At 43.1% G+C, this 144,179-nt stretch overlaps 1 protein-coding gene and 2 long non-coding RNA genes across 9 annotated transcripts; 1 reads left to right on the top strand and 2 right to left on the bottom strand.

Annotated features, from left to right (window-relative positions):
* Nucleotides 1-4,654: 4,654 nt before the first annotated feature.
* Nucleotides 4,655-6,000, bottom strand: LOC115251346 (uncharacterized). Its single transcript, XR_003889905.1, has 2 exons — nt 5,385-6,000; nt 4,655-5,294 (listed from the first exon to the last, which is right to left on the bottom strand). It is a non-coding gene; the product is annotated as an uncharacterized lncRNA (long non-coding RNA).
* A 24,075-nt stretch (nt 6,001-30,075) lies between these two features.
* Nucleotides 30,076-57,213, bottom strand: LOC115251325 (uncharacterized). The gene is made up of 3 exons (XR_003889896.1): nt 56,920-57,213; nt 47,514-47,577; nt 30,076-33,846 (listed from the first exon to the last, which is right to left on the bottom strand). It is a non-coding gene; the product is annotated as an uncharacterized lncRNA (long non-coding RNA).
* A 5,082-nt stretch (nt 57,214-62,295) lies between these two features.
* Nucleotides 62,296-136,432, top strand: zfhx4 (zinc finger homeobox 4). Of its 7 annotated transcripts, none has more exons than XM_029842444.1 (12): nt 62,296-62,429; nt 83,707-86,236; nt 86,441-86,653; nt 86,947-87,241; nt 88,739-89,280; nt 100,954-101,188; nt 118,847-118,942; nt 124,373-124,506; nt 125,503-125,703; nt 125,986-126,097; nt 126,244-131,592; nt 132,088-136,432. In XM_029842444.1, the coding sequence occupies exons 2-12, from the start codon at nt 83,753-83,755 to the stop codon at nt 133,638-133,640; spliced, it is 11,214 nt and encodes a 3,737-aa protein (XP_029698304.1). In that variant the 5' UTR covers nt 62,296-62,429; nt 83,707-83,752; the 3' UTR covers nt 133,641-136,432. The 7 variants fall into 7 exon arrangements, with proteins under 7 accessions (XP_029698304.1, XP_029698303.1, XP_029698302.1 ...); XM_029842443.1 differs by having other exon boundaries at nt 62,386-62,509; XM_029842442.1 differs by having other exon boundaries at nt 62,396-62,519.
* Nucleotides 136,433-144,179: the final 7,747 nt, after the last annotated feature.

Genomic DNA, 144,179 nt, shown 5'->3' with positions numbered 1-144,179 from the left:
CTATTGGCCACAATGGTGCCAACAGTCTTTGATTTGTGCTGCTACAGTTTCACTTAAAACTTTTAGCATCACTGGCAAACAGCGATCTCCTCTATGCAGTCAGGCAATGTAACTGGAATAATATCTGCCCCATAACAAAGTCCGATATTCCACATTCAAAGATTTTCACTGGGGAGCTACGGAAATGACATTTGAAGCAACTACAAGATGTGCCACTTTATTCTAAGGACAGCAATGATTAGAAGTAATGATTTCAAAGTGTCTTCATGCTCTATTGCTTACTGATCAATTTTGAATATTGCAGTGCGCCACAGCAAACAAGGGAGTCTTCTACACTGTTCCTGATGCAGAGGAAGCCGGTTGCTCCAGCATAATAAAAGTTCAAACATGTTTAGCTTTGTTCTAAGATCATTTTGTTGGTCATTATGATTGTTGCCTTTAGCAGAGAGTTTAATAGCTGACAGAGAAAGTTATTTTGAGAATTAAATTGTTTTTTATGAGTCATTCACTAATCAAATGCTGTAACTTTGTGCTTAAAAAGTGTATTCCTTGGCCCTTTTCTTACACCTTTTCCTGATCCTACTGCACTACACAATGTCAGACAATTAAACTGAAGGGCAAAAACACCAGTTTGGCAATATATGTAAAGATATATGACAAACACATATTTCTATTTGCCACCTAAATAGAAACTTGATTAATCAATTGGCTGAAACTTTTGTTTTTTACAGCATTGTGCCTGTAAGGGTCTTAGCACAGCATATCATAAATCAATCATAAATCAAACTGGTGATTGGGGAACCGATAATTTCTGGACCAGCTCTACAGGCCTAATGTTTTTTTCTTTTTCCTTGCCTGATGTCCATAATATAGATAATGAAAATAATAATATTCTTGTCAAACTCTGCTCATAAATGTTTTGATCAGCAAAGTTCAAGAGGAGAAAGCTACACTTAAAAGTCCCAAATGAGGGTCGAGCAAGTGTTTCCTTAAATTTATCCACATGCTAGAGAAAAAATAAATCAAAGCATGTCTCCTGAACATAGGTGCATAACCCCATTCATTCATATTTTGCTCATTTGTTGTGGTTCTTTCCTGGTGTGGATTTGTGTGTCCTCCCATTGAGCATGAGTGATGATTTGAGGCAACTGTGACCCCCACATGCCATCTTTCTATGCATATGAAAACAGCCTACTGCTTTAATATCCGGGTTTAATGACCAGTCCGAGTAAAAGACCATTAATGTAATGACATCACAGCAGCCAGTACACTCTCACACACATATGTAGAGAAACATGCAAATTCTTACGGGTGAGATTCTCTTCTTTCACTAATAAACAATGAATTAAGAGATATCTGTGATGGAATATGACTAGGTTAGTTTTGTGTGCATGTGTGTGTGGGTACATCTTACTAATTCAAGGACAGTTCCTAATCATGCAGAGTGAATACATGGGGACGTTGCTAGAATATATCCATTAACCTCTTGCATATATAGTATTCGTCAGAGACGCACACACCAACCACGTTTACATCTGCACCTGCTCACTACACACAAGTAATTTGTAATATTGAATAGCTGACACAGTAGGATTTCATAATCTATTGACAGTGTCACAGCAGAGTCATGCAAGGTGGTTGGGCTATTGAGATACACGGTATTGGCCTGTCACTCATGTTCTTCAATCGGGGCTGGTGTAAGTTAATACAAACAGTAAATCCAAGGAAATGATGTCATCAGAGCAGCTATTGAAACAAAGGAATCCCCGAAGCGGGGCTTTTCTGCATGAGCCAAAGGAAATCACTAAAAACAACTGGTAATTGTGGCAAAAGATAAACACACACAACATTCAGTATAAGCTTTTATTGGGTTTTTAAACAAATGTTAGAAATGGCTCAACAGCATTAAGGTTTTCATCAGAACCACAAGAAAATTAATCAAATCACAATTCAAATTATCGCACAATAATTGTGAAATCCATTACATGTTAAATACCTGTTTATTAGTGCTTTAACAGTATACATATATGATTGAAAGAAGCTCACTGCAATAAGCAATTTAACACACACACTTTATGACGTTGACAAAAACTGCATTAAACCTTCTAAATTAGAGTATGTTTATCATTATGAGAAATGAAAGGACTTTAATCTCAGCGCTGCATCGTCAACATAACTCTAAATCTAATCAGACCGTTAATACAGTGAATATATTATACCTCTGGACACATGTCTCCCATGGTGGTAATTATCGCCGAACAGCCAAGACCAACATGTGCACTGCCCACACCCTTATAAACATGCATACACGCACCATTCACATCATTTTGGCCCTCCAATTAGAATTTTTAATATCCTGGTCGGCATTAATGGAGATTAATGGCCAATCGCCATGGTGAATTCCAACGTCATCTATTATCATTCCAGCCTGGGTCCCAGTCCGCTCTAATTACATACTCAAAATCCCCTCCATTCTACTACACCACCCCCCAGCACCCTAAGATCAATCAATAATTTTAATTTTCAGATGCCCTGCAACCTCGCTCCATTTACTATGCTCGTCCTCCACTTTGCTCCTTTCTTCCGTTTGCGCGTGTGTCATTTTACTTCCAGGGAAAATCAAATGTCGTACACGAAGTCTTATGCGGAATTAATTACCCATCACGTCTATAGCTCCTTTTGAGTCCTTCGTTTGCTCGTTCAGTTGTTCGGTCACTCCTCGTCTTCGTTTCTCTCTGGTGCCTCGTTCTATGTCTTTCCTCCCTCACCCTCTCCTTGTCTGGTGAATGGGGGGGAGCTTTCCACTCCTTTCCTCCTTGCCACATAATTAGTATGCAGATATGCGTTGGCTGATTCGCAAGTCAAATCGCCTCACTTGGTCTTCTCGTCTGTGTCTGCAAGGTACAGTTTGTCACACTGATTGTTTTTGTTTCTAGAAAGCAGATAGGGAGGTAGCTAAAATTGATTTAGGTAGCCCCTGACTCCATCTACTCTACACATTTGAATAGTTTATAATGGAATTACTCTTTATCTGCAGATATACCCTTTTTGCATACGAATAAGTAAAATACAACTAGCTGAATCATCCAAGAGGAACCACATTCTTTCTGAGGTTTTACCTCCACTGTACATAGCATATGCTAGTCTTCCAATGGCTGCATTTATATATACATATATTACATGTGGTTTCTGTAGGTTGGTAAAGCTCTTGCTTCATTGGCAAAAATTCAACCCATTAAGAACCCCCATATTGTGTGTTATGCACTATCACCAAGCCTAAAACGTCACACAAATTCTTTCCAGTCCCACTTCCACCTTTTCGACACACAGGGCACGTCTGCTGGTGCAGGAAGATGTTTGTTCAGCACATTTCAATATATGAACATCATAATACTCTATCTAGCTGCCATCGTTTTTTTTTTTCTTTTCAGAAACTGACATAAGCAAGCAGTTTTTACCCCTGAACATAGTGAGACACAAACCACATTCATTTACACCCTATAAATCAAATGTCTTTATGTTAAAAAAGAGAGAGAAAGAGAGTTGCAACATCTACTTTTGATGGCCCTGAAATAAGATATGCGAAAAGAGTCAATATTTGGCCTTTGCCACGTTGCATAAATGGAGGTCAAGATGGAGGCCGACCTCTATTTTTCGCCCTTATTTTGCTTTAGGCTCTCATACATACTGAAGTACCCGGCATAAAGCTAGGAAACATTTAATTATCATCACTGCAAGCTATGAGATGGTCACTATTCAAAATAATGTAAAAACATTGAAGTGGCATATATCCTACCACTGTTTGTGTTCGCGCATGTGTTACTAACATGTTAACACAGGCAGCAACAAGTGTCAGATTGTGAAAGCGGAGGCTTCCTTGCACCGTCATGTGCTGGTATTGTTGGCACTGGGCCAACTATACCATCTGTCTCCTCTCCCCCTCACTCTTTTTTCTTCTCCTCCTCCTCCTCCAAGCCAATCTGCTGTGCATTGGCTATCATTACGTGCTTGCCATTCTTCTGGCATATCAGAGACAGGCACCAGGCACCAAGCATCCCTTACCCCTCTCTCTCCTCCTCCTCCACCTCTTCACGCCCCTATTTCCACGCCCACTTCACCAGTTCACTGATGGGTCCAGGTGGCATCATGTTCCGCTCTCTTTATGAGCCAAAGCTGAACATAAAGAAGAACAGCAGCGATGGAAAAAAACACAAAAGCCTTAAAAAGTATATACTCCTTTCGGTGTTTAACTCGGAACCAGCTATCCAATGCCCACAGGCTCTGTGTTGGGTTGTTGTTGTTAATGATTTCTCTCCAGCTGGACGACTGTTGTAGTTTAAGCAAAACCCCAAAAAGTAAGCCTTCCCCACACGGTGGAACTTCCATGTTGGCAGTATTGGCAGGACACGGGTATGTCTCATATAACCCACAGAGAAAGTGATGCACATTCTTTTTTGATGCCGTAGAAATCTTCCTCTCAGACCTCCCTTCCACCTCATCTGCTTGCCGACTTGAAAAAACTGGGACTACCCTGGGATCTACCAAAGATTCGCTTACATCTGCTTAAAGACACGCGCAGGATTTAATACACATGTGAACTCACTGGTCGTTTGAGGCTGTGAGAAAGTGAATAATCAATTAAGTATTGATCTCTTGTAAGTTTTTTTATTTTAATTTCACAGGCAAAGACAAAGAGGATAGCTTAAGGACAGCGGCCACGAGCTAGAGGAGCCGCAAATTAGACAATCAACACTGACGGGGGGGGGATAAACGAAGGTGAATGAACAAACAGCTCGTCACTGAAAGATGCCTTTGTTCATTTCTAGTTTCTCTTTTTTTGTACATGCCTCTTTTGTACATGCCTCTCCAGATGAATTATCCCTGAATGCAAAAATATTTTTATTAAACAGTAAATGGATGAGCAAGGGTTAAATGTGAAAGCCGGACGAGTGTGTGTGTGAGAGAGAGAGAGAGAGAGAGAGAGAGTGAGTGCAGTTCTTGGTAATTACAGGGTCGCCAACACACACCTCATCAATATGCAGAGTATGCAAATTGGCTGGCTGGCTTTCTTTTTGTCATGGATCAGGAAGCAAGAAGAGCAGAGACGACTAAGCACTATAATTCTAACCATGAAAAATAGGATATGCAAACACGGGGAGGGGTGCAAAGGGAGGGAGCATAGAACAATCTTTACCACAGAGACATACAATGGACTCTAATGCAACGGTTAGTCAAATACAATCAGTAAACTACAGTTGTCTCTTTTACACAAGCTGGGCTGCTCTGCATCTCTGCTGGAAATCAAGAAAGACATCATAAAAATCAGGCATACACCTAGTTGTGGCTATCTTCACCTATTGGTAGGCTGCGCGAATGATAATTACCTCTTGGAATACCGAATCCCGAAATGAGCATCGGGATGAAGGAATGAGAAGAAAAGATGAAAAAAAGAGCGGAGGTATGCAAAGGCACTAATGATATTCATGCCGCTGACTTTGTGTCATCTGCATGATGACAACGACCAATTATAATGAACCATTGGCTCTCTGCCACAGATAAGTAGGAGAGAGAAGGATATGGGAGAAGAGGAGGGGGATGTGAAAACAAGTTGCCATCCTTTTCTTCTTAATTTGCCGTTGATATTTGCAGAGTCGGATTCAAGTGGATTTACAGTAACGAGATGCGATGAAAAAAAAGAATTCTCTTGCAATGTCCCCTTGAATAAAATAAAGACCTCTGACGACAAGAGTATCCCTCCGTGTAGGAGTAATGGTGGTATTCCAATCGCCATCTTAGTCACGTTACCTTTGGTTCTCGTAGCTCACACTCCTGTATCAACCATTGCTCTTATAGCCAAAAACTGTTGGAAAACACAGAAGCATATGCACTCACGACAGTTTCGCCGCCTCTCCTTCCTCACGACATTACAAAATGCCTCCCTATCACCGTTTTGCATATTCGCATGCTGCCCCGCCTGCCACAAAGGACTAAACAGCCGTATGCAAAACAGGCTGGTATTCCCACTTACATAGTGATGAGACAGTGTGAGAAAGGAAAGGCGGGAGCTGGGCGGGGGGTAAAACATGAAGGTGGGGAGACAGAAGGGTGGAGGGGCAGGAGGGCCACAGGGGAGCTTGTTGGCACTATAAAGGGGCACGTGCAGTGATACCACTCCTACTATGTGATGACAGAAAGAGGCGGCGTGGGAAAAATGCAAGAATGAAGGGGGAGCGAAAAGGTGGGAGGCAGGGGGACGAGGGCATGTTGGCACTAAAAGGGGGCACGTGTTGCAGCAGGAGGAGGGGCTTCTTGGGTGGGCGCAGCTCTGCATGAGGAGCAGGCAAATAAGAGGTTAGAAGGGGGTGCGACAGGGGGTGGCACTAAATACAGATGAGTGTGTAAGAAAAGGAATCTTGGATTGTGGGGCCACCGGCATTAATGAGAATGTTCTCACCACTGAAACACAAGACACATGGACAAAACGCACAGACATGCATTTCTTGTCAGATGTCTTTGGAGTATACCAAGGGGTATCCACCAACCCTATGGTGGAAAAAGGTAGACTAAAAACTTGTGTATGCCCTGTGTACCTTGTGTACCTGATTGATTGATTGATTGATTGATTGATTGATTGATTGAGTTTTACATATGCAGACCAGGAATAAAGCCAAACCCTAGAGATCTACACCTATACACGAACACAAGAGCACATACAGAACACATACAGCCAGCATTGTTAATATTCTTTACTGTAAGTTTTAGATTTCTATCCTTTACTATGACATTTTGGTCCAGGTTATAGTATACAGGTTAATGTTTTCCATTGGAGGATGTTCTCTTTTTCCTTTGTAAACACTGTTACATGCACATTTACTTTTCTAAATGACAAGTTATTATATAGTAGACAAGATATAAAGTTTCTGTTTAGGAAAATTAATATTTGAGAGCTTGTCTCCAGGCTGTCTACCTCCACTTTACCCACATCTAACTCTCTTGGTGTCCAATTTACTTAATAAGTAATAACTATAAAATGGTGTAGAATAGAAAACAAATAAATAGGGATTATATGTTTTGTATAGGAGAATGGCTTATAGAAACACAAACTACAAATAGTGTAATTTTAGGCTGAGATTGTCATTTGTGTGTGTAACTGAACTTTGACCTTGGTGACAGAAACAATAAATTGGTCTGACTCCAGTCAGGAGTTCACGTTCTCCATCTTGAAGTCATCTAGTTGCGAGACGATTTGATTATTTTCACATTCATTTCTAGTTTGAGAGTGATAGTAGTTTCACATGTCCTTCTTGAGATGCAAGCCTATAGCTTTTAGCTTTGCTAACTGAATAATCAGTGGCAGTATCAAATTACTCTCAACAGAGACCAAAGGTTACTTAAAGTCCTTTTAGTCATCCACGCTGGCACACCAGCTAATTTACAGCAGACTCATTAGACCAGCATTAAACACAATTTCCTGCCGACAAATTTCATTTGCTAGAAAAATCATTACCATGGCAATAATAAACAAGCTTATACCATAGTGGCTAATGGCAATTTGAGTAACCTAATGTTGTTATCAAACCCCAGAAATAGCAACAGTGGCTTGAACGGCTTTGATCAAAGCTCTGTTTAACATAGATGTTGACATGACAAGTGATTACATTGGAGTTTTTATTTCTCTGTTTTCTTTCTCCTTTTCTCTTGTAAGCTTCATCTCGAGCCTGGACCATGACAGTGGAAATATAATGTTTCATAACTGTCAGTGCACAGGGTTGTGTGTAGCCTGGGGTTGCTGGGCTGAACAATAAACCATAATTTGATAGATGAGAAATTACAGCGGTCCATCTACCGTGCAGGGCCCTCACCCCGGGCAACACAATACTGTGCCAGATGATGTGTCACACTTCTCCAAGAATGGGAGAAGAATGAAATTATTTTTTTTATACTTTGTTAAAAATGTCTGCCTGTGTTTTGAATGTAGCATCCCTATATGTTTTATGTATACATACTAATTCAACAAATAGATGAAAGACCCTTTATTGTAATTACATTTAATGGCTTTTACATTCTATGCAGTGTCAGAATTGTAAAGATCTCAGTTTGCGTAGTGCATAAACCATCATGTACAGTTGCTAAACACCTACCACCTCCATGGACCCACATATGGAAGGATTGAAGCTAATCCCACCCACAGAAACATTGCCATTTTCCACTAACCAATATGTTTAGCTTGAAATATGGCAGGTATTTGTTGAAAATCGGGTTGGAAATTATGTGTTTTCTCTGACATCGTGACTTAGACCTACTCAGACCAGCCATTAGTACCCCTGGAGCATTCTCCAGTACTGTATCATTTGTGTCACGCATGCAAGACTGATTTGACTTGGTGCCATGGCATGACTGACAGCCTTATGAATAGATGTAAGTGTTGCGAACCTACTGGAAGCTAGTGCTTTGGTGTAAATTAGTGGGCAGCAGAATTACAAAAGTATCTGTAGAAGGGAACAGCTTTAAGTGCAAGTGTTTAGGTGAAAATGTACTAAGGGGAAGGTAACGAGTTACGTGAAGGTCAGCTATTTGTCAACGCTGTTGTGTAAGCTGCTGCTTTGTGATTCCACCACTTGCATCATCGTGAGGTGTGAGTTAACTTTTACATTGCCCACATATGAGAAATTCTTTCGAATCTGCCCTAAGGAAAGTATCCCGCTGTCTCTTCGTAGATGAAAACAATTCCCTTAAACCGTGGCAGCGTTAGTAATATGATATTTGACATTCAAAAGCAGGGTAGATGGGGTAGGAGTCCAGCTCTGCTCTGCCATGTTGTATAGCTTGTCAGACAAGCAGTGCTTAAGTTGATGGTGGAAACATTTTGTCCTCTTTTTGAAGCCATTGAAACTCACATTTTCACAAGGTGGTGATGTCATGTGAAATGAATGGTTTTTATTCGTGAGTAATTTTACGATCTTGGAACGAAACCTTATATTCTGCCTCGTTTCTATTAAGGAAGCCCCCCCACCCCCCGCCACACACACACACACACACACACACACATAACACCACCATCATATACATGCATGGATCCTTTTTTTATTTTTTAACAAGGGACATCTGATAGATCAGAAATATGTCTTTTCCTTCCACTTTGTTCTGGTCAGTGGGCTCATGCAATGTTTATTAGATTAAAAATCAGCCACTGCAACGAGAAAAGAAGGTGAAGAAAGAAATGCAAAAGAGAAATCGGCACTGGCAGCATTTTCTCTGCTGGTCTTTCTTTTATTTTTTATGACAAATTGAGATCAAATCACTGTGGAAGGCACCAGAGAGGGGAAGGATAGATTTGTCTGTGCTTGAAAGCAGCGGTATGTCATACAGCATTTATGACAAGGACTTGCATTTGTGTCTTATAATTAACATGACTCCATTTGGTTTTATGGCGGGAGTGAAACAGCAACCAAGGTTCATATAGATAATAGATGAAGCAGGCTAGACATACAGCAAAAATATACATATGTGAACTCTATAAAGGGTGATCCAGTGGGTTATATGAGAGGGGGAAGTTGGGGTAGACGGGTTGCCTTTGACGTCTGAACTGACACAGCGGGGGCTGGTGAGGGGGCTGGTAGTTAACGTTTGACCAAAATGACGAGGTTCACATGTTATAACCTTTAGTCTGCACTTCCTGCGATGCCTAATCAGGCACTAGGACAAAATGAGCCATATGAACTGATTGTAATGGTAGCTAAGGGAAGAAAACAGTTATTTTTGAAATCAAGATAAAGAATTTGCCACTCACTGGGTAACTTATATCTGCTGTTAAGCTACAATATTTATACTTCATAGGTTTTATTGCCATGGCAATATCCCAATCAACAGCCATATGGTTCATACCATCCAATGGACTGCCTTATTTTTATGTTTCTTTGAATTCTGAGTGATTAAAACCTCATGGAGTTGGAGTCTTGAGTCTAGTTGACAATCTCTGTAAATCCACATTTCCCAGGAAATTGTATTATATATTATTTCTTATTAGATGCACAGCTTACCCCAAAACCAGTGCCACTTAAATGCCGATCAGCACAAATGTGGTTTATAAAAGCAAAAATCCAATTGAGCGACCATGGCACATCAGCCTGGGGCCTTTTATTTTCACTTACTGTAAATAAAAAGTGCTTTCTGCTTTTGCAGTTTGTACTATATAGGAAAATGGAATGTTGTTGTGAAATTATGATTCCATTAGTAAGAGGGGTAGTTTGTGATGCTGAGTCCTTAAATACCTGTTTTTGAACGCTGTGTTGTAATTGTCTATGTCTTGAATCTGTGTGATACAGTGGACCAAACTACAGTTTTTTGTATTTTGTGCATTTAAGAACAGTAATGAGAATAATATTCTAAGCCATAAAAAAAAGACTTGATGGAAATTAAGAGACACATTAATGGGCAACACACGCTTATTTGTAATAGCTGTTTGATAAAATCGTATTTCTTATTTTCATAGAAAAGAATTAGCTGACCTTTACATAAACATTCCTGCTTCTGACATAACTGTACCTGCTTTTATTAATTGTGATTTTAATCCATTGTATCTCTGAAGCTATTGATAATATTCAAATTCATTGAGCTCCTAAATAATAACGGATGAGACTGTTAGGAAGTGCATGTTTCTATGTCGGATTGAAACTTGGATCAGCTCAAGCCTTCGATTAAAAGCCAACTGCAGTAAAGTACTCAGAAAACAGCAACATCTTCTCAGAGAATCAGTTTCTTCATGTTGTTTCTGCAGTATTTCTATGCAGGCAAAAGTAGTGAGTGTCACTGAAGAGGAAGGCACTTTTGAAGCTCCACCTAAACTTCAAGACAGAATTTCTTTAGTTACAAAATACTCCAGGACCCAGAAGCAGGTAGAAAATAAATCTGCTCTACATTCAGGTGTCTTTGCTGGGCTGGAGAATTAAAATGACAGCTATGAGACATTTTGTCCAAAATTGACTCACCTTTCCGCCGAACCTGGAGCGCCAAAGCTTCTCCAGCCCAGCACCCCCACCCCCCACCCAAACACCCTCCCTAAACACAAAGACTTCGTTATATTCAATCCTCAAAACTCTCCTTTTTAGAACTGCTTTCAAACACTATTTTTTGCAGTAAACCTTAATTCCGTTACTTATTTTAATTTAATTGTGTGTAATTTGTTAAATGTAATTTGTAAAGGTCTTTTATATATCTACCTATGTACTTATTCTATCTACTTTATTTTACTACTATTAATTATTTAGCTAGTGCATCTTTGAGTTTCTAGAAAAAACGTTCTTGAAAAAAATGTATTATGCATAGTATAATAAGATGTAGAAAAGTGTATTGATACTTTTCTGGGGGAAATGACCATCCATTATTAATCTGTGGGGCTTCTATAGGCTGGGTTCCAGAAGCTGATGTATAGAACAATGAACATCACAACTATGTCGCTTCCTTTTTCTTCTCCACCATCAACTACATCATACACCTTTCATTAGACTGGACTATTGATCCGGCACCCAGCAGGGTGCCCTTTCAGTACGCAGCCTAATGCTCTCATTAAGTGTCCCACATGGTCCCATCACTGATGACTGGTTGATTACCATCTCATTAGGAGACATGCCCTGCCAGGGAGAAGATGGACCTGTCACAGTTTAAGAAGCTAATCAGCGAACAGAAATAAGACATGCTGGTGACTTTATGTCCAATAATATCTGAAGGAAGATGAAAATTGCAGGGAAAGAAGTTAACTGTCAAAAAGACATCAAATGCACCAACTTTTATGTGGGATCTAACTTTGCTTCCCACATTTAGTAATTATAAAGACTCAGAAACTAAGAGCCTTTAGAGAACTAGAGACTTCTTGGACCAAGGACAAGAATTAGCATTTCCTTGGAAATACCAGTGAAGCAACAGTACATTGGTGAGCTAAATATCAAATTAAACACATGACAAACATCATAAAGGAATCACATAGACTGATGCTAAATTTTACCTACTTATATAGGTAAGCAATGCCTATAGAGTTAAAGAAAATACTGTAGATGAAGGTCAGTGAGAAGGCTTAGATACACAGGGCCAAAGTTGCACCCAAATTTGCCTTCTTTGCAGCACTTTTTTTTTAAAAACACATTCACTTACACCTTTATGAGAATTCCTCAATTACCTACAATGTGAATAACGATGTTCAAGCTTTCAGCACAAACCCCGGTATGTCTAAAGGTATAATAAAGAGTGAATCAATGAGAGGAAATAAGAAAATCATGCAAGGTAATGATAGAACACGATTTATTTTAGCCTCTGCTGAGGGTCACGGCCACATTTTCCGTTTTATCTGCGACTTTCTACCAGCCTCCGCATGTGATGGGGTGGGGGGGAATATAATCCTGAGGTAATCTGGAGCACAAAAGCAATGTCATTATAGACATTGGGGGACATTATTCTAAAATGGCAAGTGATGCACTGCTGAGACAGTAGATAAGGTGAGGAGAAAATGTGGCGGCAGAGGAGAGCAGCGAGAGCTTGAATTTGTCACAGACAGATAAAAAAAAGAAAAAAAAATACAGGCTAATGCCAGGCTTGAGGATGGGGTGATAGGGTTGTTGTTTTCTTACCCCCCTTTTCCTTTCCATCTTTCTCTCTCTCTCTCTCTCTTTCTCTCCATAACCTCCCCAGTCCCTTTTTGAAGTTTATCTGACATGCGATGAATGCAGCAATTTTATCTGAATAGACAAAGGACCAGTGACATGCAGACTGACGACTGACCTTGAAGGAGATGGGAGGAATGAAGGAAAGAGAGGAGAAATGACAGAAAGAGGGAAATGGCCGCAGTCATTACTGCCTCTGTTCTTACAATTGTCTACGCTGCCTTTCTGTCACTCCTCCCGCTTCTCCCATATATATGGCACTGTGTTTGTGGCATATTAACCTGTAACATTAATAACTGCAATGTTTAACATATTATATATATATTTAAGCAGAACCCAGAAATGTTCATAAGTTTGAATTTTTAATCTACAATGGCCACTTACAGACAGGTGACGAGCTTGACTATTGTGTCCTTTGTAACGTCAAGCTTAAACTTTTTTGACCTCGAATGACATTCACCACAAGGTAGCAGCTGCCCAGTGTCACCTGGAGTGAGTGTGTTGATGCTAACACACTTTGGCACACTTTAACTTTGCAGCCAACTCTTGCACAGTGAAGTGAAACAAGGTTATATGTGGTCCACAGCTGGTGTCCCCACCCATGATGGGACATTTCCTCCGGAAACAGTCTTGAGTTCTGTCCCCATCAATTAATTCTGACAGAAACATCAGGTTTTGCTTCGGATACAAAGGATAAGAATCAGAGCATTGCCTAGCGGATGGCTTTATTTGAACTTTGCTGCTGCATATGTTCATTTTAAATGTCAGTAATTCTCCCCGTCACTGAGCATCGTTTTAACCAGGAAAAGAGCAATTTTAGTAATCAAGCTCAAGATCAGGTTGACAAATCAAGAGGAAGGATAAATCAGGTGGTTGGGGTTGTTTTCATGTTCTGTTTTCAACATCACATGTAAATATAGTATAAATATATCTCAGGTTGTGCTGATAAGATTTAAATAAACCAATAAATTCCATCAAGAAAGTGACCCAAATCTCATGTGTGTTCACTGAATTTAAAATGAATGAGATTTATTTAAAATTGGACATTAAAATAAAATAATCAAGCTGGGTAAAATATAAAGTATCTGCCATCACAATCAAATAATTATGTCTTTTGATTTAAATTATTTTTTTGCTAGTTCATTTTTTAAAAACCCATTCACAGCAAAACACACAAAATGACCCCAAAAAGACCCCAGGTCAGCATCAAAGATTCTTATGAGTTCTACTGAAAACCTTCCATTTATAAACCCCTAAATGTGTTACTTTAGGATGAAAAGATGGCACAAATACTGTGCCACAAAAAGTAACCATTCAATTTTGTTTCTTTAATGAGTCTGCGGTGGCGTTTCCTTTTCAAAAGATCAAATTCAGAGCAGCAGGAAAGTAGCTGGTCCAACATGCTCTGCAGCATGACCTCTGAGTGACTCTGATTGATACCAGCTGCTGAACATAGTGGGGCCAGTTAAATAGAGCCAGTTTGATCCACCTGTTTGACTCAGAGCCACCCAGTATAATGGGAAACTGAAAGGAGCTCAGCATTGATCTCAGAACGTGCATTATTGGTGCGAACATGCCAGACTCCGAGTATTTCTAGTTAAGGTCCGAAGATCAACTGTTCAGAAGTGCAAAGCGGGCAAGATGGTTTTGTCTCCACCGTGATCTGGAAGAAAATAGGAACTCCTGAGGTTATGAGAACACTGGTCCGGCCTGTCAAACACAACATTTCCCCAAAGGCAAATCTGTTATGGATTAAAAGCTGAAAATAAATGTCATGATGTGAGGTGTTCTCCAAGAAGGAAAATTCCTGATACAGATGCAACAACTTGAATTTCAAGAGAAAGTCTACTGCAGATTACATGGATGAGCCAAAGAAAAGGGAGGACGTTAACATTAAAACATCTAGAATGTCTTAAAAAGTGTCCAAGATCTTTAAATCAGTCCAAAACCAATATTTTCCAACCTGACCATTAAATATCCATCAACTAAATAGCAAAGAACTCTAGTTAGAAGTTTCTAACTGATTTAGAAACATATCCAAACATTTTACAGTGGTTTAATAATTTTACATTAAATCAGACCTGAATAAGGCAGATATATTGTGTTTTGGGGTGTAGCTGGTAGATTGGGGAGCTAGACTCAAATGTAGCATTAGCCAATTTTAGCCCCGCCCAGTTACGATGTTGTGTTGGGTCCGAGAGGTGAAATAGTGTCCATCTAACCACGGTCTGATGTGAGATCAGTTTCACAGTGGCTGATGGAAAACAATAATGCAGCCTCCACTGGAGAACTCATGCGGGGGGCCTGGAATGCTTTTGCTGTGAAAATGTCACCTTTGGGTGGTATTACTCACTGTGGCTAAAAATGTCAGCTTTCCTCCCACCCTGTTTAATACTACTCATTCTGATCAACAAGGCCTTTCAAAAACCCCTTTTTATATTAAAAAGCAAACCTTTTATACTGACTTTAGATGAAAAATGTAACAAGAGGCTATTTTTATCAATGTGTGTTTATTTTTATATTGCATTTACATTATTAACATTGTGTTATTTATCTGCACATGTGTGTAAGAGATCCTGCATCACCAGTCCAATAATCTGGTGTCACAGAGGCCTCCTTTGAAACTGCTGTGTGACTCTCCAGACAGTGATCTTTTAATCTGCTAATGGGAAAGGAAGAATAATCCCACATCTGGAAGTTTTACCGGCCGTGTAATTGCGGAGCTGCCCCCCGAGATTCAGAGGTAAAAGAATGACCAGCATTCAGCTGCATAACGAGACACAGGGAACATTTGGAAGGGACCAAATCTGTGTTAATTTCACATGACTTACCTTTTCGAAACCAATTTGCTTTCCAGTCTGTTTGTTGATATTGCTTCTAATGTGACGACTGTGACGTGCATTTCCACAACAGCTGGATTAATCTTTTTCCTTTCTGCTGTGTGTTTTCTTTCTTTCTTTTTTCATCATTAATGTCTTTCTCTAGCACACAGGATCTCATCTGGACAGGTGCTTCCTGTCCGAGCTTTGACGTAAAGTTAAACACAAGTCCAGATGTGCAGAGCAAGCGACTGTGTTGCGTGGGTCTGCGTGCATGACAAATCACTTCTTCTACACATCCTGGTCATTTTTGAAAACAAATGAAAATTAAAAAGAGGAAAAACTGGTGAGAATGATAAATAAAGAGAATGAAAGGAAATTCATGTTGGAGGAAGTCGACTTTCCCTGAGCATGTGAGAATATACCAGAGACAAATGTAAAGGAAAATTTGTAAGGAGAAAAACAAACAGCCCATTTTTTACAAAACGATCTGCAGCATTACGCAACGTTTATTACCCGCATAATACAATATTTTATGCACATCATTTTATTTTATTTATTGAGGTAAAGCCTGGATATTATATCACATTATACCCATACTGGATTCAAAAAACAGGGTTTTTATGGACAAATCCTTTCAACATAAAAACATACACAATATATGTGCCCAACCTTTAGCAGATCTAATGTATGTTAACTCATGCACGTTGTGATTTAGAGCACACTATGTATTTATTTCAGTCTTCAGCTTCATCTCCAATCATCAGTCCATCATCAGTCAATTATGCCCCCATCTGCAAACAGGTATTGCTTCCTCTGTGTGTATCTCATGCACACAATCTTCATTTCTTTTATTTAATGTCCATGTCAAGCCGATTCCATGTTAACTGCATCACAACGCAGCTTTCAAAGTCTGATTACATACCACCAAAAGAGGCGTTTTTGTGTTCTGCCCTTTTTTCCTCGTCCTCGTCCTGAAAGGAGGGAGAGAAAAAGACAGGAGGGGGAAGAAAAAAAAGGAAAGGTCATGAGTGATGGATGCTTTGTGTTTGTCTGTCATTCCCAATTACTGAACTTTGCCTTTTAAAGCGTCGCTGCATTTCTCATTTCTGCCTTTCTGACTGATGAAGAGCAGGCTCTGACTGGGGGCACTGTGTTTTAAACACTGCCTCGCTAGTCTTTCAGCATTGACTTCAGTTACAATATGCCACATTGCTCGCTCCTGCTCTGCAATGTACTCTTTCCTCATTTGTTACTCTCATGTTCATTTATCATATGCATAGTTTCTCCATTCTTTGGTATGTTAAAAAATAAATGACATATCCCGATTATATAACCTGTAACCTGAAAAAATACACTTCAGGGAGTGTTTGGAGTCGGACTTTGATACAGAGCAGACGCACCAAATACCTACTGTTGGTACTTCCTAGACTGAATCTGTTCAATCTCTTTACAGCTTATCAGCAATATGTTTATTGATTCCAAACACATTTGATGCTTTTACAGCACATGAAATCACTGAAAAGTTATGGTTTCTAAGCTGCAGGCAGGATATGATGGATATCATGTTGCATACCTGGAAAATCACCTGCAAGATAGCAACTCAATTCCTAAACTCTGCATGCCAGTATGTTCTGTATTTGTGCCAAACTGTCTGCTAAACAAATATAATTAAACAGCTTTTGTTGTTGTGTATGTGGCATTCTGTGTTTTTAACATGGTCATATGCCAGGTGGTGTGTTAGCAGGCGGCTAGGCTAATCTCCTTCATGCACTGTCAGTCTTATTGTGAAAATTGAAAGTAAAAAAAAGTGTCATGTTGACTGGCTGAAGCACCGTGACACCAGATGGACGTGGGAAGAAGAGATGGAAAGAGGGAGGAAGCTGTGAGGGATGAAGGACAAGATATATAGTGTAGAACTTAAACACCTTCCTCTTTCAGGCACAGACTATATGAAAATCATTGCTATTTTATACATCTATTTTCCGCTCGTGAAATCCTCCCCGAGTGTCACGGTAAAGGTGGAGGTGGTTTGTGAGGTCGGACCAGGGAGAGCTTTACGAGACAAGCTGCGCTGATATATGACTCACGGGGACTCCATTAAAACCCTGGACCTGCGCCATTTGGAAAAATGGAGGTCGCCCATGCTAGGGTCATGTGACATCTATAAAATCAAACTTTTTTTTCTTAATATCTGGTCGTATATCAGCTGTTTTCCTGCCTTCCCAGTTTTGCCTTTTTCCTTCCCCCCACTAATGTTTGAATCTCAAACAACAGGTCCAAGGTCGAGGGTGATCGTTTTTCAAGAGATTGCGGTGACGATGGTGCCTGTGTGGATAAGTGGAACAAGGTGAAGCTCTGTTTTTGATAAATGTACTATATCGGATCTTTAGGGAAGCATAAGGGTGCAATTTGTAGTTGGTAGTCAGAAAGATGAGAACAGGTGTGTAAAGGCATGAAGGAGGTTCCATTTTCTTCCTTCTTCATCTCTTTCGGCCTCTGCTCAGATCACCTAATAAAAGGGATGTCTTCCTCGCTGTCTCACCTTCCACGGAACCATCTCTGTGCCCTGTTCTACCATCTTTACCTTCTCTTCCCATGCAGTATATCTTCAAAACCCAGAAAACATGTCATTTCCCCATCAACCCCTGGTTCTCCTTTCCCTTATCCACCTGTCTCTTTAAGCCAGAATGTGTGTCCTGCCTTTCTACCCACAGCTCCCAGTTCCCAGGGGTGGCATTTCCAGCCTTCATTTGTTTGAGGGCTTTCTAATCTGGGGACTGGGACAACCTCAGTCCAACGTGCCCTCGTCAATCATACCTGCAGAGGAGCAGGGAGAAGGTGAAGAAGGAGTACAGAAGAGGAGGAAGAGTAAAGGTGATGACGTGATTAGTTATCTGTCCTCGCACTCGTCCACCCGCCCCATCTCCAGCAACTGCCTCTCTCCATCCCTCTCTCCCTTGCTGTTTCTGTCTATCTTGCTTTCTTATCTCTCCTTTCCTTCTAGTCTCCCCTGCATTCAGAGCGCCAGCCTGTAGCGCCAGCCATCCCTATGTCCGTTCGGCTATTTATCTGTCTGTCTGATTGTCTGACCTCAGCCCCGACGGTGGTCCCTTTTGTGTCTACCGACAAATGAGGATGACCTTTTATTGTAAAACAGACACCTACGGGGAGGGATGAAACCGCCAGTGTTTAAATTAACAACAGAGAGAAGAGAGGGATGGGCAGGCCATTTCAAACAGAGAGAGAGACCTAGAAAGCATCTGAGAGGGTGTAAAGTTTTTGAACTTTATAATTATAGAACAGTGTTTGCGCTGGCCTGGCATGGCCACTGTTCCATAATAAAGTCCCCTACCTGGCTGCCAGCTATTGATGAGTAGTGGTAGAACAGTGAGGAGCAGACCTCTTGAACGCACCCCGGACCCATCCGTCTGGGTGCATGAATTATAAATGGCATTGACTGTGGAGGCCGTAAGAGTATTATTGCACATGAAGGTCCATTCTGATTTTGATTATTTTTATTCCGGGGGCTCACAAAAGGCCGTTGGTGAATATTCTAAAAGGGCACAGGGCTAAAATGGGCTTGATGGCAGGCTTTGATTCCTGGCTAATAGCCACTTCAAACAGGCTTGGATGGCCAGGAGATATTAGAGACAGTTGACCCTAAAGGACACAGGGACACAGGAAGCACCAAGTGTGAAGTCACAAAGTACCCACACACGCACCTGCAAACACACAGAGGGAAGTTTAAATTTTACAGCAGGAGTGTTTGGGTGACATTCACATCCAGGCATTTGAGTTGAACTGGACAACACACAACTAATCACACATGGCACATACACACATAAAGGCACATATATGTCAGATAAATGATCTGCACAATGTACAGCTCACCCTCAGCAAATTTGATTTAACAGAGAAATGTCTCAATCTAACAGCAATCTTTGCCAGGCATTGTCAAGCAAGCATCAGAAAGAAGAAGCAGTCTGTAGACATGGAGACGTTCATCACTTATACAACGACAGGACAAAGTGTGTGTATATATAAAGCGTAATATAGACAGACAGACAGACAGACAGACAGACAGACAGACAGACAGACAGACAGACAGACAGACAGACAGACAGACAGACAGACAGACAGATCATTTTGAAAAAGAAAGGTGACATTTGTACTTTTAGAAGCCATTATGTTGCCTCCACAGATGGCTAGTGGGGACAGGTGGTGCACTGGTTCACACTGTTACCTCACAGCAAGAAGTTCCTGGGTTCAATTTACTGTAGCATAGATCCTGTAGCTGAAATTGATGCTCATGAGAATGTATATATACCTAATAACACTGCGGATTATGATGCCACAATCTCTTAAACAAAACATCATGTTGCAACAGTGACTCCTTTGTCTTCTTTGGCCCATTTGACTTCTGGCTGGTGGACATGGAGTCTAAATTATAAATTATAGGGCTGCTTTAATAGATTAAAGTGAAACAGTCCTGCACACATTCCCACCTACACAAAGAGAAGACACACAAGCATATTTAATAAAATATAAATCTTCCTTAAGGTGCAGCTCCAGCCGCTCTGCATTGTCACTGCTTCATGTTCATTGGCTGCACAGTAACACACACACACACACACAATCTGGGACAGGTTCATGACTAAGATATAGCCCCCATGCACGAGTCCCAATTTCTATTTTAATTACAAAGAATGGGCCCCACCAGGTCACAGAAAACAAATCAATACTACTAAAAGAAATATTCAAGAGACCCAGAAAACAGAGCATAAGACCCCATTTTAGCTTTGAGGGGTTTTTTTTTGTCTTTGATTCTTTTTAGGTGATTTAGTCTGGGAGATTATTTGCAGGTTTTATTATTCTGATTTTTATTTTTGCTTCCTGCCAAATAGTGCATAAATATTTACTCCAAAGATGAAGCATAAGTGCAGGGAAATTAATATTGAATATGAAAGCAAGCATGTGTGTATTATCCAATATCCATCCAAAGGGCCTGTGCAGTGCCTCACCCAGAATGGCCATATGAATATAAGAATATTTGTTAGAGGCAGAGTCAATATCATAAGGTTGGTAGGGGAGGCTGCTGACAGAGATATTTTGAAATCAATGAGGAATCTGGTTCATTCTTTGATTCTCTTTTTGTTCCTTACAATTAGATAGGGTGGGAGATTAGCGCTGTCTTTTAATATTACATCCGACACAATGGGAAGTAGCTGGTTCTGATTGTAATGGGAGGGACATGCAAGGCAAACAGGAAGTAAATGGTAGAGTTATATGTATTTTCCCATGTTTTGTTCAGAGGAGGAACAATTTGTCTGTTTGGAGGTGAGGACAATGGTGATTTACCATTGGTGGTTTACCACCAGTCAAAGGATGGGGACTTTGCATGAATTTACAGCAAACAAGCGTCAACGGTTGGTTTTTGTTTCTCACAGCCAAACTCAGTACAGCTAAAGCACAGTTTGATTCCAGGACCGGCTTGTATGTGCATTCTATTTCTTTTCTCCTGTGTCATGCATGTGAACTACATTAAGAATTCCTTTCAGCAGGTTTGTCTTAATTTGTAGTTGTCTCCTGACCTGTGGTGTTTGTGTTCTCTTCTGGTCCTGACAACTGCAAAGGGCTGTTTTGGGGTTAGGACCTGGTTTTAAGGTTTACGGTTAGACCTGGGTCTCGGTCAGGGTTAGGGTTAGTCATCGTGATTAGGGTTGGCATAAAGGGGTGGAATGTTTTATAAGTATGAAAGTACTTGTAAAGATAGAAGTACAAACCTGTGTGTTGGTGTGTAAGGAAGATGAGTTTCCAAGAGTGTGTGAGTTTTCCATGAATTGGGGGGAGGAAGCAGAGGATATAAGCCTGGATTAAGTTCAGAAGATGATTTTTATCCTTGTAGGGGGCCTCTAAACGGTAAGAGATGGATGCAAGGTGACCCTATCTCTATACAGACACACACACACACAAACACACACACACACAGACATGCGTTCATCGCACGCTCGCCACCAGACACACGTAATGTACACATACAGCAATAACGCACAGCCACCAGGACGACAAAAGACGGTGAGTCCTGAAGCAAAGTTTCAATCATAACACACAAACACACATTGAGGTGTGCTGTGATCCAAAACCCGGGATTATACTTCATAGTGCTGATGATGAAGTAAAAGAAAAGTCTGCAATAGAAAAGCTTCCTTATATTGTCACGGTGATAACACTAACAGCATTGACAGACCTTTTCTTCCTTTCATTCTCCCCCTCGTTTGTGCTCCTGACTTTCATGTTGCGATTTAATTTCTGCCACAAAGGTGTATGAAAGTTAGGATTCCCCTAATTAAGATTATTTTTTTCCTGCTATATTTACCTCTCATGCTCACAGACGGTGCCTTTTGCACCGCTCCTAATCGAACATCAGGTGGGAGTCGTGACATTAAAGAGCAAAGAGAGAAGAAAGGAAGGAATATGGGCAGAAAGGAAGGGGGTGGGGGTGTCTTTGGTCATTTCATCCTTTCATTTTCCACCAAAGTAATGGCGCTGTTTGATTCAGCAATTTCTCTTTGTTCTCGCCTATTAAGGTTGGAGAAGAGCATTAGATGAGCAAAATGGTGGTCTCTCATTCAAATCTCCCTGTCCGCCACTTCCTCCTTCCCTCTCATCCTCTTCCGCTGGGCGCGAGTTCTTATCCTCCGGGCCCCGCGTGCACGCCCTCCATCAGATTTTGCAGACTGCAAATGAGATTCTGAGGGACTCAGTTCATCACACAATGCTGAGTGTGACCTTTGCTTTGACTGTGAAAGGCCGCTTTGGAACATTCCTCACTGTGTCCACACACAGGTACTGGAACAGACACGCACGCACACACACACACACACACACACAGATTTGAAACAAACTCTCAACACAGTTTATTAAAAGTGGCAACAGAAAAGATCAAGAAAACCAAAGATGACAGACTGGATGAAACAGCCAGCTAAGTGTAAACATGGGGGTTTTGGATATGTGTTGGAGAAGAGCGAAAAGCTCCATAAGAGGCTAAGAGAATAAAGCAGGAAAGAAGCACGTCTACTGTCAGTCTGAGATGGTTAATGGAGCTCTCATACAGGAAAGTTGATCGAAATTGTCACTTATTTAACTGGTCTTTTTCTTCTAATGTAGCTATTATTTCCAATTTCCTCCAGACCCCAACCGGGAGAAAGAAGAAGCGCCATGTTCCACCTTGTCCCTGCCTCTTCACCTTGAAGAACAACCCCTCCCCCTCTTTCTAAGAGATCATTCCAAACAACTATTTCATTCAGGGATAGTAATCAGACAGTCTCTCGCTTACACACACACACACACACCCACACACAGTAATAGCTGTAAGTGATTACATTCATAGATGAGGGATCATTTTTGTCCATTTCCTAGGAAGCAGTGATTGCTCACATTATTCATTAGCAAATCGCAGAGGTCAAACGATACAGACATGAGGCCTGTTTTGCGTTTGTTGTTTTTCTTTTTCTTTTGACACGGACCAAGAAACAAAGATTAGTCTTTAAATTAAGAAACATTCTACTAAACCAGGTCTGAAAGGATAATTTTTTTTTAAAAAGTGACCTTTCAAGGGAAATTACAGGAAATTAATGTGACATGTTTGGCAAGAACTTGCCTCGATTCTGCAAGAACATCTATTTACGCAGCTTTTAGTGCGAGATTTAAATGACATTGCGGGAGAACGCATCATTGAATTGTGTAATCCCCAAGCAGCCGCTGAGCTGTGTGTGATAGAGAGAGCTGGGCTTCATCATAGCCTCCACGGGAGACCGTATGAGCCCAGAGAGAGGCAGAATGAGAGCGAGACGGAGCGAGAAGGAGGGAGGAGGCGAGACACCATACTGACAGAATGAATGATACATCATATGATTGTCTTGGACGGAGCTGCTCTCTCTGACTGCTGTACCGCACTCTCCAACTGTCCTCCATTTCACAAGCCCTGGTGCACTGATTTATTGCACTCAACAAAACAGACACAATGTGGTCTTTTCTCCCCGTAAGTTTCCAAACTTTTTCCCCAGGTGAGTATTCCATGTATGCCTTAGTTTATTATATTTTTTATTTAATTTTTTGTTCCTCTTCGTACACTATTTTGTGGCAACAGCTAGTTAACAGTACGGCCTTTTTCAATTCTACAATATCAGAGTTTTCTTCTGAATAACACACTCTGAAACGTCAATAAAAAGGAAAAAAAAAACATCCCACAAAGGTGGCAAATCAAGACATGTTTGAGTGTTTGTATCGGAACTGTGATGTTTTCTTGTCTACTGTAAGTGTGTCGATATCAATCAATAATCTTTGAAGTGTAATGCCTTTCAGTTCTTTTCCAACTCCCTGCAACAAGCAAAAGGCTGGAATAAACACATGTCATCAGGTGAATAACAAGAATGGTGTGTTTGTGGAATGTAGGTTACATTTCATGGTTTGAAAGGCCAGAAAGCCGCCGTTTGTAAATTATTGAAGAGGTAGGGGATAGAATGGAGAGTATGAGTGAGTAGCATTTAGAGTTCAGAAGCATTCACAGCGCAGATCTACCCTATGTGCATGACCAGGATAGGAAATCTATACACACTAACCTTTTTTGTGTGTAGTATTATTGAAGCTGACTGGTCAGAAGGAGGGTATTTCACCAGGACCGTATGGAAGCGGACTTACTCCCTCCTGATTCTGGACCTCCATCACTTTTCAACTTCAAGACTGTGTTTTCTCTCTTGGCGGATGATGAAATCTTAAAAATGTGTGAGAAACTATTCTCAAACTCTCTACATAACATCGCTCCAGCTATTTTTTTTTTAAAAAAAGCTTGCACTCCAGACGATAAGAGGCCCAACTCACTCCCAACCTGTCCAATAACAATGCTTGGGGAGACCTGAGGTGCCACGCAGTGGCTCCACAGAGGTACATTCAGACATTAAAAATATTAGAACTCCCTAGAGTACCTGACCATGTATGTTCTACAGTGTGTATTCCTACATTTGTTGACTTTTGTCTGATTTTCACAATAAAGCACTGCAGCAGATGATGCCCTAATCATGCCCTCCCCAACCAACCCATATTTCATGGCTGTGTGTGTGTGTGTGTGTGTGCACGCGCGCATGTGCATTATGCATGGGTGTGAAATTATCTATGTTGTTACTTATTAAAGAACCCATAGGTTGAATACAAATGTCCCTATCCAATCATCCAGCTGACAGTGAGTAGGTAGGAAGATTAATGTAAGCGTGCAAATATTGTGCTCCGTGATCAGACCTGTTTTGATGATCTGTAAGGCACAAAGTCTACCAACACTCATGAATATTACAAAGTGTGGCTATAGGTTTTCAGTTATACCGTCACACTTGTTTTGGACACAAGCATATCAGTTTCCATCTGCTGTTTGGCACCTATTTTCTAAATTTGCCAATTTGTCGTAAATACAGCAATCATCCCAAACGACATCATATGGAACCAGAGAAATGATCGGGCCTCGACGTCCCCTGTACCATCACTGGCCACCCTGGTCTGGTTTGCAAATAGGCTTTTCACATCTCAGTCACCACAATGTCACTCCATCTCATCGCGGCATCCATTACGTGCTACCTTGGGAATGAGGTGAGGTCCATGCTGAGAATCAGGGCAGAAAATGTCCGCCTGCTAGGAGGGGTAAAATGGCCAGCATTATTATTCCAACCCCCCCACCACCTCCCTGTCCCCAGGGGGAATTGGCCTGAATATAGATATGCAACATTATAAAACCAGGTTATTATCTGGGTGCAGGGTAACGGCCTCTTGGCTCTGCCTCCCATATGACACACGCACAAATACACACGGATAAACACTCCTGAGCACATCTAGCCTTCGCTCATATAAAAATCTCCGCTGCATCTTCTGGTGATTGAAGAGGTTTGTTGCCCCTATTAGAGCAGGTTCTCTAATTTATCTTATTTTGTCATACGTCATCATCTCTGTATCTTTTATTTGGTAATAAAAACAGATCAAACTCCCCTCATGTTTCCGATCTGCCTGTAAATGTAATAATGTTTTACAGTGCAATGATATTTCTGATTCCAGGAATGGTGAAGGCAGTTTTTCACTTATAGGCTCCTTGTTTAAAACATGTTACATTGGTATTAAATGTGCTATTTGAGTCGATGGTTTTGGCATATTCATGTGTCTGTGTTTACAGTGAGGATCACATGGCGGTATTGCAGATTAAACCTGGTTTAGGTTTCATGCACAAACATCCAGCCCTTTTCACAGGCGCAGACGTGGACGTTTTGTGCTATCCGAACAGCAGCCCTGGACTGACAACAGCAATTTAAATTAGGGGCACAGCTGATCAGTCCACTGTGCCTGTATCTTCCTCATCTTCAGTCTCACTTTTCCGTTTGTTCTAAATTTCTCACCTTTTTCCTCCTCACCCATAGACATCTCCATTTTCTGCTTTTGTGTTTTCAGTTTAATCTCTCCCTCTCTTCTCCTCCTACTACCCTCTATATCTGTCTAGATGACTTCTCCAGGTCTGTGCTAATGCCTTCCTTTATTCATGAACCTAACCCTGCTGATTTAGTTGTTGTATGTGTGTGTGTGTGTGTGTGTGTGTGTGTGTGTGTGTGTGTGTGTGCGCGTGTGTGTGTGCGTGTATGTGCAGACAGTAAATAGTAATATGAATCTTTAAGGGCCTGCTGTTACTGTGGCTGAAATGACTTTTCAGAGCTGCAGTGATTTTTCCAAGAAGGATGTGGATGAGGGCTGGATTGTGTGTGTGTGTGTGTGTGTGTGTGTGTCTGTCTGTGTGCGTGTGTGTGTGTGTGCCTGTGTGTGGGTGCGTGTGTGTGTGTGTGCGCTGATTAATGTGTGTCTGATTTCTCTCCGAATTAAAATAAAGGCTGATCCCAGTCTTCACGTCTCCAATTCTCCAGAATAATTCCAAAATCCTTTTAACTTTATAATCTTTTTGTCAGAACCAAAAGGCCACATTTATTCAGTGAATCGCTTCTGTAGTTGTTTGTAATGCAGCAGGTTTCACGTAAATCCTTCATTCATCTGAAAGGTAAATTGTATTTTTCAGATCTGACCCTTTGACCTGGTCAGAATGATGAGTACAGACTGATACATTGAATCCTTACATCTCTGTATATTTCACAGGCCCTCCACCTTTTGTTATCATAGCAACAAACACCTGCTGAGAACCAAATGACCATTTGAGCACCACAACCATGTGTCCCTAGCCCAGAGTGTCAGGTTGATTACTGACCGCTGACCATGATGAGTCAGCAATAATTCATTAGCAGAGCGCAGTGTAGCCAGAGCAGCTGGAGGGGTCAAGGTGAGGGGTTGGGGATGTGGGGGTCAGGTGGGAGGGACTGCTGACTGAATTAAAATACGCGACCACCCTCAGAACGTGCACTATCAAGATGTTTGACATTTGGTGGAATTCAGTGGGGGGGATTTGAAAATGCCAAATGTCAAAGAAACAACATTTATAAATTCCAAAAGCAGCTGCTCCCGTTGTTATCGTGTCATTTTTGTGTTCCTGACTTTAAATAATAATTGTAGATTACTCTTTTTACAGAGCTTGAAAAGATTAATGTCATCTGAATAATCACTAATTTGATCAAAATCCAGTGCTGGGACAAAAAATAGAAATAAAAAAAATAAAATATCAAATCAAGATTGAATTATAAAGTGCACACATAGTGTGCAAACATTATTTTATCAATTGACACCAAAATCACATTCCCAAATCCCACTTGTATTTTTATGGTCATGCACGAAATAAAATTTAAAAGAATGAAATTGCATTTTACTACAGATGGAGAGAAAAATGCATCATACATCTTTAAAGTAATCACCTCTGACGCCACCATCAAATGTGTTCACGCAGCTGCTGACAGGTTCTTAAAAAAATGTTTTTTGGCTGCGTTGTGTGTGAGCAGGTGTGTCCGTGCAGATTTACTGTTGTGTTGCCTTTCTCTGTCACTGGCCTCCATCATATTAGCCCGCAGTTGTGACACCTCCAGCAGCCTCAAATCTGACAAAAACATAGACAAATCTGATCTCTGATCTTCCTGATGAATATTATAACACCCGACGAGGCTTAATGGACCTTGACACCGAGTGGAGCACCAGGACTCACTGATCCTGGATCAGAGGTGGACGAAACTTGGGTTGTATAGCGAGAGCGTAATTCCTGGAGGGCTTAGCAGAATCTGCCCTAAGTGGCGCTTGCAGGCAGGAGCTTGAATGAGGGTAACCACCCCTGCCTCAGTGGTAGTTCAAATCTCCATGTGAAAGCCCCCCCGACTTCTCTGTTTATGTCTTCTGTACATTCCTACAGAATCTGGCTCCGTTTCTGCTCCTCCTCTCGTACCCGAGGATCTTGGGGGATCTCTGAGGGTGTGGTGGAGCTAGCATGGGCCTGTATTTCAAGACCCTGTGGAAGATCACTGGGCCAAGAAGCAGAGATAAAAGCACAACAAAAACACAGGGATACGCGTTTGCCTTTAGAGACTCACATCGATAATCCACATCCCGATTAGGTCCAGGACAAAGACACACACCTACACGCACGCTAACATCTAATGGTAGGCAGTGACACTCAGGTCTTAGCCCCTGTCTGCCAGTCCTCATTTGTTTCGCAGGCCCTCCTGCATGTGTGTGTAACAGTCGCACTTGCTACCGGGTGTCTTGTTACTCCTCAGAAGGTCTATTGATTTAACTCTTGCCACAATCTATAACACTATTGTCTTGCCTTAAGTGTCTCATCTGTACAATTCACTGGCAGGAGTCTATACATCAAAAACCCCGCCTGCTTAAGGATATTGGTATTCTGCAACATGCCAGGAATTCTCCCTCCCTCCCTTCCTTCCTTCCCCTGTGAATTTTACATTTCTTGCACACTGAAGCTTACTTGTTTCCCTTTTCTTAAAGAAATGTTACTTGCAGCTAGATGCAAACACAGGCTGACACAGGTTTATTTTTACTTCTGTTGTGTTTATGAAGTCAATATTTTATTTCCCAATATCATATATAGTAGCAGCGGTGGTGTTTAGAGTTATATTCAGCTGTTCGGTTAAGAGTTATTCACATAACTGAATATATCTCATCTAGATGAGGCATATTGGGGGAAAAAGAATTACAGGCATAGACCTCCAGTTGAGGAAATGAAAGAAACAGCAACTTGGATAAAGGTCCCCAAAGGCTAAATCTGCTTTAGTTTAACTCTAAAGAACATTTTTCTTTCGGCATCAGTGCATGCATCGGTAATTGAATCCGTGCAGATCTCCCTCTCTTTTGTAAACCTGATCAAGTCTGTTTTTTTCTGTAAAATGCAGGTTCTTTTTGGCGTCAAAGAAATTCTTTCTTGTGAGCAGCACGCTGGGATGCTTTCTTCAATATTTTTTTATGTGCTATGCGCTCCCTTTCAGACGTGTTGGAAAGTGGAATTAGGAAGAATACGATTGCAGTTATTCAGTTGACGCAAGTGAAATATTTGAGGAGCTGTTGTGGATCTCATGGTAACCTTTTGGGTTTAGTGTGTATCTTTATTGCACAGCAATGTAGAATAACCTCAAATCACCATTACTCTTGCTAATTCTGTGATCTGTTGTGTTCCCAATGCTGAATTAGCAGACTTTTTGTTTCTGTCTTTAAAATATTTCTTTGCATGTAGCTTAAATGCCAGACCACTGATCTCCATCTGCCAGTCTCACATCAGAATCCAGCCACAGATCTGGCAGTCTGGCGAGGGCGCCCGCTGTCGCCGTGGAGACATCAGCAGCGCGGTCCGCAGGAGGTACGTGTACCTCGTCCTAGTTACCATCATCAGGCTCAGTGGGACGTGACATGGGCCCAGCAGGAAGGGATGGTGATTAGAGCGGGACAGGGACGTAAAGACGCCATTACTGTGGGAAATGAGCAGAGATCATTTACCAGCCACAAACACATGATGACTGTTTCTCTAACATCAGTACACAAACTTACACTAATGTTTTTCATCTGAAAATAGCTGTCTATCTATCTATCTATCTATCTATCTATCTATCTATCTATCTATCTATCTATCTATCTATCTATCTATCTATCTATCCATCCATCCATCCATCCATCCATCCATCCATCCATCCATCCATCCATCCATCCATCCATCCATCCATCCTTCCATCCATCTATCTATCTGACAAACACATTTTCACCAGTAAATCTTTCCATCTCTGCATTGGTTCAGAATATTTAAGGGAAATCAAATTCTGTTGTTGTTTGTGGCAAAGGCATGAATAAAAACATGAGGGTGATTTTCCAAAGCAGAATAATGTGCCATTGGTGCCTTTTCCTCGGGCGCGGCACTGCCCTAAAATGACGCCGGTCAGACGGAGAGCGACGCATTCGATGGTGGCGTTTAGAAGATCGCTACCCGGCCGTGTGCTTCCACCCGCCTCACCCACACTCAGCCACTGTTTGTGGCTCACCCAGAGCTGAAACCATCCATTCTGCATCTGCAGCCGCTGTCGCTCTATTATAACGCGTGCAAAGATCACAAATGTGTATGCATTAATGGTCACATGACCACACACTGGAATTGGTTCTCTATGGCAAAAATTCCCTGAAAAACTGCCTGTGAAGAGTTGTTAGGATTAATGTGGTTTCTACCGCTGTAGAAATTTAAAATGTCGTGTGTATTTCACTTAACTGCGAGGCTTTAATGGCGCTACATGAATGCTTATGCACACAAATGAGGGGCAATACTGAAGTATGTGTCGGTCATATACGTCTCTATATCTTACTGAATGTCCATTCCACTTACTTTTCTACAGCAATATTGTTTTTTCTCGAGAGATCGTCGAGACAGAATGCTCATTTATCTGAGTTGAAGGTTTGTAGTAAAGGTGTTACACTGTAACGCTAGCTCGCACGAAAATAATGCTTGTGGCGGGAAAGTGAAGCTCGGCTGATGCTACGTGCTGCGGTCCCCAGCAGTGCTTTCATCTTTGATATACACTTCATCCTCACACATGCAGCCCTCTATGAATACTTCCCACCTTTGTTTCTGGATATTAGGGCACATAATTTTATTAGAGGGAATTATGTCTTGGCAATGCTAATTTCCTGGTAAGAACAGCAAGTAAGACAGGAGGTGTGAGGCCTGCAGCCCGTAGAGGAATGTGAAGGGTGTGTGTGTGTGTTGTGTTTAATGATATTTGTTAAGCGACCACAAAAGAATGGATGGGCTCCAAGATAGGAAGAATCAAAAAACCTTTATTATTGACATAGTTTGTCTGTTTCATTAGATATTGAGAGGTGAGAAGATACAGAAAAGGAGAGTGAATAAAAAAACAGGCAAGTGACAGAAGAAAAGAGGTGTACCACATAGTGTGCACAGGGCAGCTAGGATACACATATTATCTATACCTATAGTTTTTGAAGCATTTAAATATTTTAAAGATTTTGGTGGGGCACAAAATGATAATGTGATGTGTTAGGGTGCGAAAACAACGCAGCTAATTGGATGGATGCAGGAATTAAATCTCAAAGCCGTGGAGCAGAAAAAGGAGCAAAATTTGACTTGGATTAAAAAAAAAGCTTTGAACGACATAAAAAGCAAAAAAAGGTTACTGTACCATAGCATGCAGAAACAAACAATAAAATGGGCGCCATCGTTTCATCTCGCATTCTTGCCTCCTCTTTTCTTTCCATCCAATTTACCCTCTTACTTCCTGTTTGGTGTGACACTTCCCCCCCTTCCGCTACAAAGCCGACGTCATGTTCAGAGCTTTTCTACATACGCGTTTCATGTCGCTCCTTTCTCCCCTAAAACACTCTTGCCTATTCCACGTGTTCTTGGTCTTATATTTGGATTTGAGGGTAGATAGGCAACATTAAAGAGCTATCACTTTCTCTCTCTGTCATTTCTCTTCTTCATACATCATTTGATCTGAAACCAGATACGGCTTTTAGATGACGATGCGCATGCACACACAAAAGAATACCTGCGCCCGTGCACTAGCGCAAACAATTTGCACGCGCTCTGCTTGACTGACGGATAAACAGTTTGAGCGAACACGCGTACACACATTCAAAAGTGCAAGAACGCACCTTTATCCTGGGAGGCTTTTATTTTCTCCATTTCCTTCTAGCCAAACATCAAAAAGGAGAATACCAGCTCGCATCGTGCAGGCAAACAGCAATATTACAATCCTCTCCGCTCAACAATGCCATTTTAAAAAGGCCCATCCGTGACAACTTGTGGAATTTGTTGACGGATGGGAGGATTCGAGCTCAGAGATATGAATACACAGCTACAATCATCGGCCAATAAAATATGCACCTTTACGCCGACTCCTGTCAGGATTAATAACAGGCACAAAAGCACAATGACTTTCTTCTACAGGTGTTCGCCTGTGTTCCTATTTTTGTTCTTGGGTGGTTCATTGGTGTTTGTCTACAATGATTTTATTAAAGGAAGTATTTACAGTCCCTTAAATATCCCAAATTCTTATTGTGACATTAAGCTTTTCATCTTTTTCTACTCTTTAAAAGAGCACATCTTTGAAATTCAAAGATGAATTTGAAGAATTTTCCCGTTAGGAAAAAGGCCTGGCAGCATTAAATCACAAAGCACATCTTTTCTTGGCCTCCTGCTTTTGTTCCCTTACTTTCTGATTTGTAATTGAAAAAGGATTCCATTTTTATTTCTTGACGCTATCCAACGGCTAAATCCAAAACACCAGGCAAGAGGTTAGCCTGGTCACCTGGTACCCACAGGCACTCTCACTTGCGCACGCACACACACATACACACACACACACACACACACACACACAACTCATGCTGCTCTGCTTCAATAAACTGTAAATTCCTCCTCTGCGCCCACCGTACCCAAGCTAACCCTTTAAAAGTCACCCACCTCCACCTTGTAATGCATGAACACACACCCCCGTACATACTTACCCACAGTCACACACAACAGACGAGCCCAAACACACACAGAAAAACAATGTGGCTTAGTGAATGGTATCAAATTTAGTGGCCACAGGGATCTGGCTGGGGTCGTAAATCTATATCTAACATGTGAGAAAATCTCTACATGAATATCTGGAGACTCGCAGGGAGAGAGGAAGAGAGACAAAAGGAAAAGAGGCAAAGTAAGAGCCTTGAAGAGAGGAGGAGAGCTGCAGACTAACAGCATCAGTGGGAGACAGGAATCGGGCCGAGGTATGGAGAGAAATATACAATCAAATGCAAGAAAAAGTGTGTGGGAGAGTGGGCAACAAAGCCCAGCACAGGAAGTAAAAGAGATAAAGGAAAACAGGCAGTGGGTGAGAGAGAAGGAAAGAAACAGGAGGACTGAGAGAGAAAGACAGAAACAGGCAGACAGAGAGATACATGACCTCTCTCTCTCTCTAACAATGGCTCTTCATGTGGTGCCCAGCTTAGCAGGCGAGCTGCTGGAATCAGGAATGTGGAATGTGGGATTTCAGGCTTGGAAGTGATAGCTACTGTCTGGCTGTAATATTTAGGGTAGACACAGGGAGCCTCTGGCACGCCAGGAACACATGGACGGTGCTACAAGTCTGTTTGTTGCCTTCATATGCTCAGAAACAAGTGAAAAGCAGTAAATATTACATTGAAAATTCATTTCTCTGTTTAGCGGGACTGTGTTGAGCGTATAGATCCCAAACTTTGTCGCGTAACACACTGTACTGTACAGCCCCTTATAGAGTGTTTGACTGTTGAATAATCCTCACTTTATTTATGTAGTGGACTACAGTGTGATTCACACTGTTTTTGACAGTTTTCTTTGTTTTTCTGTGATTGCACTTTGGCTAGATAAAACACGATTGAACTGAATGATTCTATAAAGATTAGGTTACTTAGTCACTGTTAATAGTTCAGTGTTTTCTATTAAAAAAAACAAAAAACAATAAAGGTCCACCCCAAGCGCAGCCATAGCAACCGGTATGTAATGTTTGTCTTTAGATTGTGTAAGAACAGTTGTCAGTATTGCGAAATTATGATGTAAATATCTCTCGCTCTTTCATTAATATGTCTACAATTTTGGAACAAGTTATTTAGATTTTAGGTCCTAATGAGACACTTTCAACAGTCGAGTCCCGACAACATAAATAAAGAGTTCCAAGTATTTACACGCACATTGTCACTCTGTATCTCTCTCTCTCTCACACAGACACACACACACACACACACACACACAGAGCTAACACAGGACACAGTTGTTCCTGGCCGCCCCAATGCCTGTCATGGCTGTTAGGCCAAATCCTGTGAATTATGGCTCTTCCAGATGTAAGAGATTTCTAAGCTGCCTCCGATGGCCTGCGGTCGACATTCTGTGGTGAGACAGAGAAAAACAGAGAAAATTTAGGTTTATGCAGTCTAATGCAAAAAAATATTTTTTGTCTGTTGTGTGTCGACTAGCACCATTGATGATTTTTTTGGAATCTTTTAGGAATCTGTCATTAATTTTGCAGGTTTGTTGACCTCACACGTTTATATTTAGCTAAAAAACCTGAAAATTATATATTGATAATGGAAAATATTTCCAGTATTTAACACCTCACTTTTACATCTTTCTCTCATTATTACCATTTGAAACCTTCAAAAATTAGCAGCTGCTGCGAAACGACTGGCACAATAATGACGATGTCTGTCGGACATTAACATTAATTTCGCAGCAGAGGTGTCAACACATAACTTTAACCCCCACAGGTCTCCCAGTCCGTCCGGTGGGCTCTCAGGTTTTCTCTCATTAGTACTTGGTAACCAGACAGTTTATTTGAAATTATGAAAGCATTACACTCTCTGATGCAGCAGTTTAAAAATCAATAGCTGAAATCCAAGCTGGCTCACTTAAGCCCTCTCCTATGGTAAAGGGGATGTCTCTTTCTCCCTCTCTCTTAAATGGTAATTTCATTTGCAGTCACTAAGACCTCACCGATAATTACCAATGCCCTGAGAGAGAACGTGGAGGGGAGAGGGGAGAGATGGGAGACCACGGAGGGTAAGAGTAGAGATGGATTAAGAAAGGAGGGTGAATGCCAGTCATTAGGAAATCTTTCCTCTCTCCCTCCTTTGATCAGAGTTAAGAACGCACTCCCTTCACTCTATCGCTCCCTGACACCAACCTCAGAAAAGAAAAGATGGTGCAAGGGGAAAAGGGAGGGAAAGGTGTGTGTGTGTGTGTGTGTGTGTGTGTGTGTGTGTGTGTGTGTGTGTGTGTGTGTGTGTGTGTGTGTGTGTGTGTATGGGGGGGTTCCATGAAGTCTTAAATAGAGGGCCTTAATTTTTGACATTGAACCCTCTCTGTTCTCGGGTTACGCCGTCCATCTCGGAACGCGCCACCATTCATTTCCCCCGCCGTCTTCATCTCTCAAATGAACTAATCAGAAAGAGGAATATGAAGTGTCCTGCAGGATCCATTTCTCTAGAAGCATATGGCAATGATTGATGGGGGACACCGCCGTCTTTCCCAGGTCATCCTCCTTGTGCACATCTGGGAGCATGCAATAATTCTTTTAATTTTAGACTCCCTTCCCTTCTGATCAGGGTCTTTCAAACAAAAAAAGTGCATCCTCTTTCATTTTTCAAGGTCTAACACAAAGTCCTTCTGACTGAAATTAGGGTCCTATAGTGGTTCCCAGATGTTTATGAGAAGTGTTGCAGCAATCGCTCCTATTTTCTTGCTTGCGTGCATAATAAAGCCATACAACCCATTGATGTCATGGTAACCGGATTTACCATGTGTGTAATCCCTGTTGATATTTCACCGTGACAAATATTGTAAAGGAGTCATGAGGAGTTACCTGTGTTTATTGCTTTTGAGAGGGTTTTGCAGTAAAGTTGGCTCCTGTTACAAGGAGCTGCACACGAGGAGATTTATTCAGACGCAGGAGCGCAACAACCACATTTCTGTCCTGAGCTGTGTTTGGTGGCTCCATTGAGTCAAAGCTAAATAAAAGGAAATGAGCCTCAAATGTTGGGGAAAACAAAGGGATCCGTCTCGACTCGCCTCAAAATTCCAGAAAGCTTACAGGGTCAGACAGGAGGGAAGATGTAGAGAGGGAGACAACCAGACAGCAACTGGACCTTGTTAGCCGTGCATTGAAATCATCTTCAACTCCAGGTTTACAATAACAGAGAGGAGCTCCGACCGCTAAACGCTTTCGGGAAACCCATCCGTCCTCCTTCTGCCATATGATGATCCTACCTCTGAAATATTCAGGGCCATTAACATTCCGATGGGTATCATCCCCTTTCAGACACAATTCGCTCTGCTCTTCAGACCTGTGGCCGAGGCAGGGGGCCCAGAAGCAGATGCTATCTCTTCCTATTCTTCACAAGTCCTTTTCTCCTCCAAATGCACACTTCAGGGTTTTATATAAAAGAAAATACATTTGCTGAATTGTGTAAGAGTTTTATTTCATAAAATGTAACAAATAGGCCTTATAATGTTGTAAAGCCTCATGAATAACCCTCTGAAGGTGAGTTCATTTAATTGCATTTGACATTTTGATAACATTTTCACCTAACTGTTTTCCCATGATGTTTCATCTTGAAATACTCCCCGATTAACACCCTCCATCGGTGCTATTGGCCGCGGATCTTGAAATGCATTTGATTGTAAGTGCTAAAGATGTGACTCTGCTGCTAAACTGCTTTCCCAATCAGACTGTGTGTTCCGTCATTAACGTGCGGCTGCTTTTATGTTCCTTCTCCATGTATGTGTGTTGCCTCCAACCGCGTGTGATCGTGTGAGAGAAGCAGAGGTCTGCACTTTGAGCATAATTAGCCAGGCATTTAGGAATCTTAATTGGAGGCATTCGATCCCATGCACTCGTTGATGAACTACTAAGCGGTGATTTATGGATTAGCACCCCGCACAGCTCTACTCACATGTAGCTAACAAGCCAGGAATTAGGGCTCTTAACACTGCCTTATAAATGAAGACTGCTTTATTGATCAGCACAGAAAGCTACTTTCTCTTTTCGGTTGGCTTTTGTTCAGTCTCGTTCTCCTCCTCCTTCTCATCCTGCGATCCTCTTTTATCAGCTGAAGAAATCTTTTGTTTAAATGTTGCTCTCTGTGCATAGATAGCAGGCCGCTCAGATTTGGATGTAACTGTAGTGTTTGTTGTTGTCACAGCGCTGAAGCTGTATCCGTCGTTGGGGCAACATGTACCGGGACTCATGGGAGCCTCGTAAATGTCACGTATCCATGGAACTCCAAGTCCTTGGCAGACAGAAGATAGATAGAACGCCACTGCTGTTAGGGATGCCAAGTTGCCTTAGTTCCTATTGGTGCATGCTAATGATAACATGCACATACAGATGTGCGTGTGCTTGTAAACAGGTGCGAATGCACGCACATAGCTGTTCTCAAGCCGTTCTCTCTCCGTGTGTTCTCAAACTTTCTCCTACATCTTCCATTCTTACCTTCCTCCCGTTGAGGAAACGGCTTCAGCAGCCCTCTCGCCACCACCTCACACACCACCCTGCCCTCTATAGGTGTGTCACGTTGTTGCCACATTCTACCCTCCCCAGGTCACTTGTCATGCACGCAGACCCTAGTGAGCAAAGGGGCCTTAAACAGGAGAGACAGCCCTTGTCCATTAGATTAGCGTGTTCCCAATGTCACATGCTTTTACTTGCACACGTCACCATTTGTCTGGAGGTGCCTGTCGAAGTTCATTAGAAAAAAGTAAGGTTTGGAAAAGACAGAATTTTGTCAAAAGCATAAAAAAAGATTGTAACCTTTTTTTTCCTGATTTTGTTGTACGCTCAAGAAGTGCCTGCATTATTTATTTACATTTTATTTTATCAATAGAGCGCCTTTCGGACTTTTATCTTACGTCACAACTAAATATTCCTGACCTGAGATCATTATTATTCAGTACAAAAACGCATATTCTAACCAACAAAGCAACTCCACGTCAAGGGCGAGGGGCAGCCAGCATTTCAAACGCCCCTGAGATTCCAGATATTCTAATACCGTGGGACCTCCTCTCATATTTATTGTGGGAATCAGAATTTATGATGAGTAAATTGGGCTCCTTCATCTGTGTGCCAGGGGGGTTGCAACATGCAGCCGAGATGGCTTGACTTATTGATTACAGGGAGCAGTATGCCCCATTTCAAAGGGAAGGAGAGCCCCCGCCACGCAACTTCTGAGAATTAATTTGCTCGGCATGGACCTTCATGAGAAACACATGTCTACACACACACACACACACACATAAGCAGACGCACAAAAACGAAAGCCTGCAGGTAAAGGAATCACTCTCAAAAAAGATGAGAAAAAAAGCAGACACACATAGATGCAGCCCTTCTCAGCAGACACACATACTTGAAAACCAATTTTTGCAGCGCTCCAGGTGAGGAGACAACTATATGATTGTGATCGTATACTGTTGAGCATGAAAACATGCTCATCTGAAATGTTCCTTCACTTCCTTACAAACTGTGAAGCCTACAAAGTTGTACGCGACCCTCTCTCATCTCAGTTATTTTCTGCATATATGCTGTTTTAAAAGTTAATGTTCTCAGTTTTTTACCTGAGAAACCTGTTTTTATCTTGTTTTTCGGTGCTGTTTTCAGGAAAGCAAAGAAAACAACCCCCCCAAAAAAACTATTACTAACTCATTGGCTGGAATACATTTAGACTTGCTCTTTAATAGCCTCTCAGACTGATACTGAAGGCAGAGTAAGTCGTGGACGCAAGCTAATCCGAAGTTATTCTGCAGACCAGGCCACAGCTGAGCTGTCGGCCGTTCAAGCATGGCATTGTCCACCAGATCGGCCTCTACACTGCAGACACAGGCTCCTATTTCAACAGCAACACCCGCGCTAATTTATCATCGCGGTCGTGACAGACAACACATCTGTGCGCAAACGGATCCGGAGAGGCAAGAGGGAAGGAGGGACAATGGTGTGAGTGGGAGGGGGAAGAGCAGAAGGAAATATGGTAGCAGGGAGGATTGGGATCGCACATTCGGCAAGGCTTTTCAAGGGTCATATTTTGTTTGAAGGGCCTCATCTTACCCTTCATGCGACCTCTCTCTCTCTCTCTCTCTCTTTCTCTCTTCTTCCTCCTCCATAACCTGCTGTCAGCTAACACCCTTGGCAACTGGACAGTTCATTGTCTTGGGCTATCTTATTACACACCATATACTGCAGGTGTGATATGGAAAAGCATTAAAAAGCTTAAGGAGGGGATCGAGAACGTAGGCCTGCAGACGTGAACGCTGCCATATAAAACAGTAGCCTTGCAGCTAGAGAAAGGACCGTTCTCCGCCATGTGCTTTCTGGTGTCTTGTATGACATCTTTTTGAAAACCCACATTTTTTAAATTGATGCTAAAAATAATATCCGGGTGATGTCATCACGTTTGACTGCACAGTCGAGCCGAGGAGACATTTTGGTGTAAATACGGGAGGACAATAGAAACACACGTCTCATATCTGCATGCGAGTGTTCATACGTTCATATTCATACATGCACATATGTCTGTACAGCAGGTGTGTGCACACACACGCATCCTCGCATGTGTGTTCAAGCAAGCATATCTGTTTACTTTTGCTCCCCAAAAACCCACTCACATTTGAATGCAGGAGACAGGACACATCTTCCTGCTCTATGAGCTGTTAGACAGCTCAGTCAGAATATTTTATACACACATGCACGCATACGCCTCCCTGGGGTACCTCATATGCAGCGCCCGGGGAGTGCAAAATGGAACTTTTTAAAAGCCAAAAACACTTCCCCAGAACAAACCAGTCTGCTTAATAATACCACACTCGGGTTTCTTTCTCCTCTCTTGCGACAGGCCGTTATTATCTACAAGGGCCGGGTGTTCGGGCTGCTTTTATGGAAAGGTCGTGCCGGTTGTTTTTGGCATCGGAAAGCCTTGCAACCTGACGGATGGCAAATATACTGTAAACTATTTGAATCTGAGCAGTATGTCAATGCATTTATTTTTATATTGAAAGAAAAAAGGGTCAAACAACCTGATGGAATAGCTTCCTTTTTTTGGACGCGGGGCTCCTCGTTTCGTTTGGGTGCTAACACTCTTTACAGTACATAAGAATAAAGAAACTATTTTAATTTTTCTTTCTGCTTTCCAGGAGTTAGTTACTTCTTCACCTGAGTTGAGGTAAATAGATGCACGCACACGCACGCACGCATGCACACACACTCATACACACAGACTGCAAAAACTCAAAATCAAACATGCTGAAACCCAAGACACGCATCCAGTACATATCCAGACAAACGCACCTTCTGTTCTTATGAAGATAAATATGGCAAGGGGTAGATTTTCACCTACACCTGCTGAGTGGGACACACACATTCATCTTGGCTGCATTTAGTGCTGTGGTGTTTGTGTGTGTGTGTGTGTGTGTGTGTGTGTGTGTGTGTGTGTGTGTGTGTGTGTGGTGGGGTAAGGCGGGGGAGCATATTGGGGATAGATCAGCAAGGGTGTGTGCACTTCAGTGTATTTTCAATGTATGGAAATGTATGTGCATTTTTAAAGTGCATGTGTTGGGGGGGGGAAATTTATTTCTCTTCCTCCCCATGTATCCTTTGCCCCTTCCTCTCTCTCTTTCTCTCTCTCCACACCTCATTCCCGAAGCTGATGGACCTATGGATGCATGATAGATGGAGGGAGAGAGAGAGAGGCTGTGTGTGTGTGTGTGTGTGGGGGGGGGGGGGGGGGGGGGGGTTCTGCATGGATGCATGCATGGATGTATATGCACCTCAAGTTCTGCCATTCTCTCAAACGCACGCTATAGTGGCCCAAACTACACACACATGCGAACACACCCCACTGAATGTGCGGATTCATGCGCATACCAAACGTAATCCATAGTTTTACATAATGGGGAGGAGGAAAGAGGGGAGGAGAGCCGGCTCCTGTAGCCAGGTGATAAAGATAATATGAATCATCTGACTCTTTTTCTTTCCCTCTGTATGTGTCCACATTTACCCAGGGAGAGGCTGATATGCTATAGGGGAATATAATGAGATATGGAGAAGGTCCCACATGATCGTGAAGAACACATGTGGGTCATGTGTGCTTTGTGCAATTTTGACATTGTGTAAGGATTATGGTTTATGGTATACAGAGATTTTAAAAAATGCTCTAAGTGCAAGTCCTGTGTGTGTGTGTGCGTGCGTGTGTGTGTATGAGAGAGGGGGGATAGCAGATCTATTGCACACATTTGCAAATACGACATAAAAGCAATTGTATTGGGAAGCCCAAGTGAGGGTGGTTTTGATATGTAATTGATGAATTTTCCTCCTGTTTGTGTAATAATATGTGTATACTGTGAAAGTTTGTTTGTCCCTGGAATTAATTAAGCTTATCATTTACAAACCAAAAGAAGAGTCTCTGTTAATTATTCCAAGAAAGTTAATTTTTCCTGAATATAATTAAAGACATTTACCCATCAGGGACAGGGAAAGATCAAAGATGTATATTTGATGTCATGCAGATAGCATTTTTAAATTAGCAAACCCTCTTAACTTTATAATTATCGTTGCTATGAAAACCAAGGCAGGAAGTTCCTTTGTGTAAATTATGGGGCTGAAATAGTCTCTGAAGAATTAGGTGAAAATTAATTAGAAATAATTGCAGATAGAGTGCAGATTTCATTTACAATGCAAATAAATCTTAGCAGAGCAGAACTTTTTTCCCCCTGCCAGTATTATTTTCTAATAATAGCAAAAAAGGGAGGCCATTTTATGGAAAAACACATACTGGGATTATATTTTAAAGGCATACCTTTTAAATTACCTTTTTATTTATTCAGATTTGATGCTGCATGTGACGAAAACTTAAACCTGTGTTTTATTTCGTTTTTTAACGTCCAGGTCACCTCTTTTATTTTATTTTCAAAATCTTTTATTTTTCCTTCGTGCCTCTCTTTTTACTCCACTCGTGTTTCTTTTAAAGCTGACAAACACAGTAATGTCCAGACATATCAAGAAAGAGAAACACAGAGAGGGAGTGAGACGGGTGTGGTGTGTGTGTGTGTGTGTGTGTGTATGTGTGTGTGTGTGTGTGTGTGTGTGAGGGGGAGAGAGAATGAAAGGCAGACAGGTTGAATTCCGTCTCCAAATATCAGTGGCCCCGTGGAAAAAAAATTGTTTCCTCCATATTAGGAATCAAAGCTAAACCCAGTGTTATTGTGTCCACCATTTTGACTGCAGCCGACAGACCTTGAGGAAGCAGGTGCACCGGGACGAGTGTGTAGGTGTCACTTTATTCATTCATTTTTTCTTATTATTTCATCAAAATGCATGCATCTGAAATTTTTGGCACCCCACAGTTATTTTTTTCTGTATTTTTACATTACAAAACGGTATCCAAATGTAGCGGCGATTGGTGAATGTGGCTGTGTGGTGCAAAGCATGCAGGTGTCCATGTCTTGAGCATTTATAGTCCTCAGGAACTATTGACCTCATCCACAACCTGCTGCAAACAAAAAAACAAAAATCCCTCTGTGTTTCTGGAGGAGCCTTGAACTTGACCATGGAGGGAGACGAGTGATGAGGATGGAGCTGAGGCTTAAAACACACCACTCTGATGGACAACAAAGACGTGGGGGTGGGAGGAAGAGGAGGTGGGGTGTGGGCTTGGGCCTGAGGTAGGGGGGTTGTGGACATGGGAGAGGTGCATAAAGGTTGAGATTGAAGGGGAAAGGTCCCTCGTGTGCATCTGTGTTTGTGTGTTCGTATACGTAGGGGTTTATACGTAGTTTATCAGGTCACAGAAATTTGCTACAGTCAAATATGCATTTCTTTTTTTTGACAATCCTCCAGTTTACAAAAGGGAAATTACAAGGGGCTGTCTTGCAAATAGGATTTTAAATACAGCTTTTGCATTAAAGAATGAAAAAACACATTTGCTACGTGACTGCTTTCCATTAACAATGTGTGGATGTGCAAAACATTTACTATGTTTTGATATGTTAAAATGTATTTTTATATATTAAAATGTATTTTTGCATATTTCAGAACAGTTTGCCACATTTTTGGAACCTGGTGCCAATAACAGAATTAAACTGAATTAATTTAAATTTGCCAAAATAGTAAGATGAGAAAAAGAGGACAAACATTACTAAACAGCGTGGCTAAAGAGGAGAAAAGTGTGACATTATAGTCCTAATGTGCAGTAACGATGAGCTTAAATGAGAGGAAGATGAAAGGACGAGGACAAGAGAAGAAAGTTTGAAAGGAGATGGAGGTTGGAGAGAGGAAAGAGTAAATGAGGTGGGGATTACGAAGGATGAGGGTTGAAGATGGAGGAGGAGAGGTTTTGGAGAAGGTGAAATGTGGAGGTTCAGGTCGGAGGGGAAAACCAGGCGGGGGTGGGAGGTGGACCGAAAGGGGTCAGTTAGCACAGCATCGTTTGGAGAGGAAAATGAAGGTGTGTGTTTGCACAAGTCTGTGTGTGTGTGTGTCTCCCTAATTGTGCGTAGAAGGTGAGGGGTGAGGTCTAGGCACACTCCACGCAGACACAGAAGATAGAGATGGACAGTCGGAGGCAGCGCTCTACTGTATGTGTATGCACGTGTGTGCATGCGTGCACACGCCTACAAGCGTGTGTTTTAATAGCTACGGTCAGAGAGCCTCTGTCAGACGGTCAGCTAATTGGCCATCTTACAAGTACAGAGGAGGCTGCTCGCAAATTGGCAAAAAGGGCAACCGGCTTCAATCTGATACCAAACTCCTTTCTGTCACGCTGCTGTCCATTAAACAACAGCTTAAGTCAGGGAAACGGAAGAAAAATAAAGAAAAACAGAACACAAAACAGGGGGGGAAATGGTGAGGTAATTGTGCTTCGGAGAATTGTGCTGTCACGCTTTTGACCCACATGTGGTGAAACAATGGAGATCATACCAGATTTAGCATAACTATATATTTGGGGTTCAGATGCTGCTCTTTGGGGTCTTCTTAAATTTGTGTGTAGGCCTCAGTGTGCACGTGTGGGCATGAGTGTTTCCCCTGTTGCAGAAGCCTCATGTATTTTAATCCATGCATGGTCCCAACTGGGTTCCAATTAGGAACAGGTTTCCTAAAGCCCTGAGGGGAAACTGATAATTATGCTGTTCAGCCAGGGTTATGACTGCATTTGTGTGTGTGTGTGCGTGTGTGTGTGTGTGTTTGTGCTTTCAGCGGGACGGATGCCCTGTGTGAGGTTTTTGGGGGTTTTCGTGTGTCTTCCTCTCATTTGTTTGCTGCACAGACATTGTCAGCTGAATTAAATGATCCCTCATAATTAGCCACAATAGAGTTCCAAATCTTTTTATCTCCATTATTTATTAGCAACAAGGCAAAGACGCACACGCGTGTCGCTAACTCTAAGCTGCATTTTTTGGGCTTTTTCCATTTGGTACTTGCTCAAGCGAGTGTTTAAATGGACGATGCAGTGGGCGTGGTCTCGCTCTGTCCTGAGATGTTTACACTAGTGATGGTGTTGTAGCTGTACCAACTGATTCTTCTTAATTGGCCATGATGCCTAGATTCAAATCCTCTTATCTCTGCTATTTACAAACTGTTTCACAACTAAAATCGATGCACAGTAGAATCTATTTGTATGGCGAACAAACGAAAATGTGGAATATCTTTGTGGGTATTTTGCGTGACAAGTGGCGGGCTTCATAAACACGCCACCCTCTGTTTGACCTTGGGATGCTAGACTGATGCTGATGTAGTGGACAACGGCGTGACTCATATCTGAAGCCAAATGTTGAAAAATGTCCCCTCAGATAAAATGGATGACCCAACTACGGAACCCATCAGTGTAAACACGCTGTTTTGCACAGCTTAGCGGACAACGAAAACGTTGAGCCCTCTCAGTATAGTTTTCTGCATTTTGAAAAGCTAGGACAGCAAATACTGAGAGGGGGATGTGTTTGTTTTGAGTGCTGCAGCATTTTAGGGATATGGACTAAGACCTTCCCTGCCTTCATGAACTCTGATTGTGGTTGCAACTCTTTCCACAGCATGTTTGAAAAAGAAAGGGAAAGAATTCACATAGCGGGAATTAAATGAGATATTTACAGCGTTTTCCATAATCCACATACAGATGGACACGCCGGGGTGTATCTGCCCCAGTAAACTGTTGTAGATTTGCTCATATCGGACGGGATGCTGGGAGGAGGCGTGGGGTTAAAAATCCAACTGTAATTTACAAATCTGAGATAATTTTCCACACTCGCTGATTTTTTTTTTTTTTAACATAGAAATGAAAAGTACTGAGCCCTAAGGAGGGGGCACAGGAATCTTTTGAGACTGCAAAAACAGCATAATTGTTTTGCTATCCAATCGGGTGTTATACTACACATAATATATGGTTATTTCATACAGCCTCCAGACTGCCAAGATGTTTTCAATTTGGCACAGCTCTGCGATCATGATATGAGAGAGAGAGAGAGAGAGAGAGGGAGAGGAGAACAGTCTGGGATAGCCAGAGCAGTGAGAGGGCGATCATTTCACCAAACTCAAAGGCTTTTTCCCCCCTCTCTCCCCTCGCTCTCTCTGGGACGAATAATTCCACAGTTGCTGAGGCACTGAAAAAGCAATCTGCGGAATACCCCAGGGTCATGTCTGTGGTCGGATGATTTGTGTGAAATGTCATACATTAAATATAAGTTTAACATTCAGCCGGGCGAACTGTAAAACTGTCCCATCGTTCGCCACAGCTCGCCATCCCCACCCCCCGTGCGCGTGCGCGAAAGGGTTCGGGTTCAGGAAAGCGGTCACAGAGGAGTGGGACACACAAATGTGGCACATAGACAGTCGTACATGCACACACTACACTACCCCCTGTGTCTATCCAATCTTGGAGAGAGTTCAAGTGAGGAGGGGGGTGTGGATGACATGAGGCCTTTCTATCCACAGCTGCAATTCATTTACTGATGCAAGAGCTGCAACTTTTTATAGTTGTAACTTTCTTTATATAAGTATATAGGATATATGTATACACACCCACACACACACATATATATATCCCTATATATACTGTCTAATTTTTCTCCTATAGTTTTACCTTCTATTTTCTTGTCCAGCGATGGACAGAGAGATGGAAAGTTTGTCTAGAGGCAGGTGTTGAATTTGCGCCTGGACTGAGATGACAAAGCGAGAGAGGAGGTGAGGAAAGGGATGAAGAAAAAAGAGGCTTGTAACTAATTCATAAAGTTTGGAGAAAATAGCAGCCACAGAAAGGACGTTGAGAGAGACAGAGGGAAAAAAGGTGTCTCCGGGGACTTCAGTGGAGCAGTCATCCTGGGGAGGAAGAGCTACACAGGAGGAGATTCTATCCATCTTAACAGATGAGAAAGAAATGACAGAGAGGCTACAAAGGATGTCGTCGGCCAGATGGACAACTGATGAGCTTTTCCATTTTTTTTCTCTGTTTTTCTGTCTTTTTTCACCCCCTTGTGGTTTGTTTGTGTTGAGTCTGAAAAAGACGTTTCTGTCTGGACTGCAATCAAGCGTTTGCTGCCACTAATAAAAAATAAATCTGTGGCACTTTGAAATATGTGACATTTATTGAAGATGACCAACTGTGGTGAGGAGTAAAGAGCAAACATACATGAAGACTGGATATCTGCATTGAGCTTAACTTCTCCGATATTCTGCAAGGATGTTACTTTGCATCTAAAAATATCATCAACTCCTTGACAAACTTCAATTTGTGTGCCTTTTGCCTCGTGGTCTTTAACAATTTTGCATCTTTCTTCAAAAATCCTCCTCATTATTGCCATAAAAAAGGGTTTCCGGCAGATTTATCTGTTTCACCTTGAAGGTGCGCGCGCCCGTGCATTTGTAAGCAAGTCGGAACTCTTTGAAGACAAACACGGTATCATACAATCTGAGCCCACCCCACCGCCCCAGCCCTCCGCCCTCCACTCTCCACCCCTTCCCATTCCCCACTTCAAAGCAGAGACGGCTCAGATGAAGGTTTCGAAAGAAATGGAAAACAAATTGTTCATTTGTATCTGGGAGGAGACCAGACACTTGAGCAAATTTTCTCCGGGTTTTCTGTGGCGAGGCGTTTTTGCAGGGCCCTCCGAATTCACTGATTTGTAGATTCAGACAGACAAACAGACGGGTAAATGAGTTGATCGATGATCAGAGGCATTTTCAGAAGAGATCGGACCTCGTGATCAAGAAGTCTTTTTAAAACCTCTGTTCAAAATTTGAATAGGACTGGATTTTAGTCATAATAACAGCAATTGCTACTTGTTTTTTTTTACTTTGGTTTCTATAAATTCAAGTACAATTATATATGAATAACAATACAATAAAGAATGGGGATTGAATCTCATTCAATCCCCATTCTTTCTTTAAAAGTCATCGTTGTAAATGCACATTCAAGAAACATATTTACAAGAAGAAAGCACTTGCCTGAAATTCATAAAAGTAACTATAGAGGCTGATATGGGCTTTAAAACTACACAATATTGTGAAATATGAGGAATTTCCATCTTCTTACTTCTGATAATGTGATACTGTTACACATACTTGAGTTTAATATTAAGAGTATTCAATTTACAATAATATATCTGATACCTGTCTCGACTTTCAAACATTATTGCTTTGAAATACAACAGTTTTCTTCTCCTGCTGAAGTTTCTTACTGCCTTAATATTTACTGAAATTAATATATGTCTTTCAGTAGCATTTCCAAGCAACATTGATTTGCTTCCTGATTTCTCTGTATCATTTCAAAGGAATCGTGAAGGCCAACTTTTTGTTGCAAGGAGCTGCCCCAATGCTAACACCAAACTCGAATAGACCCAAAGATGAAGAAGAAACTGGCCCACGCGCAGATTTATCACGTCGCGGTGTGATTGATGACACGGAGGACCGTCTGGCAAAACAAAATTGTATCTGCCACTTCTTAGTATTACTGGCCCCTGTTCAGACAACAGTGTGGGGCATCTGGGGAATTTGCACGCATGTGGTAGATGTAAACTAGGATTGAATACCTGAGTCAGTGCTGCACTGATGGCTGCGTATTTCAGGCCGCTGCTCGACGGAGGACCAGGGACTCTGTAACATAAGGGTATATATCACCGTGAATCATACAGTAGATGTTTTGAGCTTCAGACCTGTGAGAAGGAGAAAATGGGTTGATGGGAGAAGCCCAGACTGTGACTCTGTGGCCATTATCCACAGGCAGGCAAATCAAGCCAGTAAATCAGGAACAATGGAGCTCTCAAAGAGCAGAGTGGGGATCAAAGCAGCGCTAACTGGCCATTGCAATCCAATTGAAATGTTCACTTTGCATCTTTCCAAAGGTAATAGATGTGGGGTGGAGGAGGTGAGAAGAAAAGGCTGCCCGGTCGCATTTGACATAAAATTATGGAAGGTAAGAAGTGTGTGTGTGTATGCCTTGTGACAGGCTTGGCCTTCTCAAGTCATCTACTGTTGGAGCTTCCAAATGTCCCTCTCTTATTTTGACTTTGAATTTTCAGGGACCAATTTTTTCACTCCCTTTTTCTTGCCTTCCTTTGAACCTTCCAATGGCAACATTATGATGATATATGAGATGCTATAGTGTGGCCCTTGTGCACGTTGAGTAGGATCAAGGCGGGCTATTTCTTAAAGCGTCCTCCCTCTCACCCACTCCTTCCCTCTTTGTTAGCCTGCCACTTCATCTCTCCATCTTTTCCCGATCTGAATTTGCTGATCACCTGGGGAGATGCTGCATTAATGCTGACGCCCAGTAAAAAACAAAAAAAGCAGAATCTTCTCTTTATTTATCTGCACTAAAAATCCTCCCAATCTTTCCAGCACATTTCACTCAATCACGCAACTCAGGCCATTCCATTAGCCACACAGGGGCGTTTTACCTCATTGAGCACAACATGCCCGGCACTTCTATGAATATAGATTCCCTTAAATTATGTATAATGGGAGTGCTCAGATTTTAGCATTTTTGCTAAAGTGTTTGAGGGAGTATGGGATGTTTCTGCTGCCTATTTTTTTGAGTGTATCTTGAAATCCAGTGTGCTTACAAGAGTGCAGTGATTGAATGTTAGCATCACAGAAGTTTGTAGATCTTGGACAGACAAATACAATGTGCATAGTTAAAGGCTGCCGTGTGTCGGAGTACCCTGAGCCTGTTTGTTAGTTGTGGAATAAAGTGAAATTTAATTGTAAAGACATTGCTTTTTCTGCATCTATCAAACAATTTGAAGGAATAATTCACATAGCAGATGTGCCTTTGACCCCCGTTGCCAAATTGCACTTTTTCCTCACGAGCAACTGCGGCGTGTTAATCCAGGAAGTCTGAATTTGATGTCTTGTTGCGCGGGACATTCTCTGATCTGAATGTGAGCTGTGTGACTAATTGGATGGGGAGTAATTCCAGTTCACATGTTGGCAGTTGGCGTCCATGTTACCCAGCAGGAGGGTCACAGGGACACAGCTGAGTAATATCAACCAGCCATTCTATAATCACAACCAAAATCAACATCCTCATTACTGACACCAAGCTGCTGCCAGCATAAGAAATTAAGCTTCCAAACTCTGCTTGTTTATATGGACAGCTCACGTTTAATGTTTATCTAGTAATAAAAAAAAAAACTTTACTTTTGATTAGGATTGTGCCTATTTACAGTATTGTTGAGCTAGATTCTAATTTCATATTTTGCCTGCTTAGTTGTCAGTTTCAGTCTAAATGTACTGGGAAAAATTGCAAATATGGCGCAAATTTAAGTACCTTTTCTTCATACAGTCTCATCAGCGATGTCGTGAACGTCTTTGTATTGCACTTAACCACTTTTGAAGGGGTGTAATTGATAATTATTTTGGTTCTGCCATCTGTTTCAGTCAGAGCGAAAGCTAACTGTAGTTGGACTCATCGCTATGGTTCTATAGATCTTTTGGGTTTTTATTGTTTCCTTTAAAACCTTATTTTCTAGCAACAGAATAAGTAAACAGGTTTTAGACATATTATGATCCTGAGGTAGCATCTCTGTACTCTCTGACATTTGCCTCTTGTTTTTAAAATTTATACTTTTTAAATTTTAAATATTACACGTAGCAAAATATGACATAGCCAAATAAGTAGCTTGTTAGTACAAGAGACAATGACCTCGCCAGTACATCCCAAAAGCTCTCATTAACACTATGCTCCACAACTTGCATAATTTAAAGATTACAGAGCAATTTATTTATAACTCAGTCTGATCCAACTCTGTCCGTCTGAATCTCGCCTGGATTATTTGGAGCCGTTATCAGATCCCGCTAACCAGCACAAATAGATCAGACCTCATCATTGGCCTGACTGTGCTCGCAGCTTTCTCCCAGCTGCCCTATCTGATCAAACCCCGAACACTTTATAATATATTCCATATAACATGATTGTGCATTTTATTCGCCCGAGGCTAAGCTTGGCAGCAACGAGCTGCAAAGTAAAGGCCAATAGGTTGAAGGTTTCCTGGGACCTCGGCACACTAAGACACCTATGAAATGACTGTTTGCTGTGGAAATTCACATACATGTTGAGGACTGATTTTTGTCAAATAAAACTGAAAAATCCAGTGGTTTCAGGACAGCATGCAGATAAACGAGACTGTCGGAGCTTGTTTTTAGGCTGAATCAGGCTCAGACGCCAGCCGTCCCTCCTGTTAAAGCGTAATGGACATGTCACCCCCAAGGAAAAGCTGGGAAGCCATGCCCTTCAGCGCTTTACACACACACAAACACACGCACACACACCCACACACACCACTTCTGTGACAGCAAGATGCAAAGAAACACAGGCACCATGGCAACTCCGCCGTATATGTGAGACTGGGCACCTGGTTTCGATCCGATCTGTTTCCTAAACTGTATTATTGACCTAAATGTCATTTCTAATGTCTAATTTGTTCCAGCCCAGATATAATTTTATCAAAAAATTACAAACACTTGTTAGTTTCACTTACAAAATTGTCAGTTGATCGAAATTTACCACCATTCAGATGGATTGCTTTAATACCTCGAAGTTGCACTAAGAGAGCCAAAAATAGCAAGTGGTCTAATAACTGTGATACCTCAGCACACATATACGCGCAGCCATACCCACACACACACACACGCACACACACACACACACGACAAACACTTTCATATACACGTATACACATGCGCTCGCACTCGTTATTGATCTAAAGCTTAGCTCATGCCAGCAGGTAGTCCAACTCACCGGCTATTCTGAGGAAATGCTTTCAGTACACACACACACAGACACACACACACACACACATTACCCAGTACACAATTGTTTCCAGTGGTTAAAGCTACACAATTTGTGCACAACCATCTCTTAAGATACCATCACCTCCTCTTCACAGATCAAAGGCTGAGTTTGTCGATATCTCTCTCACACACATACACACACAGGCATGGACTTCCCGCCTCAAAACAAAACTGTGTTGAAAAATCGTGAGAGCAAGTTAAACGCTGTCGCATCCTTAGAACAAAAATCCTTTATCTCGTCCTCTCATCCCTCCTCTTCCTCGTCTAAATATTGTTTTCCCTCCTCCTCTTTCATAGTCACACCTTCTGAACTCTCCTCCCAGCAGATAAGGTATTCTGGAGTGTTGAGCATAAGGGATTAGAGCATCATGCACGAATTTATGCGGGTGACTCAGGCGTGCTTTGGTGCACATCATGTCCATCGCGATCCCCCAAAAGGTCTTCAGCACAGGCCTTGTGAGACCACGCCCACTCCCCCGACCCAAACGCGCCCACAGGTCGGAAGAACACAGAGTTCAGTTTTTAAAAACCAACCTTTGCCACAATGGAATGGTTCTCATTAAAGTCAGTCAGGCAGCAGACAACAGAACCTTTCATTAAAGAATATGAAGTGGAAATAAAAAACAGTGCACGGTGTGATAACGCTGGTAACGCCATCCTTGCAACATGTTACATGGCCTTCCCTCCTGGAACCCCCCCCCCCCCCCCACCCCCACCACCACCACCACCACCACCACCACCACCTTTTAAAATGAGTCAGTTAAGATGTTAAAGAACTTTTTGTGCTCCTAATGTAATGAAAGCGCATAACTGTGGTGAGGGAGACTTGTACTCTCAACATGCTGTTGAATGGAAGTTTTCTCTTGGCTGAGCAGAATTTAGAATATCTTTAACTAAAGCCTGTAAAGCTGCCCAGTTTAACTTGGTTTCAACTCACCTCGGTCTGACCTCTAAAATTGTGTCCAAACTTTCCCCTGAGAACAGCAGGAAACTGCTGCGTAAGAAAGATGGAGACACCACGAAGGTACAATTTTGGTACACTTGGATGGTGCTTAAATCTGTTCAATATTTTGCTTTTGATGTAAATGTAAATTTTTATATACTTTTTGGTATTAAAGTTCTATAAAGTGTGATGTAATGTGTAATTACATTATTTTGACTTTATGTGTTTCACAAGGTCCAATAATGAGCGGAATCTGCCTCTTTGAGGGAGAATTGATGACTGGCAATGGTTACTCCTGTAAAAAGGCTTTCAAAATTTACTTTATGCATGAAATCATGGCTCATTCTTTCTTATCATCCCTGAATCTTGAATTTGAGCATCAGAAAATATCAACTGCATCACATGATGCACAGAAACGATCCTGGTGGCTCATCACACGATTGTCTAGACATGGACCACATGTTTGCTGTTTATTGAGCTTAAAAAAAACACAGAAATATACTTCACAAAGAAATCCATGCTGGCTTAAAGTGGAATTTTATCCTTGTCCTGATTTTCCTAATCGACTGTGTTAAAAGTCTTCCACCATCATCATTTCCCCTTTCAGAAGATCAGTAACAAATGTTGCCACCATCCAATATATTGAAAATGTGTTATTTTTAACTTCTGATAATCAGCACAAACGCTGACCATCAAGAGGCAGGTGTGTGTGTGTGTGTGTGTGTGTGCTTGTTTGTGTGTGTGTGTGTGTGTGTGTGCGTGTGTGTGTGTGTGTGTGTGTCTGAGAAAGAGAGAGAGAGCAAGAGAGAGAATGGAGGTGGCAGTGTGAATACACTCGCTCTTTCTCTCCCTGCTATTTGTTCATAATCAGTCAAACACACTCCGCGTCTCCAGCTTTAGATTTAGCCCCTGGTGTGTCTCCAGCATGTGAGTAAGTCTGTTTTATGATTATATGGACACATATTCACAAATGTTTCTTGTGTGTGCATGCAAAGAATCAGGTCTGTATAGAACTTTACTGAATGACATGTGAATGTGTGCGTGTGTGTTTGTATGTGTGTGTGTATGTGTGTGTGTGTGTGTATATGTGTGTGTGTGTGCGTGTATTTGTGTGTGTACTTGTGTGTGTTTCTTTCCTATACATTCCCTTGCTGAGGGGTAGACTCTAACTGCGGTTTAACAATTGCTCAAAAATTGTATTTTCTGAACGGGAACAGAACTCCACGGACATTTAATCTAGAGGGAATTTCACGCTAGTTAGCACATGTCATCAAATATTTCTCCTGTAAAAATAGTGGAAAATACTGGAAGAAAAAAAAAAAAAAACTTGATTCACTGCCTTCTCATCTCATTCATTACTGTTTATGTCTACAAATTACTGTTGATGCCTAATGCTTAAGAAACTATCTTTGCTCTCTTAACATTGACTTTCAGCATTATTTATCCAGTATGACCCAAATGTTGTCAAAAACCCAAATAAATATGTTTACATGTTTGTATTAGGGCTGTTCAAATTAACACATTAATAAAAGTCATAAATTTGATGAAATTTGATGAAGAATATTAATGCAACCAAGGCATGTGCAGCACATGCAAAAATTGACTTATTGATGGGATTTGGTGCTCTAAGATGGACCCTGTAAGAAAGATTCAGACCCCCTCAGCAGAATTCTGAGCCACCAACACAGTAGGTAAACACAAAGCAAACATTAATGTCCTCTTCCGGGACATGGGGCCTGTCCAGCTTGCACCAAAATATTTTGACAGTTAACGTTTGGGCCTCCGTAAATCTACATCTGATTAATTGACTGATATGGTCATCACAAAAAAATATCATAATGGACATAAAGGCTTTAGGAAGGTTCTGTTAATTGTATCTCAAGATTCAAGAGTATTACTATTTTAATCTGGACATTGTATCTGCTTTAAATAAAGTACATGCTAAGTGTGCAGATACTGTCTTCTGTCATTGCTGTTCTTGGCACCATGATTAATCTGATCACAATTTGTGACTGTTTAAAAGCCCTAAATTATTCACATCATAACTCAGAAACAAGTCCAAAAAAGTTAGTGGCTTCTGTTCAAATCCCAATAGTACCTAACAGAAACACACACACACACATACACACTCACACACAGCCAGACAAATGTTCAGTCAAAGGGTCAAAGCAATGTAAGGAGGCCAAAATTCAAACAGCGCTGCTATTTGTTTGCAGTGAAAAGCCTGGGTCACAGCACAGTACATCTACAGTCGCACGTGTTCGCTTTGCAAGTCACAGCTGGTAGCACCATTAGCATGATTTCCTGTGTCCATATGTCTTTTGGCCCCCCGCCCACAACACACATTCACACGCGCACAAATAAATCTAAAGTTCCCATTCAATGGTTTTTAGTAGAACTCATATTTTACACCCACCTGATTCACTCCAACGCTCAGATGTTTCACAGTAAAATGTAACCTCGGTTACCTTCAGTGCACATGACAGGCTGGGGAAACAGGCTGCGTTCCCTCCACAAGTGCTGCAAAGCCTCACGGCCTTATGATCATTCAGTATTAGTCTTCTTTTAAAGCTTTCAGTGTTTAGAGGAAAAACAAAGGGCACTTTTATGTGGTGGAACAATTCTTCCTGTGTTTAAGAGGACTCCGGACCTTTAAAAAAAATTGAGCCTTAATGTTTCGACAAGCTGTTCAATCAGTTGTTTTTTGAGGACATCGCACATGGCAGGCTGTCTCTGAAATACGTTTGCTTGTTTCACCTGACCCACTTTCCTTCTGTGTATATATGTGTGTGTGTGTGTGTGTGTGTGTGTGTGTGTGTGTGTGTGTGTGTGCTGCCCCTCTTTGCTCAGAACGTTGTAAATGTAATCTTAGACACATGTTACTTTGGCTGATGTTTTTGAGATTGATGTCAGCTGTGATTAGCATATATGCTGCCAAGACACAGGAGTGCTCTTTAGAGTATGGCCTCGTACACACTTGCTAAAAAAAACCAAAAAAAAAAACACGCAAACACAAACACATGTATGCAAAACCACTGGGTAAACATAGCTCGGCTGCCATTTTCAATGATCGCGTGATGATTATTTGATGCTGTGATTTATTTTGAACACACCCCGAGAGTAAGCTAAGGCAGGAAGCGATGGAAAATCTGACTGACAACCTCCAAAACAAAATTCTACCCCAAGTCATTCTCCTGACAACCCTTTCCAAGCAACATATTATTACATCCTGGACCCCTTAAAGACACTTTTTAAAAAAAATAAAAAATAAATCTGGCCTTCAACTTTAATGATGCCTTCTGAAAATGTACGACTAGACCCACGCAAATGGGACCAACGCGCTCTGAGCTGAAACTTTCATTTACATTCATCTCGCACTGGGGAAGAAGAATGATTCTCCAGTGTGAGACAGCAGGACGGACAGTGCAACCGAATTTCTCGCCATCACTGGAGAACGAACAATATGGGGATTCTGCACACACCCTGCAGACAATAGAGGGGGGGGGGGTCTTATTTTCTCCTCTTTTCCCTGTCTGTCTTCACACCTCCATGACCCTGCTCCCCTCAACCTGCCCAGCCAAGTGAGGGAGAACACAGGCAGAAAAAAACTCAGACAAAAGTAGTTAAAGGGAGGAGAGGGGAGACGGTGCAGGGGAGGCACAGGGGAAACAACTGGAGAGTGAGTGACAAAATAAGAGGAGGATGGGAATGGAGGGAGCGCGAGAAGATGCAAACACATCTGCGGTGGCCAGCGTTGTGAGACGCAGCAGCTCGCTGTCACTTTAAAAATGACTGTAATAAAAGTGACCGTCGGAAGATGGATCTGGTGATTTTGGCTTGCTAATCAGTCATCTGTGAAGAGGACCACAACCCAGATTCAGCAGCTGCCTGACACCTCCTGATTGATGCCTGTGGCCGATAAAAAAGGCCCATTAACTGTCCTCCTATTAAATTTGGTGAAATTGCCACAAATGCTCCCCTCTCCCACTCTGGCCAGCATAACATTGCTCCCACCTAAAATCCTCTATTTTGTCAGTGTTTCTGCCATTTTCCATATTACTTCCCTCCCGCGTTAACAAAAGAATTATGGATGAAATTTACTCGAGCCAAATGCTGTGTTTTAAATTTATTTAAAATCCAAAAAATATAAAAGAGTTCTTAGAAAGACTTAAGTGGAATCTAATTTTCCTGTGTTTCTCTACACGGTCTGATTTATTTCTCCGTGAAGATCTTATTTGCTTTTTTATATATATATATATATATATATAATTAACTTCTTGGACACATACAGTTGATGGCTTAATAAAAGAAAGAACTTTCAATATTGAATATAGCTTGAAAAATAGTGAGGGGGTGTGTGGCTGTGACAATACACTGAGAAAATAAAAAATATTAGACCGCTGCTCAGCACAAAGGCAAAATCTGACAACAACAGAAGTGGGTTCGACCTCACAGGGTACACATTTTCTAATAAACTCATTATTAACACTGACTAGATGAAAATGAAGCAAAAATAGGTAAAACGTCTGCTAAAGGAAACGACCATGTTTGCACCTCTGTGCATGTCACGCGGTGGCTGGGATTAAATGGCGTGTCGGCGAAAACCGAAACCTACCGAAACCATCCAACATATTCAAGCAGCCTCATTTCAATTGCCTTTAAAAAGGAGCGTGCCCGTGCACTTCCTGTCTTCTCACATTGGTGGAGGTAGAGATTTTCACCACTGAGGCCTCACTGGTGCTTGCATGTGCGCTGGCGTCTTGCACTTGAGGACAGACGCCCTCTCAGTCAAATCAAAATGATCAGCAGTGGTGGAGGAAGACACCCCAGTCAGAGCTGGGAGGTGGCCCCACCTGCATCACAGAGTCTTGTTAAATATGACAATGAGCCCACATGATGAAAGTCTGAGGCTCCAAACCTACTTTTAACCTCGTGACATGCGTCAGGAGAAAATAATGACCCCGCAGCTGAATCTCATATCTCCTCATCACTCTCTCTCTCCCTCTCGCTCTCTCTCTCTCACTCCCTCTCTCTAACTGTCTCTCTTCCCACAACACATACACACAAACACAGACAAAGATTGCCTGCAATAATAATAAGCCCTACAGACGACAGTTTCGGCCCCCTCCCTTCCATCCCACCATCCCCACCTAACCAACCCCCCCCCCCCCACATACAATCAAACAAAGCCTCTCTCTTACCTTGCGCATGACCAATCCTTCCATCTCCCTCTTTTTCCTCCCTCTACCATGCTATCTATGCATACTCTTCCCCTTCTGTAAACCCAGCCACACCTAACAGCAACACCTTGCACTCTCCCGACCATCCCACAGCCTACAGCACACTACTCGCACCCCCAATAAATAGAGCCCTGGTCTGTCGTTTTTCTATCTATCCCTTTTCTCTGCCCCAGTCTCTCTCCCTCTCTCTCTCCCTCTCTGTCTTTCCCTCTCCCCCTTGCTCCTGGCTGGTGCTGGTGAAATATCAGGGCAAACGGATTCCAGCTTTTTTCTCTGGCTCAGAGGGGTTGTTCTGTGCGATTTGGCCCTGGGGTGCATTTCAGTGCTTCTGATGTGTGTGTGTGCGTCTGTGTGTGTGTGTGTGTGTGTGTGTGTGTGTGTGTGTGTGTGTGTGTGTGTGTGTGTGTGTGTGTGTGAAGAGAGCGAGAGAAGGAGGGAGAGAGAGAGAAAGGAGGCAAGAGAAAAAGAGAGAAGATATTACCAGGGTTTATTTGGAAAGGGCAATGAGGCATTTGACCAGCATTGAACCAGCAACCCAAGTTGTGCGTCATATCTTACGCAAGACCGGAGGTGATCTGCATGGCTACCTCAACACGAGGATCCATCCTCCCTGACAGGTGCACGGCCATCTTGGAACTTTGTTAGCCATTCATGTCCAAGTTGCTTGTTTGATCTTGTCTAATATGGCACGATCGTCTCATCACACTAAGGCTGATTCTGAAAGTCCCACAGATCTCTGCATGAAAATTACAGATGCTGAAATTGTATCAAAGCTAACAATAAAGACATTATTTAACTTTGGTGGAGAAGAAGGCAAATAAGTTTGCTTTTGAAATGTTTCTATCATTTAAACACCAGCACACAAAACATGTGCATTAGCTATGGATTGATTGATTGATTGATTGATTGATTGATTGATTGATTGATTGATTGATTGATTGATTGATTGATTGATTGATTGATTGATTCATTCATTCATTCATTCATTCATTCATTCATTCATTCATTCATTCATTTTTTAATGTTGAGATCACCAAATGGTCTTTTACTTCCTCTTTCTGCACTTGTCTCATATGTTTGCATAGGCCTGTGTGTGTGTGTGTGCCTGTGTTTGTGTATGTTTCCTAATCTCACATCTCACTGCGTGGTGTTATAAAAGGATTTGCCATTCTCAACTGTGTTGGGCTGATTGTGAATTAAATGTATTTTTAGGCACCTTTTTTGTCCCTCTCTGATCCCAGTTTGAATTGAGGTCAGGGCGCACACAATCATAGAAAAAGACACATAGCTTTCACAACAAATCACTGTAGAACCACCCTGTGTGGAATGATTCTGACATTTTGTTTGGGAGAAATAGCATTTAATTGAAGGCAAGAGTGATATGGATGGCCGTTATGCAACCAACAGAAAATGTCTACATTTCAACCCAAATGTGTGTGTGTGTGTGTGTGTGTGTGTGTGTGTGTGTGTGTGCGCGCGCGCGTGTGTGTGTGTGTTCTTCTTTATAAAACAGAGCAGGCTAATAGAGCAGGCTTGAACACAGGTAACTAGGTGTATTACTCAATGGCACTTCAAATGTTTGTAGAAAAGACTGCTTAAACCTCTGTGGTACAATTTGGTCAGTATGAAAGGAGGTTGAAGAGTTCTGCTAAGGACCCCACTATTATAATTGAAACCAACGACCATCTTGCGGGGTCACTGCACATCTCAAAAACGACGCCTCTGACTGTCTGTATCTCTCTCTCTCTCTCTCTCTCTCTCTCTCTCTCTCTCTCTCTCTCTCTCTCTCTCTCTCTCTCTCTCTCTCTTCCTCTCTCTCTTCCTCTCTCTCTTTATGTCTCTCTCTGTCTGTCGTTCTCTCCGTGTATCCTTTGCTCCAATCGTTGCCAATTTGTCGGAGCCACGTCCGCTAATCCCTGCGCATTTACGCATTGGTCATTGCGCCTCCGGTTGACTTGGTTGGCTTGATAGATGATGGTGTCCAAGCAGAAGGCTGACTGACAGTACGAAGCCACAGCTGAGAACAGTAATGCTTCGGTGGTAATGCTTTGTTTAGGACGCAAGTCCACACGTCAGCCAGCATGTTAATGCCAGGAGACTATTAATGATATTATTATTAATATTACATTCTATGCAAATGTAAGATATAATTATAATAGAATAATTATATCAATGCAGTGCTGATTGATAAAGTAATTAATCTGGGGAAAAAACGAAATAAAATGTTCAGTGTTTATAATTAAAATATCCAAACATGGAGTCGAATCTTCGTGCTTTGTAATTGATAGTCTCGCAGCAAACGGCCTTCTACCAAGAAGCAGGAGTACAGGATTATTACTTAAAAGTCATGGGATACATTACTTTTTTTTGAGTAACAAGATCAGCACCACTGGCCATGACGTTTTCCCCGTGGATGTCGAGATGTCAATCTGTTGCCATAGAAGGGAACTCCTCGGCTCTGACCGGCTTATTTGGCGCGGACGGCCCGGCGAGTGTCAGAGGAGAGGCGTAGACAGAGGTGGTGTTGTGGGGGCGGCATGTTTGGAATGAAGGTCGGCAAGGCTGGCGAGGTTGCGGGTGGTTGTGGTGGGGGGGGTCTGGAGAGGACCCCTCAGACCACTAAATTGGCATGTTCAAGCTCGTGGGTTTGGTCGTGGAGCAGGCGCTTTAATAAGACAGTGACAGTCTTGTCTCACTTTCTTGAACCTTCAACATGAGGCGTTCGATTTACTTGTTAAGCTTCGATTTACGTATAAAGCTTTTCATCAAAACTAAAATATTTTGCCCTGACCGGCATTAACCTTAATACTATTGTAACAGTCTTGGTTGTGTGTAGGTCGAAGAAACATAAAAATAAAATAAAATAAAATTGCACTGGGGTCTTCTTAAGTTCCTTTTAATGAGAATAACCCAAACATGTAATAGCGAACACGATCCCTCATTCATAAAGAAATACTAATTATTTTGATATATGTGACAATATGTTACATGTTTAAATTACATGCGTGGATTGGAGAGGGTAATATTTTTTCTTTATATTTAGAGTATTTTCCATGAAATATGTAAATAGTAGGGCAATTAGAAATTGTGAGTATTCACTGTATTTGAACCAGAATACTTTAATTCCATTATTTTCGTTTTCTTCTGAGAACACTTGTGCTATTGTTTCCGCGCCGTCGATTTTTCCGGTATATAAGTGCATGTGCGTACAAGGAGCTGAGTGATAATCAATAGAATTTAGCTTTGAACGGGTCTGGAGGCGGGCAGATGTAAAGGAGGTAACAGGAGAAGGCCGGTGTGGTGTTGGTGCTGGTAGCGGAGGGGGTCTTTTCTCCTTCCTCCTCCTCTGTCCATATTTGGAGGATACTCACTGGACGCGTGTCTATTAAAGAGGGATCAACAATGAAAAAGATCGCAGGAGCAAAGGGCCAAGTGGGAGGAGGGCAGCAGGGCGAGCGAGGGCGGAATGGCAACAGAACAGCCGCGTTTGGTGGTGCGTTTATTTGGAAGAGACGTGTGTGTGGAGTGTGTGTATGTCTGCGTGTACATACGTGCTCCTCTCGGGAGCGACCGAAATGCGGGCGAGAAGTCTGCCAAGTCACCCTTTTTCAACCCCCCCAAGCCCCTTTCACTCCCGCGTCTGTTCCTTTTCTTCTCCCTCCGGCTCGCCGCAACACTTGTTCCTTCCTCGGGAGCCACTATATCGCGGCTCCGCCTGCATTCTGGGTAAAGACTTTACAGTCAGGGGCCATCGATTGCTCTTATCAAATAAACAGAGTGGCACCAGCGGCTGTCCGCGGACCCCCGCCCCGCGCCTCCCTCTTCCCCCTCTCTCCTAATCCAGACCCCCACCACCACCTCCCCAATGTCCATCCTGCCCAATTCCACCCCACCTTTCCCCCCCTCTGCTCGAGAGCCCTAGCAGCTGTGGTCCCTTGTAAATTTTGCATGATTGGCATCTCCTTATCCCCCCTCCCGTCTGCCTACCCCCTTGTTTCTGACTCCTCCGTCATATCATGTTGCATATTAATACGCAGTTTACGCAATAGTTCATCCGACAGTGCCTACCGGCTATCGTGTCCCTGGGAATTTGCATAGCTGATTATGTTGCCTGATTGTTGCTCATTTAGGGTTGTATCATGCTGAAATGTGATATAAGGGGGGACTCAGGGGGGTGGAGGTCCTCAAACGGTTTCCTTTGACCCTTGAAATGTAACGTAATCCCGCGTGGCTCCGTTTGATTGCCGCCCCCCCCGTCTAATTGTTGTCATCAGGACGCGCACTATCATCGCGCATCTGGAAACAATTTGACATCCAAAGTTAGCGGCTCTGGAAAAGTGAGGTTCTAGAATCCACACAGGTCCACAAAGGCCACGCAGGAGTAGGAGGCGGACACACACACACACACACACACACACACACACACAAGGAAAGGGAGGGATGGTTTAATTTGACTCCGATTTCCGAAATTATTGCAATTACAGAACATGTGTCTGGACAAAGGCTCCACTTGTGCCGCCATTAAGGCGGGTTTGCGATGAGATTCCGAATCAATAACATCAACAACAACAAAAGACATATTGGGAGTCTCAAGGACAGAATCCAATTAAATGTCGGACCCTTGGCATAAGGTGCGTCCATTTGAGGGTTCTTGACATCAAAATGTTGAATAAGCCCTGATCTAAGTGACTAATGCAAAGAGCTGCAATGACAGTCTTTTGTTTCTTTTTTCTTCTTCTCTGCTTTTTTCCATCTCTCTATGTGTCTCTGTCTCCCCTCTCCCCCCTTTTCTCTCTCTCTCCCTCTCCCTCTCTTTAAAAGGGAGCAGAAGAGTGGGCTGATACCGGTTTCATGTTGCGTATGGATTTTCGTTTATATAATCGATTGAAATGTCCCAATACATCGATTTTGGGTTCAGTGTTTTACAAACAAGCGTTTATGGGTCTCGATTTTACGTTAGAGATGATTCCAGTTTGACACCGACGCGCCTGGAAGTCGAAATGGTTGATTTTTAAAATAAATTGTGAAATATAAACAAATGAATGTCTATTGTTTTATGTGTAAAAATATTAAAACTGACTGTGGATCGGAAGAGAAGAGGGTGAAAAAGACAATATTCTGCTGCTTCTCTCCTTAATCAAATAAAGTGGTATAAAAAAAACCACGCACGCACGCGCGCACACACAAAAGCATTTCCGTCCCTCTGAATTCTCCTTGAATTATATGCCATCACTAGTGTGTGTGATTGCGGAATATTAAATTAAAGTGGGATAAGTCCGCACCGAGGCGGGCTGCGTCCAATCCGCAACTCATTTCCCCTGTTGTAGCACCGCATCACTGCGCTCCTCTCTTTTCAATGACAATGTGCCAAATCTGGGCATTTTGAAAACACTTTCCATATGCTATTATCGGATCGCTACTGAGCAAGAGAAAGACAGAAAAGAAGCAAAACGGAATGTTTTATACCAAAGGTACCGAGAGGCATCGCATTTATTTATCTTCACTTTCAATGGCTTATTGTACTTTATTCTTTTTGAGGATTTAAAAAGAGGTAAGAGGAGGTAAAGCTGAAGTTTCTTTCATATTTAAGGTTTGCATATTTCTAAACCGCTGCTGTGTGTGTTTTTTCCTGCGAGCACTGGGAGGTTTTAGGGCAGAAACTTTATCTTGTTTTCTTTATTTTATTTTTTTAAGCTGCGTTTTCTTGATTTAGTGAGCTTGAACTGTTTTGCCCACTTCTCCACGCGATTGTTTGGACTCGATTTCCACAATAGTTTCGCTGAAATTTTTGTAATATTTATGTTTGTTTTAAATTCTTAGTAATTTATTGATTTCCCCTACAAGCTCGCTCCTTAATTGAACACAAGTAAAAACTTTTGAGAGGATTTTGTGTTACGGGTTTTTGCTTGATATGACTGATATTTTTTCTCCCTTTATTTGAGTTTTGAGAGGATTATGCTGATAATAGGTCCTACACTGTCGTGTTGCGTTCAAAGACCAACATTTAACTTCGCATCGTTTGTTTTATGGGCCTTTATGTAGCCTGCTTTTGCGTTTGTTTGTTTTTTTACTGGATTGATGTTGGCCAGTGGGTCACTGTGACAGGTTGTGGGTCAGAAATGGAGACTTTTTTGGCGTGATTTTTCTCTGTGCGTCGTGATAAGGCGAGAGGGGTCAGTCATGCAACCCCATGAGGGCGCCGACGCATAGGACAAGCGAAGGGATGTAGCCTGTGTTTCCAGAAAACAGTGCAGGTAAAGCTTGGAGGGACTGTAGGACTTAAAGAAATAATATAAAAGATAAATGCTTTTGATTTTTCAGACTTTACCAACAACCGTCCCCTTGTTTCCCAGTAGGTTTACCGTTTATTGTAGTGGATCCGGACGATTTCCAGTCATGAATCTACTGAGGTGGCGTGATATTCCAATTGCTGCGTTATCATAAACGCATGCATTCTAAAAACAACAAATATCAACGAATAAATAAAATTCGATTCTTTAAATGTCTGACAATGACGGAATAGTAGAAAGAGTTGCAGTCGCTCCTCTGTTTTCCCTGTGATACCACGCAGAAATATCTCAGCCATTTATTTCATTTCAAACAAACAAACAGCATCTTGCGTGCACGCTCGCACACACGCACCCCAAATGCGCGCTAGCCAAGAGCGCGCGCGCAGACGCCAGACCTGCTTTTACTGATAAAATCTATAATTAGTCGAGGATGCCGCCGATATGGAAATAAGGCGAAATATTAGTTAACGCGCTCTATTGTCAGCTCTCCGGAGAAAGAGCATCGTCTGCAGGGGGAGCGAGGAGGGTGGACACGGGGGGGGTGGGGGGGTTAGGAAAAAAAAACGCAAGAGGTTAAGATAAGCGGCAACCAATATTAGTTCACTGAATCCGTTTGTACTTTCTCCTTTCCCCGTCGCAGACAAATGAAATGCAGCTGGGCTAAAAATGTCGACAGCGCGCACGAAATTATCACAGGAAAGTGCAGAAAATCAGATTCTTAAATTGTTACAAAAAGAAACACTGCTGCGGTTATCAATGTAAAAGTCCTCCTTTTGGTGAATAGAGTCGCAAATGTGGGGGGGGAAAAAACAGTCCTCTTCATTAATCTTTCGGGAGCTCGGCGCACAGCACCGGTGCAGCTAACGTGCGTCCGCGGTCGCAGCGGGTAGACTCGAATCTCCAAGCCGTCTGTGTGCGACGGCTCCCAAGCCTGACACGCTAGAAAACCCCCCTGGAGGACAGGCAGGCAAGCTGCAGCGGTAGCGACAGCAGCGGCGGGAGCCTTGGATCCGGGTGAAAAGTGACGCCTCTGCTCCTCACCTCGACCCACCCATCCCGTTTTTTTTTTTGGTCAGAGACCCCTCTAAACCCAGAATTAACAGCCTGGGGTCGCGTCGACTTCGGAACACTCAAGGATCCAGTTGGTATGGGTGCAGTCCAGTCAATGCTGCTGCAAAGTAGGACCACGTAGTTCACTTGCCAGCAGCAGCCTTATCATCACATTCCGAGCCCCGACTCATGCAGTTCAATTCACCCCCAGCTTCGATTTTTTTCCCAAGAAGGCGAACAAGATCTCTTGATTTTCTCCCCCGATTGAGACCGTGTAAAATCTCATTCTTGCTCAAAAGCTACTGAAAAGAGCGGATGGGAAAATACAGAGGAAATCGTTTGTGCTGAACGGTGTAAAAGACCAACGCATATTTTTGTAAAGAGACGAAATACTGTATAACCGCCATTGAACACAGCTTTGAATGACGAGTGGTTATTTTTTGTGTGTGACCCTGTATTGGATTTTGGCTCTATTGAACCCATGAGGGGCCTCAGCGGTCCCGAATGGGCAGTGATGACTTTCCAACATGTGGCGGATTACTGTGATGCATCGCGGCTTTGACTTTTAAGCCGGAATGTTTATGTGTACCATATTTGCAACAGAGCCTCTCGTTCCAAGACAAACAGAAAACCAGGCTGTATACAGAACCATACATGAGAAGTCAAAACCGTGCACGGAAATGAATGCGTACACAACTGTGGAAAGAAAATGCAGCGTTTTGATGAGATGGCTGCGCGGTTTGGGTTGATTTTGGTGGTTTCTTTATTTCTGTTTTACTGGTTACAGTGTTTTCATAGATCGGTTAAACTTATCTTATTGTTGACATTAATTGTATTTTAAAAGAATAACCAGGTCGTGTCTAAATTATTCAAATCGAAGCGATTTTCACACCCGCACGGTCTTCTCGTGTTTGTGATTCAACGCAAAAATCATGTTTGTTTGGGGTTTTAGACAAAGATGACTCCTAAGTTCTGGTGGTGAGTGTGCAGGAAGCGGCTGTCTATTGTTCTTCGCGGGATTTGACCCTCTCTGAGAGCGCATACAAAGGGATTTTTCTGCCCGCAAAGACCTATGCGGCCGCCAGGGCTCCGTGCGCGTCATTTGCAATGTGGAGACTGTTGATCAACTCACTAATTACACTTCTCTCCTCTCTCTCTCTCTTTCTCCCTCCCTCTCCGACTCTTTTTTGCTCCCCCCCTCTCTCGCTCTCTCTCTCTCCCTCTCTCTCTCTCGCTGTCTCTCTACCCATTCCCAGAGTGCATATCGGGAAAATAGACACACAAAGACATGCGCACTCAACTTAATCAGCCATTTTTTTAAACAGGGCTAAAACGATAATAATTAGCAGAATAAAGACATATCGGATTTTCATTTCCTTTTCTCCGTTCCCGACCCCCGTCCACAAGAGAGACTGCGAGGCAACCCGTCGACACGTCGTTTCGCCACCACCGGAACCAAAATAAGGGATAGCACTCCTAACGCTTGACATTTGTGGTTTTTACCCTCTTTCATGACATAAAGTTGGAGGATTATTACCATTTTCCCTGTTTTTCCACCTTTTGATTGTCCAATTACGCAAGCCGCTGGATGTGACTGTTTTCTAAAAAGAGCAGAAAGAGGAGCGGAGGTGACGGCTTTGGAGGGGGAAGAAAGTAAGTTTTTTTCCCTTTCCACCTCTCCCTTTAACTTTTATTGAGTAGTTTGTGGTGTGTGTGTTAAATTCAGGGGTCGGACATCGATTGTCTGCCTCGCTGGCGGAACTTTGACATCGTGGTTGTTTGGATAACAGGTGCTGGGTGTTTTTTTTTAAAACCCAGAATAAAGATCGTGATGTTGCCTCTCGGGCGCTATTTGGCTACAACAAACCGAGCGACTGTCAGGGTTGGAGGCGTTCTCACGCGTGCGTCCGCGGTCTTCCAGTCGTGGGGTATAGGGTCCGGACTTGTCTTTTTTGTAAAGTTTACACTCTTCTTACACTGATCGTATACCGCGGACAGGATTAGTGTCGCTCCACGGTTCAAACAACGAGGCGAGGCGAGCGTCTTGCCCCGTGTTGTGGCTCTACAGTGCGGGCATGGTGCTGCCTTTGCTTGAGTCCGATCCTTGGTCGTAACCGCTTTGAGCTTAAAAGCAAAGAGTCTGACTTCGTGGTTTTTCCAGCCTTTTAGACCTAATTTCTCGGCCAGGAACTATTAGATATTTAGATAACTAAGATATGGGGAATGCTTTTAGCCAGTTTAGATCACAGCGGCTTTCGTGCATCTTCCAGGGATTCGCTCCGCGACGTGACACAACCTGACTCCCACGCACGATCCCCTCTCCCGGGTTTCAGCCTCGAAACCGACTAATTCAAACAGCGTCATGCTGGAAGGTCACGACAATTTCTTTTACCTCCTGCGATTCACGAACTGTCCGTCTGACTTTACCGGGGTGTGGGTAGCTGCGTCGCCCAGGAGGGAGCGCGAACGCTGGGATGGCGACAGCACGGCGTGTCCCCTCTGGAGCAGCCAACTACTACGAGAATCCTCCATCTGTCTCCAGCACCGGCTTTTCAGATGTGTAGAAAAACTCACTCCCTATTGTTAAACCGGCATCAACACTTTTTCTAACATTTAAAACGCCACCTATAATCTTTAAGTTTCATTTTTTTACTCTCGTCCCCATGTTTCCAATTTCCTTATAAAATGCCCCTCTTGTACTTGTCTTCACCATTGCGATGATTTATTCGAGTTCGAGGACATAAATTTGTTTTCTCAGGAATTTTTCGCGTCCCTGCTGGTTGTGTGTTCTGAAGGTAGACAGGCGGACTTGGCTCGGATTGGAACGCGACTGTGACAGGGGGGGGGGGCATCGATCGCACAGGGGAAAAAATAAAAACATCAGAGCCAAGGGGCCAGCCAGTCTACAACCCGAGTGTGCAACTGTGCAGTGTGTGTGTGAGTGCGTGTGTGCGTGGAGAGACTGCACACGCCGACGGTGTATAGGGTAGGCGACCTTTTTTCAGGGCTCTATTTATATGCGACACTTTTGACTTCTTCACGATCTCATCAGAGCACATTTGTCCAGCAAATCGTGATTCATATTTCTTTCATGTTTTGACTTTTCAAGACGCAAATGCAATAAAAAAAAATCAAAATACGTTTTTATTGCAAAAATTTCATTTATTATTATTACTCTTAATATCGTTGTTGTTATTACAGGTGTATTTATGTTTATCTGCAAAATGTAATATCATTTAATTCTATGAATTAATTATTAATTGTATTGTGATCATTTTTCTAGACAGATTAATTCTGGGCACAGGCATTTTTTGGATATTATTACAGCTGACCAAAATTGTACATTTTTGCAAACACAAATACTACCATGTCCGTTTGATGCCAAAAATAATAATAATGAAATTATGAAGTATGACAGGCCTGTCTAATTGCAGTGAATTTCATCACTTAATGATGGTATTGTCTCACTCTGTAAAAACAGAAATGTGCTTTATTTTTCTTGTTTTGCAAATGAGAAGATTTTTTTTCATCAGCTCTTTATTTGCAGAAGCCAGGGCCACTTCTTTATGTTTTTGTTTTTCTGCACGGTTCGTCTCGGTGCTATCAAAGGCTGAGTGTGTGTATCTCCGTGTTAGTTAAGCAGCTTGCAACATTCGCTTTACCCTCGGCGGCAGAAGCAGAAGGGATACGATAAAAAACCCCATGATGTGAGAGATGGGCAGACAGCCCTGGGAGGACAATAGCTGTTGGCTCGAAAATGCCTCTTGATTATTAAAAGCTAATGTATTTTCAGCATCGCAGCCTTCATTAAGGGTGCGGATCGAGTGGGAGCGTTCAGGGGGGTTGAGTGGAGTTGGAGGAGGAGAGGATAAGAGAGGGAGACGTAGACGAGGGGCTGAGTCTGTCCTATAACTCCTGGGCCCAAGACACATGCAGCCAGAAGATTGGCTCGGGCCTCTCCTAGGGGTCGACAATGTGTCATTTCCACCCGGCTAGATTGCCCTCTGCCTATCTGATATTAATGTGCAAATCAATATTTCAGGGATTAAATTTCCCTTCTTCATTTTTTATGGTTTCTACCTCAATAAGTCTCCCGTCTAATAGAGGAGGCTGGGTGATTTAGAAGCCTTTGCTGCAGAAACAGCGAGAGAGAGAGAAAGAAATCGAGAGGAGCTTTGCAACAAGGCTATCGCTGAATTTTAATGTTCTTCTTCGTGGATCCCCCCATAGGCCTTTGGTAAGGAGGGCTATATCACTGCTTTACAGTGTAAAGACAGCCAATTTAGCTAAAAAGGCAGAAAGGGAAAATATGAGTCCGGTTGAATACTTAAGACGGTGTAGTAATCCGAGTAGCAGGTATTAGTGAAAGGCAGCCCCCCCCCCCGCCTTCCACGACACACACACGCAGCTACACCCAAGCCTACATTACCAGCCGTTCTGCTTGAGCGAACAGCATAGCTTTATTTCTGCTTTCTCCACTTTTTTTTTTCAAATCTGCTCTGAGCATCGACACCCATTGGAGAGATTTATGGTGCTGTGTAATAACATCTGGAGAGTGTGTGTGTGATAGAAATGAAGCACCCTGACATATTGACCTGTGTATGATTATTGGGGAGGTGGGGGGGTCACATTACCATAGTCATAATGCTGCATCTCATTGAGAGTCAACTAAATGAGCTTGGACCCCTTGACTCCCCGTAGACATTCATTAAGGGATAGTGCACACAGCGGCGTCTGTCTGCCAATAGGTGTGTGTTTATTTAATCCTCCTTCCTGTACCATCTGGTGCGTGTGTACGTGCATGTCCAGCAGAAGCAGCAGCAGCACAGTGTGAATTTCTCTCCCACCCGTCCCGCTTCCTCACCCCAATTCAGCTTTTGCAGCCGAGCAGAGTACACTGTTTTAACGTACCAGCGATAGGGAGATTGTCAGCAAGTGAAAACACAAAAAAGAGAGGCAGAGCGACAGAGGAAGAGGCACAAAAGAGCTCTAATTGTAGCACGACCGCTTGGCTTCCTCCCTGATTCACGGCCATTACAATGTGAAAAGCACAACAGCCTGTCCTCCATTATCAAAACGGCAGGCCTACACGCACTCTCACATCCATACACGCATACTCACTGGGGGGATTCGTGTACTTTTTTGTCTCTTATCACAACTCTAATAACTGCTATTATTCTGGTCACCTGCTCTGTCAAGATTCAGAAATGAACATCTGTGCTCTGACATTCCCCTCACCAAAATGATGGCTGTTAGAATCTACCCCCCCCCCCCCCCCCCCAAAAAAAAAATTACATCTCTTACTGTATATACATATGTGTGTGTTTGTGTGTGTGTGTGTGTGTGCGTGCGCAAATATATGTAAATGTATATATGTATGTAATCAAATATGATACAAAAGAGAAGTATATCACGTCCTAAAGGCCAAGACACAGCATTTTTTTAAGTGACATACTTTCCAAGGACCAATCACCCTTATTTCAAGGCATGTCATTCTTTTAGATTATATGTCTTTGTTTGTTGGGATGGGGTGGAGGAAGGGGGGGGGGGGGGGTTGTTACAGTACTGGTGTCAGGGTCTCCTGGCTCCGCAAGGCCTGTAGGGGGAGAAGCTAAAAAGTCTCTGCAGCAGCGCGGCATTATGTCTCAGATATAGGGGGGCTTCCTTTGTCAGCCCTGGGGCACCACGGCTAACACACACACTTTCTCTCTATCACACACACTGAGTGAGAGGCGGAGGAGGGTTAAAGACTTGGAACGAGATCAAGCCCCTCTGTAGCTCCCGGGGAGGGGGCTTGTGAATATGCGAGTTTTAGTGTAATTAGCACTTAATTATATTAACATATGCAAATTGTCAGGCGGAGAGCTTGTACCGCCAGTGGGTATCGGCTAAGATACAAGTGACTCCATTGTACCACCACTGCAGAAAAAAAGAATAATGGGTGTGTGTAAGGCAACCAGCCAGCCTCCTGTGCTAGCACATAACCAGCAAGATTATTTAAGTCAGCGCCAGGCCGCTTTGCCAAATTTCATTAGTTGCCATGACGACCTGGCTAATTGTGCTGACTAATGTCTCCTGATCTGCAGTCGGGATGGGGGAACATCCCCCCACAACCCCAAAAAATCCACAGGAGGGGTTGGAAAAGAGAGAGAGGCCCAACTGTCCAGATTATCTCAGTGCACAATGACCCCTATTTACACGTGTTCCGCTTGCGTGAGCATTTGCATATTCAAAAATACTTTGCCATCTTTCCTCATCTGTTTATTGTGTGCATTTGCATGTGTACCCGTGCATGTGTAAGGTTGCATGCATGTGGCAGCAGTGTGTCTGAGGGGGCCACAACTGTTCGTTTGTGTGTGTGTCAGGGTGTGTATTACATGTGTAACTCACGCAGTTGTCAGGGAAGAGGCCATGTGACCATATGTAACAACATAGCCAAGTGTTTTTGATTACTGTACAAGTCTGATATTCTGGTAAAGAAAAATTTTAACGCTAAAATGGGACAAGGCATTAGGCCTTTGCAACTTTTACTCGCTTTTTACTACCTAAATATCTAATTACAACGCATCTTTATTGCTAATCGCAACGTAGCAGCAGGATATCCTTCATTAAGGGATAGGGGGCAAGCATTTAATTTTCTGTGTTTGCCACTAGCCAAAGGTGGATAGAGATTGGGCCTAGTTTGTGCTGCTAGTACTTGCATGCTAATCCTGTTTTTTGACAGGAACGTAAACTGATATAATTGCTTTTCAGAGGCAGGAACGGCGGTTTATACAAGTGTGAAAGCACGGGAAGGGGGATTAGCATTATTTTGCATAATGCTGGGCAGGCGCTGAATGGGGCATTGAACGCTTGACTGGGTGACAGAGATGAAAGAGAGATGAAATGCTCTACCCCTCTACTCTCCCTCCCTCCCTCCCTGCCCTCATTCCTCTCTAGTCTTTTTCTGGCCAGTAGAGGACTGTGTTTGCTGGAAACACAAAGTTTTTTGTACTTTTTTTGGGTTTCTCCCAGTGACATGTGAGGCATCATATACATGTATGACAAGTAGCTGCCGAGACTATTAAGCCCTCACTCCCCCTTTCTAAGTCTTCATATATTAAACGGCATCCCTAAAGTGCCGGAGTGTGCAATTATGTAGTGGATGGATGTGGCTCAGGTAGTATTTACATGGAAGGAAGGGAGCGGCTTCCACGGATCAAATCAAACTACACAGTTCTTACAGTTTCCTTTATTGAGATGCTTGCTGAGGATTTGGTTGGATCTTGTGTGGGTAGACTTTACTGTGGCACTGCAAGGCAGGTGTGTTTTATGTGAATAACTGTGTGCACGTGAGCTCTGCGGCTAGTGGGGGGTGGGATAAGGGTGGTGACGCAGCTTAAAATTGCCACCATGACTTCCACATGACCCGACTCGACTTGGTGAGTAATTTATGATCAACCGTCATTATTTCTGTTGCATCTGGTGTATGGAAATGATCCAGGGTAGAGGGAGGAGCATGAGGGTTAGGTAGTGGAGAACATAAACTCCACAAAGGCCGGTGTGGCCTGTTTTTGTTGTCTCTCATTGGACAGGATCCTCTTTCTTTGACCTTTTGCACGGCTTCCCTCGCCTTTCATATGCTAATGCTCGCCAGTCCCGAGGAGGAAACATGCGGGAGCCGAGCGGCGGAGGACAAAGACTCTCTCTCTTTCTTTGCCTCCTTTCCATGCTGATATCTCCACTTTTCCTGCCTCTTCCCCTCTCAACGACTTGCCAGACTTTGTCATGAAAGGAAGTGAGTGCTTAGCGGATGGGAAAGGTGAGGATGGGTGTTCTTGCTGTGACCTGCACCACCTGTGAGGATCAAGTGCACTGCATGGATCCTCTGTTGTGTGTGTATGGAGTGTTTTTAGTTGGGTTTTTTTTTGAGTGGCACTAGTGTGTGTTACAAATAGGCAATGATTCTCACCATGTTACCCGTTGTGGCTCAAATCGTTGAAAGGTCGTCATACCTTCTGCATTCGACTGCTGTTTCTCCATATCCTTACAACCAGTAAAGTACTGTCTCAGCTGAGGTAAAAGGATACTAATACAGTTACAACAACCCTCCCTTAACATAATACTTCAGCGCACCACTGTTGAACGTGACGTGGTTTCAGGGCTCTTTTGACTCTGTTATGGGAAGGGGACATGTTATCTGTAGGAAATGTAATTTTTGTCCTCATTGAAATCGTTCATTATTGAGTGCGGTTATCTAAATGTTTTTGTTGCTGTTGGTACTGTGCCAGTCAGGATTGCATTACCCTCTCTCTCTCTCTCTCTCTCTCTCTCTCTCTCTGTAAGGGAAAATAGAAAGAGGGGGATTTTTCACTTCCCTCCATGCTCTGTCCTGTTCTCAGGCTCTCTGCTGTTGCCTATTTTGCATCAGCCATCTCATACAGGATATTAGTAAAAACAAAAATCTTGGAATGACATTTAGAATAAAGTGTTTATTCTGTTAGATTCAGAGTGGAAGTGGGAGTGATCTTAGAACAATTGGAGCCGTGTGCTCAAGGACTTTTCCTGTTTGATCTGAGGTCCTGCTTGCCCAAGGGGGGGCTTTGATTCTTGCTTTTTGGTAAAATAAGGCTTCATTTCCTTCTCCCATACAGTCTCACCCATATTCTTTTCAATGCTCTTTTGCCAGGGTATGCCAGGTAGACACTTCCGAAAACCTAAATACCTAATTTTAATATGCAGCTTGTAGTTTTTTCCATTGCTACAGATCTTAAATACGAAATAACTCTGACAATGCTGGCCATTGATGCATTAACAATGAAGGACACTCTCAGCCTCTATGTCTTTGAGAGTAACTAAAAGTCCTTACCTTGCTTAAGAAAAGCATTCAGCAGGCATTTGTTTCTGGAAGGCCCATCCCTCTTGTAGCTACCAACAAAATAATAAGCAGTACAAAAGTTTATATGCTGCATTTTATTGATTGCTGTCAGAATTATTTTCAAAGCTGTTGAGGCCGGCAAGGTGAAATTGTTGGGAAAATGCGCAACTACCTCTTCCAAAGAGAACTTAAAAAGATGGGCCTTGCACTAAGAGGGGAAAAGTTGATCGATGACTAAGTTTGTCCATAGTTGAAGCGAAACACCACAATAGCACAAGACGACTCATGACAAATGATGCATTTTCTTCCTCGTTCAGTCAAAGACAAAGGTCCGGTTTGAAAAAGGCAGGGAAACCAGTCACAGGACATTTATGTTCATGACCACACCTCCAGGACAAGTATGTGAGGCTAATTTATCTGTATGAACTGAAAGTCTTTCACCTCATTTTCATGTACATTGTTTCTGTCTGAACAACTGAGTGGGTCTCCTGCGTGTAGGCTCGTATCTCGCGTGCATGGTGATTGGCATTTTTCATCCCTTAGGGTGATACCATGTGGCTCTCAAGGCCATTTGCAGGGTTCGTCAGGGAATAAGTGGCTAATTAATTATGCATGACTTGTGGGCTTAAACAAACAGTGTAATGAGATATGAGACACATTACTGGTGAATTAAGCTCTAGTTGCAGGAAGATTATTATTATTGTATGGATAATTTTCCAACTACAAAAAAAAGATACAATATCTCAATCCTGGCTTTGTTCTAACTTGGTAGGATAATCCTTAATTAATTATTATTTAAAAGAAATTGTAATGAATAGCCCCAATTTTTCAGTGACAGAAAAGAAGAAGAGCAGAACACTGCAGGAATGTCCTTGTATATGAAATTGTAGGTATTAACAGGGATGGTTTTGTCAGCGGTTTCACTGATGTATCAGCTCTCTGCTCCCAGACTAAATAAAGAGGGGAGCTTTCCATGTTTCGTCCCAGCTTAGATGAGCTGATACAAGAGAGCTTTGGAGGAATTGTTAAAAAAAAAAAGAAGCAAAGAATGAGGACCTCTTCCTCAACACAATATCTAAACAACTGTCAAGATGTAGAGATGAATGGCCCAGTGTTCTTTTTGACTTGTCATTATTTTATACAAACACGATCACAGAATGAATTATCTTTTTTCCTCAGTGTGTAAACTTAAATTCAAATAAATATATACATTTGTAATTCTGGATTTAGATACATTTAGTCTTTAAAAGTGGTCAGTATTGCTGACTGTGGTCTCCAGCTGCATTGTCATTGACCTACACAGTCCCGCATTCCACTCACAAAAAGAAAGAAAAACACCAAGCATTTGATTTCATTTAACTGTGAGTACACAATGGGATTCTCTTTCACCCCATGTTAGATTTTTTAATATGTTATTCTGTCATTATATCTAATAGCTGTTATTTCCCGCAGTGAACAGTAAGGTAATGGGTCCATTTCATCTCAGCTCCCTCTCAGCAGGCTGGCCCAGGATTTGCATGACATGGTGTTTATTTGATAAAGGAATATTGTGGTGCTAATCTAAAACCATTCTAATTGCGCCTGACAGTTGTTTGTTTGTACTGAAATCCAATTAAAATGTACACTTTTCAACTCTATTGCTCACCACCACCCCTCCTTGGTCTCTCTCTTTACTCCCACGGTAACCAGAAAAAGAGCCAGTGATGGCATAAATAACAACTGTGCTTTCCTTGTGGTTTTTTTGTGAGAAGAGAGCAAACTCACAACAGCTGTCAGAAAAAGGGGGTTTGTTTAAAAAGCAAATGGCTTTGGTCTAAAGTTCATTTGGAGCCCTCTCTAATTAAATAGAGAGCCATAAGCCTAAGTTAATTAGTAATTCCCTGGGTCCAGAAATTAGGCCTGTCACGAGCGTTCAATCTCTTGGGCCGCCAAAAAGGTATGTGTGCTCTTTTTGCGTGTTGTTCCACGACTGCCTGCTCCCATCTCAGTGCTCTTCATCAGCGCTTTTTCCTTACAAGGTTTGCAGTTTTCCCGATGAAATATCCCCAACGTTAATGTCCAGTTTGTGGCGTGTCAGAAAAGTAGATGGAGATGTTTGAGGAAGGGGCACATAGCTCGTGGCGTCAGTCAGAATAGCTGCCCTATGATTATGTTTATGAAGATAATAACAAGGCAAGGGTCCTGCTGAGTATGGTCTTTACAAAGGCAGTTGGGGTTTAAAGTTTAAACTTTATTGTTACCCCTAGAAAAAAAAACACTGGGACATTTGGTTGGTATGTCTGAGAAATGCCGCTGTTCTTTTCAAACAGGACGCATAGAACAGATGTGAAAAAGCCAAATCAGTCTTCTTATTACACTAATATTTGTATCACTAGCAGCAATGCTGGCATCTTTTTTTGGCCCTGTGGAGTTGCCTTTCGCCAAATAAGGAATTTTGTGTGGCAAGTTTTATGTACTCTCTCGAAAGGGGACAAACTTCAGTCATCAAGTAGCTGCTGCATTAGTTTGAAGTGCTTAATAAGTAAGGTTTTGTAATTTCAGCGGGCTGATTCCAATCCTGGAAAGGTCACCGCGGTGCAGCGAGCACTCGATGTCTCTCATTTCAAGCTTGTGTGCCTACGATGAGGTAAACATTTTAGGAGAATATTCTGCTACTTTTGCGTCTCTACTGGAAGATACACAGGCCGTTTCACAAGCGCTATTATGGTTTCAGGCCGACTCCACAGAGGATCTCACCAAATAACTAGCCGCTCACATTTGCCAGGTGGATGTGAAATGCCTGCGTCAGAGAGAGCTCTCTGTGTCTGTCTGTGAGTGTGTGCTATCCTTGACTGACGTGGACACTGTTTGCTTAACCTCTTCTGTGCAGCTCTGCCATGGCCTTGTCAATTTAGTGTGTGTGTGTGTGTGTGTGTGTGTGTGTGTGTGTGTGTGTGTGTGTGTGTGTGTGTTGAGGCTCCAGAAATGGAAGCTTTCATTTTTCCATGTCCCCTGCAGGACTTTTTTCATACAGACGTGAAAAAATTAAGGAGGGATAAGATCACAAATAAGAGAAATATTTTTTGCGGATTTGTGTCCATTTAAAGATTCCGCTAAAAACTGTGCATTGGGGACATCAGACACCTTTGTTATAATTTTGCAGAATTACTACTTTCACATGCAAAATAATCTTACCACACCGCCCCTTTAATTTGCTCTGCCAGCTGTGTTTGTGTATGTGTGGGTGTGTGTGTGTGTGTGTGTGTGTGTGTGTGTGTATCCATGTGTGTATGGTCTCATTGTTTTTTCCTCATCTAAAGGATAAGGCAGCAATTTATATAACGCGTAAGCCCACTCATATTGTGTATGTTGTACCTTGCAGACGCATGATGGGCAGAGTAGATTAATATTTATTTAGCACAGGGAAAATCAAGGATTAAGCCGTCATCATTTTAGCGCTAATCCACATTCAGAGACAAAGCGAGGAGATTATCAAACACGTAATGTCACAAAACCACAATTAGTCGGTAACTCACACTCCTCAGCTGCACAGAAACAGATCCGGACAGCGGACAAGAGTGTGAGCTGAGGCCTGCCTGAAAGATTTTGTATTTCGCTGACTCATGGCGCACTTGCCCACCAATTGCTGGCGCTGTTAATGTGCATCTCCATGTAATCGAACTTCTCGTTTTCACCCCGACTCTCCCTTCAAAAGAAGCCCTCATCCAAATTAGCAGTGGTTTGTCTGATTCACTCATCTGACGTAAATGCATCCCATGATCTTTCCGCTGTCTGAACACACATGCAGCCACATGCATGCAGGGTGACACACATGCAGCAGGAATAAATACTTCTTTCTTAGCTTCAATCACGTGGGAGGAGGGCCGTTTGCTTATACAGTGTTTCATTGGCTGTGTGTGTTGAGTAACCCGTGAATCTGTAAATAAAATTACGTTCTTTGCTAATTGAGTTGAACTCCTTTGCTGTTAATGTGGTGAAAAAAGGTGGTAACGAACAGTGATAGCGAATGTTTATCTGTGTTTGCTAGTTCTGTCCTCAGGTTTTTAGCCAATGCAAATCACCAAATTTAGACTTGCAAAGCAGGTTCGCAGACAGCCAGGTGGCACAGGGAATTTGTTTGCATGTATCTGTGATAGCAGCAAAGGTAGGGTGCAGAGGCGCTAAGTGCACTGAGGTGCTGTTGGTTGGGGGCTTATACGTGAGGACAATCGAGGAATGATGAAAAGAACGGAGATAGACGGGAAAAATGGACAGACGAGTTCTGGTGCGATAAAGAACAGCAGTGAGGAGCATAGAGCAAGAGTATATATATATATATATATATATACACACACACAAACACACACCCCAATCACCACCACCTCCTCTCCAGTCCATCCCCATGGACACTAGTGCATTGTTTGCGGTAGCGCTTCCATTCTTTCAAACTTAATTACCTTTTTGCCTTTTGTGGCGTCTGGGGCTGGAAGTTTTGCTCTGTGGCAGTGGAGGTCGTCACACATTCTTTGGCAATGCGTTCCCTTAATCTTGGGGCTAGAGGTGGTGGAGTTGGGGGGGAAGGGTCTAGAAAGCAAAGCTTCTACCCAGCGTGCAATTCTTCAGTGGTTGTGGATGCACGCGTGCGTGGTCATAATAGTGAAGGCACAGGCTGCCCTTTGTTTGTGCGGTTCATTTCCAATCAACCCTAATTAACTGCAGAGTGTTTCCAGATTGCCAGCAAAAGAAAAATCCCCTCTTTTTTCTCTGCCTTCCCTTGGTCTTTGCTGTTTAAAGTTCGAAGAATCGGAGTTGGGGGGAAAAAATGGAAGCATTAGTTATGTAGATTGGCTTTTCCTTTGATGCTGGAGAAGTCTTTAGTGAGGCCAGTAAGTGGTGACTGTAACTCAGCAGCGTCTGGCTGTTTATTTTCATGTTTCAGTTTAAGTTTAGTTTGAAATATATCCCCTTCAAATGCATCAGACATGTGCACATATTTAGACTGGACTGTGAAAGTCCTAAGTCAATTTATAAAAACATTAAATCCAGTTTGAACTGTGCTAACTCTTTTAGAGTTTGTCTCTACAAAAATGGACTAGCATCACAGGAACATAGCACCCACATCCAACGAGTCCTAATAAAAAAAATACCAAACACCCCTGTCTGATGAACATCACATTTTTAACCTTATTAACACATTAGTGTGTACTATAGTGTGATAAATCATGACCAAAATAAATGCTTTTTCTTCATCCATGTATTTAAAATAGAATCAAAGCTAAATTCAACATGCTGGTCCATTATTAACACATCAGTTTTTCTCAACATTCCAGTTCTGCTTCCATCATTCTAGCGGAATTGCTCCACTGTAAGAACTTGCAGCATACTGGGCCAGTTTAAAAGTTCAGGTGGAAGCTAAAAGTTTAGTTACAGGTGTGTAAGGGCAGAAGAAGGAGTAGCCATGTCTTAAGGGTTTGACCATTGACAGGAGCAAGGCCTTTAACCAAGCTGTAACGTCAGAAGGCTATCTGAGCGTTGCTTGCCTTTAAGCCACTGCTCATGTTTTCACCTCTTTCTCATTGATGTCATGTGTAAACTGATCCTAAATCAGATTTTAGGACGCACTGGTGCCTTTACTGATAGGATTCTTCAAACATGGTCCTTAAATTCACGTTTGTACATGAGCAACAAGTTTGATTGCACCCAATCTTTATTTTCTTTTTTCTTCATTTCTTCAATATAGTTTTATATTTCATGACATCAATCCCCTTAGCCTTATTTCCATTGTTGGATTTTTCTCCTCTAACAAAGAAATATCAGGTAAAGGCCCGAGGCCAGTGTGGTGTGTGTTACTTGAGCAAGCAATGAGCCCAATTTACTTGTCATCATCCGGGGGGATAGACTCTGCATACCTGCTCCAATTTCATGAAAAAAAAAAAATCACTTCCGTCCTCATTATCCTGATCTCCCTTTCCTCTTTAAAAGCATTGTGTGATTTTTTTTTAAACCTCCATATTCTCCAGTGTAGAGCTGTTGCCCATGTAGACAGTTTTGAGTTGCTTTCTTTCTTAAGGCCTTCTTACGGCGCAGGTGATATGTTGAACAAGATTCTGGCGCTAAATAGCGTGTCGTGTCTGGGCCGCACCTTGCAATAATGATAAGGTGTCTTTTGGTAATGAAGGCCTTCGTGAGGAAGGGAGAGACATGAGCAAGAGGACAGGAGGACAGAAAGGGGATGAGCGTGTGGTGGGGTGCGGACTACTTTGGAGATCTGCTGGAGCTAGCATCTAATATTACACCCCCGGGCAACAAACAGAGGCTGCTTCAGAACTCTTTGTGAGTGAAGAAGACAAAAACCATTTGGTCACGTGAAGAGCCCACCCCTTTTCTCATCCTTTTGCAATTTTCGTCCTCCGTTCTTTCTTTTTAACACGGGGCATTAGGCCCTCCACTGTGATTGCCTGCATGTGTGTATATACATCAGCGCCCTTTGATGACTGCCGAAGCCCCTCTCGCATTGTGAAGAAGGAGATAATTCCCCTCCTCCTTCGTTTTTTCATCTGTCCATTTCTGCATGGCAACAAATAAACAGGTCTAATTAGACCAGAGTAGCCTATTCATGGCACTGACAGTGGGAGATGGATGCAGAGGCTTTCACAGTGTCCTTTGCCTTTGTCTTTGGTTAACACTTGGTGACATTTTGATAGAAGATTTGGTGTTGGACTGAGGGGCCACATGCCGGGAGAGGGATGACCTTCCAGAAGACCTCTAGAAATGGACAGTCTCATGCTGTTTTCTGACTTTGTTGTTTGACTTTGGTAGCTTTCATGGGTCATTTTAAAGATTAAGTCAGGATTTAATTTAACTTCAACCTATTAGCTGTGATCACAAGTGACAAGAGGAAAATTCAGGTTTTTGATGTCCAATCCCAAAGCTAAAGCAATTGCAATTACACTGTTTACTGTACTTACATAAATATTCACAGCAGTTTTAACACACATCACTTGGCCTTTTAAAATATCAACTGGCTAGTGCGAAGAAGTTGAACCCAGACGACCCCAATGTCAATAAAGACGACAGTGTGGCAACATTGCAATTACAGGTTTGGCATTTAACAGGCTGCATCTCCTGGCTAATGTGAGACGGTCTGACAAGAGCACAAAAGCAGGAGGTGTCTGACATCACTGGAGCTCAATATGTCAGGTCTGTAGAACACAAGTTGGAATACCTTGTGCGCATTAATTACAACTTTCATTTGCTAAACATCCTAAAAAATAAAGTCTTGTCAGTGGACGTGTGCCTTTTGTGATTTGTTTCTGATCCTCTCCTCTCTGACTGTCTATGAAGTACGTGGATGATCTGACGTCAGTCTGAGGTGGAAGCCAGTTGAAGAGAGCAGAGAGAAGCATGGGGGAAAAGTGTAGAAATCCCCTTTTTTAGACTGCAACTCTGTCTCTGAGGGAGCTATGGTGGAAAGCATATGGAGAGGGGGAGTAACTTAGTCCCCTTCGCCCAGCAGAGCTAACAGTGTCCAATCCAGGAATTCCCGGGCTATTATTTGCCTCTCACTGGATCGGATCTGCCACTTTAATTACCTTATTGTGTGTGTCTGTGTGTATGTGTGCAAAAGTGAGAGAGGGAGAGAGAAACTGTGTGTTTGAAAGCAAAGGGGACATGGTTAATTAAAAAAAAAGAAATCTGAGGTAGCTAGCAGCAGCTCTGGCCATCTCATTTGTATAAAGAGATGAAATTTCTGCAGTGTGGAATAGCCTAGGCTTTATTGCTAAATCTCTCTCTCTTTCTCCCTCTTACTCTTTATACTTTGACCATATATTGTTTACTCATAAATAAAAGCAGAAGAAAAAAAGGCAGAGAGAATCTAAGAGTAGCATGAGCTGCATAGCAGAAAAGGTCTAATACTGCTGAAGGTGATAAGCCTGGAGCAAACAACAATTATCATCAAGACAAAATGTATGATAATCCTCCCTTATAGAGCTTTAAAAACTAGAACTGTAGAAGATCTCAGTGTCAGAAATGTTGCTTTGAGCTCTGAGAGGTAATATATTCCTTTGATAGAAAGACCAGAAATCTCATTAATTCTCTGTCCAACTATGGTAAATTAACACATGCTGGATGGATCAAGATGACTTCAAACACCCACATTACACTGCACCACATTTCTCTTTCATAAGAGAAGATGGGCTGAGACTTAAGCATTTCTTTAAAAAGAAATCTGGTACTAAAGATGCATCTTAGTCGTCACTAACTTATGCAGAAGCATTTCAGAGTATGCCATGCTTGCACCACTTAAGCAACACATTTATGCATATTGTGTGGTGCAGAAAAATATAAAACATACAATAGGATTAGCCACATATGTTATTTTCTAAGTGCAACGTGTGTGGCATTATTATGGGTTCACTGACAAACAGATATAACCAAATAGCAGACAACTACATGACTGTTGGCAGGCAGTACACATGTAAACAGCTGCTAACTTCATAGCATTAGAGGTGATGTGTCAGTGTCAAGTGCTCAACACATTGGCTTATCCATAAGACATAATTCCATACTTAAAGTGTTAGGAGATGCATAATTCATAAACTGCAATGTTTTATGTCCGAGCTACAATTCAAAGGGGGTTGCTCTCCAATGAAATAAGCAGCAAAATGACACCACTGACAAGTAGTAAATCCTTTCGTATGTGTCGCATTAGCTCCCAAACCCACTGCTTCTGAACAGCTTTACCCTCAATCACATTTAGCACAAGTGATATGAAGGTTAGAAAATGTGTTTGTCTGGAGGAACGAGTTCAGCGAGTTGTTCCGACACTACGGGTGCACAACATATACGTAATGTATAGGTTAAAAAGAAAAGGTTTTGAATGTAGAATTTGGACTTTATAATTTAATATGATTTCCTCAGTCACAGAAACAATCTCTGTCATATCTTTATCTATTGCGTGTTTGTGTGTGTTGGTGTGTTTGTGTGCGTGTGCGTGTGTGTGTGTGTGTGTGTGTGTAGTAATTCCATGCATTCTTGGTACATGACATACTTGGCCTCTTTCAACTCCTCACAATGCAGTGCTAATTGTTGCCAACAGAACTCACAATAACATAAACTGTGCAAATTAACCACAAATCTGATCTTGAAGTAATTGCTTGTCGATACCGGCGTTAGTCAGTACATAGAATTTATCTAAAAATCATGAAATATATGGTCACACCACATGGCTGCCTCTCATCTTTAGCTGCATCCATGCTAACAAATGAGAGTAAAATTCACTTTTCTGATCTCTGTGAATGTTGTCCTTTAATCTCCAAATAGAGACAACAAACGAATTACAAACAGAAAAATTCTCCCTTTAATCTATCACTAGTCCCCATGGAATCATCTCCGGGATATGTCAGATTAGACGTGATTATAGCGCGTGCACACACACGCACCCGCAAAACATTCTCGCACACATGTTGATTTCGTTCCTCACGCTTTTACTGTCCCTCCTCCCGGCTTTGTTTAGCAGTGGATTGTTGTGGATTAATCCTCTAATTGCTTTGTAGCTTTGTTGTGAGAGAGAAGGAGCGTAGCAAAAAAGGAGAGAGAATTAAGCAGCAGGTGGATTGGGTTAAAGGTTAACATGGCTCTTTAAAGCTTCCTTTTAATACCAGCTCATTTACATGCAAGGATCTGAAAGACATTTGGTACTGTATCAAAAGAAAAACAAATAATAATAACGAAAAAAAAAAAACAGACTAGCATAACTTGTTTGGATTTGTTATATTTGGATAGGTAATAAAGTTTGTTTAATAGGAGTAAAACTCTGTTTTTTGTTTTTTTTTAAATTTTCAATCAAAGTTATGGTTATGAAATGAAATGATTTTTGGACTCTACATTCACGAGCTTATCCGGGTTTCTTTCTCTTTAAATTTACGTTTATGTCTTGTTGTGAAAGGCCCAAAGATTGAAGTAGGCGAGTGGTTGAGAGATGGGCAGCCACCCAAGAATTGATAACATCTCACTGGTATTCCAAACATCATTCCTCCTATGAGCACATTTTTTTCCCGTTTCTTTACTTTATTGCTTCGGTGTAAGAAAACATTAACAAATGCTTCAGACATGGAAATATGTAATTGGATTTACCACCTCTTATAAAAATTCACATGTTAATGTACACTTCTGTCTCCTTTTACATCCAGTGTTTAAATCTTTCATTCACAGCATAAATAGGTTAATGAGTGCTGCCTAATTTGTAACTCATGACTATTAGGAACATGTGATGTATCCAGTGATTGACCTCTTGACCTTTAGCCCAGTTTTATCCTTAATAAACCTTACATTTTTCCACATGCACAACATTTTAGAAACCTTATTGACACTTTAGAGCCCTGAAAGTAGGACTTGATTCAGACTTGTAGGTGCTAGGTTTAGGGTTTAACACGAATCACTCATATGTCAAGAATTTCAGCCAGAGCATGAAACGATATGGAAAAAGCATGCAATATGCAAATATTACAGTGGATTCAAAGCTTAACCACACTTTTCTATTTTCCTTTCTTTTATGTCTTCAAAAATCAGGTCCCTGTTAGGCTGGATGAGATGAGATCCCTATGTAGTGGTCATCATGGCAACTTGTGACTCTCCCCTTATGGTGCCATCGCGGCAGCAAGAACATGGTGGCCGGAGGCTGGACGCTGCTGCTGAAGACAACTCTGTCATTGCCATGGAGAACAGTGTCGTCAACAGCTTCAATGCCAACAATGACCAGCCTGTCATCATTGGAGAGCCAGAAAAGGGTGTTGGAGAGCCCACTGTGAGCCCACTGAGGTCCACCGTTACCCCCACCACTGTCAGTGCAACTACCGACGCTGTAACTGAGCAGAGTCGAAAAGAAAGCTTTACTACTGGTAACAAAGGCAGTGTTACCGGGACTTTACCAGGAGTAGGAGGAGGAGCAGCTGTGGGTTCGGACTGTTCTGCCCCAGTCACATGTCCTGTGGCACCGGCGAAGAACATCCCGTGTAACGAATGTTCAAATTCCTTCTCCAGTTTACAAAAATACATGGAGCATCACTGCCCCAATGGCCGCCTGCCGACTGGTGGTCGCAAAGAGGGTGAGGATGATGAAGGAATGGTTGGTGAAGAGAGTGAAGATGATGGAGAGCATGAGATAGGTGCTGCTGACATGGGGGAAATGAACAGTGAAATGGAGATGGAAGATGATAGTGACGTGGAGAATCTGTGCAGCGACATCATCTACCAGCCTGATGGCTCTGCCTTCATCCTAGAGGACTCCAAAGAGCAGCGTGGCAACCATGGGGTACTCTCTGGGTCTCTCCAGTTCAGAGGCCTGCTTTCCCCCCATACATTCCCCAATGCCCAGGTCAGCAGCAGCCAGCGTGGTCTGAGTCCTGGGGGGGAGCGGCTGGACCAGCCCGCTGCACCCATGTCCTTCTATCCCCCGCTCATCAATACCTTTCACATCGCCTCGTCCTTGGGGAGTAAATCCCTAGCATCTGACCATCCTTCCTTCCAAAATACCTCAGTTGGAGGGATGGCGGGTGCTGGTCCAGTGTTGCACAGTTTCCGTGTCTACGACCTCCGCCACAAAAATGACAAAGACTATCTGACGGCGGATGGTGCAGCCAAAAACTCCTGTGTGTCCAAAGATGTCCCCAACAATGTGGACTTGTCCAAGTTTGAGGGATGTGTGGCTGATGGGCGGCGAAAGCCTGTGCTGATGTGTTTCCTGTGCAAGCTCTCTTTTGGCTATAGCCGTTCCTTCGTTACTCATGCTGTCCATGATCACCGTATGACCCTGACTGAGGCAGAGCAGAAGCTGCTGAGCAACAAGCATGTCTCTGCCATCATCCAGGGCATTGGCAAGGACAAAGAACCTCTTATAAGCTTTCTGGAACCAAAAAAACCCCTTAGCTCTGGGCTATCCCACTTTCCCACTTCTTCTAACTTCCTCGGGCCAGACACAGGGCTCCGTGGCTTGTGGAACGCTTTCCACAGTGGTGAGAATGCTGAGTCCCTTCAGGCAGGTTTTGCCTTCCTGAAAGGCAGTGCCAGCAGCTCATCCAGTGACCAAAACCCCAGAACCCAAACCATGCCAAAGGCTGAGACCAACCCAAACCTCGGGGGAGGGGCTGGCGCCCACCGAACCCCTATCGGGTGTTCCGCTGCCGCTTCCACTGGTGGCAACCTGGAAGGTCGGAACTCTGATAGTGACTGCAAAGGCCTCATTAGGGATATATGCACTTTGCAATCCAATGGGCCAGACCTGAGCCGGTACCCACCCATCAAGTGTGAGCCAGGTTCAGTGGGAGGAGAAAGTCCAGATCAGGATGAGGATACTTACTCCAATGGTGGTGGAGTAGAAATGGAGGCAGATGAGGAGGAGGATCAGGCAATGTCTGTGTCTATGACAGGCCAGCGGGCTGACAGCACCGGTAGCAAAGATTTCCCTCTTTTAAACCAAAGTAATTCCCCCCTTTCCAACAGTGTGCTAAAGTTTAATCGTGACAGCAAAAGCCCTGCATCAACTTCCTCTTCCTCCCTGCCTGTATGTGAGAAGCTGGAAATGGACAAGAGCCAACTGTCCACAGCCCTGGTATCGACCAGAGAGAGGGAGAGCAGCAACGATTCAAACAGTGAAGCCCTGGTGGGACAGGATGGTTCTTCACCATCCTCTAACCCCATTGATATGATAATGGTACGCAGAGAAGACGAGAGTCCGGGACCACTGCATCAACACACAGGGAACTCCAGTACACCTGGAACTCCGGGGACACCGGGCACCCCTGGTCCAGGTGAAGGGTCTCCAGGGAGTGGAGTAGAATGCCCTAAGTGTGACACTGTCTTGGGATCTTCCCGGTCGCTGGGAGGGCATATGACGATGATGCATTCCCGTAACTCCTGCAAGACTCTTAAGTGTCCCAAGTGTAACTGGCACTACAAGTACCAGCAAACACTGGATGCCCACATGAAGGAGAAACATCCAGAGTCTGGAGGATCTTGTGTGTACTGCCGCACAGGCCAACCTCATCCTCGTTTAGCCAGAGGTGAAAGCTACACCTGTGGATACAAGCCTTTCCGCTGTGAGGTTAGCCACTCAGTTTTAGTACCTCAATCAAATATCAATACAATTCACTCTTGCTAAGGTTGTTTTTTTCCTCTAGATTAAACCAAATCTGATTTCTTGGTTTTGGTGGACATAGTATCTCAAATAACTTAGAAAATTAGAAATATATTGCCAAACACAATTTCACATTTGTGTCCTGCATCATTGTGCACATTTTCTTTATAGGTATGCAACTACTCGACGACCACCAAAGGCAACCTTAGCATCCACATGCAGTCAGACAAGCATCTAAACAATGTGCAAACACTGCAAAATGGTGGAAGTGAGGCACAATACAACCACAACCATGCTAACTCTGTGCCTAGCGCCAGCCTTGGTGGGAGCTGTGGTACCCCCTCGCCATCCAAGCCCAAACAGAAGCCTACTTGGCGCTGCGAGGTAACAAAACAGAGTGCGATTGGTGTGCTGACTTACCAACATTACAATTTACTCATTTTAATGTCTACACAATGAGCCAGTTAATTCTATTTGCGTCATAATGTATTTATTTTTTTTGGCTGCATCATTTGACCTCTGACCTCTTATAAAACAGAATTTCTTCAATATGATCACACTGAGAAACATCAGGAGTTATGTAATTGTAAATGATGTTCACTCCTGTTCCTGTTAATACTGTCACCAAATAAATGATAGGACAGTTTGCTGTAACAATCCCATCTTTATTCCGGCAGGTGTGTGACTATGAAACCAATGTAGCGCGGAACCTGCGTATTCACATGACCAGTGAGAAACACATGCACAACATGATGCTACTGCAGCAGAACATGAAGCAGATCCAACACAACCTCCACCTGGGCCTGGCTCCAGCTGAGGCCGAGCTCTACCAGTACTACCTGGCGCAAAACATGGGCCTCGCGGGTGTAAAACTGGAGAACCTCGCCGGAAACAGTGGGCCAGATGCACAGATGATGATAAACCCCTTCCAGCTTGATCCTGCAACTGCTGCTGCGCTTGGTTCTGGACTCAGTAAGTAATACTGTAATTTAATTGAGACACACTGCTTTAGGTGTTAGTGGATTAAAATACAAAACTGGTTCTACATTGGGTGAAACCTTTTATCTCAAATGCTTTAAGATGTTCTCTTAGATCCCCATTCACAATTATCTGCTTTGTCTTATTTATCTGATCGGTGTTTTTATCTCTATCACTCTCCTTTTCATTTTTCTCTCTGCCCTTTTGCCCACCCTTCCTCTTCTTCTCCCAACCTTTTCATTTCGCACCCCCCCCTCTTCGCAGCAACCTTTTCTCTTTCTCTCTTATCTCCACTCTCATATTGTCCCTCTGTCATTGTTTCTTGTCTTTGACCCCCTCTCACTGATTAAAAAATGATTATGAGACGCCACATGAGAATTATTCTTAATCTTTCATTTGTAATTTTCTTAAGTCAGCTTAATCCCCCCTGCCCGTACGCACCCCACCCCACCTTCATTCACCCTAGAGAGAACACTCATGCACACACATGTGCGTACATACACACACTGGCGCAGCAGGAAACGGATTCCCGTAGGAGTGAGAGAGATTTAACAATGACCCTGCAGTGTTACACACCCACACTAGTGTGGAGGTCACAGCCCAGCCAGCAGATGTACTCTCAGTGAATTACACAGATAACACACAGCTCCCCATAGTGAACGCAGCTGTACAACAGGCAAGTGGGTTTGAGCACTGTAGTCGCACATACACACATTTAAAAGACACTTGCTTTCATAACTGGCCAAAGTTTAAGATTAGGCCCCGTGCAGCCTTAGTTATTCGCTAAATGAGGAAATTCTCTTTAAATTGAAAAAGATGATGATGTATTTGCTGAACACTCTTTGTGCTAAATACACTGAAACATCTGTTCAAGATGAGATGAGCTTTCATAACATGCAAAAGCGATAATAAAAGGAATCAAACAAAGGAGTTAATTACATTTGTTTGAATGGCAGATCTGCTTTTTGTCAAGGGCGGGCAGGCAAAAGGGAGAGAAGGCAAGAGCAATGCATTGATCAGCTTTTTAAATCTGGGCCGATGGTGGAGAAAAGCCTGAAGGCCTAAAACCGTCGCCTCACCGTTGCTGAGAGCAGTAATTAAAGCTACCTGATGAGCGAGTTAGCAAGTTGAAAAGGATGATTGTAATTGATCCTGATTCAATCCTATTAGGGTTTTTTATAGACAAGACTTTGTGAGGAGCCCTCTGTGAGGCTTTATTTTATCAAATCCTTTTGTGTGAGAGGCCTGCATAGAGGACTTCTTTCTTTCTTCACACTTAATTTCATTAAAAGAGACTTTTCTCATCCTCTCCACCCATTATCCCTTCCTGTAGATCAGACTTTCATGTTCATCTGAGCTTTTTTTCTTGTCAAACCTCTTTGTTTTAAAGCACCATTCTTCTTGTGCGTATTATTTGCCATCTGTGCATCCTGGAAAACAAATACTTGTCTGTTTTTGCTGTCTGACCTTGTTGTCACTCGTTCTCTGTAGTGAATAGTGACCTGTCGGCAGAGTTGCGCCTCGCCAGTGGTCAGATGATGGCAGACGACCTGTCCCTGGTGTCCTCAGGAGGAATGGGGGGCATGTCTTCAGCAGACCCCTCCCTCTCTTCCTTGTCGCCACCTATCAATGACCCCTCGCTGCGTGTCTACCAGTGCGCCGTGTGCAACTGCTATTCCACGGACAGCCTGGAGGCCCTCAACGCCCATGTCAACACCGAGCGCGCTTTGCCCGAAGAAGAGTGGCGCTGCGTGGTGGGCGACGTGTACCAGTGCAAGCTCTGCACCTACAACACACAGCTTAAGGCCAACTTTCAGCTGCACTGCAAGACAGACAAGCACATGCAGAAGCACCAGCTGGTGGCCCACATCAAGGAGGGGGGAAAGGCCAATCAGTGGAGATTAAAGTGTGTGGCCATTGGCAACCCCGTGCACCTGAAGTGCAACGCCTGTGACTACTACAGCAACAGTGTGGATAAACTGAGGCTGCATGCTACCAACCAGAGGCATGAGGCTGCCATCCGCCTCTACAAGGTAAAAACTCTGCTCTCAAGTTGTCCTGCAGAATCGAATTTCTGTCTTTATATCAACAAGTGTCTTCTTTTTTTCAGGACACATTATTAACTTAAAGCTTAAGTATTTTTTTAACTGTTACACCATTAAGAAGTTAAAGTATACATTTCAATTTTAACATAATGTAATGATTACAAAAAAAATACAATATACACTTGTATAAATTCCTGAAACTGTTGCACATCCATGTAACAAAAATCATAGTGTTGTTGCATTTATGGGGAATACAGTATTTAATTTTCAGGGGGAAATAATGCCATCAGGTCCAGCCTTAAAACGGTATTATAACTGAGGTTTATTCAGCACTATTGCTGTGTGATTGCATTGGATTTTATGACTTTAATTCCAAATGTTTCCATCGTGACATAGTCACATTGATGTTTCCTTCTGAGGTTTTTTTGGTGGTCTTGTCAACGTATAAGCGTCCTCAAAGGAATCACACTAAAAAGAAAACTCTTAGCACCCAGGTCAGACATTCCAACATGACGTGATTTTCTTTCAGTATGTTTATGAAGATTCGTATCATTGAGTATCTCCTTTGGTAGGATGGTGTTACATTTCAGGCCTTGACCTACCGGGACAAGATCAAGGGCATTCCATAATTAAGGATTTCTATGGCATTTATGGCAGCGGGAGGTGGTTGAGGCACTGTGTGTGCTGTGCTTTAAATTTAGAGACAGTTGTAAGAGGATTTAAACATAATGTTCTCGTGGTAACGGCCATTTAATCATGCATACAAATTCATTACTCCGAAGACACAGAAGATCTTTGGTCTCAAATAATTAACCATCTCAATGTCCCCTCTGCACCCATGTACCTCATCTACACAACCACCTACCCACCCCAGAGGCCTCAGCAAATCTGTTCAACAGATGATGCTTTTAGTGCTTCTGGCAGAAATCCCACTATTTTACCCTTGGACATGTGGTAGTAAAGCAAAGAGAGGGGAAAGAGAGCATACAGCAGTAAGGAGAAGAAAAAAAATATTTCTCTGTTTGACCGGAGAAACACCTTTCCTTTTATGTAATTGGCAGAGGTGGAAAGCACATGGGGATGGAGGTAGCAGGCCAGACGTATTAAAAAAAATAAAACGAGCATTGATGACTTTACCATCTGCGTTCTTGGAAACAGAGGACATCTTTATGGCATGGGAAACCATTTGAAGATACAAACAAAAAGCATATTCAAGAGATTTTATGACTGCTTTGTAGCAGCGATTCAGTACTTCTAAAGGTCTTGTTTTTCCAAGGCTGAGCAGGAAAATGACATTAGCAGTATATGGACGTGGAGTCATTTGGCGTCCAGAGTGCAGCAGGTGGCGTCGGAAGTTGTACTCCTTATATGGAAAATGCAGTCCACGTCTTGCTTTAGAGCATAGCATGCTAAATTATAATCTTCACCCTACTGAAACACTGTACTTATAAATGGAAGCTTGTTTATTGGCATTTGAGCTGGACACAGCATGGAACGTTGGAGTAGTGTAGCATGTCGGTGGTTGGCGTGTCTCGTGTTTGACTTAGCATTGAATATGATGATGTATGGCTTCGTTATGATTTTCAATAACAAGCACTGGCACTAATACACATACACAGTCAGGAGTAAATCTGTCAGTGCCATTCACAAGTGCTGCAGGGCAAGTAGGGGAGTTTAGGTTGTCGTGAGCTTGCACGTTGGTCCACGTCCCCACGGAGGTTTGAGGTTAAGATCCAGCCTGCGCTGGCTCCTGGGCCATTAAGAGTTGAGAATGTTCATGGTCAGTGGGGAATGGTGGAGGACCACACACGTGTTCAGACACACTCTATGTCCCACAGGGCATGGCACCTGTTTCTCAGATGGCTGTCTGAATAAACTGTCCTCACCACAACCCCGCCACTGTCTCTCTGTCCAGCTTTCCATCACAAGTTGGAGTTGAAAAGGGACATTCCATCTTTCTTTTCCATTATGTTCTAGTCATTCTCATCCATCTTATTGTCTGTTGTACTCTCTTGCTTGTTAAATGTCTTTTTTTAATGATAGAGGTGAAGTGACAGAGGCAGGCGTTTAACAGTCAACTGATAGTGAGACATTGTTTGTGGTGCACTTTTCCAATAGGACTCTTACCCAAGGTCAAAATGAGGGTGGTTATAAAATTATTTGTGGTGGCCCAACAACAGTGTAGGTCTCCCCTTTTCTCCTGTTTTATCATTTGCTCAATGTTTTTTTCCCTTTTGCTTATTTCCATCGATCAAGGGACTTTTAGACTTCCATGCTCCCTTCACTTAAATTTCATTCGCCTCCATCTCCATCAGATGAGGATGGCTGTGCTTATGCATTTGAGATATTAAGTCTACCGCTGCGCCTTGGCTATTAGCAAGGGTCAACCCTGCCCACTCTCATTTGAAAATCAAATGGCCCTATATATATGCAGCCCAAATTATTGGACTGTCATTTGGACTTACGTGATGGGGAAATGGACAGGAGATTGACTCTCGGAGATTTGCATAAAAAGTCATTGTGCTGGTCTGTGGCATAGAAAAGAGGTCGGAGCTATTTCAAATGCATTTCACAATTTATGACAAGCACAGACACTCATGTGCACACCAACACACACACACACACACACACACGTAAATTCACTTGTGGAGAATAGACAACAGAAGTCTTCATAATCAGAAGGGTTCCATTTTACACTAGGGTGCATGTCCTCATGTTCCAGACACTCTTGATCACTACGTCCTCGTCTCATCCTCGCAGACAGGTTTTAAGTGTTGCTTGTGTCTGGAGAAAGGCATGTTTGCAGATACTTCACACCAGAAGGTACTTGACTGCAAGATTCAGATTTTCATGTTCTGTCATGGAGACGGATGATACAACTCGCAGCCGAGCTTTCAGGGCTGTAAACCCGAACAGACGAATGATTTCATCTCCATGTGTTAGCCAAAAATGTTAAGTCTGTCTGTCTGCCTGCCTCTATCTTCATTCTTCATGTGCAGTTGCTCACTGTCTCTCTCTCTTTTTCTGTAGAGATGTGACAGTTGGTAGATACCTAAAATCTTCTCTACTTTTTCTCTCTCTCACCTGGGTGGAGATTACATTAGAGATCCCTATGAGGTTCAGGGATGCTAAAGTGAGGGACAAAGGGTGGTAGCTAATTAAAGCGAGTATGTGTGTGTGTGTGTGTGTGTGTGTGTCTTTGCAGTCACTTTGTGTGTTTAACAGAAAGGTTCAAATGGACGGACAAACACAAACATCGCCGTTTTTCTTAATAATCCTCACATATATTAGGAAGAGCTTTGTCAATTTTCTCTCTCTCTAGTCTCTGCGAGCACGCGCTTGTGTGTGTGTGTGTGTGTGCGTGTGTAATGTCGAGCTTAATGTCCTGCTCCTGACTGACACTCATGTAATGTTTAATTACCTTGACCAGCTCCCCCTTCTTCTTCTCCCCACCTCCCAACTGTCCAGTAAATTAGTTAAGGCCGACAGGCTTTAATGGCAGACCTGCTTCTTTTCTTTCTCTACATTTTTCCAACCTTTTTTTTGTAAGACACTTCTGTTTTTCTCATATTAATAGCCAGATGTGAGATGTGATCCTCTTCATATTCGTCCCACCTCTTTCTTTAAAGTCAGGGTCAGTCGGGCCATGCCAGACCGAACCATTTGTCCATGTGCAGGGGAGTGTGAAGCAGATCAGGGCTGACAGGTATGGGAACGATAGCAGAAAGAAGGGGCTGGAGTGTGTTTGGGGGTTGGGGCAGGGAGGTGTGGGTTGTGTGTGTGTGGAGGGGGGGCTTCATTGTCTTATAGACCACCAGTAGGAAGGCATCATTGCTGCAGAACAAAGGAGTTAACAGGAGTTTGTCCTTTTTTTTGGTTTATGTGGATTTATTTGTGCTTCGGATCCTCCTTCTCTCACCATGGTGCACATTCTCTTCCTTGCTCAAGCTTATTTACCTCCTCACTCCTCTCTTCCTTGTCTACTCCTCATTTTTCTTTCTTTTTCATTCATTTAATTGGGACAAAACTTTAATGCCCTGCATCCAATCCCACAGGTTTAGCTTAGCTTTGATAACTTGATTTGATCAGACGTCATTTGGGACAAGGTCCCATTGCAATAACAATTTTTTAAGTAATATTCCACCAGCAGAGTTGTTTCTGTTTAGGTCTGATGTTTCACCACCTTCTCGCAACGCTATTAGGATATTGATATGGACAAACCTGAACTGAAATGCTTCTAAATGCCCACCAAAATCAATAATCAATCGATTAGATGTAATTGTGCCTCCCTTGGAACGCTCCTAAGGCCCCTTCCCTTTTGCCCCTCTCTTTCCTCTTCAAACTCTGTCATTATCAGCGTGTCGCCCAGGATTCCGCATTTCAGCATTCCAGCTGTAATTGATTTTAACCATTAGGTGCTCAGTGAATAGATAAGTAGTGGGAGATATTCGATTATATGGTAAAAGGGAGAGAAGGGGATGAAAAGATTAAGAGAAAACAGGGAGGGCGAAGGATTGAGGGATGTTGGAGAGCTGGAGAAAGAGGAACTGACCTGTCCTGCTGTCTATCCTATGCTGCTGGTCTTCCATCCCTGCACTGGCACAATACTGCTGACCTCCTGCGAGTTCAAGCAGCTTAGTTTCTGCGAGGTAATCCTTAATGCTTTGAAATAGACCTGATAGAAAGCCCACTTACTTGTTCTGGATTAATATGGGTTGGCTTGGGGGAGGTGGGTTACTAAATTTTCAGCACATTTAAGTAAATTAACCTATTGAAATGATCACGTTCTGGGCACACTGTAGACTTTCTAGTGCAGGGATGAAAAGCCAAACTGGGTCTTAAAAACCAGGTTACAGGAGACAGATTGGAGTGCTCAAGGTTTGTGTGTGTCATGTATGCCACCCTGGATTATGCTGACCTTTGACATTGTTTATGTTTGGATTTACTATGCTGGTGGCCGGGGCGCTATTATTCTGGTCAATGGTTCGCCATCCCCAACAAAGGCCAATTTGGGGGCCAATACAACTGAGGGTGGTATTGCTTTCCAACTGTGTTCTGAAGATATGAGTCTTTTTTCTTCTCTTTTTTCTGTTTGTTTCCTTATTCTAGCAATAGTGTAGGTTAGGACGAGTGCAGGGGTGGATGGGGAGAGGATGGTGGGGGCAACAAAGGCAAACATTTGAGTAATCTTCAAAGAGCCCATTGGTATGTTGAGTGGACGCTGGTATGCGGACCGTGGCTGAGGCTTTTTCAGGGGAAAACAATATCCTTCCTTTAGACAGCCGGGGCCTGGCCAAACACCACCAGCCAGGCGACTCTACCCAGTGTTGCCACCGCTATCAGCTTACCCCTCTCCCCCTCCCCCCGTCTTCTGAGTCATACAGAAAATGGTAGGGTACTCTGTGTTGCCGGAAGAGCAAGAGGCTCATCATTACAGTTTTATGAGATTTAAAGTCCCCGGCTGCTGGACGTTTGTCAGACTCAGAGCTCAGATGTGAGTTTTGCTGCAGAAAAAGAAAAAAAGATAAGAGGTGGGGGGTGGGGTTTGAGGAAATTGGCTACCTTCTGTTAAGAAAGCAGGAAGGGATCAAGTGTCCGGTGCTGTAGGTCAACTGCAAAGCGTTTGATTTCCTATGCAAAATGGTGCCAGTGAAGAGGTGCTGTCATTGTGCTCTCCTTGGTCCAGTTAGCACTCCAATATGCATGCACACTTGCATACAGCTTGTGAGCACAACAGGCTGCATTGTCGCCTCCTTCCCTCAATGCCACCGTTTATTGCGCAGAGAGTCCTCAGTGATTTCTAGATTCAGATATAAATGAAGTGAGTTTTACAATCAGTTAAAAGAAGAATATTAGCCTTTTTTGATCTCTTAAAAAAAATAAACACAACCCATTAAAGCAAGAAGCAGACGGGCTGCCATTTTGTGACAGTTTCAAAATGAAGTCCCTTTGTCCAGTAATCACTAGTCATTTTCTCACGAGGATCCACCACAGGGATAATTTCTCCCATTTCTCTGTCATTACGAGGTCCTGGTATTAGCCTTGTGTTTTGTTCCGTGCACCTTTTGTTTTGCGCTAAGTGAAACCATGCGACAGGATAGGGGCTAACTGGAAAACAATACTCCCCTTCACAGGCTCAGGAATGTGTAATTAGTGATTCAAGCCAGGACTACGCTCGTCTAGATTCTCCCCTATCATACTCTCTTTTTCTTTCTCTCTCCCTGTCTCTTGTTCTTTTGTTTTCTCTGCCGAGAATTCTCACTCTCTCTGCCTCTCAGTCAATTGGTTAAGTTCTCTCGTTGTGTCTCTGCCACTCCTGCTGGTAGACATTTTTTTCAGTCTCCATTTCAAGAAAAACAAACTCGGGTAAAAGAAATGGGTGCGCCGATCGACGCCAAAAGGATTTTCCTCCTCTCTTCCCTTTCAGTTTTAGTTAAATATAACATCAGCCTAGTACAAACCTCTTTGATGGTATGAGGCAATAAGATGAATCTCTAGACTTCAGCGCTTTATTTTTGTTTTTCTCCCCATCGCTCACAGATCCTGTCAATTAGGCCTCCCTTGATTTCCCAAAAGCATCTTTGCACGTTGGGAAAAAAATGGAAAAACGATAAACCGTGTTCAAATTTCGGCAACATCTTTCCTCCTGCGCAACGCCACTAGAGGAAAAGCCCACGTGCATGTCAGTATCGCAATGATCTCCCCCTATGTTCTTTGTCCCTCGTGTGTTGTTAAAAAAAAAAAAAAAACATAATCTCAGCTACAATTCGGTTTAGAGAAATGGCAAGGTCTGGTCAGTCTCACCTGGCGGCAATCGAGACAAGCTGGGGCTTTTAGACCCTAATGGGCTAAGGTCAGTGTGGCTAATAGGGAGTAAGTGGCTGGGCCATGCTGTCTAAATCTAATGCTAATGTAAATACTGATCCATTTTCATTGGGAGTGGAGAGGGGCTGGCTTTTTAGAAACATCATATACATGTATCTATGAAGATGGGAGATTTGTCTCCATCTCCTCCAATTTGTCGCTTACTCCATTTTACCGTAATATTGGAAATGCTGGAAGGGTTCCGCTGACACCTTCAGTTGAGAGCAGAAGAGGGTGTGTCTGCAGGATTGGTATGTTGCGTGTGGCTGGTGTGGGCACAGGGAAGACAGCGATAGCAAGACGGAATTTCTCCAAGAGAGGGGCCGGGGGGAGTCGGTAAGCTGTGAACTTCTGATTGACCTGTGCCCCATACGTCAGACACACTTACGTCACTGATGCTAACATGTTGCGTGTGTGTATGTGGGTCCTTGTGTGGCTGTCAGTGGGGAGGAACCAAGCCTCAACTTAAGCGTTTCATTTTTTTTCCAAACATTTCTCCCCCACAGCCACGATCACTTCCTCATTTTTTAATACTGACAAATCTTAAATAGGAGTGCAGGAAGGGGAAGAGCTGCAGACATGGGTGGCATGAGTGGAAACAGTGTCAGAGAAGTGTTGTCAAAAGTTTCAGAGGGAATATTATTATGGTTATTTGCACTAAAAACTGTTACCATTGAAACAGCATCCTGGTCGCACAGTTTCCTTTTAACAAGGCGAAGTAGAGCAGCAGTTGTGGATTCTTTTTGCATATTTGCTTTTGTGTGGATGCAACATAACGCGCATACACCATTTCAGCTCTTCATCTCTGGGAGCAAGCTGACATCTACCTGTGCCTTCAGCATCTCTTTTTAAGCCGCGCATTCTGCCAGCGAATCCGCTGACAGTGATCTTGCGTTACATTTATGTCTTGGGGGCTGAGCGGCGTTAGCAGTAACATGTGTTGGGGAGGTGGCAGTGCTGATGGAACCCTACACTTGGCAGCCTTCCAGGCAGTGCTGGTATGTGTTTAAAATACTTTCAAGAAACAAAACATGCTTTTGTTATTTGCAAGACCATGCAGGGCTGTTTTTTTTTTGTCTCCAATGGCCCCCGGGGGCCCAGGGGATTGCACCGGAAGCTGGTGACATTGTACAAGAAAGGTAAAGCCTCATAATATGGCACCAGTTTTATTTAAAAGAAGGGGGAAAAGCCAATGAATGCAGATAATGCTGTTTTTATGGAGGATGCAGATTAGCACCAACACACTGAAACAGAATTCATGTACCAGTACTGATTCTTTACATGTAAAACATGTACACACTTGCTGCAGCACAGACTGGTTATTAAGACATAGCTGCAGCAGCGGAGGGTTCTTATTTCCAGTACGTGTTCATTAGCTGCCTGCTTCTACACTTAATGACAGGAAGTGTCATGTTTGCACCGAATACCCTAATTTTTTATTTGGTTTGCGGAGCAAAACACAACTCTGCCGCTTTCAAAATATTTTTGTCAAGTTTCCAGTGTGCACGCACCATCACAGGCGCATGCAAGGCAAAAAAGAAGAATGCATTGATTTCGTAGGCAGACGCAGCGACACACTTGTGAGGTAAAAGTGTGAAGTTAATTATTTATGCACCCGCAAACACACGTGTTGTACTGGAGTTTTTACACTCTGCGCTCACACAGGGAAACATGCGCTCTCCCGTGCACGCATGAATACGGGGAGATAAAAGCAGTTGTGAGGAGATGTTTTTTGCCGTCGCTTATTAAGAATTCAGTTAATGAGGCAGCTTTGTCACCACAGATAGAACAAATGAATATGAGATAGCGCAGGCTCCCATCCTCCCCGCAAACCCGAGGAGCGAGCGCAGGGGAGGTACGCTCATGTTTATGTGTGAGTGAGAAAGGTGTTTTGTAAACATCTCATTCTGCATAATGAATGTGGTCCTCTGTCATCTTCGTCTCACACACACACACACACACACACACACACACACACACACACACACACACAGCAAGCACCAAACTGCTACACAAGGGAGCTTCCCTTACCTGTCAAATTGACTCTCCTCCCATCTCATTGTGCGTGTGCTCTGTGTGTGTGTGTGTGTGTGTGTGCTGTGTTTTTGACAGGTAAACAGGAAGTCCCTTGTGTTGTAATTTGCATTGTGGAGGTGTGTGTGCTCCCTTCCCCCACCACTCGGGGATGTCTGTGCCATGCTCCTGTCTGCCCAGGATGTGTGTGTTGTTTTTTTTTTTTTAGCTGATTTTGATTGGCCCACAGGGATTGTTAGCTGATTTGGTTGTTTGCCAAACACTAATCCCCAACAATTAACCACGGGGCCCTCTGGAGAGGTGCCATATTGACAGGGACGGGCCCTTTTCACACTCAAGACGCCGACATTCATCTGTACACAAACTCATACACACACAAATCAGCTGCAGCATAAATTAAATACACATTTCAAGCAGACACTTGCGGGTGCAAACCCAGGAGCAGGAACAGTGTGTTTGTGTGTTTGAATATGCATTACACAGCCCGCGCCTGGCAGGAGTCAAAGTGCTCCTTTAAAAGTTCATAAATCATGGATGTTCTGGCCTGTGATCACCAGACCGCCTGCATTTCAGGCCTGCAGAGTGCCAGACAGCGACAGACAGCCCTCTAGTTTAGGTCTTAAACAAACCCTCTGGAATGTGCTGATGGGGAGAGAATTAATATTAGGCCTAAACCTATCTGGCAGCTTGGTTCCACCCTAAGTATATCATCCAGCGCTTTTCAGACTGAGACTCACATCCTAAAAACAAATAATATTTAGGGCACTGAAGGATATGAAATGTTTTAGGCCGCTGCTGGCGTATATGAAAATTTGAATTTCAAACCAGCGAAATTACTTTAATAGCTGTCTTGAGAAAGCAATGGAAACAATTAAAGATGATCCTCCTGAAAAATAAACACAATCTTTTTTATTGAATACTCACGACCATTGGACTGATCTGTTAAGGAAATGCACTTACAAAGACAACTTGACGGTTACACAAAAAAATATTGAAAGTGTGGCTGATAGTTTTCTTGACATTAAAATCTGCAATGCAGGTTGATCAAGAACAAATGTAGCATCCTTGTCTCTTTTGTTAACAAAAGGCTGTAAGGGCCAGAACAAGATGTTCATTCCTCTTTCTATCTGTGTTTTAATCATCTGCTGTTTAATTCTAGTACTTCCTTTAGATCCAGAGTTGTTTTTGCAGCCGACGGTTTTCTAAAATGTTTCTCCTGGTGTGCTTGACCAGTTTTCTTTTTAAAATTGTTCCCAAATCAGTTGAGGTATGCACACAGAGCCCTGTGATATACTGTATTTGCAGTTGTCCTGTGTGGCAGGGAGGGGCAGCAATAAGAATAGAGGCAAAGAGAGGAGGGGAAGCAGCAAGGGAGGCCTCTTTTCACTAAGAAACAAAGATAGATGTAATTAATGGCCCTGAGCTCTGGACTTGGGGAGCTTTCTTCTGACAGCTCTGACTTAATTAAAACTTAAGACTTCTGAAAGGGCCTCTGACTGTGAGAGGACGTCCCACCGTCTCATGAGAAAAAAACACGCAAGGTTTCCTACAAAAGAAAGAAAGAAGGGGAGACAGAGAGAAAAGATGTGTTAGCTGCTGTAGCTATGTTGCTAATCCCTGTTTGTCAAAGGAGGAATAGAAAATGGGGGGAACTCACACACCTGCAGCTAGCTGCACCAGCCTCACTTCTCCTCCCCCCACGCGTGGATTTTTCTATGTCTTCCTGCTTTATTGAAGCAGTGTTCACTAGCAACTTTTCACGGGCATTATGATTGAAACATCTTTGTCTGGAAGTCCTGACAGAACAGGATAATATGTGCACGAATGCAAACACACAGCTCTTATGGGGATTCATTTTAAGTGACTGGCACCTGTTTTTTTTTTTTGGTTGTTTTTTAAATAATTTTAATAAAGCGCATTCTTCATGAGCCACCTCGGTGTCTCTTTGCCTTTTTTCTTTCTCTGGCTTCTTTCCCTCCCCTCCAAAGAGGATCAGATAATAAAAGCTTGGCCTGGTCTTTTGTTTTTGTGCATTGTTCATTAGCCCGGCAGCAACAACAGAGGCACACTTGATATGCTTGGCTTGACTGGGTGTATGGGAGTAAAGCAAGGTGGGATGGAGGCTCGGTTTGTGTGTGCGTGCGTGTGTGTGTGTGTCTGTGTGTGTCGAGGTAGGGGGTAGCTTTGCATGGCTGCAGTGCCATTAAAGAGGCAACTGGAAATTAAGGGCTTGCAACTGACAGCACACGTTGAATGAGAAGCCCCTGCAGCTGCTAACAATGAGGAGAGCTGGACAATGTGCATGTTGCAGACGAAAATAGTTCCCTGAACTCAACTCCTAATGTGACCTTTTGTGTGTTGTCTAAAATGGATCTGGTTAATTTAGAAATACTTACTTTTTTACATACTTTAAAAAAAAATTTAGCAAGGAATTGTCTAACTGGAATTGTCTAAGCGCTGCATCGTTTGCTTGCACTCCCGCTAAACGTGAAATGCTGCGGTGCGACTGCTGTACAATGTCCATCTTTTTTGCCACAATCTTCAGTCTCTGAAAAGCTGAAATGACTTTTCGTCAGGTTGTAACTTTTGAAGCAAACCATAAAGCCAGAGAGAAAGTTCTATAGCCATAAGTTACAAAAGACTGAGAATATCATTTTGCTGAGTACCGAGTAAAATAACTATTTATGGGAAACAAATGCAGCTTGATTTGACCCGTCAACACCCTAAAGCGGCTCACGTCTGTGTTTCTCCTCTGATCCACAGCACTTGCAGAAGCAAGACAGTGCATACGGGCCAGACTCCTGTGTCTATTACTGCACGCTGTGTGACTACTCCACCAAGGCCCGCCTCAACCTGGTGCAGCACGCCCGCTCAGCTCGCCACCAGCAGAATGAAGGACTAAGGAAGCTCCAGCTGCATCAGCAGGGACTCGGAGGGGACGAGGATGGACTGAGCTTCCATGAGCTGTTCCAGGTCAAAGAGTGCCATTCCAGCCAAGGTCGGTGGTTCTCTAACTCCTTGTCTTTGCTTAGGATTGTATTAAAACTGCTCTTAATGTGAATGTGTGACCTGTTTCTGCACTATGATCACCTTTCACCATCCCTCCCACTGCCCTCGCGCTCCTCTTCCCCCTTGCTTTCTCAGAGTTCTCCGTTTTAGTGCAGATTCCAGTTGCAGTGGTCAGTTTTTCTTTGTTTGAAGTCAGATCCATCTTTCTTGACTTTGCAGTCTCCTCCCATGACTTTTTTTTGTCTCCCTGCACCGCTCCCTCTTTATTCTGTCAAAAACCACTCTCCTTCCCACCCTCCTCCCTTTGGCCTTCATATCCAGATCACGTCTCCCGATACAGATCCGTCCATTCCTCCTAATCTCTCCAAAATGAGCATACTGTTCCTATTAGGCTGCTTCTTATATCTGCAACACACACGTGCACGCACAGATGCGCGAGTGCACACACACACACAAGGGGACATCCCATGCTGGCAGTCAGCTTATGAAATTTCACCTTCTGAGTATCTCATAGTGAAAAGACCTATACACATACATAACTCACAAACACAGACCAATACAAACACATGCACACGCACACACACACACACACACACACACACACATATAGGACTGCTACATAGTCTCTCCCTGGAGTGAGCTTTCATTTCCTTTCTCATGACCAAAGCAATTTGGCTTTCATTTAAGACTCTCCATCCTGCCAGCAGCTAATAAGTGTAACAGAACTGTAAAACATTCAGAGAGACAAAAAAAAGATTAATCGTTTTTCTTTGAGTGGGGGGTTGTACGGTTGGTGAGGGGGTTGGAGGGTGTAAGGGGGAGGGGGGAGCAGTTTTGCTGTAATTTAAACCAGAAGACCAAGAGTCAGGGTCCATTATTTAGTCATCCCTATGTTAATGCTGCCGGGAGAAAATGAGCGCTTAACTTGTTTTTGCTTTGCTTGACCTGAAGGAGCGGGTGGGGCGGTGGGGGGAGGGATGGGGGGCTGTAACACATTTTGAACAGCATTCCAGCATAGCATTAGTCCATACATCCACCAGTGTGTGTGTGTGTGTGTGTGTGTGTATGTGGGTGTGTGTGTGTGTCAGCGCCCTACTGTCCTGTACTGTGTGTGTATGTCAGCATAAATCTGCGCTCCCCAAAGTGTCCTGTTTATACTGTACATGGACTCCCAAAACAGATGGGGGTCGGTGCTCCAAAACATATGTGAATACGCACACACACGCACACACACACGAGAGGCAGATCTCTTAATACTGAAATGGATACCTTTGTGCGTTTGGTTTTAATTACATGTGGATCAAAGTTTCGGTGAAATTTGGGGGTGCAGCAGAAAACATTGGTTGGATAAATCCTCACTGTACAGTTTAGAATCCCCCCCACTCCCCCTTCCCCAACCCCTTCTTCTCTTTTTCTTCTCCCCTTTTTCTCTTGTTTACTCAGTCTCCCACTCCGTCCAGCTCCTGTCCATTTTTTTTATAAAACCCAACTTCAATCATTCCCCCCTTCTTCCCCTTTCAACATCTCAAACAAGTGAGCGTAACCATATTCTAAACTTGTCAAAAGCAATATTCACCCGCTACACCTTTTTCAAATGTTCCACTCTTAAAACACACTGCATTTGTTGCACGGGCCCTTGTTTTATGTGCCACATTTAATGCCACATGGTGAATTTCCATGAGGAAGCGGACGTTTGTCCTGCCCAAAATGCTAAACCGTTTTTTTTTTTTCTTTTTTGGGTGCCCTGCCTTTGCACACATATAATTTTTTTACTCAACAAGAGCATTCTTTCATATCCTTCAGGGTAAAAGTTTCAATTGAGCATTCCCTTGCCGACTGTGTTCAGAAGAGAGTAGTTAGATTGAATGCTGAAGTACAAGTGTTCTGTGTTTCTCACAGCCAAAGGGAACATATGTTTGTCTTCAATCTATATTTTTTGGCTTGTATTCTTAAAGGACACAACAACGCACATCATATATTAGAGTAACTTCTGACTCCTACAGAATACTGATGATGGAAACCACTATACCAGGCAACATTTCCAGCTGGCCATTCGGTTTAAGAATGGCATATTTGTGCGTGCGTACGTGCATAGGTGTGTATGCTGTTAGCTTTCTGGGGCTGCAACTCCTGACTCGAGCACTTTCTGTTCATTAGAGACTAGTATGAAAAAGATTAATTTAAGTGCTGACCGGTATCTTTCTCTTAAAGCCTGGGACCTGGCACTGAGCCACATAATTATAGGCCCATTTGGGAATAAGAGTTCTAATGCTCTGGACTTTATGTACATGTGAATGGCTTTCATTAAACAATTTTTGATGCTGATTTTATGGCCTAATTAGGGATACAGCACTGCGCAGAGACTATAAGGCTGTGAGGGTGTGAGCGTTTCGACGAAAGGCGAAAGGGTTCAGGGAACAAGTGAGCGGTGTTTATTTAGGAAACTCTCACTCTTTCTTGTCCTCATGATTTCAAAAATCCCTGGGTTAGAGCACTGTGAGTGTAACGCCATTGTGAAGGGCCAGGCTCTCTCACCGGCCGACAGAAAGATTTCACCATGATCTTGCAGTCGCGTCCTTCACAGACAAAAAGCCCAGTGTGCCCCTGCAGCACAGATAAGTTGATGTTCTCTGAGTAGTATTAGAAGTGTTAAAGATAATTGAATTTATAAATTTATCAAAAAATAAAACTTAAAACCAGTTTGCCTCTCAGCATGGAGGACTTAGAGGCCATTTTGCTTTAAGGGCTGTCCAAAAGTTATTAGAAAAATTAGATTTACTTTTCCCTGCCCCCCCCCCCCCCCCCCAAAAAAAAAAATAGCCAAGAAAGTAAATATGACAGATTGCTAGTCATGGGTATTCCATCATGATTTGAATAAGTCATTTGGTCGTATTTTTGAAGACGTCAACGGTCTCTGGCAATACACTGTTGCTATTTTTTCCCTGATTATCTCGGTCCTTCGCCATAAAGCGGAGCTTCGTACATGTGTACATAGGTTCAGTTTTAGCTGTTCTTATTTTTTCAATGTGTGCATGCTTGCCTATTAGCCCAGGGTTCCATCATGTGTAAAGCTCCTCATAAGACAGACCAAGCAGAAACACTCGGGCCTTTTTCTACATACTTTACTTTTTGTCATCCCCCCCTCCCCCGCTTAGGTTTTCCTCCGTCCTTTACAAAAAAAAAGAGAGATGGGATCTTATGGAGGTAATTATTTCTGAGAGCCAAGGCCTGTCATCCATCCCTCCACCACCCCACCACCCACCCATCTCCATCCCTCACCCCCCCAACACCACCACCCAACATGCATTAAAGAGGGAGGGAGAGAACCGTCTTTGTCTGAGTCCCCCTTTTAAACAAAAGACCTCTTCTGACTTAGAGAGACCAACAACACTTTTATCCTCTGCGTGTGTATACATGGCTGTGCGTGTGTGTGTGTGTGTGTGTGTGTGTGTGTGTGTTTCCAGTTCTTTTTCCCCTTCCTCTTTGTGATAGGGCTGTGGGATATTTTCAGTCCTGGTCAAATTAATGCAGCCATGTTAACCATTTAGTTGCAGCTTTAGGCTAAAGATGCCTAATGGACATATATTGCTGCTATATGTGCGTGAATATAGAATACACGTGTCTGCGTGTCTCCGTAGGGACTGATGGACACATGCTGGGAGCAAGCACAGTGTTTCTGCATGCTTTTGAAAGTGATAACCACCGCAACCAAAGCCCCAAAATGACTGCTTGATTTCCACAGCTAAAGAGCAATTGGCGGTGATGACACATAGGTATTTTGAAGGTATCAAGTTTTCCCTCCTTCATTTTTTACCCGTTCATACTTCTCCTTTTCCCCCGCGTGGGCGCTGGGGGCGGTTTCGCCATTCCAGCGGTTCGTTTTTTCTTCAGTCTCTCCTCAGACAGAAGTCTATTTCCAGGGTTTGTCTCAGTAATTTGTGGCCATTACATAAACAGTCACGGATGGCCAGAGGAGTGAGAGAAAGGATGCGACACACACCCAGATCCAACTAACCGCTGGAGTTGGTGCAGCGGTAGCCATTTTTCAGGAGATGAGATCAGCTGACCGGTTCACTGAAGGACAATCTGCACAGCTTCTGGTTAATGTGCCATTGCTCTCTCTGTGGGATATCTTTGTTTGGATTGGCTGTTTAATCAGTAAAGGCAGCTAATTATGTTACATATTGATTTGTGTCCGACTAGCTCATTACCTACAGTTAAATTGTGGTGACCTTTACTTTCTCATTTGCTGTGGGGCTGGAAGTCACTTACATGAAAAGGTATTCACTAATTTTGGGTAGGCAAGACCTGGACCTCCTTAAAGGAGAAATTCAAATCTGCCTGTTACCAACAGCATTTCTGTGAAGAATTTTGAGTCATTTGTCAAATAAAAAAGGCGCATGCATATATGTATATTATTATATTTTTGGCAAGTAGCAATTTACCTCAAATTTCCCCAAAACCATATTCTCTATGAGGAGCTAAAAGATGTGGTCACTTTTTTGAATAATTCCATCCAAGCAAATTATAATTACTTTGTGGTCTGTGTGTGCACATTGGGGAAAAAGAGTAACATGCTGACTTGTGTCTTAGAAAAAAAAAGTGCAGCCTTGTTCACCATAAACTATTTTTGCAATAGTGTGTAGGGGTGGTACGGGCTTAGGCCGATTGTTTTTCTTTGAGTGGAGCAGCTCTTTGGTGCAGGGGTATTACCCAGGCTAAATTGTTCCCTCATGTTTTCCGCCGAGGTTCTGTGCCCACCACACTGACAGTTATAATTTGCAGAAATTGCGCTGATTATCTGAATTAGCATACCTGACCATTGCCGCATTAGTCTTATTTACAATACAAAGCCGTGGGGCTATGAGGACGCATACTAACTTTGACTTAACTTGGAGGGCGAGGGGGGTGGGGGGGATGGGGGGGTATAGGGTGATATCACAGAGCTTATGGTTCCGCTCCATATGGGACTGGATGCCTGTGGAAGGACTTGGAAGAGGAAGTCATGAATGTCCGACGACCGTATTGAAATCACAGGACTATTGCGTGTTTTCCTTCGCTCCCCATCGTGACCTTTCTCTTTAAATATTCACCTCTCCGCTCTCATGCCCATCCTGTTATTTTTTTCTTGCCTTTTAGAGCCCCCCCCTTCACCCATGCCCTTCTTTATTTTCTTCCCCCCTCACCTCCATTCTTTTCTCTCAGCAATCCCCTCATACACCCTCTGTCCATTGACTCTTAACCACAGATGGACAAAACAATGGACCGTGTCACACAGCATTAAGACAAACAATCCAGTGACGGGAGGGTGGTTGTGTGGAGCCGGAGCTGTGGTAACCAGGCATTACGCTCGCTGGGTCCAAGCAGCCACTAATCTCAGACAGCGATGATTCAATTCACAGATGGACATTTAAGGGAGCTTATATGCACACACTCACACAAATACAAAAATGAGAGCACCAGGTCAGAGAGTATTTCTTGCCATTCCTTCCACACTCTCAGTTGCCTTTACCTCATCCGTCAGCGGGAGGTATGGAATTGATAGTGGATATTGATTACCAATAGCTCTGGCTAATCATCGCTAACTGGAGGAAACGTTGCAGCTGTAGCAGCTGTCGGTGGCTCATGCTACGTGTGTTTGCACCTAACGGTTCTGTCCACAGATACGTCTGCTCTTTTCACAGGATGTATTGCTAGACAAACAAAGGAGAATATTCAGAACATCTCCTTGCTTCCACCTCGAGCATTAGCGGCTAAAAATAAGGCATATTCATCAAATTCCACTTGTTTGACACATACAGTCTTTCCTAACAGTTGATGGAAAAACTGTGGTGTAACATGACTTTAGGGTTCTGTGGAAAAACAGAGAAGAGATGAGTTATTTCAGCAGATGGTCGATGTTCAGACAAAGGCCTTCTCTGTTGCTGTGTATCTCATTGGACAACACAATAGTGGTTATTTTAGCATTATAGCATTATAAATATATGTATATTAGGCTGGAATGGGCATTCAGAGCATCATGCCTTTTTCTGCGTTGGAGCACCGTAATTAATCTACAGTAAGACGATAGATGTAATATAAAGGATTCTGATCTTTGATTCTTTTTCCAGTATTAGGAAAATGCATTTTGTTCACCAAAGACACACAGAGAGACATGCCTGATTTCACCTCCCAACCTATGTGAATACCACCCATCTCCCTCTCCCCGTCTCCCTTTTCTTCATCTCCCTAATAGGAAATTTGAGCACACTGTGTGAGATTAAAGCAGAGAATCAATGCCTTGTGAGCAATAATTTCCAGACAAATCTCTTTCATCTTTTTTCTCCCTTCGTTCCCCCCTCCGCCCCTCGTTCGCTCTTTCCTGTCGTTTTTTTTTCTTTCCTCCCACCTTTTAATGCTAACAGGGGGTCCTGTGTCATGACACCCCTTTTGCTTTTATCATGTTCTAATAACACACTGAAAATAGTGCGAGAAGGAGGAATGTGACAGCGAGGAAAAGGGATGCCAGGGGGAAAAAGAGCAAAAAACGGGTAGGCTGGTAAGAAAAAATCCCTTGAATGAGCCTCGGTTTTGATTTGTGCTTTGATGTGGATGTCTTTGCGCAAATTAGACAAATATGCCTGCTGCTTTAGTTATCTGGAAGGTCTTCACCAAACGCCATTTCCTCCCGCTATATCCTATTTCCTGAAGGATGGAGAGAAGCCGGGAAAAGAAATGATGGAAAAGTTCATTTTAGGGGATAAAAATACACGTCCCAGCAATCGTGAGTGGAGGAAAACATGGACAGATGGAAGCTGGCAAGGTGTTGAAAGGACAATGACAATTTGGGCTTTGTTGGACCCATGTGGGGTTTTATCCATGATGTCTAACGCACACTCAAAGGCACACACAGTCATACACACCTTTGCCGGGCCTTTGTTTCAAAAGCAGGTTAATGGGGACTGAGGAAGAGGAGCATTGCAATTTTCTGCTCTTTAGGCACCAGAGAATTCTCTCCAGTATAAGAGAGACCAGACCCTCAGTGTAATAGGCATTTTACACCCTCATCACCCCTTACACACACACACATACACACATCAGCACGCTCACTAGGAAAGTGTGGGAGTGTAATAGGCATTGTATGGTGTGTATCGCCGGTCCCTAGAGTGCCAGTAAGTGTTAGGCATGCATAGAGTCGGCAATGAGACAATCAGCATGCCGAAATTGAAACCTTGTCTGGAGTCACAGGAGAGGAGGAAGAGGAGCAGGAGAGAAGAGGAGCAAAGAGAAGATTAAATTTAAAAAAAAAACAGTTGCCATCGGAGGAAAAAAGGGATGAGGATGTATAATAAGACGAGACAAGAGGAAATAGGAAGTGATATTTGTTTAATTGCCTCGTAAGTGATGACACAGATAATTATGTAGAAAACAAGAGATGCAGCCCCTCGACCGAGCCAACAAGCCGCGGCATCTGTTTTTGTGCGTGTCGCCCCGTCTCTCCTTCGTAGCCGCCCCGTCAACCGTTGTCCCCTTCGGCTGCATGCAGTAGAGGACACCATTAAGGCATTATGGTTTGTGTCATATCAAATCCTTCAACTTAATTAACAGAAACATACAGGCACACTCTCTCTCAGACGCACACACGTCATTTGAAATCATTTTAATTACTCTGTAACGTCGCAAGTATTAATATCTCCACTTTACGTACCTGGGGATATGAAGACGAGAGTGTGTTCACCTATTTCCTGCACTGTGTGTTCAGGCATGTGTGTGTAAGTGATGCTCCCTTGACTTTGTATCTAATTGTCTTTTTTAATGACAATATTCCACTGTGGGCCAGCTCTATGTAATGAGTCAGGGTGTGTCAAAGTGCGGGCCCGAGCTGTCTGCTCGAGTTAAGCTCCCTCTATCTGCCTGCCGCAGGACCCTCCAGCAGCCACAGTTGCACGAGCGCACGCTCGGACAGACAGTATCAATGTGGGAGTTCCTGTATCTGACACGAGATTAAGAGGGCCAAGTAGAGGAACGTCGAAGAACTGCCCTGTTGCATTTGCAAGAAGGAACGAGCAACGCGCCTCTCTCTCTCTGTCACACACACACACACACACACACACACACACACACACACACACACAAGCATCTATTGCTGTAAGTGAGCAGTAGCCTCCCTTGCATTATTCACAGTGGCCGAGTGATCGAAGCTCGGTTCAATAGCACTAAAGCGGCGCACGCTGGAGAGATTTGTCTTACAAAACCTTGACTCACACACACAGGCGCTCATATGCTCTCACACACATTGATTTTCAGTGGTGGGAATCTCCCAGGCTTTGGACAGAAAGGCAGGGACGCGAAAGGGGCTTTCCCCGTCAGAGCAACCCTATGACACACACACACACACACACACACACATTCTGAAACTTACTCACACAGCAGATGTTCTGTGTGTGTCTTTGATTTCTCCTGAATAAGACAATGAGGTCCAGCGATGGCGTAAATAAAAATATAAGATCAAAATCGGAGATGGTAGCACCTTTTGAATCTGATGGAGTTTCATCTATAGCAAAATGAGTTGATGGTTAAAAGAAAAAAATCTCAGAGATCATATTTCTTTTTTTTTTTTGCTGACTCTTTTTTTTTGCATTTTACCATCAGGGGCTTTTTGCAAGCGAGGCAGAAAAAAAATCAGTTTTTTTTTTTTCCGCTTGATATGTCATATCTTTCCACCGCAGTGTGTGTGGCTGTGTGTGTGCGTGCATGTGTGTGTGTTTTCGCGCAGGCACGCTCGATTTAAAAAAAACCTCGCTTGATTTGAATGCCGATTTATCAGACACATCAGTCAGTTAATTCAGTTTTTCCCATTTTCTTCTCAAGCTGCCCCCTTTTCTTCAGCCCCCTCTGGCGTTTTTGGCACATTAACATGTATCGACAAGCTGGAATTCTCACGCCTGCAAACACAACACAAACACAGCACACACCAAACACAGCAGACACACACATCTGTCCCCTGAAGACATGTGATCAACCGGACCCAATCCCTTGTAATCACCTGGAACCCCCACACACACAAGTATTAGGTCCCCTTCAATCCCGGGTAATGGTTTGGGGCAGGGGGCTGAAGCGGCGGGCTTCTTTCCCTTAGCCCCAGTGTCTTAAGCCGTCATTGATTAAATGTTAACTGATATACTCGGTCCTGGCAATCTTGTTAGAGCTGGAGCAGGCAGGCAGCTAGACAGACAGTTTAGGACCCGTGCCCTCCTGATCAATAGCACAGATAAAGATTTCATCCATCAATGAGCTCCCAAAACAAAAGGTATCTGATACCTGATTAGGCCCGCGGGGACAAACGCGCACACCGACGTTGCGCGGATGTAGAGGCAATAGAGTCAAAAGCGCAAGACATATATAAGAAAATAAAAATAGCAAACACACTTTGGTTGAAGCTCGCCTGAAGTCCGTCGCTACCAGTGTAATTACAGCACAGGCGCATTTGCAGATAAGGGAGGCCTGGCTTTTCCCGGATGCAGGTTAATTACACTCTGATACTTCACTTAGGTGTGTGTACTTGTTGTGTGTGTGTTTTCTCAGAAATGTGTGTCATTTCCTCAAACACCCGTGCATTTAGATCTCGGTGGCCAAAGGCACCACAAAGCAGCCGGATCAATGTCTGCGCGACCACCACTGTTAATGCGTATCAATAATGTTCCCCTATCTCCTTTCCTGGCCAACATCGGCGATCGGAAAGTCCGAGCTCGGCCGCAATTAAGACCTAATTATTAATCGATATGAGAAGTCATTTGAATATTGATTTTCCTTTTTCTTCAAATTGTTAACATATTCCCGGCCCTGTCTTCGCTTCTTTCTTCTTTAAATAAGTTTGAAAGGGATCAATAGTTCCCTTTACAGTCATTGGAGGAGAGATTTGGCTTAATTGGTGCCCAAAAAACACAACAGGATATCCCGATAGGGGTGGATGCTCAAGAAGCAGTCAGAGGGGGATAAAAAAAATGTCACTGCCCCTCAAATTCTGATGGCTTTTCAGACAGAGTTAATGATGCTTTGTGGCCTTTTTTTTTAGCCCCATTTTTGGGGGATTTTGGCTGACATCTGTTGTCACATTGCTAAAATGCATTTCCATAATATTTCATGGCTGACATTTTCTTTGATATGGCGCCCCCTCGGAGTGATATCAATGAAGCCCCTCCCTCCCCCCTCGTGGTAAACCTGCATTTCATTTGATTAAATACAGCTTTGTTGTTTTATTTTCCTGCTCAACCATTTTGGAAGCGATGTGAGATTTTCAAGTGGCGTGTCAGGGGCCCGGGAGTCTAATGCCTGGAAACATGGAGCTTTCTGTTTTCTGACGGCTAGCAGAGATAAGGCAGAGATATGGCTCTTGCACTGGCTCAAATCTAAAACAGATCCTACTGGTGGTGGGAGGGGGGAGAGAGTGGGATTCGGGGAGTTAAGAAAGTGAAGAAAAGGGGAAAAGGAGGGGAGGAGGTAGCAAGAAAAGGGAATATTGTCAATCCTCTAAGTGTCTGGCGGTGTCTCTTTCTTCCCCCCCCCTCAGTAATCTGATTTATTTGAAACATATGTGTGCTTCTCTCTCTCTTTGTCTGCTTCTATTAGGGCCAGTGGGGGCCCATATGACATTGTTTAGCCAGTAATGAAATGGACATTTTTTGCATGTTTTTGAGAAAGTCAGTGGAAAGCTAACACTCCTTATTTGTAACCGTCTGCAAATACCATCTCCGGGGCAGTTGCCCCAGGCCCGTGTGTGTGTGTGTGTGTGTGTGTGTGTGTGTGTGTACCCGAGCATTACAGCTTCCATGTGGTAATTTTGGATGTGATTCTGAGCAACCTAATGAATTTTTGGGCTTGAAGATATTTTTCTTTTCTCCTTCCGTGACTATTCTTCTTATGTTGAAGATTCCTTCTATCCTGCCTAACCTCAACACATAATAAGAGCCTGATGATGCACACATTTTTTTGTACACTCTTTTCTAGGCAAAAGCCATGCCTCACGTTGTCGGTATATGAAATTGTTATCCGCTAATGGCAGCTTTTTGGTGCTACATCAGTAAGGAATGTGGTCACAGAAGAGCAGAAATGAATAGAGTGAATGAAAACAGACAAAGTAATTTTCTTATCATTTATTTGTTCCGTAATTCTCATAAACATGCCACTCTTATGGCAAAATGCAGCAACCTATATGTGTCGTGCACATCTGTGGTCTTCAAAAGTTGGTCTTCTGAAATAAATGGAAAAGTGGAAAAACAATTTTCTTCCTATCAGGTTGCTTCTTTTATGCATTTATCTAACATCAAATGTTTTAGTTGACTCTGAGGTTAGATGCTTTTTGCACATACCAACAGACAGGACAGGAGCCCAACAGGATAAAGGTCTGGTTGAGCATTATTTATTCATCCGCTGCCTGTGACAGACCTATTTCAAGCATAGACACATACAAATGCACACCAAGAGTTGGCCTCTAAGACCACTGTGGCCATTTTATTAGATTCCCTGATTTCCTGCCTTGTCTTAGTTCCCAGAAAATAAATAAAACCTCGAATGCATGACAAGGACCAGTCTGGTCAATTGGAAACTACATCTATCCCACTGGTATCTTTGTTTACCAGCAGAGTGATAGATGGACAGATACGGGGTAAAGCGAGACGCCGCAGAAGATGGGCTAGATAGGCTAGGTATATGGATAGATAGCTGCACAGAGAGATATAGAAAGAGATGGACAGATGGATAGATAGGCGGATAGATAAATGAATGGAAAGATAGACAGATGAATGCGGCGGGGAGCTCCTGTTGGCCTGATAGAGTTGAGCAGGTATGCCGAGAAACAGCTGCTTTCTTCATTAGGTTCATCTATCGATCGCAGACCCTCACTGTGTGTGTGTGTGTGTGTGTGTGTGTGTGTGTGTGTGTGTGTGTAAAGACAGCAGCCTCTGTAGATAAGTGCTGGTAATAGAACAGAATGAATTCTTATCACAGAGATGGGAAGGCCATTAACCCTCAGCTCCTACTTCCCTCTCTCCGTCTCTCTTTCCTTCTGCTCCTTCCTCCCTCCGTCTTCCAGCTCGGATCAGGCGGGGGTCACGTTGGCGAGCGTGTGGGATATTTCCAACTGCACAGACAAGCAAGCATATGTTTATGATCAGGGGCTGGATAAATATTGGAGCGAAGAATCATAAAAGAGCAGAAAAAAAACAGAGCAGAAAGACGGAGATGAAAAGGAGGAGAGGAATCTTTTTAATTAAATTATTCCTAAATCCCTCAGTAAGCTTGCTGCACTACCTCCTCCTCTGTTCACCTTCCCAGCCTGTGGTGATTGAAAGAGCTGAAATGCAATATGGCGGTTGTGTAAGACGCAGGTGTTTGTGTGTGTGTGAACACGTGTGGAAGTGTACAGGTGTGCTCCGGCCTATTGTGCTAGGCCAGGTGTCATGGCAATGACATTTTTTCCCCTTTAAAGCTTTTGAAGCCATATTTTTGTCCTGTGAAATCCTTTTGAATTTGCTACTAAAGAATCATTAACACCCGGCAACCACCCAGCGCTCAGAGCACCAAAAAAAAAGAAAAGAAATGAAACCCCATTTAACACAAAACAACAGTTTCTGCCTGCGCAGCAAGTGACACACGCAAGCCTTTAATCTCAGCTATGTTTATTCATATTATTTTCTTTCCTTTTTTTTCCTAATGAGTAATAGGTGTTTTGTTAGTTGCCAGAAAGGCAGCGGAAGAGGCGGAAGAGCGGAAGAAAATACAATGAAGTGTCTTTGGAAATCATAATTGACAACAACAAAGCAAATTTGGAGCTGCTGATACATGCTTTTTTTTTGCAAAAAAGTCTCTTTTTACTGGTTATCCCTTTATTTCAATTTATTGACATTTGCACCAGGAGCTTTATTTGGTCTACCTGAAACAATAGCTTTTCTCTCCTTTATGCTAGGGTAACAAATTCTCCCAAAAAAAAAGTGTGTGGGTGTGGAACCACTGGTGTGTGTGGATGGAAACATGTGTGTTTGCTTCTGCTGGTGTCTGTCTGTTTATATGTTAGCATGTGGGCTGTGGACCTCTGTGCATGAAATACATCGAATGCTGTGTGGGAGTAAATGTGCAGAGGCTTCTGTGGGTCAGAGTGTGTGTGTATGTGTGTGTGAGGGTGGGTTGTGTGTGTGTTTAAGAGAGTGAGAGAGAGAGAGCAAGCAAGTGCAGGGGTGTGTGAGTTGTTCCCAGGCCCTGTGCAGGAGCTGTAGCCCCTCTCTGCTGGGTTGATGTTTAGTATTTTAGACATGCTACATTAACAACATCTGGTTAAGATCTAAATGCTTGTTAAACGCCCTGAAATTCAGTGGGGAAAGGTAGAGGAGGAAAGAGGGGAGAGGAGGTATACTGTAAAGAGGGAGAACAGGGTAAATAAAGATTGGAGGCTGAGAGAACGGGAGGGAATGAGATCAGTAAGTCTGTAAGGTTATTTCCTTGGCAGTATTACCACTGGCCCTTGACTGCCTGTGTTGCCTGTGTGTGTGTGTGTGTGTGTGCGCGCGCGCCGCGTCTGGCCGGGACGGTGTAGCGTTTCAAAGGTTTTCCCTTTTCAAACCTGGAGGGGCCTGAACTGGAGCCACGCGCGTGGCGCAGGAATGTGACATCACAAGGCCTCTGTATGCTAGCGCATACTCACACGTGGTCTCACGGGGGAAACCTGGGGGAGGGGGGAATGGTGGACATGACTGGGGTTGTAAGAAGAAATCAGCATCAACATCACGGTTAAGCGCGGCAGACATGGCAGTCGTCGGCGTTAGTGCCACAGCTACAGCTCACGCGGATAAAATCCAGTCAGATTGTTGTTTTCGGACACATCCCGGCTCTTTGAGCGTTGCAGCATAACAGATACGCAGTCGCAGTTTATATTATATTTTCTCTGCCGCTATTATGCTTTGACTTGATGCTCCACTTTCACCGCATCTATGATTTAAGATAAACAATAATGTTAAAAGCATTTTTTTTCTCACTCCTTCTCAACTTTAATGAGCACCATTATGGCCCCGAGGAAGCAAATTAAAGGCAGCTCGGTCCAGCTTAATGAATGCGGCCATTTTGGAGCGTCTGCGGCCAGCGTCTGCGCGCGGCACCGTCGTGCGTCTGTGTGCTGTAGGAGTGACTCCTCCGCTGGGCGCATAATGACCCCGCATGGCGGTTATGGGCCCTCAGGGGGAGCTGGGAACGGGAGCGAGTGGTCTCAGAGCAGGTCATTATACAGCTAGAGGGCACACACACACACACATACACACACACACACACTCTCTCTCTGCGCTGACACTTTCAATACATCCTCCATTGCCTCCATCTCCCACATGTCTGTTTTTTTAGCAAACATCTCTTTCTTGATGTCTCTTCCACTTCTCCGTGTGGCCCAAAAGCTGTTTTTCTTCCTTTAATTCACAGCGTGATGCACCCGCATTCAAGATAGGTTTGTATTAAATGTATTGCATTCTTTAAACAAAAAAAAACCAAACCAAATTTGTTGTGTTTGAGCATTTTGGAAGTTATTAAACAGGCAGACAAGAGAGTTATTCATCCAGAGGTCTAATTGGTTACACTGGTTTCCAATTAATAGTGAAAATCTGAAAGAGGAATCATTCGTCTTTGTCCTCCGATCTGGAGTCACTTAATTATTCCGCGTCTCTTTAATGGTTAAATATAGGCTGGTGCTGGTTGTGGGGTAATCGGACCCAGGGTCTGTGGTTAGCTTGAGCTGACCGGCCAGCTTTAATGTTCCGAGTGACCCACTTCAAAGACGGTCCCACCAGGCTGCCAAACGCACACACCCTCTCCAGCCTCAGCCTGTGTGTGTGTGTGTGTGTGTGTGTGTGTGTGTGTGTGCAGGCAGTGGAAGGTAACTGTAAAAGTTTTGCTCTCTGTCTGTCCTCTGGTAGTGATTAAGTTGATGGTTAAAGAGTTCCCGCTGCAGAACCCCCTTTCCCTCTCGTGCACATGACAACTCACATGCAAACACATGCTGTCACTGTCTCACTCACTTAATCAACGGCGCACATCTCGGCAAAAAAAAACAAAACCCGAAACACGCGTGTGCTGCACGGACGAGAACACACATTCGTAGTGTGGAGCTGTCAGGGTCAGTCAAAGGCCAGACGTTGTGCTCTGTAGTGAAAGAGCACATCTGGGGATGTCCTCAGTGGGGAAGCGTGTACATGCACACACACACACACACGCACACGCACACAGACATTCTCTCCCCGCATATCTAATGCCACCCCAGTGATCACCTTCTCATTTCTGCCTTTTCCTTTAGTCTATCCATCTTTTCCTCTTCCTTCCTCTCTTTCATTGCCTTTTTCTGTGCAGTTACAGGTAGACTGCCCCCTAGAGGTTTGTTTTTGATGGTCAATGAAGATCCAGACTGGATATGACACATATCCTATTTGATTTATAAAGTATTTTGAAAATCAATTGAAGGTATTTTAAACCAGCTGTGTAGATTTGAAGTTTTATCAAAGTGATTTAACCCTGGACGTGCACATCTTTCATATTTTCCCATTTTCTACCTTTTCTTTAGTGTGTCTACCGTTAAACACCAGCATGTGTGAAAGGAGAATTTAAAAGAAAAATCTATGTAGTAAATACAAACAATTGTGATTTAAATTAAATTACATATTGACATTTGATTACATAATTAGAATTTGGAAATATCATTCAAATTGGGTTGGTTTTTACTCTCTTTGTTTCCGTCTTCGTTCCTCACATCTCGTTCATTTGGTGCATTTGCTGTGTTTTGAAAAATGAGAGAACTCCCCGTTCCACTACACCAGAAACATTCACGCCAACGTGCGCTTGCATGCATCCTTGCTCGCTGTGAAGGTGGGGACGAATTAAAATACAAAGATGGACGCCGCTGCAGCGGCTGTGAAAATTGCAATTTCTGCAGGCTGGGCTGTGGTGGCTGACGGGAGATATTTCATCCCTGTTGTCACCCACATATTAATAAAACATCAGGAGCAGAGTGCAGTCCCTGCCTCTGCTCTTCACACACACACACACACACACACACACACACACACACACACACACACACACAAACAAGGATAATAAAGCATACCTGTATGTTCAGTTCACGTGCAGAATATGCAACATTACCTGTTTGGATGAAAACTAAGATTTCCTCCCAATCACGTGTGCCACCACATTTCATGCTGTATATAATGTCCACCGATATTTTAGCCCTGTGTTAGCATTGGTACCACAGCTGTCTGTCTGTCTGTCTGTCTGTCTGTCTGTCTGTCTGTCTGTCTGTCTGGCTGGCTGGCTGGCTGGCTGGCTGTGCATCAGCACAAAACCCTGCTGAATATGAAGGTTTTAATCAAATCATGTCTTCTGTTACTGACCCCTTCTGCTCATCTTTAATGGCCACAGCGATTGTATGCAAATGAAAGATGCCCTTAATGCACCTTTCACCCATTTGTTGTTGTTGTGTGTGTGTCTGTGTCTGTGTTAAAATATGATTATTAGGAGAGTGCAAGATTGATGAGCACATCTCTTTTCTACAAATGCTCATGACGCCATATTCACCAGTCTCTTTTTGTGGCCAAATGGGGGGTTTGTAGTGAAAAGAGAGACAGAGAGTGAAGAGACCCCCCTCCTTCCCATTTAGAAGACATCAAATTTTTAAACCCTTTTGCATCTGTGTGTGCGTGTGTGTGTGTGTGTGTGTGTGTGGGTGTGTGTGTGTGTGTGTGTGTATTATTTGATGCCTGTGTATAAGTGTTTGCATTTGGTGTATTACCTGGAGATGGAGTAGGGTTCTATATGTATATATGTATTTGTGTGTGTGTGTATGTGTGTGTGTTTGTGTGTGTGTGTGTGTGTGTCTGGTTATCTGGCCTCTCTCAGACTGCTCAAAATTCATTACAAAGTGACATCAGCCCAGCCGGAGACAAATGATGGCTGGATGAAAGGGAGCGCTGGGGCTTGGCTGGGATTAGTGTTAGCTTGCGCTGGCGACACATATACACACATACACCCTAGTGCGCACACACGCATGCACACACTTTTACACACATGCACATACACACCCTTTAATCCACTGGCAGAACACTGCAGATACACAGAATTATCAAACAAGGGGCTGAACTCTCAGCGATGGGCAGGCTAATCTGCTAATAGAAGCAAGATGCACGTGTGTGTTGGGCTTTTGTGTCTGTGCACAGCCGCACGTGCACGCTTGCACATATTAGTTTTAGGGTTGTGCAGGTGTACATACAGTAGACATCATTAGTATGTCACTGACAGGTGATTTCTTATTTTTTAAGGCCACATATTCAGCAACATTGTTTTGAAATACTAAATTTAGCACACAACTTCAAATTGAAAGGTTTGTGTCTGATGTAATATAACATCTTCTTCCTGTTTACTATATTACACCCAGACGAAGGCGCACGGTTACTTTGTAAAGGACGTGTGTTAAACTTGCTCGATGTGTTATTTGTGGGTGAGATGCGCCGCACAGCAAAGCTGAAGGGTTTTATGGGGATTAACGGAACATTTACGAGCTGCAGTATTTTTCAAAATGACTGATATGATGATGGCGACATATGTGATCTGAAATAAACATGTTGTTTGTTTTCTGTGCTTTAAGCGGACGACGGCGCTGAGGACGGGCCGAGACCCCCTCGCTCCTCCTCCAGGCCTGGGCACAACGTCGCTGAGCGAGACTTGACGGACAGGACTGAACGTAAGCTAACACACGCGATCGCACACACACACACACACACACGCACACATACCCTCATCTCTCCTTGTTTTTAAAGTTATTGCTCATCTGTCTCTGCGCCTCAGATAAGGCCTAATGTGTGCATAACATGTGAATGCTGCTGACTAGCCTCCATGTGACCTGCTTTAATCGTTCCCATCTGACAGAAAAAAGACTTAAAGAAGAAGAAGAGGGTAGATGGGGGGATGGAAAGAAAAGGAATAGGATAGGTTGAGTGTTGTGGATATTACCAGGCAGTGTCCAGGCCCCAGATTATTTTTTAATCAAATCAGTTTGCGTGCTTGTAATTTATAAGCGCCTTGTATTAATCTTTTCTCGTTCTTGTGCCCTCTCCGGTGACATATTAATTTTTCATAAGCACTGGATTAGATGGGGGCTGTGTATATGTTTTTCTAATATTGCACTGCATCCCTGCAACCCTTAAATGAGTTCCCCCCCCTTCTCCACCCTCCCTTCATTTTTATGTCTCTTGTTTTTTTTCGTCCCCTCTGGCTCCATCCGTCCCTTAATTGTTGTCCAATCTTTGACCCGAGCGCCCGGCATTACCTCGAATACAAGCGCCACGACATCAGCGAGGGAGCTGTTCGTTCGTAGGAACGGTGCCATTGCAGGAGGGGAAGGGGGAACAAGCTGTACAAGGCTTTTTCGGTGGTGTTGTTTTGTTGTTGGGGGTGAGGCGGGGAGCATATAATGCCGCCGCTGCAAGCCTGCGGTTGGGATAGCCCCGGCTTTGTTAGATTTGATTCACCCAAATAAGAATTCATATGGTCTTTTTATGTATGAGATGGAAATCCATGGTTTGGGATGAATATTGCATGGGGTCTCTCCCCCCCCCGTCTGTCATTGCATGGGGTTCTCGCTCTTATTCTTAATGTCTCTCGTTCTCCACCCCTCCCCACCCCTACACACACACACACACACCTTCACAACTCCCCAACCTCTATCCATCTCCAGCAGCCTCCCCACCACCTCTCCCTAGCATGCCATACCTAGCTCCATAATGTGAGGCTCAATGAGGCAGAAGGAGAGCTGAGTGAGGCTGGGGCCTATTAGTTTAGCTAGTCATCTATCTTTCAGCTCTGTCTCTCTGACAGCCCCGTCTGACCGACTGGCGGGGAACCACCATCCGTGCGTTTGCCGCTGCATATTACCGCCGGCGTCATTTAACACCACTGCACATATGCATAAAAGCAAGTGTTCTTTGTTAACCTTGTGTTTTGTTTTGTTTTAATAGCTAAGGTTTGGACAAATCGAAACTTTCAGTTGGATTATTTTGAAAGATGAAGGACGCTATAATGTTAGAAACTGTGGTCTGGTGTGTCAGTATGTGGCGCTTGTTTTGGTGGGGTTTTTTTGTTTTTTTTTTGGAGATAAAGATTAAGCGTCTCTATCCTCAGCCCCAAATCTCTTGAAATGTTCACTTTGGTGCATGTGTGTGACGCTCTGTGTGCGTGTCCCTGGATGGAGATCTCCAGGGAAGGGATTACAGCCTGACCAAGTGAGCAGCAGTTTGTGCACCTCATCTCCAAGACCAACACACACACACACACACACACACACACACACACTGTATATATATATATACATATATACTGTATATGTATGTGTGTGTGTGTGTGTGTGTGTATGTATGTATATATATATATATATATATAGGGAGGTAGAGGATAAGGAACAAGCGAACAAGCGCTTTTCCCTCGGTTCATTTACATTGTTTTTTATAATCCCATGTCACTTTAGATTAATTATAATCCATGTTACATTTTCCATGCAAATGTCCCCTGATGTGGATTATTTCCAGATAGCTTTGTGCTGTGTGTGTGTGTAGAGGGTGCATGTCGCCATCATGGCTCAGGGGCCCACTTCTTATAAATAACCAACTAAACAAAAGACCCCAGCATGGAAATGAGCCTGTCAGGTGGGTTTAGAGGACCGATCTCTACCTGTTTGACATTTGCAAAGAAATCATTCACTATTCCTACGGCCAAATGTTGTGTATTAATTTTGAACTGCGCAGATGATCTGGGGAGGGGGGGGTTGCATGCAAACAAGATCAGATGTTAAGTATTACATATTAGCTTCTTCACATTCAGAATATTTTCAGTCTTTATTTGCATGCATCTTGCAAATTCCTCCCAACTTGAGACAGGAACTGTCCTGGCTTTCCGTCCCTCCAAAATGTGATTAAAATATATTAAAGACATTAGCATGTTTAATGATTAGCCCGCGGCTATGCTTTCTTGCATCTATGTGTTTTTGTGTAACGACAGCTTGTTGAATGTCTCTGACGATTTGTCACAAGTTGACAAGGCTTGTGTGGAAGCAGAGAAAGGAGGACTAGTCACACAAACTCTAAGACAGCTGCGCTCTTTCTCCCTCCCTCCCTTCACCCCTCCAGCTAGATGTGGGCTTGCTGAGTGCTTCAGTGGGAGTTTGGGGTTCAGAGTGTGTTGGCGTAATGTTATCAGGTGACCGGGGGGTCAGCCTAATGCCTAACCTCGGACCAGTAGGCCAGTAAATCATGCTAGCAGGCCCTCCCTTGCCCATTTTGGCCGGCTCTCCCTCCTGGATTTACTGCTCCGTAACCTTAGCCTGTCTTCCAGGGTTCAGGACAGCTAAATTGAATACTAAATCCAAGCTGCCGCCACCCGGCCTGCTTCCCCTTAATTGACAGTGCCCCCCACCCCCACCCCTAAATCCCAGAGTCTCTGCTCCGTGTTTGCGGGTGTTTCTTTTTTTATTTTCATGAAATGAAATGTCAGACATGGAATCAAATTTTGCTGAGGTTGAATGAAAAATGAAACACACCGAGCAGGGACAGCTTAATTGTTTTTTTTTTTTCTATGCCCCCACGCCGGCATGTAGATTACAAGTCGGATGGTTTCGACAACACGCGCATTGTTCTTCTTCGCCCCTTTTTCTCCACTGCAAAAGGGCAGATTCTAAAATAGATCCAGTCTGAGAGGAAAGGAAAAGCATCAGCTGTAAAAGTTGGTCCTTGTGTCTTTTCAGAAACCTTTCAGGACGGATATATCCCGGTTATTTACAACTACAGGCTTCTCTGCCTCCCCCTCTGTCCATTTTTCCCTGTTCATGCTCCTTTTTCAGTTATTTTTCTTCTCTTGTCATTGCCCACTGGCTTCCATGTTTGTGTCTATGCGACTGCCTAAACGCCATTGACAGTTGCAAATAAAGATGGGTGGCAAGCGCGTTGCTCCACCCCCCCCCTACCCCCCACCCCACAATGCAAAAGGGGGGGTTGAATGTCATAAATCACCTTTTGATTTATCTAATCAAGCAAGGTCCTGCTGCATGCAGACATTTGTCATTGGGATTGGGGGAGAGGATGCTGCGGTGGCGGGTTCATTCTGCCCCTGTGCTCTGCTGAACTGAGCTGAGCTGAGCTGAGCTGAGCTGCAGCTGCCAGAGTCCACCTCAGGATGACGGGATAAAGGAAAGGTAGAAAGAGAGGAAAAAAATCGAAATGCGGGAGGGGGGGCAGACAAAAGAAGATGAGACTCTGTAATAATCTCCAATTATTTTGCTTCTCTTGTTCCAGTGAAGGCATGGAGAAGCAATATTTAGATACCTTTTCCCCGTGAGTGGAAAATATTTATTTAGTCGTATTGTCATGCATCAGGCAGAGTGCCTAAGCAGGAATGGAGAAAAACGTTTTCTCAACTCTCAAGGTTAAACAGCAGCTTGGTTTTGCTGTGAATTTCCTTCTTCCATCACACAAGTGTTATATGTTGAAGAAAGCGCTAGGTCAAAGAGGAATCTAAGAAGGACAGATCTTCACATTGAACAGGTGCACGCGCGCCCCAGACAAACATGCACTTACATTTAATATGAAGCTAATCAATTGCGATCTGCTCTTTTCCCCCCTCCGCATTGTAAATGTTTTTGCAGCCCCTTGTCCGACAATTGCCTCATCTTCTTTTGCTGGGATGTAATTTAGTTGCAAATTGACTGGAAGATGGAGGCAAAAATTGAAATTTGGAATTAGAAATGGCCATAATAAATATGGTTTGGGGGGGGGGGGGTGCTTTGGAAAGGTCAGGTGATATGACGAGCGCATCCAGGCTGGACGAATCTGACCAATAGGGTGTCAGTGGGCTGTCGTGAAGCGCATAATATACACACAGATGGGCGCGCGAATGCACACACACACACACATGCGTGCAAGCACAAGCCCTGCAGGGGCCATCACAAGCAGTAGAAGACAAGATTACCTTGCTATTCTGAGCTGCAGAGCAATTCTGGGATGTTCTTGGAAATTCTGCCCTTGTGTGTGCGTGTGTGTGTGTGTGTGTGTGTCTCCTGATCTTTCTCTCTTTCTTCCTTTCCCTCCCTTTTTCTCCCTTGTCACTTTCCTTGACAGGCCAATATTTCAGGCTGCAGATATAGGGGATTACAAATAAAATAAGTGGAACGCCTACTTAATGCAACAGAATTAAAATGCATGAATGGGCCAGAGGAATTGATATGCACCCAATACCAACACAAGCCACGGAAATATATGAAATACAAAATGTTTTTCTTCTACCACCCCCCATCCCCCTCACAGACACACACCCGCCCCCTCTATGTATCAGTGCTTTGATTTCCCTTTTTCTTTTTTTCTTCCACATTTGTGCATCTAGCGTGAAGCGTTGATTCGCAAGAGTGAGGCTCGCATATTGCCTTGAGTGACCAGATGAGGGAGGGAGGGCCAAAGGGTGGGGTGGGGGGTAGGGGGGGCTTAGGGAGAGGGAGGGAAGAAGAGGATGGGCAACGAGGGAGGGAGAGTTGTGTCTTTGTGTTGTGCCGGCTGGGTAAATTTGCAGTGGCGAAGTACAACACGGCCGGCGTGGCCTCTATCTCAGGATGAGGCTAATGAAGGATTTATCAGAGGCTGCAGCATTCGTTAAATACAACCAGAGGCTCATCTTGTCACGTCGAGCCCTGCTGGTAGCGCCACACATGCCTACATGCGCACATTCAAATCCACACACACACACAGAAGCGGGGCAGTTACTGTACCGGCAGCCGTGACCGAGCCCCCAAAATTTAGCATCTTGTTCAGACGCAGAAGTTTGCGGAGGCAGCTGGGGAAATGTATATGAACTAATGAAGTGTATAATATTACCATAACATTTAATGTATGTCGTGCTGTGATAATGAGCCTGCCTGACTTTTCTCCATTTCACATCTCCTCGGGGCAGAAACATGAATGTGAATAATAGTCTGTGTTTGGATCCGTCCTTATGTTGTCTTGGTGTCAAATTGTTTTTTTGAATTGTTCACCTATTTTACAAAGAATGAATGAATGTTGTTTTTAACACTTCACATTCTGTCTCTGCTTAACTCTAACCCTAACTCTCCTGTCTCTTTCTTCCCAACATCATCTAGGAATGAGCACCATACCCAAAGAGGTCACCGGACCGAATGCTATGGGCAAACATTCCCTCCTCTCAGATCCACGCATCGAAAGTCCACCTAAAAGGCCCAAATCTGCTGAGGGAAAAACCTCTGCAAATGAGCAGGTAATTATTCTGTCACAAAAAAAGGGGGAAAAAAAGAAAGTTTGGTGCATTTATCAGATTGACATTTCAAAGGAAATGCATCTTCTGGTTTGGTAACTTTTGTGCGCATCTGAATAAACTGAGGCAGGTTCCTCCCTGCACTAATAAAACGTAACCTTCACTGTCACCATAGGATGAACTAATGGAAAGGCACTTACACATTTGCAAGAGGCAAAAATGTTAAGCTAAGCATTTAGCGGAAGCGTGCGCCAGCTTTCGATCAAAGGGTTAAGCACAGTCTGCCATTCTGTCCCTGACAGAACTTTTTAACATCAGGCCAGTCTTTGTGTTCTTAAGTGGAATACCTGCCTGAGGCTCCCACCCTGCTTTGTACCCCCTTTTTGCATCTCTTTAAATTATATGTGTTTTTAAATTAGATTATGAAGTATTAGCTCGTCTGGTTCTGGGCTCTACAAGGAGGGAGGACTTAGTCATTTCAGAAATGGATTCTATTAAGACAGGTGGTGGGGAGGCAGCTATGTTCAGAGTACTCCCTGTAATGAGGGCAAAGCGTAGCTTGGGAGAGTACACACCTTTGTCATCTGTAATACCCTGATTAGAAATTCTGGCCAATCGTGTTTTCTGCTAATAAAATTGCATGAGTTGAGGGACTTAAGTGAATTACATTTTAAAAAAATGGTTGATGTACATTTGCTGTGTTAAAGTGGACATGGGTGGCTGGAAAAGGTTTAGTCTGGTCTGGTCAAGAATAGGAGTCTTGCAAGGAATGATAATTGTATTTATGAAACGTTATTTTCTAGAAATAAGCTACGTGGTTTTTGTTTGTTATAATCAAGTTACATTTTAAGCATTAAAGGGTAGACTCAAGAAAATAACCAATTGGCCGCACCTATGCTGCTAACTGGAGACTCTCCTAGCCTAGCAACTGCTATCAATTTATTTGATAAGCAGCAGTGACGACACATTTTTGCATTTAGCTTTGTTTCCCTTTTTCAGGTTCAGCAGTGTCCTTATTGCAACTATAGCAGCAAAGATGCTAACCGCATGCAGCTCCATGTGATGTCCCAGCATTCCATGCAGCCAGTCATCCGCTGCCCATTGTGCCAGGACGTCCTAAGCAACAAGATTCACCTGCAGCTGCATCTCACTCATCTCCACAGTGTGGCTCCAGATTGTGTGGAAAAGCTGATTTTAACTGTAAGTAATTGGAGATCTTTTCACTGCATTTAATGAATGGCATATTATGTCAATCTGTCCCAGCTTTATTTTTGTAGTTTTGTCATGATTCTTTCACCTTTCTTTCTCTTGTTCCATTATTAAACATTAAACATAAACCAGGGATTGCCTGTTTCCTGTACTCCAATTAGAGCCGCTAATCTAGTCTGTGATGTTTAAAAGGGATTAATTATACCCACGATCCAAGATTTATAATTCATCATCTTTATTAGAGTCATGAGAAATTATCTTTGCTCTTGATAGGTTGTTGGACCAGACACACCAAACAATATCATGCATCCCCAAACTGGACTGGACAAAATTGTATCTTTGGATTCCTCCGTCTCTCTTAACGATGGATCAGCAAAGTCTCAAGGTGACAACAGTTTGGTACTTGAATTATTGTCACAGTAGTAAAACACTTACATTGTTTTTATTTTGAAACTATGGAAAGAGGAGCATATATAATGACCAGTAAGCTGTGCCGTGTGCTGTATGTCAAATTATATTTTATAATTTTAGGGAACATCACAAAAGATGAGAGGACCAGTCAAGAAAAAAATGAATTAGACCAGCAGGGTGAGGAACTCAAGCCCCCGAAGGAGGCCTCAGAGGCCCCCGGCTGGAGAAAGCCTAGTAGTTTAGGACGCGAGAGCAAGTCCCCCGACGCTCTACAGGACCATCTCAGTGAGCTCCAAAGACTCCAGCAACAACAGCAGCAGCTCTCAGTATCTGATCGTCATGTCTATAAATATCGCTGCAATCATTGCAGCTTGGCCTTCAAGACGATGCAGAAGCTTCAGATACATTCCCAGTACCATGCTATTAGAGCAGCGACCATGTGCAGCCTTTGCCAGCGCAGCTTCAGGACATTCCTGGCACTCAGGAAGCATTTGGAAAATGGACATCCTGAACTAAGTGAAGCCGAGGTGCAGCAGCTCATAGGTAATCTGCCACTGAATGGAGATATTACTGAGAGTGAGGTCAGGGCTTTAGAGGAAGCCCAGGCTTTTGATCACGACTTGGACAAAGATGAAGAAATGGACCAGGAGGAGAAGCCGAGTCCTACAGGAAGTGATAGTAGCTCTCTGCTGGATGAGATGGGAGCAGAACCAAAACGGACCTTACCCTTTAGAAAGGGGCCCAACTTTACAATGGAGAAATTTCTGGACCCTTCTCGACCCTACAAGTGCACGGTATGTAAGGAGTCCTTCACCCAGAAGAACATTTTACTTGTCCACTATAATTCAGTTTCCCATCTGCATAAGCTGAAGAAAGTTCTACAAGAAGCATCAAGCCCAGTTCCACAGGAGACAAGCAACAGCATTGACAACAAACCATTCAAATGTAACACTTGCAATGTTGCGTACAGCCAAAGTTCAACGCTTGAAATTCACATGAGGTCAGTACTTCATCAGACCAAAGCCAGAACAGCCAAAACTGAAATGAGCACCAGTAGCACTGGTAGTAATGGTGGTCCAGTGCCTGCAAAAAGCCCAGCCCCAAGCACACAGGGGAACAGTAATTTGGATGCTGCAAGAAGTGGAACGGCATCTGCTAACAAAGAAAACAGGGTGGAACCCAAAGAATCTAACAGCAGCACTAATTCAAAACCAACAACTGACCATGTTTCAGCACAGACAAGCAGCCATGTATCAGCGCAGTCCTCAGCCCAACTCCAGATGCAGCTTCAACATGAGCTTCAGCAGGGTGCCTTTTTCCAGCCTCAGTTCCTTAATCCAGCTTTCTTTCCCCACTTTCCAATAACCCCAGAAGCACTACTGCAGTTTCAACAGCCTCAGTTTCTCTTCCCTTTCTACATCCCAGGGGCAGAGTTCAACCTCAGCCCAGAGCTAGCTCTGCACTCGGCAGCAGCTTTTGGAATGCCTGGCCTTAGTGGATCATTTCTAGAGGATCTAAAGCAGCAGATGCAACAGCAGCACCAGTTGCAGCAGGCTCAAGCTCAGCAACAGGCTCATCAACAGCAAGCCTCTCAGACAGCCTCTCAGATCCAGCAACAGAAAAACCAGCAAACCCAGAACCAAAAAACAAAATCAGAAATTGGCACTGTGTCAGCTGAAATGCAGATGTCTCGAGACTCCGATGACCACTTAGAAAAACAAGAGAGCAGGTCAAAAATGGAAACTGCTGGTGATCTCAGTGAAGGCGGTAAAGACAAGGACACTAAAAAGTCAAAGTTTCCAGAACCATTGATTCCTCCTCCGCGTATTGTTTCCGGTGCGAGGGGTAATGCTGCCAAGGCATTGCTAGAAAACTTTGGATTTGAGTTGGTCATCCAATACAACGAAAACAGGCAAAAAAATCAGAAGAAGAACAAAGAGGGAGTTGAACAACCGGAGATCAACACTGATAAACTTGAATGTGGAATGTGTGGAAAACTCTTCTCTAATATGCTCATTCTGAAAAGCCACCAGGAACATGTGCACAGTCTCCTTTTCCCATATGTGGAGCTTGAAAAATTTGCCCAGCAGTACAGGGAGGCCTATGACAAACTCTATCCCATTAACCCTGCTTCCCCTGAGACTCCTCCACCTCCACCGCCTCCTCCACCCCCTCCACCTCCTGCTCCAGCCCAAATTACGGCTACTCAGCCTCCATCCACCTCAATGACCAAGTCCCAATCCCAAGTACCTTCACCTGCTCCTGTTTCTCATCCAAACTCACATCAAACCTCTCACCAAGCAACACCTTCTCAGCCACCACCCCAGCCACCTACTGCCCCACCGGCACCTCCTCAAGTGCAACTTCCGGTCCCCTTGGATTTGCCCCTTTTCCCACCCTTGATGATGCAGTCTGTACAACACCCAGGCCTGCCTCCTCAACTGGCCCTACAGCTGCCCACGATGGATGCTCTTTCCTCAGATCTTACACAGCTATGTCAGCAACAATTAGGCCTTGATCCAAACTTTCTCCGCCAGTCCCAGTTTAAGCGACCACGGACTCGTATCACAGATGACCAGCTGAAGATTCTCCGTGCCAACTTTGATATCAACAATTCTCCAAGTGAGGAGCAAATTCAGGAGATGTCAGACAAGTCTGGTTTGCCTCAAAAAGTCATCAAGCACTGGTTCCGTAACACTCTCTTTAAAGAACGGCAGCGGAGCAAAGATTCTCCATATAATTTTAACATTCCTCCCATTACTACATTGGAAGATATTAGATTGGACCCACAGATTAGCACGTATGAATACCACAGGGGCGATGGATCAAGCATCAACAAGCGATCCTCCAGAACCAGATTTACTGACTACCAGTTAAGAATACTCCAAGATTTCTTTGACACTAATGCTTATCCAAAAGATGATGAGATTGAACAGCTCTCAACAGTGCTCAACTTGCCAACCCGGGTTATTGTGGTGTGGTTCCAGAATGCCCGCCAGAAAGCCCGTAAAAGTTATGAAAACCAGGCAGATTCAAAAGACAATGAGAAAAAAGAATTGACCAATGAGCGATACATCAGAACCAGCAACATGCAGTACCAGTGTAAGAAGTGCAGCATTGTGTTTCCTCGCATCTTCGACCTTATAACTCACCAGAAAAAGCTGTGCTACAAGGATGAAGATGAAGATATTAATGAGGAAAGTGCATTTGATGAAGAAAATTATTTTGACATGCCTTTAGCAAAGACCTCCCGAGTGCTTGCAGAGCCACCTAAACAGTCCCAAGGAACAGCTACCAGTTCTGGTTCAAGCTCCCCAATTATGGCCTCTCCTCGTGCCAGTATCGGGAAAGCCTCTCCAAAACCGGATGCCGCCCCTGAAACTGAGCCTAAACAAACCGAGGCTGCCTCCTCACCAATCATCAAGTCGCTACCAGAACCAAGACCATTTAAGGCTTGTACACCTCAGCCACCACCACAGAAAGCCCCTCAGCCACAAATGTCAAGACCCCATTCCCAACCACAAGCAGCTTCAGTGCCATCAAGTCCACTGTCCCTGGCCCTTTCCTCACTCACAAACAGCCTTCCCCATCAGATGCTTCAGTACCAATGTGACCAGTGTAAGATTGCATTCCCGACTGTGGAGCTGTGGCAAGAGCACCAGCATATGCATTTCTTGGCTGCACAAAACCAGTTCCTTCATTCCCAGTTTCTCGAAAGACCCATTGATATGCCCTATATGATATTTGACCCCAACAACCCCCTAATTGCTAGTCAGCTGTTGTCTGGAGGTCTTTCCCAAATCCCTTCTCAGGGTGGTTCAGGTTTAGCCTCTGCTGCAAGCTCTGGAGCAATGAAGAGAAAGCTAGATGACAAGGAGGATAACCCAAATGATAAAGATGGTGGAAATAGTGGCGAGGAACAACACAGAGATAAACGTTTGAGAACCACCATTACTCCAGAACAATTAGAGATTCTTTATGACAAATACCTACTTGACTCCAACCCCACAAGGAAGATGTTGGACCACATTGCGCGAGAAGTTGGCTTGAAAAAGAGAGTTGTGCAGGTTTGGTTCCAAAACACCCGTGCAAGAGAAAGAAAGGGACAGTTTAGGGCCATAGGGCCATCCCAGTCCCACAAGAAATGCCCCTTTTGCAGAGCACTGTTCAAGGCAAAGTCTGCTCTAGACAGCCACATTCGATCTAGGCACTGGCATGAGGCTAAGCAAGCAGGCTTTAGCTTGCCCCCAAGCCCAATGATGAGTCAAGATCATGACAGAGGTGAAAGCCCCAATAAGTATTTCTTTGACTACCCACAGCTACCTACAAAGACTGAGCCAAATGAGTATGAGCTGCCTGCTTCATCCTCTACCCCTGTTAAACCATCTGAAGCACAGGTAAAAAACTTCTTAAGCCCTTCATCCTTAAAAGCTGAAAACTGCGATGAAACTGAAGGGCCTAATATTAATTCAGCCGAAACATCATCTTATGACCTCAGTAAGATTGACTTTGATGAGACATCCTCAATTAATACAGCCATTAGCGATGCTACAACTGGAGATGAGGGTAATAACAATGAGGTTGAGAACTTTAGCGCTAATGGTGACAAGCTAAATGACAGCAAAAGTTGCCTAGCATCAAATTCTGATTCTTGTAGTGAAAGGTTCCAATTTAGTATGGTGAGTCCAGCCCTCAGTGTCTCTGGAAAGGACTATGACTCTTATTTTAGCTCAAGAGATGATGATATGGATGAAAGCAACGACAGGAGTGAATCATCAAGCCTAGCCGATCCCAGTTCTCCCAGCCCCTTTGGGGCAGGCAACCCTTTCAGCAAATCAGGAAAAGGCAGCAATTCTGGGGATAGACCAGGCCAAAAGAGATTCAGGACACAAATGAGTAACCTTCAACTTAAAGTCCTCAAGGCCTGTTTCAGTGACTACCGTACTCCTACAATGCAAGAGTGTGAGATACTGGGTAATGAAATTGGACTCCCCAAGCGTGTCGTCCAAGTGTGGTTCCAGAATGCCCGCGCTAAAGAAAAGAAATTTAAAATTAACATTGGAAAGCCATTCATGATAAGTCAAGGTTCGCCAGATGGGCCCAGACCAGAGTGTACATTGTGTGGTGTAAAATACACTGCCCGCATGTCTGTCCGAGATCACATCTTCTCCAAACAACACATTACCAAAGTGCAAGAAACCATGGGAAACCAGGTAGATAGAGAAAAGGACTACCTAGCACCAACCACTGTCCGTCAGCTGATGGCGCAGCAAGAGTTGGACCGCATTAAAAAATCGAGCGATGGACTCGGCCTGCCTGGCCAACAGCAGCAGAATACAGTGGACAGTAACGCACTTCATGGCCTCAGCCTTCCTTCGGGCTACCCAGGTTTATCTGGCCTTCCACCAGTGCTACTTCCTGGAGTTAATGGGCCCTCATCACTTCCTGTTTTCCCACCCAACACACCTGGTGAGTTACTATGACAGCCAGTGAGACAAGAAATAGACTAGAAGCTTTATGAACTGTTCAGCTTTATAATGCACTATTTTATTCAACTCTACTACTGTTTATTGTATGTTGTGTTTGTTAAAACACTTTTTATTTTAAAATCAAAATGGTGGCTGTTAGTGCATGCATAATGTCAGCATCAGAGTTACAGCATTAGCTGATAATTAAGAGATTTGATTTCATTGTTTGTTGGTTTTTTATTATTTTTACAAAAATGTGTCTCTATAATTGCTTTGTTGTTTTTCCCTTAATGTAGGGTTGGTACAGTATATTTATACAGCACTATTATGATATAATGGCAAATTGAAATGATTATAAAGCGCATGTGACAGTTTTGATCCATAACAAAATCATATAAAGAGCCAGTGACCATCTTTATCTTGACAAACTAATTTCCATATTGGGATTGACTATTAAAATATTGAATATTTCCATATTTATATACCATTGTTTCAGCTTTAGCGTCTCCCGGTGCTGGCATGCTTGGGTTCCCTACACCAGCCACCCCTTCTCCTGCCATGTCTCTCAGCACTACCCCAACCAAGACTCCTCTGCAGACTCCTCCTCCTCCTCCTCCTCCACCACCACCTCCTCCTCCTCCTCCTGTTCCCTCCACACCTTTGGCAGCATTAAATCATACAGAACAGCAAAGTAAAGAGAGAGAGAGAGACAGCAGCAAGAAATCAGGAGATAAGCCACTTCAGGTAAAGCTGAAGGACCAAGAGAATGAGAGTGGCTCACGCCCTGAGACCCCCAGCATGTCCAAGAAAAGGGAGAAACCATGTCCAACCCCAGGGAAGCCAGGAAGTGAGACCACACTGGATGCCACACAGCTGCAGGCACTTCAGAATGCTCTTGCGACAGGTGATCCAAGCTCTTTCCTAGGGGGGCAGTTCCTTCCCTACTTTCTACCTGGATTTCCCAACTGCTTCACTCCCCAGCTTCCTCGAGGGGTCCAAGCAGGGGGCTACTTTCCACCACTGTGTGGAATGGAGAGCCTGTTTCCATATGGCCCAGCGGCAGTCCCACAAGCTGCCATGGCTGCCGGTCTCTCCCCGACCGCTCTCCTTCAGCAGTACCAACAGTCCCTCCAGGACTCACTGCAGAAGCAGCAACAACAGCAGCAGAAACAACTTGAGCAACAGAAACAGCAGCAGCAGAAAGCAACCCCTGTGAAGACACCACAGAGCAGTCAGAGCAGCACCAACTCCTTTAAACCAAAACAATCTGTAGATGTTAAGGATGACACCAACAAAGGCTCTTCAACAGAAAGCACAAAAGAAGAACCGAAAACAGATACCAAAAGTACCATGGATTTTCCAGATGCTTTTATCGTACCGTCCGTGAAGCATGAGTTTATATGCAGGAAGTGCCAGATGATTTTTGCTGACGAAGATTCAGTGGTGCGTCATCAGAAGTCCTTCTGTTACTTTGGACATCCTTTTACTGACCCGCAAGAGACAGTGCTTCGAAAGGCAGTGAGCAACTACACCTGTGTTGCCTGCAACGTCATCATTAATGCGAACGAAGCACTTGGCCAACACCTTCACTCGAGCTTGCACAAAGAGAAAACAATCAAACAAGCAATGAGAAATGCCAAAGAGCATACTAGATTATTACCTCACTCTGTCTGCTCCCCAACTCCTAACACATCTACCTCGCAGTCTGCAGCTTCTTCTAATAACACCTTTCCTCATCTCTCTCACTTGTCCATGAAGTCCTGGCCAAATGTCCTGTTCCAGGCCACCACAGCCCGGAAAGCTGCTTCCTCCTCCCCGTCTGCCTCTCCTCCTCCCCCCCTCTCCTCACCTTCAACGGTTACCTCAACTTCCTGCAGCACCTCAGGGGTTCCAACCTCACTACCCACCGAGAGTTGTTCAGATGAGTCTGACAATGACCTAAGCCAGAAGCTGGATGACTTAGATAACGCGTTGGAGGTCAAGGCAAAGTCGGCCTCTGGCCTGGACGCGAGCTTCAGTAGTATCAGAATGGATATGTTCAGTGTGTAGGAGTGACAAAAGGATCCCTTGCTTAAAGAAAAAAATAAGACTTTTTAAACTGCAGTTCCAAAGTTTCTCTTAACCCAAAAAATTACAGTACCAAATGATTGACTCAGGATTGTTTTTCCCATATTGATATGCTGGCAAGATATCGATTGATTTTTGTTATGGACAGAACTGTTGCAGATGCTTGACTGAGCTTATATTGTATACAAAAACACGGAGTAGGAAAAAATCTCACAAGCTCCTTTGGGGGGGGCTTGTTTCAAGCCAAAAACTCTCACGATAGCAAATTGCACCTCAGCTGGATTGTTTTCCAAATGCTAGCATGTACTGTATGGGATGACGATCCAGAACCCTCAAAGAGAATCTCTCTTAGTTTAGATAGGTGTAATTCAGTAGCTTTAAATTCTCAGGTCAGAACATACATTTCTCATTTGTTAAAGCAGCAACAAGCCTGGGTACACTTGGCTTATAACCAAAACATGTCAAGCTTTATCGGACGCATTTTCTTGATGTGTATAGAGTACCAAGAGACAATATAACTGTTAAAGTGGACGATGTGCATATCCTTTAGTTTTGCCCTACAAAGACAGTATGGTTTTGCCACTGAGGGAATTTAGAATGGTGAAGTAAATGTGTATGATGCCCCTGTGTTTGCCAGTTTGTACTACGACAAGCTGTATCTATTTCCCACCCGTTTTTTTCTTGTAGTATATACTAATCTGTGCCAACTCCTACCCTCTCACTTTTACCTCTACTCACACCCTTTTCTGAAGAGGTAATAACTCTAGTTTTGATAGACACTCAGATCATGTGAATATAACATTTTCATTTGTGAATTGCTGTACTGTTACGGTACCTGCTTGTGTCTGGACTATAGTGCACTTATTTTGTTTTATTTGTCATTTTATTATTTGATTAGGCCATTTGTTAATTTAATAGATTTCTGTTTGTATGTACGTACATTTGTGTTTTAATTATTATTTGTGTCTATTACAGCAGCATTTCGGTCCATATTTGTTACAGGATTGATGCCTAACAATCTAGAGACCTATTTAACAATTGGTGCATCCATGAAAGCAGTACTGTATACTTGAAACTGTTAAGGTACAAGTTGGTCACAATGTTTAAAAAAAGTATGATCATTTGCTATACATTTGCAATTATGCTGCTTTAAAAGGGGGACAACAGCATTTTTGTTGTATATTAAACCATTTTCATGTACTTGTAGGAGTTAAAACAGTGTTACACCTGTACGCGGCCGTTTATCGCATTGGTTGGCGTCCTCCCATCAATTCTCTGGGCACTTGTGATGACCTACAGCTAAAGTCAAACATTTTTGTTTCTCACGTTTAGTGATTTCAACATTGCAAAGTATTACCTTACAACGTTTTTGCTGCTACTGTGTAATGTTATTTTGCTTGCCATATGTTTTTTCCACTTTCTACCAGACATAATACTGATCCATTAATTGCTTTGCTTTGCTATATATATTTTTTTTTTATTATTTTGCTGTGGAACTAAGAATGTGAAAGCTGTCAGAGGGTGTTCAATTTTTTTAAGAATCACTTTCTAGTTTGGTAATTTCAACCAATGTGATTCATTCCAAAGTAACAGAAGGCTATTTGTATGAAAGAAAAAGGCTTGTGAACAAAGAACGCTAAGCTGTTGTACATATTCGTAGTTGGCTGTGCATGGTACAAATTTATTAATATGAAGAAATGCAAAAATGTATTGCTTTTGGTATTTCCTATTCTGAGATGAGCAAGTAGCATGTAATGCAACTGTTTGACAGGTTAAATCAAATCATGCTTAGTTATTGTTTCAAACAACAAAATCAAGTAACATTTCCTCTTATGTTTTGTTATTGTAAAGGTGTTTTGTCTTTTTTTTTTCTCAAAGTTTTAAGGCAAATTGTATTTTTTTTTTATTATTATTTTCTGCGTGAGCTTTTTAAATGTCATTATTTGGATTTTTAGTATTTTGACATTTACTTTAATCCTGAAGACACTTTTCGATTGTGTTTCATAAGAGACATCCTGGCCTCCTAAGGTGCAATTCTGCCATTGTACTAACATGAGCGACTGTCCTGATTCCAAAGGCTTTCACAACTCTGGCTTTTTGCCTTTCCCCCACTTTGTGGCTCAGCATTATAAGACTGAACTGTCAGCTAGCATCGCGTGCTAAGATGCTAGCATCAGACAGGACGCTTTCCACACCAAGGACTGGTAAAAGCTAACAAACCAACAAAAAGGATGGTCCAACAATATAAATGTACATAGATATTGCAACTGCACAGCAGCCAAAAAGGAAAAAAAAAAAGAACTTTTTTTTAAAAAAAAGGATGAATTGTGTCATGTTCATGGGGACAGCCTTCAAAAGGTTGAAATTGGAATTGTTCTTCTGGATGTCAAAGGGATTTTCATGGCGCAATCATATCCTACACAATATGTACTCTTCAACATCTGGGTTACATAGGAAATGCACCCTGAGGTTTTAATAAGAAGAAGCCCCTACGGCTAAAACTTTAAATAAACTAAACCAAAAATGTTATTGATGTTTTATATATAGAGAGTAGTCACATTAGTTTTTGTTACTGTACTGTTTGAGGTCTCAACTGTACCGTATCACGGTAATAACATGGTTTTGAAACCTTTTTTTTTATTTTGTCACAGACCTGTTGTCATAGTTGAAATGACGTTTATTGTAGATGGTATTTGAACAACTTCTGGAAATAGTTCATCAAGTATGTTTGTTGCTCATTGTTGTGATACATTAAAAACTGTATCTGCAAACCAGTTTTTGATCTTCATATATTCTTTCCTTTAGAACTCGGAGCCTTATTTATTTTAACGTGTCTTCTAAGCCTTTGATGCTAATTCTACTTTGACAATTTCATTCATAGTGCACACAAAACAATGTTATCTTGGTCCCTCCGAATATATTTTAGTATTCAAAATACGTGTAATACTGATGCTGAATAATGTTGGGACGTTTCAATGAAGTACTTAAGCGATAATATGGTAATAATATATCCTAATGACTGTCATTAAAAGTACCCATGAAGCACTAGACAAAAAAAATGTACCGAACATTATTAGCTTTCCTTACAAAGTCTTTAATAGTTAATAAATAAGCTCATTGAATAAATTCATTTTATGCTTTTTTTTCAGATTGTCATCACGCCTTCACACTGTTTTTGTGTTGGTGTCCATTTAATAACAGTCACCCTAGTGACTAATCGAAACAGTGTATTTCCCATCATTAAGCTATTTGTGGTAATCTGAGTTGGAGCAGATGTTGGGGATTATGCATCAGAGTGTCTGCTAATCTGGATCCGATCAGGTGCCACGCCTGACCCTTCCATATCAAAAGGGTAGTGTCACGCTACAGATGAACATGCAACAGGAAAAAACAATGTGGTATATTATAAAGTTAACTTAGTCTCAATACATGTGCGTTAAATCCTAATGCTAACGCTACTGTATGGACTTGCGCGTGTGGTTCAGAATGTTTTTTGGAAGGATTTTGTAACTTGGAAAGGCAAAATGTACACCGAAGCGAGACAAAGGGGTGACATTTTTAGATCAGAGGTCAACAAATGCTGTCACATTAGAAGAAGTGCACCGCAGGAACAATACAATGCATCACATCCTGACACCCAGACTTGTCCACCAGCAGTGTCAGGGTCACAGAGACAGACGACATTCACAAGTCATTAAATCCATGTAATGAAATTCCACATGGGCAGCAGAGATGAAGGGTAAGATGAGGATCTTTTCACTCCAGGACAATCTGTTGTGGCCTTTATTGTCTCGCTTTAAGCACTGTACCATGTGCTGAAACAGCCTGCACATGTAAAATTCTCGGAAACGGCTTTTTTTTACTTCACCCCCTCTTCTGACTTCACCCCTTGCCCTTGACGAATGTGCTGGGCTCACAGGGTGCAACTGTTCTGCTGAGTGGCCCTTTCCGTTCCTCACCCCTGAAGTGCAGGCAGTTGCCAAGGTGCTCCCCTCCCCCACCAAGCGTATTATGGAATTGAATGCATTTGACCTTTCTGAAAAACAATGGCTGAAGGCCTTTCATTTCTTTGGCCTCCTCAGCGTCTACATGGAAGACCCCTTCGCTCTTTGGTTTTCACTGTGGTCTCCAAGAACTCCACAAGCAAAATGACAATCTGATCCATGCTCGCAGTGCGTTTGTGTCACAGTTTTTATGACCGTTAAAATTACAATTATTTGACAAAGTAAAACAATGCTCTATTTTGTCACAACAAAAGTCTATTTGTTGTATCCCTAAAATGGCTTCCTTATAAATAATGAGGAAGTTTATTTGCGTTAGCACGGTACCAACAGCTATTCGAGGCTAGATCCTTTCTTTGGCCTCCTTATGATTCCATTCTACACAAATAGATCAATACATTTTAGTTCCTCGTGTCAGCTGGCCATGTCTCCTCTGATATGCTACCGCTCTGGTGTTTGAGGCATGGCGTAGATCCTGAGATCAGTGTAATTTGATGAGGCGTTTCAACGTTTGACACGCTAGTAGATTGGGACTTGGTAGCAAATGTGTTTTTATTACATATTTATATATGATTTTAGCCCCCTCTTCAAGATAACCCACACAATGCTAATAGCTAAAAATGCTGCCATTCCTGAGTGTACAAAAAGATGTTTTGGTGTTGCTGTCAAGATATCAGAATACAGATTATTTTATAGGTCAGATCGACTTTGACCACCAATTTATAATCAGGCCATCTTGAATCCTGAGACGTTGCATCAAAATACTACATGAAAGTCGATGCTGCTATATTTTGATGGGTGCCGTCTTTCGTTAGCCAACCGCACTTCAGTGAAAGCGGCAGTTCAGACACAGCTTAGCTCAAACAGGTCACAGCAGTGAGCCGCCTTGCCCTGAATACGCGATAAAAGGTTTACTGTAAATTCTAAATGGTGTTTTCTGCAACCCATAGATCACTCACGACCATTAGGGTTCCATCCTTGCAGCACAGCGCATCCTTCCAGCCACAGCTTTCCAGATGATACAGTATAGAGGCTGCGGTTCAGGCAGATCTGCCTTTGAATAGCCTGCAGCCAATGGATTTTCTCTGGATAATACAATGTTTTGGACAGAGAGGCAGGGATTAGTCCAGACGGATACATCCACCACCCCCCACATGCCCAATCTAATTAGACTGGAATCAGTTTAAGATGAAAGCAAGCCCTAGCATCACCGCACTAAATACTGGAATTAGTATTCCCCGCATGGGAATTTAATGACGGAGACTGAAAATCCAATCACATTCACTCCCAGTTTAGCCCCTCATGCATTGGGCCTGGACAATGACGAAACGAAAGAACAACAACAGTGATTTGTCTGTCAATAGATATCGACTACATCACATCTGAGGCCACTCGCGTATTGGCGTTACTATGTTGTCATCATTTAACGAGGATAAACAGCTCATAATCAGATATTTAGACAGTCTGTTTCTAATGTAAACCTTTGTCACTTTCGCTCTATTCCAGAGGCCAGCCAACACACACTGGGACCAATCAGCTCTTGTGTTTATTTGAAAAGGCATCAGTTCGCTTGCTAGATTCAAATATGCCGACGCACTTAAATGTCAGGGTTTCATATTTGGAGTGTATGAAAAAACTTCAGGCTCTTTTTGCTCGTCCTCATTCATTTGTTCCTCTGTTCCAAGCCTGCATTTGCACAGAAAATCCTTTAACAGATTGTTGAAGTGCGGTTCTAATCTGATCTTTACATCAAAGCCCTGATTGCCGCATTGGAAATGAAACTGTCAAATTATTGCTATCAGGCAGACAGCATCAGATCCTTTTTAGTTTCTATTATCTTTCAGACTTGGGGCCCACATTTGCTGATAAAACAATTTCTCTGCACATAATCATATGAAACACTCCCAGTCTTGACTGTATCTTGCCCTTATTATTATTATTTTCTCTGCCGGGGAATATGCAGTCAAGGGAACTCTATTTTAAAAACCACAAAAATGCACGCCATATTTCAGCGTCAGGTCGGTGATTAACGGCACGCACCCGAAATAACTCCAGCACCTGGCTTCCATCCACCATTACACCTGAGAAATCAGGAAGCCATTCTCCCCCGTGCACAAATACCCAACATGAAATTGTGTTATTTATCACCAGCTGCACTTGGAAAGACCTGTTGTTTTTGCGGCTAACAGGTGCAACGCAAGTTCTGCAAAACTTTTTGGCTCTCAAGAGGAAATTAAAGGTGCATCTCTTTAAAACTGAGGACATAAATTTTGTTTGTGCAGACCAGAGGACACAGGACAAGGTGAGGAACACAGCAGCATTTTCCCCCAGATTTATCCAGGTGCCAGTGAAGGCCACACATATGCTAATATATAAAAAAAAGGAAGTCTATATTTTTTTAGGTCTGTGTGTTTTTTTGTGTTCTCCATATTTTGCCGCACAAATGGAGGTGGGGTGGGGGATACACCTGACTTATTATCGCTTTGTGTGAAGAACACAATCATTTCTGCTATTGCTACAAGACTCACAACCAACTAACACACATTTGAAAGTGAAAGCGGAGGCAAAGGTGTGATGGAGAAAAAGGCAGGCCCAAGAGAGAAAGACAGACAGGCCGGGAGGCTGAAAGAGAAGGAGTGTCAGGGACAGAGGGAGGGAACATAAGAATGAAAGAAAGTAGGTGACACAGACAGCAAAATGAGCAAGTGATAGAAGTGAAGTGAGAGCAGGAGCAGGAAGGAGAGAAAAGGAGGGGCGACCTGAGAGAGATCAAACATGGGCTCCGTGCAGCAGAGGTGCGTCTGCAAACGAGCGTGTTATGGCAGCCCGCTGGGACTTCCCCGGCAGATCGTTTGTGCTGTATCCCAATCTGTTCTGAGGAGCGGCAAAGCCCCACATGGGGACGTATGAAGGTGTCGGGATGGGATTGCTTAAGACAGATAAAACAAGGAGTGTTTTTGATGCCATCTCGCGCGGACAAAAGTCTGATTTCCTGTTTTGCCTGTGACACAAAGGGCTGCTGTGTAGTTTGTTGAACAGTTCAAGGCTTTCTTGTTGTCGGGGCTGTAAATAACTAAACACGTGAGACGCGGAGCTACAGAGGTTCTGGATCCAGATGCTAAAAACTGAAAAATATGTGGGGCATTCTCTCCCATCTCTGCACCTGTGACAAACAAACAGTGTTACCGCTCTCTCGTCACAAGCAGATTTTCATTTAAGTCTGGACAGCTGGACCTTTTTTCATATTCTCTCAACTTTTGGCCCAAAAGCACAGCAGCAGAGATCAAAGTGGAATATTGCTTTACATTTTAAAGGCCGCCAAGAAGCCCTGGTGAGGCTTCTTTTTACAAGGTGCACCGAGTCGTTGGGGAAATAAGGGAGCAATGGTGGAGGGAATGAAGGAATTTTAGTGGGTGATGGGATATGTCTCACTCCTTGTCCGGGCTGCACATTCATACTCTCGCGAGCTGAAATCATACCATGTGCAGCGGAAGAGCGAGCGGTGAGGAAATGCAAGCTAAATATAAAGTGACACGCCGCATTCCCCAGGTCATTCACAGGCCCCTGCACCAAATCACAACGCTCCAGAGCTCGTCGTTTATCACGTGCACAGGCCCACGTCGTGCTGACAAAATTGTACCCCGGCCAAATAAGCATTGTAATTTGTAGAAACACTCATGAAGTCATGAGGAGACACATTGACATCAAATTGGCTCCGATTTTGGGCTTTCTTATGGCCACTGTGAGCATCAACTCAGCATCCTGGCAGGGACATTTGTAACAAAAAGCTTTTTTAATGATTAAATGAAAATTTTAATGAGTGCCCATGTTGCCTTTTCCCCCTTTTGAGCCTTTAAGAGCCCTCTAAATCATTAAAACTTGCTCTTTCTTTGATTTCAAGGTCATTTGGAGAAATAAGGCAGTCTTAAGTGGCCCTCGGACCAAAAGTGGCCTATATGCCAAAGCCAGCAAATGAACGTAGCCTAATGCTTTTTAATTTGCATCCGTCTTTAAAAACACAGAAGAGCCATCTCTAAGTCATAATAGGCAGAGATGGTTGGCAGTTGGAGGCCCTCTAGTCATTAGTAGCAATGCAGCTCCTCTAAATTAAAGGCCTTTCTCATCTGATCTTAAGTTAAGCCAATTACTCCTAAGATACATTAGGCTGCCGTCCATCGCCGGTTCATCTGCAAGTAATATTTCCCTCCGTCTGAGGCCGACCTCTCACACGTGTGGTTTCACCTCCTCCTTCTATCTGCAGCCGTTTGGCACGCCCATGCAGGGGGAAACAAAAGTCGCCAGGCAGAGATGAGGAGCTTAGGAGGAAACGAGGTGCATTGTTTGTTTAATCGCTTGTTACGAGATGGCGCTGTAATTATGTTGTCATCCGCCCGTTCTAGCCCGACACAACTGGGCCGCTCCAGCTCCTCACAATTCCACACTTCAGGGTTTAATAGTCAACGATGATCTCCTTTTTCGGTTTTATTGTATACCACTAGAAATCGACCTTTTCGGGGAGGGGGGGGGGGGGGGGGGCTGTGTGACATGAACTGTGTCAACTGCAAGTGTACAAGAGGATGGGCAGAAAATATTGTACACACTATATTGAAATGATGAAACAGCGCATCCTATTAGGGACTTCCCTATTCGCTCTCCATTCTCCCTTCTTTTCCTTTAAATTCTGTCATTTCCTTTCTCCTCCCTGTTTCATTTTCTTTATCTTCCCCTACTCTGTCCCTTCGCTCAATCTGCGTGAGGATATTTGCTGCGTGTGCCAGTGAAAAACCGAACATCTCCAGTGAAATTGGTTTTTCCGTGGAGAAACTGATGGATCACTTTGTGTTCCTGACAGGAGTTGGGGATTGTTTATGTCATATGGACAAACATTAGCACACACACACACACACACACACACACACGCACACGCGCACGCACGCACACACACACACACACACACACACACACACACACACACACATAGAAACACATGGACATGGGGTGAGAGGACAGGGGGATTGTTTATGCTGGAGCCGAATTAATTTTTATGAGCTTTGGATTGCTGTTTATGGGAAAATACACTTTTAAGCTGCAAGAGATGTAATCTAGATTGTAACATTCCCGACAATGAATTATGGGTTTGGAGGCAACAGCTGCAGCAGCCTTCCTCTCAACATCCATTTCCTCTCCTCGTGCGCTAGCACACATGCCTGCACACACACACACACACACACACACATACACACATATACAGAGACACAAACTCACAGAAACGCAGATTAGCAGGGAAAAATTGTGGCCACTTCTACAAACAGATGACTTCATAGAGCCGAGCATCAGGCACGTTTATGCACACACCAAAACGCTGATGGCTGATGATGTGAACAGCTGAGCTGGAGTTTGTCTGCTCGCCCACAAATGCAGAAGGGGGGCAAAACGCAAAAAACTATTGATGTCTATTGATGTCTTTTGATTATAGGAAATGTTGAGGACACATTAGTTCTTGTTGACTTTTATAGCTAATGAGCGCATATGTTTAAAATGCAGGTTCCAAGTCACAACGCTTTACCTAGCACATTTAAACACAAAGGTGATCCACAATAATCCATGCACATGAGCCATAAACCATCATTTAGGCTCATTTGCAAGTATTTAAACACAACATTTGCAGCTTTTTAGGTTCATTATACTGATCTAGAGCTGAAATGGCTCATCAGATATCAAAGAACAGATCTTAGGCATAAATATTCTTAACTATATATCATATACACTGCAACAATTTGCACACATGTTATTGAAATACTAGTTTCTCCGTAAGAGATGATCTGGATTAGATTTTTTTTTAAAAACAACCTCTAATGTCAAAATGAATATTAAAAAAAACCCACAAATATATTTGTTGTATTTAGTATTGAGGGTTTTGTTCAGAAGTTAAATTTACCTCTATTTCCCTCCTTGTTGGTATCAGTCTGAACAAAAGGAGCAAATATATTCCTGTCCAACATATGTATGTATGAAAGAACAAACATGATTACAGATTCTGGAATGTCTCAAGGACAAAACCTTGTGTTCCTCGAGATTCCTTTTGACAGCCTTGGAGTGGTGTGCTGTGTGTGTGTGTGTGTGTGTGTGTGTGTGCGTGCGTGTGTGTGTGTGTGTGTCTGTGTGTGCTTCTTTGAGCTGCTTTTGTATTTGTTGCATGGCACTTCAAAAGAAATAGTCACCTTTGACAATGTCTCAGTGAACTGCATGTCCAGCTTTGATATTTTACATCCATCTGTCTGTCTGTCTGTCTGTCTGTCTGTCTGTCTGTCTGTCTGTCTGTCTGTCTGTCTGTCTGTCTGTCTGTCCGTCCTTCTCAGTTCACAATTGACAATTGTGGGACTAAATAACTAGGGTAGCAGTGGCATCTAGATAGTCTTCATTGTGATTTTTAAGCAGAGGAAAATGATTAAAACTAGGGGTTTTTTTTGGTTTTTATCTGCTACATCACTACATTTTTGAAAGGCCAAAAGTCATGTGT

Source organism: Takifugu rubripes, chromosome 10 (assembly GCF_901000725.2).
Source record: "Takifugu rubripes chromosome 10, fTakRub1.2, whole genome shotgun sequence".
In the NCBI taxonomy this organism is placed as follows: domain Eukaryota; kingdom Metazoa; phylum Chordata; class Actinopteri; order Tetraodontiformes; family Tetraodontidae; genus Takifugu; species Takifugu rubripes.
This window is presented reverse-complemented; position numbering and strand designations above follow the sequence as displayed.

Bases quoted from the DNA above. Each gene is read 5' to 3' on its own strand.
- zfhx4 (XM_029842444.1), top strand. From the start codon at position 83,753: ATGGCAACTTGTGACTCTCCCCTTATGGTGCCATCGCGGCAGCAAGAA. The intron at 86,654-86,946 runs GTAACAAAACAG...TTATTCCGGCAG, and splicing joins AGCCTACTTGGCGCTGCGAG to GTGTGTGACTATGAAACCAA. The intron at 87,242-88,738 runs GTAAGTAATACT...CGTTCTCTGTAG, and splicing joins TGCGCTTGGTTCTGGACTCA to TGAATAGTGACCTGTCGGCA.